The sequence below is a fragment of the Callithrix jacchus genome, chromosome 6 (genome assembly GCF_049354715.1).
Source record: "Callithrix jacchus isolate 240 chromosome 6, calJac240_pri, whole genome shotgun sequence".
Taxonomy (NCBI): domain Eukaryota; kingdom Metazoa; phylum Chordata; class Mammalia; order Primates; family Cebidae; genus Callithrix; species Callithrix jacchus.
This window is the reverse complement of record NC_133507.1, coordinates 51046087-51190265: the sequence shown is the minus strand read 5'-3', so window position 1 is coordinate 51190265 and position 144179 is coordinate 51046087. Positions and strand designations below refer to the sequence as shown.

General features: G+C 36.5%; 1 protein-coding gene and 1 long non-coding RNA gene across 2 annotated transcripts; one reads left to right on the top strand and one right to left on the bottom strand.

Annotated features, from left to right (window-relative positions):
• Nucleotides 1-77100: 77100 nt before the first annotated feature.
• LOC118154548 (uncharacterized) lies at nucleotides 77101-102142 on the bottom strand. The gene is made up of 4 exons (XR_004744555.3): nucleotides 101860-102142; nucleotides 83456-83664; nucleotides 83111-83337; nucleotides 77101-77620 (listed from the first exon to the last, which is right to left on the bottom strand). It is a non-coding gene; the product is annotated as an uncharacterized LOC118154548 (long non-coding RNA).
• On the top strand, nucleotides 86227-143939 carry LOC144576627 (pre-mRNA-splicing factor CWC22 homolog). The gene is given in 18 exon segments (XM_078327330.1): nucleotides 86227-87074; nucleotides 100356-100493; nucleotides 105125-105189; nucleotides 107218-107328; nucleotides 112288-112533; nucleotides 115575-115703; nucleotides 120383-120551; nucleotides 120936-120989; nucleotides 122821-122956; nucleotides 123050-123256; nucleotides 123343-123405; nucleotides 127637-127750; nucleotides 129029-129110; nucleotides 134379-134439; nucleotides 136148-136275; nucleotides 137850-137951; nucleotides 138045-138265; nucleotides 143104-143939. Coding segments are annotated over 17 exon segments (2499 nt in total). The 5' UTR covers nucleotides 86227-87074; nucleotides 100356-100466; the 3' UTR covers nucleotides 143688-143939.
• The last annotated feature ends 240 nt before the right edge of the window (nucleotides 143940-144179 follow it).

Genomic DNA, 144179 nt, shown 5'->3' with positions numbered 1-144179 from the left:
TTCTATAATTTTTAAATTATTGCACTATAGACGAAAACCTCATCGCTACATCAAGGGTTTGAGAATTATCTATATACACACATATCCCAGGCCAATGTTCTCTCAGCAGCTGGACTCTCGAGCAATTATCAATGTGTGGACCGTAAATAACCCTAAAACCTTCATGAGAAGAAAGAAACAAAACTAGAATAAGAGATGGAGTAAAAACAACAACCATTTAATGAGCATCTACTCTGTGCTATACTCTGTGCTTAACATTATTTGTATATAACAACTATCAGAGGTAGGGTGTTTTATTTCCTCTATTACATATAAGAAATGAACATGGATAAATTTTAAGAAATGTTCTTAACATTGAGGATACAGAAGTAAGCGAAATGAGCTTCTAGCACCTTGTTACTAATATAACTTTTATTTTCCATCTATGGTATAATTTCTGCCTTAAATCAAAGGTTTATAAATGCTTCTCTCTCTAAAATATGAAATCTTTGAAATAAACCATACCTAGCAGAGAATATAGCAATATAGGGGTTACTGGTTTTTACAAAGGCAATTCTAAGATTGTATACACTACTGAAGAGGCAAAGAGATATTTGACAGGAAAACAAAAGGCTGCAGCAATGAGACATTGACACTGGCAACTGTGAAAAGTCTAAGTTCCTGCTTTATTCTTGGGCTTTCTACCATGTCAGACACCCATTTACTAGGGCATCCAGGCTCAGAAATGACTTCTGAGAACTCTATTTTGGTTTTTAGGCTGTTTGTCTATTTTATCAATCCTTCTAAAATTGCTTGGAATATATGTACTTAATCTAGACAAAACAAATATTAAAGTATAACAAGGCAAATGGAATTGTGAATAATCTGGTCTATAATTGTAGATAATATTTTTTTGAAAGGGAGTTTCACTCTTGTTGCCCAGGCTAGAGTGCAATGGCATAATCTCAGCTCACCGCCATCTCCACCTCCCAGGTTCAAGCAGTTCTCCTGCCTCAGCCTTAAGAGTAGCTGGGATTACAGGCATGAGCCACAATAACTGGCTAATTTTTTTTTTTTTTTAAGAGACAAGAGTTCACCATATTTGTCAGGATGGTCTCAAATTCCTGATTCATGATCCGCTTGCCTTGGCCTCCCAAAGTGCTGGAATTACAGGCGTGAGCCACCATGCCCAGCTTCTAATTGTAGATGATCTTAACAGCAATAGAAGTAGGAGAGGAAAGAGGACAGAAAACGTGCTTATGTTCCTCTTCAGATTACCTTTAGACAACGTTAGAGAACCATGAGCTTATGCACTCATCTTATGTGTGTTAAAAAAAATTTAGGGTAACCTCTAAAAGAAGATAAATGGAGCATGTAACTTTCAAACAGCCAGAGGAAGTTTTTCTAACAGATGTAATTAAAACACAGTCAATCCACAAAAGGCAAGCAAATAAGAAGGAAAGTAAGAAAGCAAGAAATGGAAAAAAATAAAATAAGATGATAGAAATAAATTCAAGGTGAATATATTCATTCATTAGATAAACAGAGAATGACATGGGAAGTTCCACATGGACAGAAACTGAATTGTTACCAGCTTTCAGCCAACATCAACTGGCAGACATGTGAGTAAGCAAACCTGCAGGGGACTGGGGAAGTTTTGAGTCGAAATTTTGAGTCTTGCAGACATTATGGGGCAGACAGAAGTATGCCCACTTGCTCTACTCATATTTCTGTCCCATTGACCCTGTGTAACCAATGATTATTAATGTTACTAAACTTTGGAAAAATGTAGTATGTAGTACAGTAACTGAAATACACACAGACACATATGTACACACATATAGAGAAAAAGTACTCATGATAATGCAAATGAGTAAAAAATTATAAGCAATTGCTGAAGCTGGTGAAGAGTATAGAAGAGTGAATTTTACTATTATATGCAATTTTTTAGAGCTATGAGCTATATCAAATGTAAGGTTTACCAACAGCCAAGCTAAAAGCCAAATTGAAAAAGCAATCCCATCTATAATGGCCACAAAAAGGATAAAATACATAGGAATTCAGCTCACCAGGGAGGTGAAAGATCTCTACAATGAGAATTTCAAAACACTGCTCAAAGAAACCAGAGAAGACACAAACAAATGGAAAAATATCCCATGCTCATGGATATGAAGAATCAATATCATGAAAATGGCCATACTGAATTATCAGTAGATGATCAATGCTATTCCTGTCAAACTGCCAATGACAGTCTTCACAGCAATTTACAGATTCAATGCTATTCCTATCAAACTACCAATGACAGTCTTCACAGAATTAGAAAAAACTATTTTAAAATTAATAGAGAAGCCAAAAAAGAGTCTAAAAAGTCAATGCAATTCTAAGCAAAAAGAATAAGCTAGGTGCTACAGTAAGCAAAACAGCAAGGTAGTGGTAAAAAAACAAACAAACAAAAAAAGCAGCAGAAAAAAGAAAAAAAACCCAAAAAACCAGGCACATAGACCAATGGAATAGAATAGAGAGCCCATAAATAAGGCTACCCACCTACAACCATCTGACCTTTGATAAAGCTGACAAAAATAAGCAATGGAGAAAAGATGCTCTATTCAATAAATGGTTCTGGGTTAACTGGTTAGCCATATACAGAAGATTGAAGCTGAATGCCTTCCTTATAACATATACCAAAATCAACTTAAGATAGATTAAAGACTTTAATGTAAAACCCAAAATTATACAAATCCTGTAAGACAACCTAGGCAATATCATCCTGCACATAGAAATGGGCAAAGATTTTATGACAAAAAGCAATCACAACAAAAGCCAAAATTGGCAAATGAAATCTAATTAAATGTAAGAGTTCTGCAGAGCAAAAGAAACTATCATCAGAGTAAACAGACAACCTATAGAATGGGAGAAAATATTTTTAAATTATGCATCCCGCAAAGGTCTAATACCCAGCATCTTTAAGAAACTTAAACAAATTTACAAGAGAAAAATAAACAAGCCCATTAAAAATGGGCAAAAGACATGAACAGACAAATTAATGCAATGCAAACAAAACCACAATGAGACACCACTTCACACCAGTCAAAATAGCTATTACTAAAAAGCAAAAAAAGTCACAGCTGCTGGCAAGTTTGCAGAAAAAAAGAGAAGACTTATATGCTGTTGGTAGGAGTGTAAATTAGTTCAGCTGTCTTGGAAAGCAGTATGGCAATTCCTCAAAAAGGTAACAGCAGAACTACCATTCAACGCAGCAATCCCATTACTGGGTTGACACCCAGAGGAATAGAAATCATTCTACCATAAAGACATATGCATGTGACTGTTGATTACAGCACTATTCACAATAACAAATCATTGAATCAACCTTAATGCTCATCAATGACAGAATTAATAAAGAAAATGTGGTATATATAAACCACGGAATACTATGCAGCCATAAAAAAGAATAAGATATGTCTTTTGGGGGAACATGGATGGAGCTGGAGGCCATTATCTTTAGCAAACTAACACTGGAACAGAAAAACCAAATACTGCATGCTCTCACTTATAAGTGGGAGCTAAATGATGAGAATTATGAACACAAAGAAGGAAACAACAGATATGGGGGTCTACTGGAGGGTGGAGGGTCGGGGGAGGGAGGGAAGCAGAAAGATAACTATTGGGTACATACTGGGCTTAATACCTGGGTGATGGAATAGTCTGTACAATGAACCCCAGTAACACAAGTCTACATGTGTAACAAACCTTCACATGTATTCCTGAACCTAAAATAGAAGTTTAAAACATAAACACATACATAATTACTAAGAAAGAAATATACAGAGAAAAAGAGAGAGCCATAGAGACAGAAAAGAAGTAGAAAGACATAAGTGATAGGATGAAACATATGTACATATGTTTCATATATACATATGTCTGGAAATTGTCATCATGGAGAAAATACAAATACAGGAGGGATAAATGTCATCAGGATAAATAAGAGGAAATGTTAGTTTTCTTGACACATTAGAGTGAAACAGTAAAATACCAAAGACAAAAACATCTTAAAAGCAACCAGGAAAAAACAGGTTAGCTAAGAAGAAATGGCAAAGTGACCAGAATTTCTTTATTTGTTTATTTGCTTATTCCCCTCTCTCTCTCTCTCTCTCTCTCTCTCTCTCTCTCTCTCTCTCTCTCTCTCTCTCTTTCATTTGATGGAGTCTCATCCTGTAGCCCAGGCTGGAGTGCAGTGGTGCAATCTTGGCTCACTGCAACATCTGCCTCCCTGGTTCAAATGATTCTCCTCCCTCAGCCTCCTGAGTAGCTGGTATTATAGGCACGCACCACCATGCCCAGCTAATTTTTTTGTCTTTTTAGTATAGATGGGGTTTCACCATGTTGGTCAGGCTGGTCTTGAACTCCTTACCTTGTGATCCACCCATCTTGGCCTCCCAAAGTGCTGGGATTACAGGTGTGAGCCACCCCCCCCGGCCCAGAATTTCTAAACAGTAGCAATGAAAGTAAGAAGATAATGAAATCATATCTTCAATATGTGAGAAGAGAAAACACAAAAAACTTATTCAGACTTTTGTACCCAGCCAAACTATCTTTTAAGTATGAAGGTGACATAAAACATATATTTGATTAAATGTACCTTTACTAAAGGAAATTCTAGAGGATGCATTTCAAGAAGAAAAATTACTCCAGAAGAAGGAGTCTCATAGGAGTAAATGGTAAGCAAAACAAGTGCTAAGCATGTTTTAAACTGTGATAGACATGGCGAGGCACCCTGAGTGCCTTTCAAGGAAGGGCTGGTTACTAAACAACTGTCAGCCAACAGCTTTAATTTATCAGCCCCTTCAGAGAGTGCCTCAAGTTAAGCAGGAACTCTGCTCAAGAACAAAGAACAGCCCACATGTGATGATTGATCAAGGCACGAATATAATGGCCCAGTCATTTTGGCCAAACTTGGAACAACTCTAGTAGACCATTTTTGCTCCAATGGGGACAGCCAAGACCATACATTGTAGCTTCACTTCTCCCTCTACCCTTTCTGCTTTCTTTCTTCCCTTCTGCTGGTGTTGATTCCAAATATACCCCCTAATAAGCTAAAAACAATGGAAGGAAGAAAAAGGGAGGAAAGGAGGGAGGGAGGAAAGGCAAGAGAATGAAGGGAGGGAGGATGGACAGATTAATGAAATAAAGGAAGAAGAGAGGGAAAAGGAGAGGGAGCGGAGAGGGAGAGAGAAGAAGGAAAGAAATAGAAATCATAAATCAATTAAAAATAAATGCAAAATGAGAAAGCTGCATATCAAAACTTGGGGGATATAAATCAAACCAATAATCTGAGGAAGATATTTAGCCTCAGTTGTTCTTGTTGCAAATCAAGAAAATGAAAAATAAATAAAATTAAATTAAAATCTTAAAAGCTAATAATAACAAATAACAAAACAAGTTCTAAAAAAGTAAAGAAATGAATTAATAAAAATAAAAGCAGAAATAGACATGATAATGACATCTGTGCCAAAAGTCACATTTTAAAAAGCTGAATAAAATAAAATAATCCTTACCCGTGGGATCAAAATAAAAGGATAAAAACATTAACACATAATATTAATACAAAAGAAAATAGAACTGTAGACATGAAAAATATATTTGTAATAGTAATAAAATACAGTGTACCAACAGTTAAATCTGGTCATTTTAGCTTGAAAAAATTTCTGTATAAACCCATGTATTGTCAAAATTATTCCAATCTAATGAAAAAAATTCTGAATATGTCAATAATCTTAGAAAAACTGCAAAGATGTTCAATTGTCTTCCTCGTAAGAAGGAAGAAGGCTCAGATAGTTTTATCAAATCTTCAAGAAACAATTTCTATGTAAGTAAACTTACTTTTCCTGGGTATAAAATAAATAAAAAGTTTTTAAAGCATTCTTTAAGATACTTCACAATTCTATGATGATGCTCAAAGATAGCTCAAAAGAAGGAAGCTAACTTAAGTATATAGGTGCAAAATTGATAATCAAATTACTGGCAAATCAAATCAAAGTGCAGGGTTTAAAAAATCTGTCTTGACCATTTGAGTTTCATCCCAGAAATGTTAGGGTGGTTCAAGGTAGCCAAGCCAAACTATTAATGTAAATAATTATATTATCAAATTAAAGCATCAAAAAATGGAACCATATATGTCTAGAAAAAGCTTAATAAAAATTGTTAAAGATTTTCTAAGTAAATATACTCACATCTGTAATTCCAGCACTTTGGTGGGCTGAGGCAGAAGGTTTGCTCGAGGTCCAGTGTTTGAAACCAGCCTGAGGAACAAAGTCAGACCCCAATAAAAATAAAAATAAGAAGGCAGCAAATCACACTGCCATGTGTGTACCTATGCAACAATCTTGCATGGTCTTCACATGTACCCCAAAACCTAAAATGCAATTAAAAAAAGCTAGACACATACAAAAAAAGAAGAAGAAAGAAAGAAAGAAAGAAAGAAAGAAAGAAAGAAAGAAAGAAAGAAAGAAAGAAAGAAAGAAAGAGAAAGAAAGAAAAAGAAAGAAAGAAAGAGAGAGAGGAAGGAAGGAAGGAAGGAAGGAAGGAAGGAAGGAAGGAAGGAAGGAAGGAAGGAAGGAAGGAAGGAAGGAAGGAAGGAAGGTGGTGTGTGTCTGTTGTCCCAGCTACTCAGGAGCCTAAGGCAGGAAGATCACTTGAGCACAGGAGATCAAGGCTTCAGTGAACTGTGATTGTGCTACTGTGCATCACCAGCCTGGAGCAACAAAACAAGACACTGATTCAAAAAAAAAAACAAAATAAAATTAGGTAAAATATAAATGAAAAGCCCTAAACAAAATGAAGTCTTTTTTTAGAAACCTTTTTTTTGTTTTGTTTTTGGAGACAGAGTCTTGGCTATCACCCAGGCTGGAATGCAGTGGTGCCGTCTCAGCTCACTGCAACCTCCGACCCCCAGGTTCAAGCAATTCTTCTGCCTCAACCTCCTGAGTAGCTGAGATTACAGGTGCCCACCACCTCATCCAGCTAATTTTTCATATTTTTAGTAGAGACAGGGTTTCACTATGACGGCCAGGCTAGTCTCGAACTCCTGACCTCAGGTGATCCACCTGCCTCTTGAAATTTTTTGTTTTGTTTTGTTTTGTTTTTGAGACGGAGTTTCGCTCTTGTTACCCAAGCTGGAGTGCAATGGCGCGATCTCAGCTCACCGCAACCTCCACCTCCTAGGTTCAGGCAATTCTCCTGCCTCAGCCTCCCGAGTAGCTGGGACTACAGGCGTGTGCCACCATGCCCGCTAATTTTTTGTATTTTTAGTGGAGACGGGGTTTCCCCATGTTGACCAGGATGGTCTCGATCTCTTGACATCATGATCCACCCGCCTCGGCCTCCCAAAGTGCTGGGATTGATTACAGGTGTGAGACACCGCGCCCTGCCGCCTCTTGAAATTTAATGATAACTATCAGAAACATTTCTAGCAACACTGCTTTGCAAGATGTATTAGAAGTCCCCAATGTAATGAGACAAGAGAAAAAAACATATTGCAAAGAAGAGGCAAATACCATTATTTATGGAAGAATTGATTAATTTTAGATAATCAAGCAAGAAATAATAAAAACTAAGAAGAAAATTCTGTAGGGAACCCATAAAGATTAAACTGTAAACATCAATAGATGTCTAACATGTTAGCAATGATCAATTATAAAATAATATAGAAAATAGGTCCCACTGGCAGTAGAATAAAAGTAAGAAGTCTAAAAAAGATTCTAATAAAAAGTGTGAAGATAGATCATACCACTCTTATATTTACCTTCCTATTATTTCTGAAACTTGTTTTTTAGCATAATATGAAGTAGACAACTAATGTTTTCTTTACAATAGATATTTAATTGTACAAAGAATGGAAATGAAAAGATATATACCAAATTTAAATAACACACCTAAAAACTATTATGTGGTAATATAGATCTTGAAATACTAGTACCATCTTCAAATCAGTGTGGAAAAGGTAAGCTACTTAATAAACATTAGACCATTAGCCATTCATTTGGGAAGACAAAAAGCAAATGAAACCATAAAGTATAAAAATATTAATTTTATAATTATGAAATGGGGAAGATCTTCCTAAGGAAGACAAAAACACAGCTTTTGTAAAAAGGAAGATTAACATATTTGAATATTTTTAAAAAATTTAACTTTTGTTCAAAAAAGGATCTCACAAACATAAAAAAAACAAGTAGCCTAAGAACGTATTTACAATATATAAAATACAGAAAGTTAAAATCCTAAATATCGAAAGAATTCTTATAGACTAACAAAAAAAAAAAGACAAGAGAAAATTCAATATATAGAAGAACAAAGAAATGAACAAGCAATTTTCGGAGAAGAAAATATAAATGGCAAATAGATGTTCAGATTCTGAACTTCACAACTAATCAGGAAAACATAAAATTATAATGACATAAAAATTTTCACCCAACTGGCAAAAATTATAATTAATATTAAATATTAAATTGTAGATATTAAATATTATAAACTATTATTAAGATTTAGCTTTTAGGAGGATGCTGGGGAAATAATACTCTTCTGAATGCTTTGTCAAAATATAAATTTCTAACTGCTTTTTGGAGTTAACAGTATCTATCAAACCTTAAAATGTACATACATTTTGACAAAGTGATTCCAATTTCAGATATCTATTCTAGAAAAACAGTAATGCATGTGCTCTAGGGACATGTAGAAAGGAGTCATTCCTGTATTATTTGCAACGGTGAAAAGTAAGAAGCATTCTAAAGGACCACAAAGAATGCAGTAATTAAATTACAGTCATGCTTACCATGAGTTGCATTGCAGTAGTTAAAAAATGTGTAAGAAAGATCTATATGGATTTATATGGAAATAGCTCCAATACATTTTTAAGTGAAAAAAATCAGTAAACAAAATTTTATAAACAAATCCTATATATAACCTCAAAAACTAATATCTTTATACATATCTATGCAAATATATGTAGGTAAATAGAAAATACACCGGAGACATTTTCATTACATTGTTAACAGTGTTTACTTCTGGGTAGGAAAATGGAATTTGAGCACAGAGAAATATTCTTAACCTTTTATTTTCTTTTTCATTATTGCTTAAAATTTTTAACTGGAAGTTTATTCATTTTTCAAGCAAAACAAAAACTTTTAGCTAAATAACATTTACATATTATTTCATCATATTTTATAAATACATTTTCCTCTGGGTAACTTCTTCAGCTCAAACGATTACTGTGAATTGTAAAATATACTTCCAATTACAAAATATAATCAAGCTCATTTATTTTTTTAGCATTGCTTCATGATACTAAGTAACCACAAATTAAAGTTACCAAATGACATAAAGAAAAATCTGATTCTGTTTCTAAAACAAAGAGATACATTTAGTATACAGAGCTATGAAAATGAAATAGAACCTCACTTAGTTTGAATAATCAATAATTTGAAAATTCTAGTTCATGCCCCAAAATTCTAGTTAGCCCCAGTATGAGCAGTATGACTGCTATCTGACTTTTGTGTGTCTTAAGTCAGTGCTACACAGTAGAAAGCATTTAGGGTCAGAAGATCATAATTGTATGAGTTTTGCTACATTATTTAACCATTTTGTGCTTTTACTAATAATACTTTCTAATTATATTAATTTGGATTGTTATTCAAATTTCCTTATGTTGTTTTTTTTCTTTATAAAGTGAGAAAAATAATCGTACCTCTCCTCCCACCGTTGATTTGAGGACCAAATGAGGTCACATGTGCAAAATTCCTTGTCATATGTAAAGCACTCTAGCAAATCAGTTAATATGAGTAGTAGCAGTTCTTCCAGGTAAACTGGTGTGGAAAGACCAAAATAAAACACAAAGAAGTTTCACCAGAGATAGAGCATAACCTTTTTAAAGGCAGTATTTAATGCTGCTTCCTGTAATGCTAGATAAAAGAAGTAGGCATCCTGTCATTTTTCTGTTATTACTTGTTAACATGTGAAAAAAGTACTGCACACAATATACATTATTTAAAGTTCTTTCTAAGTGGTATTTTCTATGCTTGCCAAGAATTGAGAATTTACAAACATTTCTTTAATTAACCCTTATCCAATGGTGTACCACATTATACCACAAGAGGACAGTATTTCTCTAAAAAATTTCTCCCTCACAGAATAATGCAATTTACTGGGGTAGTGAGGAATACCTTTTAATGATGTCAAGATTAAAATAATTTAGCCTTCATGTTCAACTGTAACTCACAGCTATGGAAAAAAGTCACAGTCTTACATTTCTGGAAACACAAACAATTCCTAAAACCAGAGGTTCATGGGTTAACACAGCTCTAGAGATGAAATTTTGTTACCCAGAACAGAAAAGACAAATACATAGTTCTGGCCCCACCCTGCCGTGCTAGAAGCAGGCTAGAAGCAGGTTAGAAGCTGGTCTTCATGCTAGAAGCAGGTTAAGGAGCATGTTGTTGCTTCAACAGCAGTAGCAATCAATAGCTGTAAAAGAATAAAGTGTTACTTCAACATGCTAATAAAGTCCATTTGGGAAATATCAGTAGACGAAAAGATTGTTTCCCCAGAAACAGGCAGAAGGAATCTTTGCAAAGAACTCCTCACCCCATGCTTAAAGCACTGACTTATAGGAACTTCAGTTTACTATACACAAGTACCAAAGATATATAGCTCAATACTTCTTTTTATGGCAACCCTAATGGAATTTTATTCATGGGTCAAGTCATAGGCCAATGAGAATAACCTCACTAATGGCCTAAAAAAGTCGAATACATGACACTACAGCATGAGCTGAAACTACTATAGCTGAAAGGATTCTAAATATAGGTCAAATAGCAAAGCAGACCAGCCTCCTTAAGGCAATTTGGTGTCATTAACATCTATAAAGTTCTCACTATGCTAGGCTTTTTTTTTTTTTTGAGACACAGTTTCGCTCTGTCACCAGGCTGCAGTGCAATGGGGCAATCTCGGCTCACTGCAACCTCCACCTCCTGGGTTCAAGCTATTCTCCTGCCTCAGCCTCCCGAGTACCTGGTACTACAGGCACATGCGACCACACCAGGCTAATTTTTGTATTTTTTTTAGTAGAGATGGGTTTCACCGTGCTAGCCAGGATGGTCTTGAACTCCTGACCTCGTGATTGGCATGCCTCGGCCTCCCAAAGTGCTGGGATTACAGGTGTGAGCCAACGTGTTGAGCCTATGCTAGGCTATCTTAACTTCATTTAGCTCATGTATTCTCACCAAGACTGTGAGATAGATGCTGGTACTGAGGCACAAATTAAATAAATAGCAAGGGATGGATGGAGTCAAAATTAAACCTAGAAGGTCTACTTCCAGAGCCTGTGCATTTAAATACATGTTAAACTACTTATCACGAGACTGAATTCTGAACTAGTGTTTAGGTAGCCTGAATTCCAATCCTCCACCGCTACTACACCTCTGAGGCTGGAAGAAGTGCATCATTTTGGGGTCTTAGGGTCCTCTACACCCACACTGACCAACTGCCCACCACCTTCACCTCCATAAACAAAGGAACTAAACTAGCTAATGTACAAGGTCTTTCTTTGGTTCAACAATTCATGGTAATATTATGAAAGCAACCATCAGATTGATGCAAAGTTTAAGGTCTTATAAGTTTAGATATCTCCCTTCTGTGATCACCACATGCAGCAAAGAAAACTTGCTTTTTAATATCTCTGTCAAAGGCACACAATAAATCACCAGTTTGTTTAAATCAATGTATGGCTCTCTCTTATCTGCAAATAGGTTTTGATATAGAGGGCTACATATGAGCATTATATGCATATAATTAGATAAAGAGTGTGGGTGTACTGCCATCAGGAAAGTAAACGGAGAAACAAATATAGAAGTTCTAAGCAGTAGAACTTCACAACTCTGACTTTGGCTGGCTCCAATCCCTCCGCTGTGACTTAAGTAATGTGATGGCTTTGAGAAGCTTCATAACATAACAGAAATTGCATGTGCTATAAAGATATTCTGACTGCAATTGCTGACATTTTCATTAAAATTTACAGAAATCTAAGAGGCCTTTGAATATTCTTTTTTATGATTTTAACTTTTATTTTAGATTCGGGGTACATGTGCAGGCTTGTTATTTGGGCATATTGTGTGATGCTGATGTTTGGGGTATGATTGATCCCATTATCCAGGTACTGAGAATTGATAGTATCAAATAGTTAGCTTTTTGATGCTTCTCCTCCTCCTTTCCCCATCTAGTAGTTCCAAGTGTCTATTGTTTATCTTTATGTTCGTGAGTATACAATGTTTAGCTCCCACTTACGAGAGCATGCATTATTTGGTTTTCTGCTCTTGCATTAATTCACTTAGAATAACGTCCTCCAGCTGTATCCACGTTTTTGCTAAGCACACGATTTCTTTATTTTTTGTGGCAGCATAGTATTCAATGGTGTGTGTATACCACATTTTCTTTAACCAATCCACCATCGATGGACATCTAGGTAGATTCCATGTCTTTGCTCTTGTAAATAATGCTACAATGAACATATAAGTATGTGTGAGAGAGAGAGAGAGAGAGAGCATGTGTGTGTGTGTGTGTGTGTGTGTGTGTGGTGTGTGTGTGTGTGTGTCTTTTTGGTAGAATGATTTATTTTCTTTTAGATCCCAATAATGGGATTGCTGGATCAAATGGTATTTTGGTTTTAAGCTCTTTGAGAAAATCTCTACACTGCTTTCCACAGTGGCTAAACTAATTTACATTCCCACCAACAGTGTATAATCATTGCCTTTTCTTCAGTCTCACCAGCACGTGTTATTTTTTGACTTTTTAATAATAGCCATTCTGACTAGTGTGATATGGTATCTCATTGTGGCTTTGATTTGCCTTTCTCTGATGTAGTGATATGGAACAGTCTTTTCACATCTGCATTGGCCACTTGTATGTCTTGTTTTAAGAAGTTCAGTCTTTTGCCCATTTTTAATGGGTTTATTTGATTTTTGTTTGTTGAGTTGTTTACATTTCTTATAGATTCTGCATATAGACCTCTGTCAGATGCATAGTTTGCAAATATTCTTTCCTGTTCTGTAGGTTGTCTATTAACGCTGTTGATAGTTTCTTTTGCTGTACAGTAGTTCTTTCATCTAATTAGATCTCACTTGTCAATTTTTGTTTTGGTTGCAATTGCTTTTGAGGATTTAGTCATAGATTATTTCCCAAGGCCAATGTCCTGAATGGTGTATCCTAGGTTTTCTTTTATGATTCTTGTAGATTGAACTCTTACATTTAAATATTTAATCCATGTTATTTAATTCAATAATTCAAAATTATTGAATATAGTGACAGGTAGGGGTTCAGTGTAATTCTTCTGCATATGGCTAGCCAGATATCCCAGCACCATTTATTGAATAGGGAGTCCTTTCCCCATTGCTTATTTTTGTCAGCTTTGTCAAAGATCAGATGGTTGTAGGTATGCAGCTTTATTTCTGAGATTTCCATTCCGTTCCATTGGTCTATGTGTCTGTTTTTGTACCAATATCATGCTGTTTTGGTTACTGTAACCTGATAGTATAGTTTTAAGTCAGGTAATGTGATACCTTTGCTTTGTTTTTGCTTAGAATTGCTTTCAATATTCTAGCTCCTTTTTGGTTCCATATGAACGTTGGGAATAGTTTTTTCTAGTTCTGTAAAAAAATTATGTTGGTAGTTTGATAGGAATAGCATTGAATCTACAGATTGCTTTGGGCAGGATGGCCATTTTAATAATTTTGATTCTTCTAATTTATGAGCATGGAATGTTTCTCCACTCTTTGTATCATCTATGATTTCTTTCAACAGGTTTTGCAGTTCTCCTTGTAGAGATATTTCATCCCCTTGGTTAAATATATTCCTAGAGTTGCTTTTTTGTGTGTGTGTAGGTGTGGCTATTGTAAATAAGATTGCTTTCTTGATTTGGCTCTCAGATTAAAAATTATTGGTGTGTAGAAATGCTACTGATTTTTGTACATTGATTTTGTATCCCAAAACTTTATTAAAGTTGTTTATTTGTTCCAGGAGTTCCTTGGTGGAGTCTTTAGGGTTTTCCAGGCATAGAATCATATCGTCAGAGAGAAAAGATAGCTTGACTTCTTATTTTCCTATTTGGATATCTTTTATTCCTTTCTCTTGCCTGATTGCCCTGGCTAAGGCTTCCAGTACTATGTTGAATAAGAGTGATAAAAGTGGGCATCCTTGTCTCATTCCAGTTCTCAGAAAGAATGTTTCCAGTTTTTGCCTGTGGTTTTCAGCTATTCTAACAGAATATCAATTCCACATTAAATTATATGTTTTACATTTATCATGAGTATTAAAATTATTTTTAAAGTCTATGATTTCAAACTAGACATTTCTAGAAACTGAAGGAAATACTTCCTTCTTTTAATACATTTTTCAGCTTTCAGCATCTTCAGTCTTTTCAGATTTTTACACATGAAGTCAGTTATTTCTGCCATATTTCTGTTCTGGTTTCAGATGTTGCCAGAGGCTTATCCAAAAGCAAGCAAACCAAAAAACTATTATTTTCATACTAAGTTTCAAAACTGCTGAAATTTCAGAGTTGAAATAAATTCTAGGGATTAGAGAAAAATCCAGGAAATAATTATTTAATGAAATATCAAGATATTTAATATTTACTACTCTGTATATGAAGTAGCAAATCATCGCAGTAGACTTCACAGTTTCTGATTTATGAATTTACTTTGGCCTTTTTTCCCATAATAGAACTACCATTGAGAAACCTGTAAGTATAGGACAACCAGCTTCATTAAAGCTGAGTAACCTTTCTTATCTATATTCTCAATAATTCACTTACTGTTGTTTGGTACATATACAAATCAGGAGCTACCTCCATAAAAATTAGTCCTATGTGATAGCTGTAAGAGCTAAGGATGTTTTTTCAGAGGCTGACTAATATCCGTGGAAATTTTGCCACTCAGCTTATGTTATATTTTCCTAGCTGTAAATTAAAGAAGAAGTAAGCATGTTGTCTATGACATAAAGGCAAAAAGAACTTTATTTTATTACCAGTATAATTTTCTGTTAATCCTACAAATGTTAGGAAATGGTCAACATTTTAATTATCTTAAAGATTTGCATATGTATTGGTGTCTTTTTAAGAGTAATGCAGAACTAACAGTCAAACTGTCCACAGAATTCTTCTCTGAAATCCATGTTTTCTATTAGTTCTTAAAAGATACATTAGATTCGACCATAAAGCTTTTTTCCAGAGCCATAAACTAAACTAGAAAACAGGATCCCAGAGAGTAAGGATATTATGAGCAAACTAGCTCTATTTGTGCCAAAATTAATTGAAAAAGCTTAGATTGATTCTTAGCTTCATTTGAACTACATTTAAACAAACAAAAAAAATGAAAGAATATTCTAGGAAAGAGTAATTGACTTTAATAAACTTCAAGCCATTTTGAATTTTATTACCTTATTCTCATCTTGTAGATTATGCTGTATTTTTCTTAAGTTGTCATGTTTGAAAGGATAAAAGGAAACTAACATTTATTATGTTTTAGCAAAGTGCCAGAACTGTGAATTATCTCATTTAACACATATAACTTTCCAGCAAGGAATACATTACTTTCCAGAAATTTCTGATGAGGGACTTCACATTTAAAATAATGGTGCTATGCTATTTATTGATGTGACTAAAAAGACTGACCTGGGAGCAACAATCTTTCCATAACATATTTCTGAACTCTCTATGTGGAAAAAAATGCCTGAATCAAGTGATTAATTCAAACTTTAAAAGCCATGGGATTCGCTGATAAGAGCTTTACCATTCAACAAATATCTATTGAGTGCACGCAGAGGCCCTGGCTGAAACCAAAGGTAACACAGGGTCCCAGCCCTTAAGGGGCTTGTAGGTTAGGACATGTGCAGATAATTACATAAGACATACACACTTATTTAGGTTACCATAAACATCTGTCCCCAGGAATGTTCTCTTTCTAACCCAAATTTTTCCCAAGTGCTTTCTAACTACAGATAACTGGAACAAATCTCGGCCTTACTACTAATTTTTAACATTTCCTTCTAGATCTCTTGTATATCACTGTAAACTGCCTCTCTGAGCCCTGTGCTGTTTCTTAGTGGTTGCAGGGACTCTTGGATCTCTTTCCCAATTACTGGGTGATGGAGTCCTGTTATATGAAATCAAGGCTTTTTGAACTACAGAAACCCCCTTGGTGCTGCTGCTGGTGCTATACACAACTTGGGTATTATATGTAACGGTTGTGTGGTATCATTTGAGGACCACCACAATAGGTTCTTTTCTGGTTCTCAGAGAATTCCTATGTTTGCTCTTAACAGTGACTACAACTGCAATTGTAGTCGTGCTTTTTAATAGGTCTAGAACAGAGAGGACAAATTCATGCTCTTTCCCCCTGTACCACAGTAGGCATGTAGTTATACTACACCCTCCAGGTGAGAGAGGATTCCACCTTAGAGGACTTCCCAATATATTGAATTACACCCATCTATTGAAGGAGGTTCCTAGATATATCCCTATTCTGGAGATTGTCACCTATGGTCTAGCCCTAGACTGAAAAAGCCATCTTAAAATGCAAATCTTCAAATTCAAAAGGGAATTGCCATAAAAGACTCCAAATGAGGGCAGTGTTGCCAATGAGAGAAAGAGGGCACTGCCCTAGTTCACTCCAGACTGGCACACATAATAAGCAGAAATCTGACACTCGTTCTCTGACAAGATCTGTTTTACTCAGGCAACTGGATCTCCAATCTCTTAGCTCAGGAGCTTGACTTGAGGACTGGTCCTAGGGCAGTTTTGAGGGGCAAAGATCAGCCCTTCTTCAATTCCAGAGAGAGCAATGGGAGTCAGCACAAGGAGTTCTGGGAGTCTTACTTGGGGAATGCAATGAAAGAGATCTCATTTGCCATAATAATTAAGAAATGCATTATGTTACTGCCTCTGGCTCTAAACAGCCCCCAATCTTATACAACCCCCCGCCGTCTAGGCAAGAAAATCTTTAATTCATCAAAATAAAAAGTTTAAAAATGTAGAATTTCATTAGAAACTCACACAATCTCAGTAGAACCAATTGTAATTCCCACTAATAGACATCTCCATGTAAGGATAAGCAAAACAAACACTAGCATATAAAAAGCTTCATTAAATGAAAATCAGGCCGCACACGGTGGCTCACGCCTGTAATCTAGCACTTTGGGAGGCCGAGGCAGGTGGATCACAAGGTCAAGAGATCGAGACCATCCTTGTCAACATGGCGAAACCCCGTCTCTACTAAAAATACAAAAACTTAGCTGGGCATGGTGGCGCATGCCTGTAATCCCAGCTACTCAGGAGGCTGAGGCAGGAGAATTGCCTGAGCCCAGGAGGTGAGGTTGCGGTGAGCCAAGATCGCGCCATTGCACTCCAGCCTGGGTAACAAGAGTGAAACTCCGTCTCAAAAAAAAAAAAATGAAAATCAAAGCATTGCCTTTTTGACCACATCTCCTAATATCTCCTTCACACTCTCTCAGTGTTCCAGGACATTGTTTTCCTTGCTTCCCTTTGAACACAGTATATATATTTCCTACCACAGTTCCTTGGTAGACAGCTCTTTCTACAGCTATCCACATGGTCCACTGCCTCATCTCCTCCATGCCTTTGTTCAAATAACGACTTCTCAAAGAAGCATTCCTTGAAAAGCTATTTAAAATTATAATCTCCACTGCCTCCCCACCTGGTACCTCCAACCCCCCCTTACCCTGCTTTGTCGCTTCATGGTGTTTATCATATTATATTAAACTGTAATATTTAAATATTTGTTATTGTTCAGGAAACAGTTGACATGGAAGATCTGATATTGTCCTTCAGAAGGTCCTGCTTGGTGGGGGCTAACCCTTGGCTGAGACAAGGAACTTGAATTTTTGAATGCCCTCTGTTTTACTAACTGACAAGGCTGCTTTGTGAGCCTGAGGTACTGAACACTGTTTGCCTAGGCGGTTTATAAAAACAATGTGATTTATGGTGAACACCTACTCTCCTTCAGGGAGTCTGGAATCTCAATAACTGTGGCTGGTTACAGAGGCAAAGAATGCCTACATTACAAGCCCCTAATAAAAACTCTGAACTCTGAGTCTCAAGTGGGATTATCGGGGAAGAAACAATGCCAATGAATATGTGTTGCTGCATTTCATTGCTACAGCAGGAAGTGGGTTCTTTGTGACACCATGTACCTCCCACCTATTCTACTCCTCCCACTAGGCATCCCCTGGGGGAGTGAATGTTGGGAGGCTGTGGCTGGACTCCTACAGATTCTGACTGTTGTCTTTTCTTCTTGCAGATCCTGATGTGAGTCCATAGCTGTAGAATTGCCTCTGTCTCCTGTGAGTCTTCCAGCAAGTCCTCAAATTTATTGAGTGATCATGGAACCCTCAAAAAATTATGTTTATGGCTCATCATGTTTTTTTCCCTATTGGAATATAAGCTCCTCAGGGCAGGGATTTAAAAATATCTTTAGCTCACTGACATATCCCCAGTCCCTAGAGCAATACTTGACATAAAATACGTATTCGTAAACATTCATTGAATGAATGGATGAGGAATAAAGCAACTATTCTCCAATGATAATTAAAACATCAATTAATATTCCCAAAGACATTTAAGAGTATATTTCATCTATTATAGGAGAACAGTCTACTATTAGGAAATGCTGCTTTTACATGAAAGGAAAGAGCTGAATTACAAATATTATGGTGACAGTAAAAAGCAGATTGCACACTGTAGAAATACCATGAACATGAATGAGATCATCTGGAGGAATTATTTTTAAACTCATAAGAATAATGCGATAAACAGAGTAAGTTAAAAAATAGATTTTGACAATCAAAATCACAAGACTCTAAGAAGGAGAGATTAGTTAACTACACTATACAATACATAATAGGCTAAAAATAAGTAATTGTTGAATGAATTGAATGAAATAGAAAAAAATCAAATTGCTATTAATATCTCCTCATCAAATATAAAAGCAATTAAAATGTTTTAGGGAAAAAGATAATGAAACAAGAATTCAATAGATTCTCAAGAGATCATATGTGAGGACAACAAAAAGATTCCCAGATATTTTGTAGTAATGGAAAGTATAATAATTACAAACTATTTTTAAAAGATTTACTCAAAGAAATAATTCTGATGACTAAAAAATTAATCAAATAACAAATTCAAGTCGTAGGAAGACCAGTACCAAGATAAAATTGTAAAATCATAACAGTATTTCTGTCAAATTAAGGAACAAAACAGGAATTAAACTATTATGACTTCTTTATTTAATTTGGTTTTGGCCAGGCTTTCCTTTAACCTTTGTGGGTATTAAAATGAGAGAACAAAATGAGGCCTATAGACCATATGACTAAATAATTAGAAGTTACAAATAAATCCAAAACGATGCTATTTAAAATATATTCTATGCCATAGCTTGACAAATATACCACTCCAAGTAAGTGAGGTCACCGTCTTAGGGTGCTTTTTAACACAATGTTATAGTTTATCTATTAAAAGTGACTCACAGGGGCATCCATAGTCTAGAACCTATGTTGGGGTCCCATCTACTTACCAGCCCGGGTGACAAAAAATAAAAACTATGTGTAAACCAATGACTTTATATAACTTAAAAGTCATCAAAATACCAAAGACAGTTGAGCTTAATTATTAATACAGCTATCTAGGTATTCTATTGATAAAATATAACATTTAAATGAGTAATAAAAATATATACAATTCATAAGTTACAGATTTATTCTAAAAATTTATTTTCTTTATTTTAGTGAATTACTAATTGCATTAGGTTTAGTACTTTCATATAATTTGTATTCTATTGGCAGCAATACCAAATTAGACAGCCTTCCTTGAGTCACCATAGATCTTAGCTTTTTTTTTTCAGCAATTTCTATTTGGAGAAATTTCAGTGCAATTTGGATCTCAATAAAAATCTTAAAACAAGGTTTGGATTCAGAAATGTTCACAAATTCTCTACATTATGTTGAAACATTCTAATGTATCACATATCACAAATTATCTTTAATACTAGAAAATATTTATTTTCATCACTGCCATTCATAGCATTTAAATTGCAATATTCACTATTTTAAAGCAATAGCAGATGTAAAGAATCATATTAGTTTTCACATTATATCTAGATCTATGCACATACATAACTTAGAGTATTATGAATTATATAATATTATAAAATGTCCCTCAGCTGCCATCAGCAAATGTAGCAAACATTGTGATAATTCTTAAGTATATCCAGAACTGTGAATGAGAAAACACGGAGAAGCAAGAAGATAGATGCTCAGTGATTTATTAGTGGTACTGATAAATAAAAATTCAGTATGCAAAATGCAATTACATTTGTGTTATAATGACGGAAAGATTTTTTTTGTTAATGAATGTGTACGTCCTATGAGCAAGAACTTACATTGTTCAAAGCCTACTTTCATTCCAAAGCAGTGTCCATTCAATGTCAGCAGTGGCATCATTCTCAAACTTGTTTTTGACTTTTGTTTCAAGGCCATCAGGCAGGAGTTGGGATAAGCATTTCTCTGCTAATGGTGTTAATTAGAAAGTGGGCTACTGTGATTTGGATGTGGTTTGTTCTCACCAAAATTCATGATGAAATTCAAATCCCAGTGTGGCAGTGTTGAGATGTGGGGCCTAGTGGGAGTTGTTTGAATCCCTCATGAATAGGTTATGCCCTTCTGATGTGGAGTAGATACGACCTCCCAAATTTCATTTTGAATTGTAACTCCCACAATTCCCACATGTTATGGGAGGAACCTGGTGGAAGGTGATTGAATTATGGGAGCAGATCTTTCCTGGCTGTTCTCATGACAGTGAATGAGTCTCATGAGATCTGACAGTATTAAAAATGAGAGTTCCCCTGCACAAACTCTCTCTTTGCCCACTGCCATCCATGTAAGATATGACTTGCTTCTCTTTGCCTTCTGCATTGGCAACGAAAGCCAAAATAGACAAATGGGACCTAATCAAACTCCACAGCTTCTGCACAGCAAAAGAAACAGTCATTAGAGTGAATCAGCAACCAACAGAATGGGAAAAAATGTTTGCAATCTACCCATCTGACAAAGGGCTAATATCCAGCATCTACAAAGAACTAAAACAGATTTACAAGAAAAAAAAGAAGCCCATTCAAAAGTGGGTAAGTATATGAACACTTTTCCAAAAGAAGACATATATGAAGCCAACAAACATATGAAAAAAATGCTCATCATCACTGATTATTAGAGAAATGCAAATCAAAACCACATTGAGATACTATCTCATGGCAATTAGAATTTCAATCATTAAAAAAATCTGGAAACAGATGCTGGAGAGGATGTGGAGAAATAGGAACACTTTTCTATTTGGTGGGAGTGTAAACTAGTTCAACCATTGTGGAAGACAGTGTGGTGATTCCTCAAGGACCTAGAAATAGAAATTTCATTTTACCCAGTAATCCCATTACTGGATATATATCCAAAGGATTATAAATCGTTCTACTATAAAGACACATGCACACGTATGTTTATAGTGGCACTGTTTATGATAGCAAAGACGTGGAACCAACCCAAATGCCAATTGATGATAGACTGGACAAGGAAAATGTGGCTCATATATACCATGGAATACTATGCAGCCATAAAAAATGATGAGCTCATGTTCTTCATAGGGACATGGATGAATCTGAAAACCATCATTCTCAGCAAAGTGACACATGAACAGAAAATCAAACACCACATGTTCTCACTCATAGGTGGATGTTGAACAATGAGAACACATGGACACAAGGAGGGGAGCATCACACACTGGGGTCTGTTGCGGGGGAAGGGAGGGACAGCAGGGTGGTGGGGAGGTCGGGGAGGGATAACATGAGGAGAAATGCCAGATGTAGGTGACAGGGGGATGGAGGCAGCAAACCACATTGCCATGTGTGTACCTATGCAACAATCCTGCATGTTCTGCACATGTACCCTGGAACCTAAAGCACAGTAAAAAAGAAAAAAATAGTTTGGCTTCCTCAGTTTATTCTTTTTTAAAAATATGAGTCAATTTTTTATTTGTTCACTTCTTGCATTTGAAGTACTCTTTGAAGACATCCTTAGCCCAAGATTCTTTGCCAAAATTCTTTATCGCTACACAACTGCAACCAACCACTTTACAAGATTTTCCCTCCCTGTCAATTTTTCAGAGGTATAAGCATCTAGACATAGATGAATTCAGTGCCAAGCCCATTTTGTGTACTCTCATCTAAGTGTAATGAGCCTTGGTTTCCCTCTCTTGCTTTCTGTCTCCAGGTGATCTCTCTGTACATGACTACTCCCTGCCATGAGTGGAAACAGCATGAGACCCTCACCAGAAGCTGAGCAGATGCCAGTGCCTTACTTCTTGCATTTCACAACTTGTAGAACTGTAAGACGAATAAAACTCTTTTCTTCATAAATTACCCAGGCTTCTGTTTTTTTACAAAGTACCCAGTTTCAGGTATTCTGTGGCACAAAATGAGCTAAGACATAGGCATTTAAGTTCACAGATAATACTAAATCAGCGTTGAGTGTAAATCTCAAGTGGCAGTAGCGCTCATAAGCTTTTCAATAAATTTATTCTTTTGTGTTCTTGAGATAGGTAGAGCCATATAAAGTATGAATCTTAAGGAGAGGACTTATTTGGCAATGCTAACCAGTGTATCTAGACTTAGAGAAACCTAAGTGATACACTTTTCAAAGAAGAAATTGAAATTCTCAATGTCTACACATGATTGTCTGCCTCGAAAATACAATTTTATTGATGAAAAGGTCATGATAATTAAATATTTCAATAACCTGCTTAGTTATAAATATACGTTTTGAATGGCATTACCTAACAATCAACAAAAATGCCATTCACAAAAGCAATAAAGACAACAAAACCTTTCTAAACATATGTGAATAAAATAAAAAAAGTTATATGAACAAAACTATAAAACACTGCTAAATGGTATAAAAGGACATTTGAATGAATGGAGAGAGATGTCATTTTCTTCAATAGTGTGCTGGACCTTTCTATTTTTAACTTAGTTAAGCTAAAACCATGTTCCCAGATTAGAATTGGCCAAGTGAGGTATTTGCATGGGATTTTGGAAGTGGAAGTGAAGCAGCTATTCATCTTTGAAGCTGACAATGGTTATTTGCAATGATGGGCAGATACAGAGGTTACAGTGAGTTTCATCTTGTCCTGCCCTCTCTTCTGTTCCATGTGCTGCTGTTTTTCTTGCTGATTCTGCTAGCCATTACGGGTCCCAGCTCATCATCAGACACCTGGATGTAGACCCACATGACTCTGTTAAGTAGCCCCAAAGACAGCCACCATCAATTCTTCCCTCCCAGGATGTGTTACTTTGCTCCCTTAATCAACAGGTAGAATTTGTTTATTCTCCCTTTGGCATTGGGATAAACTTGTGACTTTATTTGACCAATAGAATGCAACGGAAATGATGCTTTGCCCAGGCTTTAAGAAACCTACGACTTCCACTTTACACTCTTAGAAGCATGTTGCCATGCTTTAAGGAAGCCCAAGCAACCTAGCTGGAGAGAAAGGCTTGAGGAGAAGACTTGAGGCATATGTCTTAGTCAGTTTAGGATTTTGTAACAAAGTACCATAGACTCGATGACTTATAAACAACAGAAATCTATTTCTTACAGTTATGGAGGCTACAAGTCTGAGAGCAGGGTGCCAGTATGGTCAGATTCTGGAGAGGGCCCTCACATGGTAAAAAAAAGAATGAGGAAGTTTGCTCAGTTACCTTTGTAAAAGCACTAATCTCATTCATGACGGCTCCATCTAATTAGCTCCTGAAGGCCCTACCTTCAGGAGCTGGTTTTTTTGAAAAGATCAACAAAATAAATAGACTGTTAGCCAGACTAAAAAAGAAACAAAAAAGAAAAGTCTCAAATAGATGCAATAAAAAATGATAAAGAGGAGATCACCACTGATCCCAGAAATACAAACTACAGAGATCACTAAAAATGCCTCTATACAAATAAACCAGCAAGTCTAGAAGAAATGGACACATTCCTGGACACTTACACACTCCCAAGACTAAACCAGGAAGAAGTTGAATTCCTGAATATACCAATAACAAGGTCTGAAATTGAGGCAGAAATTAATAGCCTACCAACCAAAAGAAGTCTAGGACCAGATAGGTTCACAGCTGAATTCTACCAGAGGTACAAAGAGGAGCTGGTACCATTCCTTCTGAAACTATTCCAAACAACACAAAGAGAGGGAATCCTCCCTAACTCATTTTATGAGACCAACAACATCCTGATACCAAAACCTGGCAGAGACACAACTAAAAAAGAAAATTTCAGGCCCTATACTCTTTCTACATGAAACCCACTTGAGTATCAGCCTCTCCAGTTCCTGCAACTTTACTTTCATGAACTGAAAGCAACTCAAAGGGCATAAAGCTCAGAGGCAGGGTAGTTCACATTGTCCTCCAGAGCACAGTGCTCTCTGCAGAACACACTCAAGAAGCATTGATCAAGGGAAGAAGGTGACGTGCTTACTTGCCAAGAGTTATCTTCAACTCAACTCAGTAAGGCCAATCTATTTACAAAAGTGATTTTGTTGAATACATCAAAATATTGACATGTTGAATCTGTTAATATACAAGTATCAATTTCAATCTATGCTACTAAGTTGTAAGACAAGTTTATCTTATTATTTGAAATTAAAGCTTTATTTTTCCAGTACAACTGAGGGGTTTGTTTGCTTCCATAATTAATATGGTCATAAAATAGGAAGAATTTCTTTTCTCTATCTGTCACCAAGAGAGCAAAGTGTTTATAATTTTAATCATTATAATTAATGATTAAAATGTTTCATTATTAATGATTAAAATGTTTCAAGGGGGGCAGCTGCACTTTGCCTGGAGTGCCATTTCATCTGCAGGAATGTGACTCCTGGTTCATGAAGCCACGTTAAAACCGTATGTTTCTTTATTTAAAGATGCCTGTTCAGAAAAGGCAATGCCAGCATAAAATTAAAATTTAAAAGAAACCAGAATGTATTAATAACAAAAGGGTGCTCTGAGGTCATGGGTTTTTACAATATCGTCAACAAAGAAAAATCCCCCTGAAGCCTTTAGACTGGTCAAATTATGTACGATATAGGAATATTTTCTTCTCTAAATATGTATGCTGCTCATGTTTCTGGGACTTGTTCTGTCCTCAGTATCACGGTGTCATCAAAGTATGGAATCTCAGACATTTGCTAGCCCTCCTTGGCATTCTCAGCAGCGAGCATCTATCAGTGTTTCTTACCAGTGGCACCTGCACAATTCAGCTAGAAAAATTCTTTATTTATTCAAGTCTATCCCATAAAACTGCTGTCCACTAGATGTCTACAGCATCCTCAGTCACAGAGGTAACCAAAAGCATTCTCATTCCTCAATTCAGCATTCTGCCAGCCTATTCCTGGGTTCCACTTCCCAGCATGTCATGACCTAGACACTCTCTCAAGGCAGTATATTAGGGCAACTGTAGGGCTCACCTCGTTTGTTTCCTGTTTCTCAGAAATTAATGTCTTTTATCATCTGATGTCTTGAAAAACATTATTCCATATTTTTCCAAATTTTTGTTTATTTCAGATGTAATGATAAATCAAGTCTCTGTTACTTTACCTTAACTAGAAGCAAAAATTCAACAATTAGTTATTTTTTTAACTTGATACAAAAATGATTCTGACTTTTAAAAAAGCAAGATATAGGCTGTGATGGAGATAAGGAAGAAAAAAGACATGTAGTTCAGGATATGTGAGGGGGAGTGGAAACTGGGAGTAGAAACAAAGAACAGGAAGACATTGGACACTAACCTGCTCTATCCCACATATTTTTTCTAGGCAGAGCCTGGAAAAGACTTGAAGAACTTCAGGGTTATGTCACAGCTTATATTTATGACTCAGCATTTACAGTAATAAGAAAGTGATTTCTCACTCTCTAAGACTACCCAGCTTATGCTACATAAATAAGAAACTTATACAAAGCCACTTTGTGACTGGTGCTCTGTCAACTGTCTCTAGGTCTGCACTTGCAGATAGGCAGCTCCCTGCAGGGCATCCACTGTAATGTGGAGACAAGGCCATCAGCTCTCAGAAAAGATGAGATTTACAAGCACCTCATGTTCTGTATCATGACTCCCACCACCTCCTCCCAACAGTGTTCTCAGTCTCCCTCAGGTTACAGAGCATGGAATAGTTACTGACTGGCCAAAATCGATCCTTGAAAGATGACTGTCCTTCTAGCCTCCACAGACTCTTATGCCCCATTCTCCTGAAGAATAAAGTAGGTATGGCATGAGTTAAGACAAACCTAGATATTCCAAAAGTAGATTTTCCCAGTGCAGTGAGTGGAGGGAACAGTTGAGGACCTTTTTAACTAGTTCAGTGCAATCTCTAAATAATAAGAAACATAGTGTTAGTTACACACCCTGTGATATTTTCTTTATAAAGATACCAGGACCCTGGCTTAAATGTATTGTAAGGCTAGATGAAAAACCTTTGGTAAAATAATGGACACTGATTAGTTCCAATGAGATGTGAATCTTCCACTGACCTATGGTTAAAATGAACTAGCCCTTATTTCTTTATTTGAATAAAAACTAGATTTCTGTCATCTGAATGTTAATCCATGCAAATCTCACAGATGTTATTCGAATGAACAGGAAACTGTTTGCATGGCTGCATTTAGACCACATGTTTCTTGGACTTACATGCATGAGAGAACAGGGCTGTAGTGCGGCAGGTGTGGATATGCCAGATGACATACTGAGTCAGACCATGCTAAGGTGATAGGTCTGATGATGTCAGTCATTGAGAGGAAGAAATGAATACCAAATGATATATACGTTCTCTTTAAAGCACAATCTCAGCCACTTACTTAGAAGAGAAATAAACAGATCATGCCTAAGAATTGGGTTAACAGAGAATCTGCTGGGAAACAGCATCATTTAATGAGGTCTAACCTGTCCTTCAACTAAGGAGGACAGCAGGGCTCACCATATCATTTCTACATCAAGTGGCTTAATGTGCAGCCTTTTATGTAAGGGATAGAGCTACTTCCATACCTTCTATGCAACTGAATCCAAGTACATATCCAGAAATAAAATGTACAAGCACCATCAACTCTTCTCATCTTCAGCCATACTGAATTGCAGTCTCTGAATTTCTTTATCTACAGGTTTCAGCTCAGGATTTTCCAAGACAAGTATAACCAGGACATAAAGTGCTAAAAGAATCTCCTTGATTATCGTAAACTTGGTTTGCTGCCAAAAGTATTGTAGGTGATCAGCATAAACCTTTAGCTACAGTTTGCCCTCCAGGTAGCACATACTCTTCAAATCCCTGCCGGGTTAGCCCAGGCTAGAAGATTTGGCTCAATTTCCTCCTTTGAATTCTAATCTAGCGTTAGGGCTGTCCTGTTTAATAATTGTGAGCTGTTTAATAATCGTTAACTACATTGGGTATTTCTCCTAATGCTATCCCTTCCCTACATAAATGTCTTCTTTTGAGAAGTGTCTGTTCATATTCTTTGCCCACTTTTTGATGTGGTCGTTTATTTCCCGTAAATTTGTTTAAGCTATTTATAGATTCTAGACATTAGCCCTTTGTCAGATGGATAGATTGCAAAAATTTTCTCCCATTCTGTAGGTTGCCTATTTACTCTGATGATAGTTTTTTTTTTTGCTGTGCAGAAGCTCTTTAGTTTAATTAGGTCTCATTTGTCAATTTGGCTTTTGTTGCAATTGCTTTCCGTATTTTAGTCATGAAGTCTTTGCCCATGCCTATGTCTGAATGGTATTGCCTGGGTTTTTTTTTTGAGGGTTTTTATGGTTTTAAGTCTTATGTTTAAATCTTTAATCCATCTTGAGTTAATTTTTTTATAAGATATAAGGAAGGGGTCCAGTTTCAGTTTTCTGCTTATGGCTAGCCAGTTTTCCCAACACCATTTATTAAATATGGAATTCTTTCCCCATTGCTTATTTTTGTCAGGTTTGTCAAAAAACAGATGGTTGTGGATATGAGGCATTGTTTCTGAGGACTCTGTTCTGTTACATTGGTCTATGTATCTGTGTTGGTAACAGTACTGTGCTGTTGTTGCAGACTTGTAGTATAGTTTGAAGTCAAGTAGCGTGATGCCTCCAGCTTGTTCTTTTTGCTAAGGATTGTCTTGGCTCTATGGGCTTTTTTGGGTTCCATATGATATTTAATGTAGTTTTTTCTAATTCTGTGAAGAAAGTCAAAGGTAGCTTGATGGGGAGAGCATTGAATCTATAAATTACTTTCAGTAGTATGGCCATTTCCATGATATTGATTCTTCCTATCCATGAGCATGGAATGTTTTTCCATTTGTGACCTCTTTGATTTCCTTGAGCAGTAGTTTATAGTTCTCCTTGAAGAGATTCTTCACTTCCCTTGTAAGTTGTATTCCTAGGTATTTTATTCTCTTTGCAGCAATTGTAAATGGGAGTTCACTGATTATTTGGCTCTCTGTCTATTATTGGAGTGTAGGAATGCTTGTGATTGTTGAACATTGATTTTGTATCCTGAGACTTTGCTGAAGTTGCTTATCAGCTTAAGAAAATTTGGGGTTAAGAAGATGGGGTTTTCTAAATATTCAATCATGTCATCTACAAACAGAAACAGTTTGACTTGCTCTCTTCCTATTTTAATATCCTTTATTTCTTTCTCTTGCCTGATTGCTCTGACCAGAACTTCCAATACTATGTTGAATAAGTGTGATGAGAGAGGACATCCTTGTCTTGTGCTGGTTTTCAAAGGGAATGCTTCCAGCTTTTGCCCATTCAGTATTATATTGGTTATGGGTAGCTCATAGCTCTTATTATTTTGAGATACATTCTATCAAAACTAGTTTATTGAGAGTTTTTAGCATGAAGGGGTGTTGAATTTTGTCAAAGGCCTTTTCTGCATCTGTTGAGATAATCATGTGTTTTTTGTCTTTGGTTCCATTTATGCAATGGATTATGTTTATTAATTCATATATGTTGAACCAGCCTTGCATCCCAGGGATGAAGCCAACTTGATAGTGGCAGGTAAGCTTTTCGACATGCTGCTGGATTTAGTTTGCCAGTATTTTATTGAAGATTTTCACATCAATGTATATCAGAAATATTGGCCTGCAGTTTTCTTTTTTGTTGTGTCTCTGCCAGATTTTGGTATAAGGATGATGCTAGCCTCATAAAATAGTTAAGGAGGAGTCCCTCTTTTTCTATTGTTTGGAATGGTTCTAGAAGGAATGGGACCAGCTTTTTTTTTTTTTTTCACCTCTGGTAGAATTCGGTTGTAAATCTGTCTGGTCCTGGGCTTTCTTTGGTTGGTAGTCTATTACTGCCTCAATTTCAAAACTTGTTATTGGTCTATTCAGGGATTCAACTTATTGCAGATTTAGTCTTGAAAGGGTGTATGTGTCCAGGAATTTATCCATTTCTTCTAGATTTTCTAGTTTATTTGTGTAGAGGTGTTTATAGTATCCTCTGATGGTAGTTTGTATTTCTATGGGATCAGTGGTGATATCCTCTTTATCATTTTTTACAGTGTCTATTTGATTCTTCTCTTTTCTTCTTTATTAGTCTGGCTACTGGTCTATCTATTTTGTCAATCTTTTCAAAACACCACCTCCTGGATTTGATTTTTTGAAGGGTTTTTGGTATCTCTATCTCCTTCATTTCTGCTCTGATCTTAGTTATTTATCGTCTTCTGGTAGATTTTGAATTTGTTTGCTCTTGCTTCTCTAGTTATTTTAATTGTGATGTTTGGGCATCAGTTTGGATCTTTCCTGCTTTCTCTTGTGAGCATTTAATGCTATAAATTTCCCTCTACACAGTGCTTTAGCTGTGTCCCAGAGATTCTGGTATGTCATGTCATTGTTTTCACTGGTTTCAAATAACTTATTTATTTCTGTCTTAATTTTATTATTTAACCTGTAGTCATTCAGAAGCAGGTTGTTCAATGTCTATGTAGTTGGGCAGTTTTGAGTGAGTTTCTTAATCCTGAGTTGTAATTTGATTGCACTGTGGTCTGAGGGACTGTTTTTTATGATTTCCATTCTTTTGCATTTGCTGAGGAGTGTTTTACTTCCAATTATGTGGTCAATTTTAGAATAGGTGCAACGTGGTGCTGAGAAGAATTTATATTCTGCTGATTTGGGGTGGAGAGTTCTATAGATTTCTATTAGGTTCACTTGGTCCAGAGCTGAGTTCCAGTCCTGAATATGCTTGTTAATTTTCTGTCTCATTGATCTGTCTAATATTGACAGTGGGGTGTTAAAGTCTCCCACTATTATTGTATGGGAGTCTAAGTGTCTTTGTAGGTCTCTAAGAACTTTCTTTATGAATCTGAGTTAATACAACAAGAAGAGCTAACTATTCTTAATATATATTTAATTAATATATATTAATTCCTTTACCTTTATGTCATGCCCTTCTTTATCTTTTTTGATCTTTGGTTTAAAATTTGTTTTATCAGAGACTAGGATTGCAACTTCTGCTTTTCTTTTTTATTTGCTTTTCATTTGCTTAGGAAATATTCCTCCATTCATTTATTAGTGGCCTCAGTTTCTTCATAGTGTTGAAGGCATTTACAATTTGTTATGTTTTTGCAGTGGCTGGTACTGGTTTTTCTTTTTCATATTTAGTGTTTCCTTCAAGAGGCCTTGTAAGGCAGGCCTAGTGGTGACAAAATCTCTCAGCATTGGCTTGTCTGTAAAGGATTTTATTTCTCATTTGCTTATGAAGCTTAGTTTGGCAGGATATGAAATTCTGGTTTGAAAATTCTTTTCTTTCAGAATATTGAATATTATCCCCACTCTTCTGGTTTGTAAGGTTTCTGCAGAGTGATCTGCTGTTAGTCCAATGAGCTTCCCTTTGTGGGTAACCAGACCTTTCTCTCTGGCTGCCCTTAACAATTCTTCCTTTATTTCAACTTTGGTGAATCTGATGATTATGTGTCTTGGGTTTGCTCTTCTCAAAGAGTATCTTGGTGGTGTTCTCTGTATTTCTGAAATTTGAATGTTGTCCTGTCTTGTCAGATTGGGAAAGTTCTGGATAATATGCTGAAGAGTGCTTTCCAACTTGTTTCCATTCTCCCCATCACTTTCAGGCAAACCAGTCAAACACAAGTTTTGTCTTTTCAGAGACAAAACTTTTTGAAGGCTTTGTTCATTCCTTTTTATTCATTTTTCTCTATTCTTGTCTTCACACTTTATTTCATTAAGTTGTTCTTCAATCTCTATAACCTTTCTTCCACTTGATTGATTCAGCTACTAATACTTCTGTATGTTTCACAAAGTCCTTGTGCTGTGTTTTTCAGCTCCATCAGGTCATTTATGTACTTCTCTAAATGGTTATTGTAGTTAGCAATTCCTCTAATCTTTTCTTCTAGGTTCTTAGCTTCCTTGCTTTGGGTTAGAACATGTTCCTTTAACTCAGAGGAGTTTGTTATTATTCACCTTCAAAAGCCAGCTTCTGTCAATTCATCAAACTAATTCTCTGTCCAGTTTTGTTCCCTTGTGGGTGAGGAGTTGTTATCCTTTGGAGGAGAAGAGGCACTCTGGTTTTTTGGAATTCTCAGTCTTTTTGCCCTGATTTTTCTTCATCTTTGTGGATTTATCTACCTCTGGTTTTTGATGTTGTTGACCTTTGGATGGGGTTTCTGTGTGGATATTCTTTTTGTTGATATTGATGCTAGTCCTTTCGATTTGTTAAGTTTTTTTCTAACAGTCATGCCTCTCTGTAGCAGATCTGCTGTTTGCTCGAGGTCTACACCAGACTCTGTTTGCCTGGGTATCACCAGCAGAAGCTGCAGAACAGCAAATATTTCTGCCTGTTCCTTCTTCTAGAAGCACCCACCAGATGGCAGCCAGAGCTCTCATGTATGAGGTATGTGTTTACCCCTGCTGGGAGGTATCTCCCAGTCAGGAGGCAAGGGGGTCAGAGACCCACTTGAGGAGACAGTCTATCTCTTAGCAGAGCTTGAGGACTGTGCTGGGAAATCTGCTGGTTTCTTCAGAGCTGGCCAGCAGGAATGTTTAAGTTTGCTGAAGCTGAACCCACAGCCACCCCTTCCCCCAGTGCTCTGTCCCAGGGAGGTGGGAGTTTTATCTATAGACCCCTGACTGGGCTGGCTGCATTTCTTTCAGAGATGCCCTGCCCAGAGAAGAGGAATCTAGAGAGGCAGTCTGGCTACAGAGGCTTGGCAGAGCTGTGGTGGGCTCCACCCAGTTCAAACTTCCCAGTGGCTTTGTTTACACTGTGAAGGGAAAATCACCTACTCAAGCCTCAGTAATGGAAGATGCCCCTCCCCCCACCAACCTCAAGTGTCCCAGGTCGACTTCATACTGCAGTGCTGGCAGCGAGAATTTCAAGCCAGTGGATCTTAGCTTGCTGGACTTCATGGGGATAGGATCTGCTGAACTAGAGCAATTTAATCCCCAGGTTCAGCCCCCCTTTCCAGGGAACTGAATAGTTCTGTGTCACTGGCAATCCAGGTGCCACCAGGGTATTAAAAAAAAAACTTCTGCAGCTAGCTCAGTTTTTCAGTGTCTGCCCAAACAACCACCCAGTTTTGTGCTTAAAACACAGGGCCCTGGTGGTGTAGGCACCCAATGGAGTCTCTTGGTCTGTGGGTTGTGAAGACCATGGAAAAATTGTAGTATCTGGGCCACAAGGCACCATCCCCCAAGCACAGTTTCTCAGGGCTTCCCTTGGCTAGGGGAGAAAGTTCCCCAACCCCTTGCACTTCCTGGGCAAGGAGACACCCCATCCTCCTTCGACTCACCCTCCATGGTCTGCACCCACTGTTTAATCAGTCCCAATGAGATGAGCCCAGTACCTCAGTTGGAAATGCAGAAATTATTCACCTTCTGCATTGATCTTGCTGGGAGCTAGAGACTGAAGCTGCTCCTATTTGGCCATCTTGCCAGGCCATCTGTATTACCTATAATGCATTGTTATTAACTTTAGACCCATGCTGTACATTAGATCTCTGAACTTATTCATCTTATAAATGAAAGTTTATACCCTTCAACTAAAATCTCCCCATTTGCCCCAACTCCAAGGTTCCAGAAACCACCACTCTACTCTCTGTTTCTATTAAGTTCAAGTTTTTAATATTCCACATATAAGTGCGGTCAGGCAGTATTTATCTTTCTGTGTCTGGCTTATTTCAGTTAGTATGTCTTCTAGGTTTATCTATATTGTTGCAAATAGCAGGATTTTCTTCTTTTTCAGGCTGAATAATATTTGTTTGTGTGTGTGTGTTTGTGTGTGTGTGTCTGTGTGTGTATACATGGCACATTTTCCTTATTGATTTATCTGTCAACACTTAGGTTACTTCCATTTCTTGGCTATTATGAATAATACTGCAATGAACATGAGAGTGAAGGCATCTCTTTGAGATATTGATTTCAATTCTTTTGAACATATATGCAGAAGTGGGATTGCCGGATCATATGGTTCTACAAACTGTGTCTAATGCTCTCTCACTTCTCCCTGGAAATGAAGTTATGACAGCACACTGCTTTGTTGATTTTCAGGGAAACTATCAGGAAAGAAGAAAGACTTCCTCTTACACTTTTTAGAATTTTATAAGTTCTTTTCTTATTTTTCAATTTTTGTTAGCCAAACAGTCACACTATCCACAAAATCTACCAGTTAATAGCCAGCAGTAAAAAGAAAATAGATTTTATTGTCAGTTACAATACAAATGAGGTTAAGATTTAAATTCCTTATAGTAATATTTTCTGTTTATTACTTTAAAAGTATAGGTAATATATTAAGGAAAAAGTATGTATTTGAACCCCAATTAACAAATATTATCTTTTACTGAAAGGTAAACAATCTAAAACTACAAATTTCAACAAATGAGTTCTTCTCAGTTGAACTGTTTTTGCTAAAGAAGAAGAATGATGTCAGAAATATATGGGTGTGTGAGAATTTATATTGCTCTATTTTGTTGTTGATTATTCAAAAGAAAGTTCATAAAATACATACATTTGTATTGGGAAATGTATTCATCATTTCAACATGAACACTTTGTTAGTATAGCAAAATGTAGGCTTGAGTGTGAAAGAAGACAGACATCATGGTTGAGAATATAGTCTATGTACCTACCTATAGCTGGTAAGTTTAAGAAAAACTAAATTAGAAATAAAACTAAATTGGGCACAGTAGCATGCACCTATAGTCCCAGCAAGCTTGGAGGCTGAGGAGGGAGAATTGCTTGTACCCAGGAGTTTGAGAACAGCTTGGTCAACACAGCAAAATCCCATCTCTATTTAAACTAAAAAATAAAGAAGAAGAAAAAGAAGAAAGGCAAATGAAACAATAAAACAACACTTATGGGGTATCAGAGAACAGCCCTTTCCCCTCTTCCTCAATATAGGGTTACAAAAGACCCCATTCTACATAAACCCAGGGAGGAAGTAAGAATGTGCCTCTCTATACTGCTTTTTCAGCTATGGAATTGTAATCAGAATCATAAATGTCTTCAATATTGGGCAGCCAACATAAATAACTGACACTGTAATGAATTCAGTACTAGAGAGTGGTAGGGAGAATGGTAAACTGAAGGGTGCATATTCCACAACTAAAATCCTTCAAAATAATGAAACAAAGAAAAAGACATTATATTGGCCAAATGAAACATATCAACAGAATAAAATAAGCTGTTGCTCATCAATTTTCTCTCTAGGACCTTCTCCTACACTTAGATCCAGGCACCTGATGCAGGTCTCATGGGCTAGGGAGGGCTTCCAGCAGAATGTGGTGGCTTGATGGAGATCTTGGGAACTGAAATCAGGGGCTCCTGGGAGTGATGATAAATGAGGTTACCATATTGGACCGTACCCTATCACCTCCTAAAAGCCTCAAGAATTGGTCAGTCTACTTCTACATTTAGTTCCACATCTTTTGCTTCTATCTAAAGCTTTTCCCAGGTCAAATGAGAAATTTAGTCTCACAGTATTTGCCGTATTCTCCTGGTCTTCAGGCAAGCATGAAACTATTTTTATGGTTTTTCTCACAGTTTGAGTAATTAAAGGTACAATGTGACTTAAAAATGCTTAGTATTTATCCAGTGTTTTGTTTTTTCTTTCCTCTGCTTCCACTCTAGCAGCAAAGATAATAATGATGCAAATGATAATGGAAGGTTTATGTAGTAAAACTTGCCTCACGTTCTGAAGAATCCCTAAGCATTTCATAAGAGCAGATGAGGCATAGTCTGTAATTAGGAAGCCGAACAAGAAAAAGGGAGACTTGTAGAGAGGTGATAATAAATACTCTGAAACTACCCCGAGGTAGAGAGAAGATAAGTGTAGGAAAAGAAGCAGGTGCCTCAGTCGCTTACAGACTTACTCTCCCCCACCTCTCCTCAACCGTTCCCCTCCTGTCTCCATGGAACATACCTGAAAAGACACGGAGAGAATGAACAATGGAAGAGACAATTGTGAGAAAACTAGAGATAGGAAAGTCACAGGTCAAAGAATAGCCTGGGCTGATGTAGAGAAAAGGAAGGTATAGACCTGAACTGAGGGACAATATTTGTATCTATTCTTATGAACGAGAGATACATCAACTGTTTGGGCTGAAGTCTAGTGTTGCCTGTGTCAGCCAAGCAAATGTTTCATGGTCTCACCTGTATTTATGACACACAGTCTGCAAGCATCATAGCAGAGATGTTAACTAAGCATTTCCAAAGTAATGTTCCACTACTTAATTACATAATTAGCCACTACTTTAGCAAAGGTTTCCTCTCTTATTTCCTGTCTTAATAGCAGTTTCTGTTGTCATATAATTCTAGACTCAAACAACTGAGAATAACATTTGAAATATTCATCTGGCTTCAGACAGAAGGCTATGCGTGTGTGTGTGTCTGTGTGTGCATGTGTGTGTGTCTGTGTGTGTGTGCATGTGTGTGTGTCTGTGTGTGCATGTGTGTGTGTGTGTGTGTGTGTGTTTATTCTGGCTAGTTTATGTTACTGCAGTAGCAGACAATTTTTCCGTATTCCTTTGAAAACCCAATTTAACAGTGAAAACAGCCAAAGGGAAAAACTATGCTAACCAGTAAACAAATCAGCCCAAGAAAGTGGAGAGAAAGACAGGGCAGGGGTTAACCTTTAACATTCATTTCTGTAAAACTAACCAGGTCATATTAACTGGAACCAATGACCTTTACTATATCAACAGGATAAAGGAAGTCAACATCTGAGCTTGACAATTTTTCTTGGAAGCTACTCTTCATAATTTTTAACTTGGTTGGTACATTTATATTTTCTGCCAGTTAAAATTATGCAATATCCTCAAAGATTAAAATATTCACAGCAACTAAATATCCTTGGAAAAAATAATTGTGGGTTTTTAAGTGTTTTATTTAAGAATATCTTAAGTAGACCTAACCACTAAATATTCATTTTTAAAATCTTATAAGTATTTTCTAAATTACTATTTAGGAACATAGAGATTGAAGACATAGAATTTTTTCCATTATGAAAACACAAAATATATGAGTAATTTCTAATAGTTTACAACACAATAATTGCATAAGCTAGAAAATGTCTAAATATTATGAAAGCCATTTCATGTTGATCCACTATAAGTTGGTCTTTCGACATGCTACAAGTCCAAGGCATTGAAAACAGAATCAAGAAGTATCACTCTGACTTAAGCAATAAAATTTCATCAAGCTGTAACGTAAATAAAACAAAGAGCAAAGTATATGAATAGATCCTTTAAGAAAAAGAACTCCAAATAGACAATAAACATGAATAAAGTTATCATAACTCATAGTTCCTCAGAATATGGAGCTTTAGACTCAGATGATCTAGATTCAGATCCAGCTTTATCACTCATAGCTGTATGACCTTAAACAAATCATGGATCTTTCTATGTCTCAGATTCATCTGTGAAATGAAGATGATTAGATAGCCTACTTCATCTAATGGTGTATGCAATCAATACGTGTTGGCTATTACAGGTTGAATATCCTCTATCTGAAATGCTTTGGACCAGAAGTGTTTCAGATTTTGGTTTTTCTTAGATTTTGAAACATTTGCACTACCCTGTGGGTGGTAATATAGGCCTTTTGACATTTTCAACAGTATCTTTAAACCACAGAGCAGAGAAAAAAAACACAGTGAGTAATACATGTAGGTCTTGGCCCCATGTAGGACATCAGTGTGTCTTGCCTGCACACATAACATTTTATTACCCTTTGTCTTTTCATCCCCCTTGTATAGAGAAATCTGGGCATGTGCAGAAAAGATATATTGTAGCTGCAGGAGGATAGGCAGTTGGCACTCAGAAAGTATTGGATTTTGAAGCATTTCAGATTTTGAATTTTCAGATTAGGAATGCTCAACCTATATTAATATTCTTGAGTTAAGTTTTCTATAAACTGAGAGATGAAGATCCAGTTTCATTCTCCTACATGTGGTTTGCCAATTATTCCAGCATCATTTGTTTAATGGGATGTTCTTTCCCCACTTTATGTGTTTTTTTTTTTATTTTTGGCTTTGTGGAAGATCAGTTGGCTGTAAGCATTTGGATTTATTTCTGGGTTTTCTATTCTGTTCCATTGGTCTATGTGCCTATTTTTGTATCAGTACCATGCTATTTTGGTTACTATGGCCTTATAGTATAGTTTGAAATCAAGTATTGTGATGCTTCCAGATATGTTCTTTTTGCTTAGTCTTGCTTTGGTTATGTGAGCTCTTTTTTGCTTCCATATGAATTTTAGAATCATTGTTTTCTAATTCTGTGAGAAATCTTGGTGGTATTTTGATGGGAATTGCAGTGAAATTGTAGATTGCTTTTGGCAGTATAGTCATTTTCACAATATTATTCCACTCATCTATAAGCATGGGATGTGTTTTTGTTTGTGTCATCTATGATTTCTTTCAGCTGTGTTTTTAAATTTTCCTTGTAGAGGTCTTTCACCTCCTAGGTTAGGTATATTCCTAAGTATTAATTTAATTTTATTGCAGCTATTGTAAAAGGGGTTGAGTGCTTGATTTGATTCTCATCTTGGTCACTGCTGGTGTATAGAAGAGCTACTCATTTCTGTACATTAATTTTGTATGCAGAAATTTTGCTGAATTCTTTTATCAGTTCTAGAAGCTTTCTGGAGGAGTCTTTAGGGTTTTCTAGGTAAACAATCATATAATCAGCAACCAGCTACAATTTGACTTCCTCTTTATGATTTAGATGGCCTTTATTAAAAAGAGAGGGCTCTTTTTAAGCCAATGATAGGCAACAACTTTTTTCCAGTAAGTCCCAGTAGATCTTTAAATTAAATCTATTTAGATTGGTGCAAAAGCAATTGTAGATTTTGCCATTACTTTTAATGGCAACCTAATATGTTTAACGAAACAACCTAATATATTTATTTAATAAAACAACTGTGTGATATCTATTGGTTCTCTATTGTAAATAAGTCTTTGATATATAATACTGAATCTACTTTTTTTTTCCTTTTCTTTTCTTTTCTTCTCTCTCTCCCTTTTCTATTGGGAAATTTTCCTAAGACTTCATTCATTTGACTTGAATCAGACTAACTTCACATGTTATGGTAGGGAAATGCCCTTGGCCATAGCTATTTTTAAAAAATAAATAAAACATAAAATAATAAAGTGTTAATAGTCATAACATAGTGGAAAGAAAACTGTAGTCCAGTCAAAACCCTGAGTTGTGCCATTTTGAGACCTCAGGCTAGTCTCTTAACCTGGCTAATACTCAGTTTTTTTATCTATAAATCACAAGATCTTTAACTTCATCATGCTTAATGTGGTCTCAGACTCTGGGGACAAAACCCGGAAGACTGGTCTTTAATTTGTTTGTTCTCAAGGAGTGGAACAACATATTCTAGGAGTATTTGGGCCTTGAGAAACAGATCTTTGGGTATTAATTTTACTTTTTACAATCAATACCATCTCTATTATGATTTTAAGGGAAATTAGAGTTCCCCAAAGGATACTCCCTCCTAGAATTCTTGCAATAGTCAGATAATTAAAAGTGTCTCTAAAGATTGCTAGGTTTCTAAAGACTAATTTCTCAAACCAGAAAGCTGTACAAGCAACTTAAAGTGAATGTTCCATAGAATCCCTGTATTCCCAAAGATTTACTCTGCGTAACCCTGGGGAACAGCACGGGGAGCACATGAACACTCATTTGGATCATTATAAGTAATAAATGTCTACCATTACTTACTGTCATGGATGATGCAATCTGAGAAAGTGTCCCAAAGTAACAAATGATGTTATTTAAAAATTAACTAGCTAATATAATATTTTGACTTTTATATGTCCTAAGATCCAGAAAATGTGATGGTCAGTTTGAAATCAACAGGGCAGAGTTGTCTATAAGCAAGTTTATGAAAAAGCAACAGGTTTTTTGGCCCCCTGCAAATAACATCTACTCTCTGCTTTGTCTCTTGGTGAAGACACCTCAGCACTCAAATCTCTCTTAATGTCTCCTGGTAGGCTGAGTTCTCCTGTATAATGTCCTCATCCAGTTAGCCACCCTCAAACAGGCCTTCATTACTGAGGTTCTTACTTCACATTCACTTCTAATTAAAAACTTACCATATATTCTACTGTTTTTAGACGTTTTTTGTTTAACATTTTTTATTACTAGCAAGTTAAAGTCTTAACTTTAACTTAAACTCCATGATTCTATTATTAAACACAAATATATTAAAAACAAGTTCATAAGATCCGCAGTATTTTTCCACAAGAACTTTTTTTTTTAATTTTGTATTGCATTTTAGGTTTTGGGGTACATGTGCAGAACATGCAAGATAGTTGCATAGGTACACACATGGCAGTGTGTTTTGCTTCCTTTCTCCCCTTCACCCACATTTGGCATTTCTCCCCAGGCTATCCCCCCCAGCTCCCCCCCACCGCTGGCCCTCCCCTTTTCCCCCCAATAGACCCCAGTGTTTAGTACTCCCTTCCCAGTGTCCATGTGTTCTCATTTTTCATCACCCGCCTATGAGTGAGAACATGCGGTATTTCATTTTCTGTTCTTGTGTCAGTTTGCTAAGAATGATGTTCTCCAGATTCATCCATGTCCCTACAAACGACACGAACTCATCATTTCTGATTGCTGCATAATATTCCATGGTGTATATGTGCCACATTTTCCCAATCCAGTCTATCATCAATGGGCATTTGGGTTGGTTCCAGGTCTTTGCTATTGTAAACAGTGCTGCAATGAACATTCATATGCATGTGTCCTTATAGTAGAACGATTTATAGTCCTTTGGATATATACCCAGTAATGAGATTGCTGGGTCAAATGGAATTTCTATTTCTAAGGCCTTGAGGAATCGCCACACTGTCTTCCACAATGGTTGAACTAATTTACACTCCCACCAACAGTGTAAAAGTGTTTCTTTTTCTCCACATCCTCTCCAGCATCTGTTGTCTCCAGATTTTTTAATGATCGCCATTCTAACTGGGGTGAGATGTTATCTCAATGTGGTTTTGATTTGCATCTCTCTAATGACCAGCGATGATGTTGGCCTCATATATGTCTTCTTTTGTAAAGTGTCTGTTCATATCCTTTGCCCATTTTTGAATGGACTTGTTTTTTTCTTGTAAATCTATTTGAGTTCTTTGTAAATTCTGGATATCAGCCCTTTGTCAGATGGGTAAACTGCAAAAATTTTTTCCCATTCGGTTGGTTGCCAATTCACTCTAGTGACTGTTTCTTTTGCCATGCAGAAGCTGCAGAGTTTGATTAGGTCCCATTTGTCTATTTTGGCTTTTGTTGCCAATGCTTTTGGTGTTTGGTTCATGAAGTCCTTGCCTACTCCTATGTCCTGGATGGTTTCGCCAAGATTTTCTTCTAGGGTTTTTATGGTGCCAGGTCTTATGTTTAAGTCTTTAATCCATCTGGAGTTAATTTTAGTGTAAGGTGTCAGGAAGGGGTCCAGTTTCCGCTTTCTGCACATGGCCAACCAGTTTTCCCAACACCATTTATTAAACAGGAAATCCTTTTCCCATTGCTTGTTTTTGTCAGGTTTATCAAAGATTGTACGGTTGTAGATATGTTGTGTTGCCTCCGATGCCTCTGTTCTGTTCCATTGGTTGATATCTCTGTTTTGGTACCAGTACCATGCTGTTTTGATTACTGTAGCCTTGTAGTATAGTTTGAAATCCAGTAGTGTGATGCCCCCCGTTGTGTTCTTTTTGCTTAGAATTGACTTGGCTATGCGGGCTCTCTTGGTTCCCATATGAAGTTCATGGTGGTTTTTTTTCAGTTCTGTGAAGAAAGTCAATGGTAGGTTGATGGGTATAGCATTGATTCTGTAAATTACTTTGGGCAGTATAGCCATTTTCACGATATTAATTCTTCCTAACCATGAACATGGAATGTTTCTCCATCTGTTTGTGTCCTCTCTTATTTCGTTGAGCAGTGGTTTGTAGTTTTCCTTGAAGAGGTCCCTTACGTTCCTTGTGAGTTGTATTCCAAGGTATTTTATTCTTTTTGCAGCAATTGTGAATGGCAGTTCGTTCTTGATTTGGCTTTCTTTAAGTCTGTTATTGGTGTAGACGAATGCTTGTGATTTTTGCACATTGATTTTATATCCTGAGACTTTGCTGAAGTTGCTTATCAGTTTTAGGAGTTTTTGGGCTGAGGCGATGGGGTCTTCTAGGTATACTACCACGTCATCTGCAAATAGAGACAATTTGGCTTCCACCTTTCCTATCTGAATACCCTTTATTTCTTTTTCTTGCCTGATTGCTCTGGCTAGAACTTCCAGTACTATATCGAATAGGAGTGGTGAAAGAGGGCATCCTTGTCGAGTGCCGGATTTCAAAGGGAATGCTTCCAGTTTTTGCCCATTCAGTATGATATTGGCTGTTGGTCTGTCATAAATAGCTTTTATTACTTTGAGATACGTTCCATCGATACCGAGTTTATTGAGGGTTTTTAGCATAAAGGGCTGTTGAATTTTGTCGAATGCCTTCTCTGCGTCAATTGAGATAATCATGTGGTTTTTGTTTTTGGTTCTGTTTATGTGGTGAATTACGTTTATAGACTTGCATATGTTGAACCAGCCTTGCATCCCCGGGATGAATCCTACTTGATCATGATGGATAAGTTTTTTAATTTGCTGTTGCAATCGGCTTGCCAATATTTTATTGAGGATTTTTGCATCTATGTTCATCATGGATATTGGCCTGAAGTTTTCTTTTCTCATTGGGTCTCTGCCAGGTTTTGGTATCAGGATGATGTTGGTCTCATAAAATGATTTGGGAAGGATTCCCTCTTTTTGGATTGTTTGGAATAGTTTCAGAAGGAATGGTACCAGCTCCTCTTTGTGTGTCTGGTAGAATTCGGCTGTGAACCCATCTGGACCTGGGCTTTTTTTGTGTGATAGGCTCTTAATTGCTGCCTCAACTTCAGACCTTGTTATTGGTCTATTCATAGTTTCAGCTTCCTCCTGGTTTAGGCTTGGGAGGACACAGGAGTCCAGGAATTTATCCATTTCTTCCAGGTTTACTAGTTTATGTGCATAGAGTTGTTTGTAATATTCTCTGATGATGGTTTGAATTTCTGTGGAATCTGTGGTGATTTCCCCTTTATCATTTTTTTTGGCGGGGGGAGGAAGGCAGGAAGGGAGGGAAGAAGGACAGTAGGGAGGAAGGAAGGGATGAAGGAAGGAAGGAAGGGAGGAAGTAGGGAGGGAGGGAGGGAGGGAAGGGAAGGAAGGAAATCAGGCAATGAGAGAGACATTGAGGACCTGGATCTAGTGGTTTACAAGTTGATTTCTTTTTTTTCTTTTTTTTTTTTTTTTTGAGACAAGGAAAGAAAAAAAAATAAGTAAAGGAGAGGAAGAAAGAGGAAGAAAAAGAGAGAGAGTAAATGGAAATATTGCTTTATTTTGAAAAAATTGGGTATTAATAATGGCCAATCAATGTTTCATTTAAACTTATGGGTAGGTGTGATGTGGTATTGACAAGAATGTATATTTTGTGTATTTGAAGTGGAGAGCTCTATAAATATTTATTAAGTTTACTTGTTCCGTATCTGAGTTTGAGTCCTTGATATCCTTATTAATTTTCTGTCTCATTGAATCTAAGTCTCGTATCTGGGTGTTAGGATCGTTAGCTCTTGTTGTTGCATTGATCCTTCTACCACCGTATCTTTGTTGCTTTAAAATCTATTTTATCCGATACGAGAATTGCAACTCCTGCTTTTTATTTATTTATTATTTATTTTTGCTCTCCATTTGGTTGATAAATCTTTCTCCATCCCTTTGTTTTGAGTCTTTGTGTATCCTTGCATGTGAAACAGGTCTGGATGTAACATGCCATTGGGTTTTGGCTGTGTCTTTTGATTGGGGGATTTAGTCAATTTATATTTAGGGTTACTGCCATTTGATGTTGACTGGCTGTTTTATCCATTCGTTGGTATAAATTCTTCTGTATGTTGGTGCTCTTTACTTTATGGTGTATTTTTAGAAAGGCTAATACTGGTTGTTTCTTTCTGTGTGTAATGCTTCTTTCAGAAGCTCTTGTAAAGCAGGCCTGGTGGTAATAAAATCTCTGAGTTCTTGCTTGTTCATAAAAGATTTTATTTTTCCTTCAGTTGTGAAGCTTAGTTTGGCTGGATATGAAATTCTGGGCTGAAGGTTCTGTTCTTTGAGGATGTTGAATATTGGACCCCACTCTCTTCTGGCTTGTAGAGTTTCTGATGAGAGATCTGCTGTAAGTCTGATAGGCTTGCCTTTGTGGGTAACATGACCTTTCTCTCTGGCTGCCCTTAGTATTTTCTCCTCCGTTTCAACCCTGGTGAATCTAACGATTATGTGCCTTGGGGTTGCTCTTCTTGAGGAATATCTTTGTGGTGTTCTCTGTATTACCTGGGTTTGAATGTTGACCTGCTTTGCTAGTTTAGGAAAATTTTCCTGAATAATATCCTGAAGGGTATTTTCCAGCTTGGATTCATTCTCTCCGTCGCATTCAGGTACACCTATCAAACATAGATTTGGTCTTTTCACATAGTCCCACATTTCTTGGAGACTTTGCTCATTCCTTTTTATCCTTTTTTCTCTAATCTTTTCTTCATGTTTTATTTCATTAAGTTGGACTTTGACCTCTGATATCTCTTCTTCTGCTTGAACAATTCGAGTGTTTAAACCTGTGCATACTTCTCGGAGTTCCTGTATTGTATTCTTCAGTTCCATTAATTCACTCATACTCCTCTCTAAGTTGTCTATTCTCAATAGGATTTCATCAAACCTTTTTTCAAAGTTCCCAGTTTCTTTACGTTGGGCTACAACATGTTCTTTTAACTCACAGAAGTTTCTTATTATCCATTCCTTGAAGAGTGATTATGTCATCAGGATGCTCTCGTTCTCCATCAAGCCTTGTTCCATTGTCGATGTGGAACTGTGATCATCTTTAGAGGGAGAGGCGTTCTGACTTTGAGTATTCTCAGCTTTTTTATGCTGGTTTCTTCCCATCATTGTAAATTTATCCTCCTGTCGTCTTTGAAATTACCAACTTTCAGATTAGGTCTCTTGAGTGGACGTCCAGGTTGTTAGTTTCCAGGGCCAGAGCAGTGGCGTTAAAACTGATGGTGCTTTTCTGCCCAGGATTCTCCTGTCTGGCTTCCTTCTTGTGTCCATAGTAGGCGACTCTGCCTTCCCAGGACTCCAAACCTGGGTCAGAAGGGGAACCCGTCCCGTTTACTCTGCGCCGAGCGCTGCCGCGCCGAGGTGCCGTCACTGCCACTGCGCCGGGCTCTGGTATTGTTCTGGGGGCCCGTGCAGGTCCTCCAAATGTGTTTACTCTGCTCCGAGAGCTGCCACGCTGAGGTGCGGGCGGAACCACTGCGCCGGCCACGAGAGTCACGCTGGCGACCCGTGTGTTTCCTCCACTGGGGGATCTTCTGCTCCGTGAGCAACCAGACTTTGTCTGAAAGTGTGGCGTCCTCTAGTTCTCCGCGCCTTCCCTGAGAGCTGCAATCTCGGGATGTTAGCAATCGGCCATCTTGGATCGTTCCCCCCCTTTATCATTTTTTATTGCATCTATTTGGTTGTTCTCTCTTTTCTTTTTAATCAGTCTGGCTAGTGGTCTGTCTATTTTGTTGATCTTTTCAAAAAACCAGCTCTTGGATTTATTGATTTTTTGAAGGGTTTTTCGTGTCTCAATCTCCTTCAGTTCTGCTGTGATATTAGTTATTTCTTGTCTTCTGCTAGGTTTTGAGTTTTTTTGATCTTGCTCCTTTAGCTCTTTCAATTTTGACGACAGGGTGTCAATTTTGGATCTCTCCATTCTCCTCATATGGGCAGTTATTGCTATAAATTTTCCTCTAGAGTGCTTTAAATGTGTCCCAGAGATTCTGGCATGTTGTGTCTTCATTCTTATTGGTTTCAAAGAACTTCTTTATTTCTGCCTTCATTTCATTGTTTATCCAGTCAACATTCAAGAGCCAGTTGTTCAGTTTCCATGAAGCTGTGCGGTTCTGGGTTGTTTTCTGAATTCTGAGTTCAACTTGATTGCACTATGGTCTGAGAGACTGTTTGTTATGATTTCAGTTGTTTTGCATTTACTGAGCAGTGCTTTACTTCCAATTATGTGGTCAATTTTAGAGTAGGTGTGATGTGGTGCTGAGAAGAATGTATATTCTGTGGATTTGGGGTGGAGAGTTCTGTAAATGTCTATCAGGTTTGCTTCCTCCAGGTCTGAGTTCAAGCCCTGGATATCCTTGTTGATTTTCTGTCTGGTTGATCTGTCTATTATTGACAGTGGAGTGTTAAAGTCTCCCACTCTTATTGTGTGGGAGTCTAAGACTCTTTGTAAGTCATTAAGAACTTGCCTTATGTATCTGGGTGCTCCTGCATTGGGTCCATATATGTTTAGGATTGTTAGCTCTTCTTGTTGTATCGATCCTTTTACCATTATGTAATGGCCTTCTTTGTCTCTTTTGATCTTTGTTGCTTTAAAGTCTATTTTATCAGAGATGAGAATTGCAACTCCTACTTTTTTTTTTCTCCATTTGCTTGGTAAATCTTCCTCCATCCCTTTATTTTGAGCCTTTGTGTATCCTTGCATGTGAGATGGGTTTCCTGGATACAGCACACTGATGAGTTTTGGTTTTTTATCCAATTTGCCAGTCTGTGTCTTTTGATTGGTGCATTTAGTCCATTTACATTTAGGGTTAATATTGTTATGTGTGAATTTGATACTGCCATTTTGATGCTAGCTGGCTGTTTTGCCCATTAGTTGTTGTAGATTCTTCATTATGTTGATGCTCTTCGGCATTTAGTGTGATTTTGTAATGGCTGGTACTAGTTGTTCCTTTCTATGTGTAGTGCCTCTTTCAGGAGCTCTTGTAAAGCAGGCCTTGTGGTGACAAAATCTCTGAGTACTTGCTTGTTTGCAAAGGATTTTATTTTTCCTTGACTTCTGAAGCTCAGTTTGGCTGGATATGAAATTCTGGGTTGAAAGTTCTTTTCTTTAAGAATGTTGAATATTGGCCCCCACTCTCTTCTGGCTTGTAGGGTTTCTGCTGAGAGATCTGCTGTGAGTCTGATGGGCTTCCCTTTGTGGGTGACCCGAGCTTTCTCTCTGGCTGCCCTAGTATTTTCTCCTTTATTTCAACCCTGGTGAATCTGACGATTATGTACCTTGGGGTTGCTCTTCTTGCGGAGTATCTTTGTGGTGTTCTCTGTATTTCCTGCATTTGAGTGTTGGCCTGCCTTGCTAGGTGGGGGAAATTTTCCTGGATAATATCCTGAAGAGTATTTTCCAGCTTGGATTCATTCTCTTCATCACATTCTGGTACACCTATCAAATGTAGGTTAGGTCTTTTCACATAGTCCCACATTTCTTGGAGACTTTGTTCATTCCGTTTTGTGCTTTTTTCTCTAATCTTGGTTTCTCGTTTTATTTCATTGAGTTGATCTTCGACTTCTGATATTCTTTCTTCTGCTTGGTCAATTTGGCTGTTGAAACTTGTGCATGCTTTGTGACATTCTCGTATTGTGTTTTTCAGCTCCATCAATTCATGCATATTCCTCTCTAAGTTTTCCATTCTTGTTATCATTTCCTCGAATCTTTTTTCAAGGTTCTTAGTTTCTTTGCATTGATTTAAAACATGTTCTTTTAGCTCACAAAAGTTTCTCATTACCCACCTTCTGAAGTCTAATTCTGTCATTTTGTCACAGTCATTCTCCATACAGCTTTGTTCCCTTGCTGGTGAGGAGTTTTGGTCCTTTGTCAAAGTCACGGTGTTCTGGTTTCGGGTGTTTTCCTCCTTTTTGCGCTGGTTTCTTCCCATCTTTGTGGATTTATCCACCTGTCGTCTGAGTAGTTGCTGACTTTTCGATTGGGTCTGTGAGTGGACGCCCAGATTGTTGATGATGAAGTATTTCTGTTACTTGGTTTTCCTTCTACCAGTCTAGCCCCTCCACTCTATGACTGCTGAGGTCCACTCCAGGCCCTGCTTGTCTGGGGTGCACCTATAGCGGCTGCAGAACAGTGAGGGATGCTACCAGTTTCTTTTTCTGCTATCTTTGTCCCAGAATGATGCCTGCCAAATGTCATTCTTCTGGATATAGAGGGGTCAGAGAGCTGCTTGAGGAGACAGTCTGTACTTTATTGGAGCTCAAGTGCTGATCTGTGAGCTCTGTTGTTCATTCAGGGCTGTTAGGCTGCTACATTTAATTCTGCTGAAGCAGAACTCATTAAAAAAACCCCTTTTTTCTCAGATGCTCTGTCTTGGGGGGTTGGGGTTTTCTTTATGAGTGCCTGTTGTGCTGTTCTGCCCAGCTAAAAGGCAGTCTAGTCACTATTTGCCTGCCGAGGCTCCGCCCTGCTGGTGTGAGGTCTGCCCTGTTTCTGCAGTCTCCGCCCTGCTGCCACACACTACGCCCTGCAGCAGAGTCTCTCTGTTGTGGCGGGTTGCCTTGGCAACAGCAGGCTGTGTCAGCAATGGGAGTGTACCTCAGTAGGGGTGGGTTGCCTCGGTAATGGCAAACGCCCCTCCCCCACCGAGCTGCACCGTCCTGGGTTCAGGTGTGCCTGCAGTGAAACTCTCCACCCGGAGCATTTGGAATCACCGTTTTGTTTGTCCCACTGCTCTGGCCCAAATGCCGTTTTTCTGGAATCTCATGGCCTGGCTCACTGTCCAAGTCCCATTCAATCAGATGGATATGCCAATCTGCCCTCTCAAGTCTCAGATTGCTGGTTCAACAGGGCACCCGGACTAGTGCGCTTTGTGTGGAGCGCTGTGGAGCGCCGCTGAGCTGCAGCACCGGCCTAAACCTCTGCGCTGGCATCCTGCTTCTCTTTTATATCTGGGAATTTCCCCGTTCTGTGGGCAACAAAGATCCATCTGGAAATGCGGCCCTGACTCACCCTCCGCACATTCACTGAGAGCTTCAATCCTGGGTTGTTCTCACCGCGCCATCTTGAGTCGGTCTCTAAGAACTTTGCCAAGTTGGTGACCAAGCAGTCTTCAGCAGAACCCCATTTTCAAATGACAGAAGCAAAGATCCAGTCATGGGTCAAGACACAAAGCTTATGCTCACAAAGACTATACAGCGAGACCACCAGGAAATCATCACTTGAACTCACTTCTTTTCCCAATACAAGTAGATGGAATGTTTTATCAATTGAATTAAAGGATTATAGAACTGTGACATTACATCCCATACTTTTGTTTCTCTCCTGGTAAACATTTGATAATCCAGCCTTTTGTTTCAGGACAACCCTGACTATAGTTAGCTGAGGAGAGCCAGGTATGGGGATGCCCAGACCTGACTGTTAAGGTAATTTAAAGAATTATTGTAAAAAGGGTATTTATATCTAACTCACCTGGCAAAAAAAGTAGAAAAGAAAATATTCAGCATAGAAACCCTGTTTAGAAACAAAGAGTGCATTTGACCAGGAGTGTTTTCATTATTGTGTCTCCTGAGAGTCTAAGTACAGAAATAGTGACTAGAGGGTATATGGGTTTGACAAAAGCAAATAAGACCTTTGAGTGGTTACCCAGTTCTTTCCCCTAGCAATAAATTACATTGTTCTATAATTATTTCTTGTTTTTTTTTATTTTGTTGCTTCTACACATCATACCTAAGCAATAAATCTTTCTTCTTTTTCCCTGGCTCATAAAAAAATGTCTTCTGGTTTTCAGCATCTAGTAAGCTAAAAAAAACCTTTTACTTTCTCTTCTTCTTGCAGCCAAAATTCTGGGCTCCCCTTTGATCACTGGATTATAAATTAGATCACTGGAAATCCAGAAGTTTCAGCAGCAATAATTTTCTCAAAATAGCTTTATATCTGTTGAAACATTCAGACCTTGCCAGTGGGGACCTTCTAGCTTGCACCATTTTTCCATTAGACAGCACAGTCATAGTGCCCATGACCTGTGATAAGTAAGGACCTAAGATAAGAGAGAATATAAAAGAGTTATTAACTGATGGATATAAAAGAAAAAAATAGACAATTTGATAAAGACTTTAATACTCAGAATTGAACAACCATACAGATTAATAAGAAAACAGAAGACTAGAATGACACTACATACCAGCTAGACTCGATAGATAACTATACAACACTTCACCCAGCAGCAGCAGAATATACATTTTTCTCAAGTGTACATGGAAGGTTATCCAGAACAGGCCATAAGATAAATCTCAAAAAAAATAAAAAAGTTCAAAGCTAGAAATAATTAAAAGTATATTTTCCAATCAAAACAGAATGACAGTAGATATAAATAACAGTATAAAAATTGGGAAAAATCACAAATATGTGGAAATTAAACAACATGCTCCCGAATAGCAAATGGGTCAATGAAAAAAAGCAAAAGATAAATAAGAAAATATTTTGAGATAAATAAAAATGAAGACATAACATAGCTTAACTTATAAGAGGTAGCTATAAGTTATATAAGCTTTCTATTTATATGTTATCCAGCTCTAAGTTATATATTTAATAGTAAGTTATCTATTTTACTTAGATAAAACTAGTAGCTATTTTTATCTGGAAAAACAAGAGCAAAATAAAGTTAAAGCAAGCGGAGAAAGGAAATAATGAAGACTAGAGTAAAAATTAGGAAAATGAGGATACAAAAACTAAGGAAAATCAGTGACATTAAAAATCTTTAGATGGATAAATCCAGAAAAAAAGACAAAGATTACTAGAATCAGAAGTGAAAGAGGAGCTATTACTACTGGCCTTACAGAAATTAAAAAGTGTTCTGAAGGAATACTATGAACAATTATATGCCAATAATTTAGATTACTTAAATGAAATGGACAAATTCCTAGGAAGACATAAACTACTGAAACTGACTCAAAAAGATACAGACAGTCTGAATAGACCTATTACAAGTTAAGACAGTGTATTACTAGTCAAAAAACTACCCACAAAGGAAGGCCAAGATCCATATGGCTTCACTGGTGAGCCAAACACATAATGAATTAATACTAATTCCTTACAAACACTTCCAAAAAGTAGAAAAAGAGGAATACCTCCCAACTCACTTTATGAGGCCAGTATTACTCTGATACCAAAATCAGACAAAGACATCATAGAGGAAAAACAATCCCACAGACTTAAATATCTTATGAATATGGATACAGATATCCTCAACAAAATGCCAGTATACTAAATCCAGTAACATATTAAAAATTATACACATGGGATTGATAAGTTAGCTTAACATCTGAAAATCAATAAAGTTAATGCATCATATCAGTAAACTTTTCAAAATCACATAGTCATCTCAATAAATGTAGAAAAGCATTTTATAAAACCCAATACATTTTCATGAAAAGACATTCAGCAAACAAGAAATAGAAGAAAACTTCCTCAACCCTATAAAGGGCATCTACAAAAATTATATAGCTAACATTGTACATAATGTCAAAATACTAGATGTCTTCCCCCTAAAATCAGTATAAGAGATAAAAACTAAAAAGTTTCATCCGACTCACACAACTCACCACAGAGTACAATACTCTGGTCATCAAAGTGTGTAAGGCTTTTCTCCCCAATAACAAATCCTCCAATGAACTCCAACTGAGTGTTCTATAATTTATCTTAATTTTGACACTGTCTAGCTGCCCCCATCACCAGGTGTCAATTGCAAGTAGTAAGCTGTCACCTATTTTGACTGACTGGCTAAAAATTAAGCTTCCTAAAAACTCCGAATTTAGAACTGATGAATTTGCTAGAAAGGCTCACAGAACTCAGGGAAACACTTATTTAGGTTTACAAGGTGTACACTTAGGTTTACATTTGTTATAAACGATATTACAAAGAATGCAGATGAATGACCAGATGAAGAGATGCATATGTCAAGGGATGGGGGTCAGGAGAGCATGCAGAGCTTTCATGGCCCCTTTAGGCACACCTCATTCCTGGAACCTCTGTGTGTTCAGCAATACAGAAGCTCTCTATACACAGTTCTTTGGGTTTTTTTTTTTTTATAGAGACTCAATTATTGAAGCACAAATAAACTCAGGGCATCTGACACAGTATGCTTGATTAAATTATTGGCCATAGGTGGTCAACTCAAACTTCAGCTCCACTTCCCTCCCAAGAGGCTGAGGAATGAGACTGAAAGTTCCAACTCTATAACCATAAGGTTGATTTCTCTGGCAACCAGCCCTCATAATGAGGCCGTCAAGGAGACCAGTAAGAGTTTCCTTATTAGAACAAAAGATGTTATTACCCTCAAGGACATTCCAAGAAATGTAGGAACTCTGTGTTAGACACCTTTAGTTTATTTGTGCTGCAATAACAGAATATCACAGATAATTTGTAAAAAACAGAAATTTCCCACAGTTATGAAAGCTGATAAGTCCAAGATCAAGGCACCATCATTTGGTGTCTGATGAGGGTCTTCTTACTGCATCCTCAAATAGAAGAAAGTAGAAACAGCAAAAAAGAGAAGAAAAGAAAGAAGGCAAAAAATGGGGACAAACACTGGGTCCTCCTCTCATGGCAGAAGGATAGGAGAACCTTTAATAAGAATGCTAATCCCATTTATAAAGGTGGATCCCTTATGATTTAATCATCTTCCTAAGGTTACACCTGTTAATACTGTCACATTGGGGATTCAGTGTCAACATGAATTTTGGAGGGGAGACCATCATTCCAACCATATCATGCTCCTATCACTCAGGAAATTATGAAGGTCTTAGGAACTCTGTATCAGGAACTGTAGTCAAAGACCAAATATTAGAACAAAAGGTATTCCTAACACCCTTACTTACAAGGGTTTTGGAGCTCTATGTTGGAAACCAGGGGCAGAGACCAATATATATTTCTTATTATATCATAATATCAAAATCAAGAATAAGACATACATATTTATTTTACCATTTTTATTGAACACTGTAGCAGAGGTTCTAGTAAAGACATTTAGTCAAGAAAAAGAAATAAAATGCATCCAGATTGGAAAGCAAAAGTAAAACTATCTCTATTCACAGATGACATGATGCTGTATCCAGAAAGCCTTAAGAAATCTGCTAGAAAACCATTAGAACTGAAGAGTTAGTTCAGCAATGTTGTAGGATATGAGGTCAATATACAAAAATCAATATTATTTCTACACACTGACAATGAACCATCCAGAAACGAAAATAAGAATACAATTCCATTGATAATAGCATCAAAATAATTAAATACTTAGGGATAAATTTAGCGAAATAAGTGCAAAACTTATACTTTGAAACCCATAAACTAAAGAAGATATAACTAAATGGAAAAAGGCCTACAATCACGGATTCAGCCATAGATGCATGATTTTATTTTATTTCTGAGTTCTCAATTCTGTTCCATTCATGTGTATGTCTGTCCTTTGGCCAGTGTCACACTGTGTTGATTAACATTGCTTTGTAGTAAGTACTCCCCAAATTGATCTACCAACTTTTAACACAATCTGCATAATAGTCCCAGCTGACATTTTTGTAGAAATTGACAGATCAGTTTTAAAATTCAGGTGGAATTGCATAGAATCCAGAATAGACAAAAGAATCTTGAAAAAGAACAAAGTAGGAGTTCTCACACATCCCAGTTTCAAAACTTACTACCAAGCAATGTTAATCAACACGGGGTGACACTGGCAAAAGGACAGACATACACATGAATGGAATAGAATTGAGAGTTCAGAAATAAAAATCACGCATCTATGGTCAACTGATTTTCAACAAGGATGCCAGGACCATTTAACGTGTTTTCAAAAGAGAGTGCTGGATTTACTAGACAGCTACACACAAAACAATGAGGCTGGACCCTTTCCTCACACCATTTGCAAAAACTAACTCAAAATGAAGACCTAAATATACGAGCTAAAACCACAAAGCCATTAGAAGAAACCAAAGAGTAAATCTCATGACCTTGGAAAAGATTCCTGGAATATGACATCAAAAGCATAAGCAACAAAAGGAAAAATAAAGTAGACTTCATTAAAATTAGAAATATTTGTTTCTAATTGAGAAAATGAAAAGACAAACCACAGGATGTGAAAAACTATTTGCAAATTATATACCTGATAAGGGACTTGTAGACCAAATATGCAATGGACTTTTACAACTCAATAATAAAATGACAAATAGCTCAATTTAAAAATTGGCAAAAGATTGGAACAGATATTTCTCCAAGGAAGATGTACAAATGGACAAAAGGCACTTGAAAAGCTGCTCAACAACATTACTCATCAGGGAAATGCAAGTAGAAACCACAATGAGACGCCATCTTGTATTCACTAGGAAGTTAGAATCAAGTGCCAAATATAAGAAGCATTGATTGACAAGGATGTGGAAAAATCAGACCCTTCATATAGTCCTGGTAAGAATGTAAAATTGTGCAGATACTTTAGAAAAGAGCTAGCATTTTCTCAAACATTTAAACATAGTTATTATATCACATAGCAAGTCCACTCCTTGTATATGCTCCACAGAATTGAAAACAGGTATTCAAATGGCTGAACAAAGATGTTCATGCAGCACTGTACACAGTAGCCAAAAGACAGAAACAACTCAAATGTCCATCAACTTATGAATAGACAAGTAAAATATGATATATCCATACAATGGAACATCATTCAACCATAAGTTGAATGACATAATACATGCTAATAACATATATGAATCTTGAACACATTATGCTAAGTAAAAGAAATCAGTCACAAAATATCACATATTAAATTATTTCATTCATATGAAATGTCTGGAATTGGAAAATCCATAGAGATAGAAAGTAGATTAGTGGTTGCCTAGGGCTGGAGAGAGGGTAGAGAAAGCAATAATAGCCAAAGCATAGGAGGTTTCTTTCTGAGATGATGAAACTGTCCTAAAATTGACTGTCATGATGATCTTATATATCTGTGAATCTAATAAAAACCACTGAATTGTACACTTTAAATGAGTAAGTTGTGTGGTATGTGAATGACACCATCTCAATAAAGCTGCTTTTTAAAAACAGTGCTCTATTTTTTAAAGTTACTGGTTTCAAACAGAAAGCAATATATATACCTACTAAAGGAATGTTATGTTTCTTTCATTCATCATTAAATTTAATATTAGTGACAATTTCATTACCCTGGAGAGAAATCTGCAGGTTAAATTGTCTCATTTCAAATAATTCCCCAGTAAGCATAATGATTCTTTAGAAATTGGAACTAACCATAAATTAAACAATTTGAAAAACAAAACTATAAAAAGCATTTACATTCTGTTCACTGCACAGATATTGCATTTAATGTGGCATGTGGGCATATTTAAGTGAGTTTGATATAATGTGAGGCAGGATTTCCAAAAGTAAGTGTTAGGAACTAACAAAGTCTTAAAATGTCTCTACTTTTACCATTCTGTTCCCCCAAAGGCACATGCTCAGATCCTGTTTGCCAGTAAAAAAACCTTACTGATTTCAATGCCGTTCCTCTTAACTCACGGTTTGGTTTCCAAGGACTTTTAGCTCTTGCTTTCTCTACCAGATTCTAATCAGTAATTCTTTATTTGGTATCTTTTATACATTGACGTTTGTACTTGCATATTAGGAACAAGGAAAATGTAAGAAGATAAGCTGCTAAGAACCTCCTTTTCATGCAAATATCTTTGTGTCAAGAAAAAATGAATTAAAGGACCATCCTATGATTACTGAAGTGAAATTAGGCATGGTATAGAAAATTATTCTTCCGCAAGGTAAAATGGTAGCTGATTTGGTATTTTTAATTTGGCCAATCATAAAGATAGAAAGCTAAGAGAGGTAAGGGATCTAAACCCCTTATCTTTCATTTACTTGGTTGTGTGATCTTGAACAAGTTGCCTAACTCTTTAAACCTCAGTTCCCTCATCTATAAAAACATGGAAAATAAAATTACCTGTCTCTTAATAAGAAAGACCAAGAATACGCCTAACAATCAAAAACTTTCCTATTTTGAAATTCTGAAATCTCAATGTAAAATGACAATAGCAGTGACGGCTTCATTGAACCGGTCAGGAAATGTTGTTTGCTTCCTAGTAACTAAGCAGATTTATTCTCTGTTTGTTCTAAACACCAGAGGCAGACTACTGGTAGTCTACCTATATGCCCTCTCTACTCCCTCCCACTCGCCAACCGTGTATGATACCTAATGAAATCATTCCAGTATAGCTCCCTGTGCAAATTGAGAAGAAACTTTTGAGAGCAGGACAATCACTGGTGTACATCTGACAATAAATAAGCAATAGTTCCTCAAGTTTGCTCATAATAAAAAGTATATTTCTGTTCATTCCTTGCTTCTTGGTGTAGTATTTAACTTTCAGACTACCTTATGTGACACAAATATTTTGAAAAATTAAGGATCTGATAGAAACTCATTACTTGATTGTAGGCATCCCATCCCTACTGAGTTAATGAATGAATAAACGAAGCAGAATAAACTAAAAGAAACCGCAAATGAAAGACCAAGTTATCCTCAGCTGACAACTAAAGAAAAAGCAACTTAATTAAGGTCAGAAAAACATGTTAATGGAATTATTGAGAGATGCATTCTAAATGTTTAATTTGCCAGATATGGTTTTGATTCCCTCTCAATTTAAATTTATTTCTATTTCTTTCTTTCACACATCAACTCTATGAAACTGCACTGTACCTCTAATGGAATGGTACATACCTAGTGACAAAATGTTCGAATGGGACATGGTCAAGAAAATAGGTTTTGATTATTTATACATCTCCCATGTGCGCTTGAACAGTTAAGTTTTAAAGAGCTAAGTCAGAGAGAGCTGTGGCTTAAAAAATTTAGTCAGGTCACTTTCTAACGCAATCTGAAAATGGACCATGCGCTTATTTATGTTTTTGTTTGTTTTTATTTTCCCTTCTGCAACTAAGGACTGTACATACTTCCTATTAGAGGAGAAAGACATCAGAAAAAGATTTCAGGATGTCTTTATGGTCAAAAAGAGTTGTAAAATCTGTAGCATATCCTCAATCAATATAGCAAAATCTTTAAATAGATCTTAAACCTAAAATGTATTATATTAACCATGTTTGAGTGTACAGTTCAGTAGTAATGAGTATGTTCTTATTGCTGCAAAACAAATTGCCAGAACTTTTTGATCTTGCAAATCTGAAAATTCTATATTTATTAAATAATGTGGCTTTTCCTCTTCCTTTAGCCCATGGTAACCAATATTGCACTATTTATACGAATTTTACTGCTTTAAATATCTCGCGTAAGTGGAATCTTATTGTGACTTGGTTACTTCACTTAACATGATGCTTCCAAAGTTCATCCAGGATGTAGCATATGACAAGTTTCTTTCTTTGTAAGGCAAAATATTCCACTGTATGCATATGCTACATTTTGGTTATGCCTTCATCTGTTAATGGACATTTGGGTTACTTCACCTCTATGCTATTATGAATAATGCTACTATAAACGTGGGTTTTCAAGTATTTCATCAAGACCCTATGTTCAATTCTTTCAAATACATACTGAGAAGCAGGATTCCTAGATTATATGGTAGTTCAATTTTTGAGGAATCTCTATACTGTTTTCTATAGGTTTTGCACCATTTTATAATCTTACCAATAGTGCACAAGGGTTCAAATTTATCCACATGTTCTCCAACATATGCTATTTTCTGGGGTCTTTTTAAATAGTAGCCATCCTAATAGGAATAAAGTATTATTTCATTGTGGTTTTGATTTATATTTGTCAAATGATTAGTGATATTGAGCATCTTTTCATATTAGTGTTGGTCATTTTATTTCTTCCTTGGAGAAATGTCTGCTCAAGGTCTTTGTCCAATTTTTAATCAGGTTATTTGATCTTTCTTGTTGTTGAGTTGTAGGAGTTCTTTATATATTCTGGATATTAACCTCTTAATAGGTATAGAAACTTGCAAATATTTTCTTCCATTTTGCCAGTTGCCTTTTTACTCAGTTGTTCTGTGGTTTGATGCACAAAAGCTTTTAAGTTTGATATGGTACTATCTGCCTAGTTTTGCTTTTGTTGTCTGTGTTTTGGGGTGGGTGGGGCATATCCAAGAAATCATTGCCAAATCCAATGTTACATTATGAAGGTTTTTCCCTACATTTTCTTATAAAAGTTTTATAGCTTGGAATTTTACATTTAGGTCCGTAAACCATTTTTAGTTAATTTTTGTATGTAGTATAAAAGAGGGGTCCACCTTCATTCTTTTGCATGTGGATATCCAGTTTTTCCAACACTAGTTGTTGAAAAAACTCCTTTTCCCACCAAGTAGTGTAGGCACCCTAGTTGAAGATCATTAACTACATAATCAGGGTTTATTTCTGGGTTCTCTATTCTTTTCCATTGATCTATTGGTCAATACCACATTTGGCTGTTTTTTGCTTGTTAGTTCATTTGTTTCTTACAGACAAGGTCTCTGTCACCCAGGCTGGAATGTAGTGGCATGATCATGACTCACTACAGCCTTGAATTCCTGGGCTCCAGTAACCTCCTGCCTCAGCCTCCCAAAGTGCTAGGATTACAAATGTGAACCACTGAGTCCAGCCCAAATCAATTCAAAATTTCAACCTAAATCTAAAAAGTTTAAAGTGTTTCTCAATGAGGAAGAATGTTATTGACTTTTTTTTCTGAAGTAATTCTTTATTATTCATAATAATGCTTTACATCACAAAATGTTTACCACCCCTGGCCTTAGGAACTAAATGCTGGTGACAGCAGCCCAGCCGTCCACACAACCAGTGTTTCTTCCCATAGTGAATAGTACAAAGCTTGGTTTGGAACTGCTGCTAGACAGTTTAGCAGCATGCTACAGGTCAAAGTTCATCTCCACACTCCTAAGGCTAACAGTGTTTCTGCTCCCTTCAGTGTGTTCAACTGTTCCTTCCTTCATGGGCCTTTGTTCTCAGGTTGATCCCAGAGTAACAGTGGCTGCAGCAATTCTAGACTTCACATTTCTACCATATTGTTCACAAGAAAATACCATCTCTGTCAGCGTTTCCATCCAAATCCCAAGGTTTGTTGTGATTGGACTTGTTTGGTCACATCCCATGACTAAAACAGTATCCAGAGGAATGCAATGCTTTTACTGGTCTAGTCTTGATCATAGGCTTCTCTGGTAGAGTAATAGACGGAGTCAGTGTCCCCAGATAAAGGTGCAATTCCCAAATAAAAATTAAAGACTGTTGTGAAGAGGACAAGTTGGTAAATGGACATTGAAAATATAACTAAAAAAATGTTTATTGTAAAAGTGCTACTCAAAATGACAGTTCATGAATTATTTGTTACCCACCAACAATAAAATTAAAAAAAAACTTGCACCAGAGCAAATCAACTATGTTAATGAGTAGATTGCTCAGTTTAGTCAATATTTATTTTATAATAAAACTACCTCCAATGAAATTGGCCTCATTGCCCCCTGATATAATGCAGTGTGGAAACAGCTCATCACTTTTGTGGTATTCCTATCAAAAATGCATACATAACCTGAATCTAATCATGACAAAACACCAGAAAAATTTAAGTTAAAAGGCATTCTACAGAATAACTGGTGTGTATTCTTCAGAAATGTCAATATGATGCAAGACAAAAAAGGAAAAGAGATGGAGGAACTGCTTGAAATTAAAGGAGGCTAGAGCAAGGCAAGATAGCAAAATAGAAACTTACACTGTTTACCACCCCATCACCCACAGGCTAGAACACCTGAGCAGGCAAGTAACGAAATTAAAGGTATAATAAAAATTCTCCCAATAAAGAAGAACCCAGGACCCTATGACTTCACTGCTGAAGTCTTCCAAACATTTAAAGAAAAATTAACATAAATCCTACTCAAACTGTTTTAAAAAAATAGATGAGGAAGGAATACTTCCAAATTCATTCTGTGAGGCCAATATTACCCTGATAGCAAAATCAGACAAAGAGAAAGAAAGAAGAAAGAGAGAAAGAAAGGAAGGAAGGAAGGAAAGAAAGAAAGAAAGAAAGAAAGAAAGAAAGAAAGAAAGAAAGAAAGAAAGAAAGAGAGAGAGAGAAAGGAGGGAGGGGAGGGGAAGGGAGGAGGGGGAGGGGAGGAGATGGGGAGAGAGGGGAGGGGAGGGAAAGGAATGGAAGCGGAGGGGAGGGGAGGGGAGGGAAGGGAGGAGAAGGGAAGAAAAAAGCTACAGGCCAGTATCTCTGAATAATATTGATGCAAAATTTTTCAACAAAATACTAGCAAACCAAATTTAGCAATACATTAGAAAGATCATTTATCATGACCAAGTGGAATTTATTTCAGGGATGCAAGGATGGTTAATTATACCCTCATAAATCAATGTGATACATCATAACAACAATTAAGGGCAAAAACCATATGATCATTTCAACTGATGCTAAAAAATAAATTTGATAACATTCAACATCCCTCCATAATAAAAACCCTTAAAAAACTGGGTATAGGAAAAGCATACTTCAACTTAATAAAAGCCATATATGACAGACCCAAAGCTAGTATTATACTGAATGGGGGAAAACTGAAAGCTCTTCCTCCTAGATCTGGAACATGACGAGGATGCCCACTTCAACCACTGTCATTCTATGTAGTACTGGAAATCTTAGCTAGAACAGGGGCATTCAAATTGGAAAATAAGAAGCCAAATTATCCTTGTTTGTAGTTGCTAAGATCTTATATTTGGAAAAAGTTTAAAACTCCACAAAAAAACTATTAGAACTGATAAACAAGTTCAGTAAAGTTGCAGGCTACAGAAGCAACAACAACAACAGAATAGTAGCATTTCTATATGCCAACAGTGAACAATCTGAAAAACAATCAAAAAAGCAATCCTGTTTATAATAGCCACAAATAAAATTAAGTACCTAGAAATTAACGTAATTGAAGACGTGAAAGATCTCTACAATGAAACCTATAAAACACTGATCAAAGAATTTGAAGAAGATACTGAATAATGGAAAGATATTTCATGTTCCTGGATGGGAAAAATTTATATTGCTAAAATGTCCATACTACCCAAAGCAACCTACAGATACAATGCAATCCCTATCAAAATATCAGTGACATTCTTCAGATAAAAGGAAAAACCAATCCTAAAATTTATACAGAGTCACAAAAGGCCCAGAATAGCCAAAGCTATCCTAAGTATACAGAACAAAACTGGAAGAATAACATTACCTGACTTCAAATTACACTACAAAGGTATAGTAACCAAAACAGTGTGATATAGGCATACAAATGGACACATAGAGCAATGAAATAGCACAGAAGACCAAGAAACAAATCCACACATCTACAGTGAACTTATTTTTAATGAAGGTGCCAAGAACACACATTAGAAAAAAGACAAATGATGCTGGGAAAACTAGATATCCATATGCAGAAGAATAAAACATGATTCCTATCTCTCACCTTATATAAAAATCAAATCAAAATGGATAAAAGACTTCAATCTAAGATCTCAAACTATGAAACTACCACACAAAAACATTGAGGAAACTCTCCAGGACATTTTTGGCAACCAAAGCCGAAATGGACAAATGGGATCAGATTCAGTTAAAACGCTTCTGCACCACAAAGGAAACAATTGCCATATTAAGAGACAACCCACAAAATGAGAGCAAATATTTGCAGACTACACATTTGACAGGGATTAATAACCAGAATATATAAGGAGCTCAAACCATTCTAAAGGAAAAACTCTAAAAGTTGTATTAAAAAATGGACAAAAGATCTGAATAAACATTTCTAAAAAGACATATAACTGGCAAACAGGCATATGAAAAAGCCCTCATCACTGATCATCAGAGAAATGCAAATCAAAGCTACAAAGATATGTAACTTCATCCCAGTTAAAATGGCTTTTATCCAAAAGTCAGGCAATAACAAATGCTTGCAAGGATATGGAGAAAAGGGAACCCTCATACACTGTTGGTGGGAATGTAAATTAGTACAACCACTGTGGAGAACAGTTTGGAGATTCCTCAAAAAACTAAAAACAGAGCTATCATTTGATTCAACAATCCCACTACTAGGTATATAACCAAAAGAAAGGAAATCAGTATAGAGAAGAACAATCTGTACTCCCACGTTTGTTGCAGCACTGTTCAAAACAGTCAACATTTGGAAGCAACTTCAGTGTCCATCAACAGATGAATGACTAAAGAAAATGTACTTATACATAATGAAGTACTATTCATACATAAAAAAGGAGAATGGGATTCTGTCATTTGCAACAACATGGACGGAACTAGAGGTCGTTATGTTAAGTGAAATAAGCTAGGCACAGAAAGACAAATACCACATGTACTCACTTATTTGTTAGATATGCAAATCAAAACAATTGAATTAATGGAGATACAGAATAGAAGGCTGGTTACCAGAGGATGAGAAGGATAATGAACAGGGTGGTGATTGGATGGTTAATGGGGACAAAAAAATAGGAGGAATAAGATGTAGCATTTGGCAGCACAGGAGAGTAACTATAGTCAATAATAATTTAATTGTTCATTTTCAAATAACTAAGAATAATAGGATAGTTTGTAACACAAAGGATAAATGCTCAAGGGGATAGGTACACAATTTTTCATTATGTGATTATTACACACATCATGCCTATACCAAAACATCTCATATACCCCAGAAACATATACACCTACTATGCACCCATAAAATTTTTTTTAAAGGAGGCAAAAGAGATATGACAACTGAATGCAACCTGTGATCTAGGATTTCCTTCACTACAAAGGATGTTACTAAGAAATAAAAAAGGATGTTACTGAGAAATGTAAAAATGTGCAAGTCTGTAGATTAGATGGTAATATTTGGTCAGTGTTAGTTTCCTGACTTTGCTAACTGTCCTGTGGTTTTGTAAGAGAAGGTATTTGTTTTAAAGCATTTGATTTGGTTTGGATTTGTGGCCCCACTCAAAACTCAGGTCTAATTTGTAATCCCCAATGTTGGAGAAGGGGCCTGGGGGGAGGTGATTGGATTATGGAGGCAGATTTACCCCTTGCTGTTCTTATGATAGCGAGTCAGTTCCTACAAGATGTGGTTGTTTAAAAGTGTGTAGCACCTCCCCATTCACTCTTCCTCCTTCTCTGACCACTTATGATGTGCCTGCTTCCCCTTTGCCTTCCACCATGACTGTAAGTTTCCTGAGGTTTCCTCAGCCATGCTTCCTGTACAACCTGCAGAAGCACGAGTCAATTAAATCTCTCTTCTTTGTAAATTACCCAGGCTCAGGTAGTTCTTGATAGCAATGCAAGAATAGACTAACACAGTATTTAAGCATAAGTAGAAATCATTTTTAGAGCTTCCTCTCAGATGATTCAGATGTGTGTCCACACATGTTTATACAAGTGCACGTGGAGACACAAAGAGAGAAGAGAAAGCAAATGTGGTAAAATGTTAATTTTGAAAAATCTTCTTTAAAAGCATGTAATAATTTGTCATATTAGTCTTATAACTTTCTGTAAACCTGAAAATGTTTATTTAAAAATTAGAATAAGATAATTTCAGAATCCATAAAAAAGAGCAATAATGGATAAGTTCCAATTAAAATAGTCAATCAATTTGTTTATAATGCATGTTATTACTTTGGCTATTTTCTCAAAAGTCTTATTCTTATTTTTGGAATATATAATTTCATACATGCTATAAATGTGCACAAGTATGAAGAAAATCAACTATTTGGAATGTGCATGCTCTTTTTAATAGAAAGCAAGAAAAACAGACATATAAGTGTAATCCTAGAGTATGGATACTGAAAATTTTGCACTTATTTCATAAAATCTGGGTCTGTAAATCCCTTTTTCTAATCTTCATTCAATAATACAACTTGAATAGATATATATTTTGGGCATCATAACATTTCTTCATAAAAGTCTTATGACCTGACTTCATTACCTTTTGCCTTCCGTTATTTAGTCCTGCAGAAAAGTGGCAGCTTTGATTCTTGTTCCTTGAGGGTAAGCTGATTTTTCTATTCTGTGCTTGTAAGACTTTTCTCTTTATCCTATTGTGGTATCCTAGGAAGACATTTCGTCTTTGTCCCCAGTTCTTGGACTATCTGGAGTGAAGAGTGTGTCTTTTGTATGCTAAGGACATGACTTAAAGAGAAGGCCCTGGATAGCTTCAGGATTCTGCTGGTGTCCAGGAAGACCAATCCTGGATTAGAAATGGAATTTTCTTTTTTTTTTTTTTAATATTTTGAGTGTTTAAAGTGGTTAATGCATATTTTATGTGTTTAAAATGGAGACCTCTATTGTGTTTATTTGTTCTGGCTCTGAGTTCAAGTCCTGGATATCGTTATCAATTTGTTGTCTCATTGAATCTAAATCTCATTATGTGTCTTATGTATCTGGGTGTTAAGATCTCTTATTGTTACATTAATCCTTTTACCCTTGCATCCTTGTAGCTTTGAAATCTATTTTATTAAGTGTGAGAATTGCAACTCCTGCTTTTTATTTATTTATTTTTGCTCTCCATTTGGTTGGTGAGTTTTTTTCCATCCCCTTGTTTTGAGTGGAGAGCAAAAATAAATAAATAAAAAGCAGGAGTTGCAATTTTCACATTTGACAAAATAGATTTCAAAGCTACAAGGATGCAAGGGTAAAAGGATTAATGTAATAATAAGAGATCTTAACACCCAGATACATAAGACCCATAATGAGATTTAGATTCAACAAGACAGAAAATTGATAACGATATCCGGGACTGGAACTAAGATCCAGAACAAATAAACTCAATAGAGCTCTCCATTTTAAACACACAAAATATACATTATCCACAAAGTCTAACGATATATCTAAAGATATACAAAGACTCAAAACAAGAAATGGAATTTTCAGTTCCATCTAAAACCCGTAAGGAGAGGACATGAACTGGAGATTGAGTTAATCACCAATGGCGAATGATTTATTAATCATGCCTATGTAATAAAGCCTCTATAAAAACCCCTAAATAATAGGGTTCAGAGAGCTTCCAAGATGGTGAGACACAGCAAGATGCTAGGAAGGTGGGGTGCCAAGAGAGGGGATGGAAGCTTTACACACAGCCACCCCCACCCCTATACCTCATTTTAATGCAACTTTTTCATTTGGCTAATTCAGAATTATATGTACACTTTGTAAGAAACCAGTAATGGAAAAACCTTTTGCTAAGTTCTATGAGTCCTTTTAAAGAATTATCAGACTTGGCGTGGTCATGAGCCCTGGTGGAAGAGAACAACAGGCAGAAGAACTTGAAATCCTGAATAACTTCCTGGAGCACCGACACCCCACCAGCCTGGACCAGTAAGTTTTAACGTGAAAGGGAAGTAAACCACTGTGCTCTTTCCATCTCTTTGTTACAATTTCTTAGCCTGTTCCCTATCTAATACAAAGAGGGAACTTACCATAAGGAAACATGGAGAGACAAATAAAATTAAATCTAGAAAGTCATAAAGAACTAAGCCTCTGTCTGACTCTCTCTGGTCCCCACATCCCCTATAACCCCTGGCAGTATGTAATATTTTGTCTCTATTCCTTTTTGCACGTCTATTTTTTCTGCTTCCTCTAAATATTGGCTTTTTATGTTGTCTATATAACCTGTAGAGAATGACCATCTCACTGTCCCCAAGTTTGCATGTTCCTCCAAGACTATTTAGTTTTTTCTCCAGCCCAATGCCAAGTTAACAGGAGAATGCAGTTGTATCAGCTTGGAACTAGCATCTACCTCTGTCTCAAGCTATGGTCCCAACCACTGTGTCACACAGATCAAACATGGTTGTTGGAGGACATAAAGAATATAGTAATTATACAAATCAGATCATTGTAACCTTAATCACTTAAAAAAGTGTAAAATGTGTCTTTCCACACTCTCCCACTTTAATCACTTGCATACACAGGCACTGTATTCAAACTGCTTCCTCAACCTCACCATCCCCATGCTATAGGCAAACAAGAACTGAGGTATCAAAATTGATGTAATTGTTCTCGTTGAACCCTTCAGCTTCTAGCCATATGGAAGGCATCCCCGCTAAGAACCCCTAAATTATTATGAGTAAATCTAGTTTGCGGGTAGATCACCCAGTTTTCATTATAGTAGGATTGCCAGATTAAATACAGAATGCCCAATTAAATTGAGATTTCAGATAAATATTTTTTTAGTATAAACATGTTTCAAATACTGTATGAGGCATACTAAACATTTTTGTTGTTTACCCAAAATTAAAATGTAACTGAGTGCCCTATACTTTTATTTGTTAAATTTGACGTTAATCTGTAAAAATTGTTCTTTTTCCCCAGCTTTAGAAGCTTCCTCCTTTGACTTTCTTGCTCTTCAGTGATACTATTCTTCTCATCTTTTTTTAGGATGCTTGGATTCCACAGGCTCAAATCCTGCTTGCTCAGGACAAAAGTTATAGAAGGAAGGCTGTTTCCTTCTTATGCTGAGAGAGGATGGGATCCAGGGATTCCATCCCATCAGACTGAAGACGTTAGTTCAAATGCCATTCCATCTCTGTGGGGCCACTTTCACTTCTCCAGTGCCATTCCACCGGCAGTCTTTGCTGCAATGCTAGCAGACCTTTGATTTACTACATTGATATTATATAACTCTAACAGAGCTGATTCTGCACTACAAATCAATCATACTGAATGGAAGCTCCCAAATGTAACCCCAGCATCATGCTCCTTATTCTGGAATGGGAGTACCATTCCTAACAAAACAAATTGAGAATCTAAGAAAATGTTCAAGAAATGCTTTGCTTCTGGCAAAACAATAAATTCCCACTTACCTAGAGCTCATAGGCTGGTAGAATTAAATAGTGGTTTTCCTAGTCTATTCAATGTGTTAGGGAAAGTGGAGGTGTTTACTTAGGAGTACAGGCTATTATGAAAAGACGTGGTAACTGATACTTGTCTTCAGATAACAGTTATCAGTTGTCTCCTTATAACAGGAGACTTGGACTCAATACAGAATAAAACTTATTGGGATATGGATTTGGCACATTATCTTCCTCACCTTTTTCTGCCCTGAAATATAAATCCAGGAATTGTGATACAGACTACAATGAGGGTTTGTTGGATAGAGTTCAGTATAAGTGAAATCAGATTGAAATTTGTGTTTCTTGTTCTATGTGTGGCAGAATATTTATATCTGAGGAAAGTCAGCTATTTAGTAAAAATGCATTTTGCTGGGCTTTCAGGTTGTACAAAGCAAAAGGAGAAACTGGGAATGGAAATACTTGAGACAAGGAGTAAGAAATCTGTCCTATTTTCTTTATGAACAAGTGTTATATCTGTAGAAACTATGATATTGCCTGGTGTGGGGTTGGGGTGGGGGCCCGGACCCTGAGAGAAAATAGACCAAACCCTGGATCATGGCAGCAAAGCAAAAGAAAGGACAGGGATGGCCTGCTAGGTCATCTCTTTGGAAGGGCACGACTACTGAACTCTAGGAGAAATGGCACTTAATGCTTTGTTTTAGGTTTTCCTTTTTTGAATTGTAGTCTCATATTTGCTTATCTATGCATATATCATCTCATAATAAGCTTGAGCAAAGTTTTCATAAAATGCTACAGCTGTGCTAGAGCAATTAAGGACTGGGAGCCATGACAATCCTTGAGGCATAACTCAAGCCGAAAGCAAACCGCAACCAGATGAAGTGTTTGTAAGATGATAATAGGTGACTAGAAAAGTCAGAAACAGATATTTTGTGGAGAAAAGTGAGCAAGAACCAGCTAAAAATAGTATGCTCATGTTTACTGAGCAAGACATTTTTCAACTAACATGTTCTAAATATTTTCACAGATTAGCTCATGTAATCTAGGGAATATTATTATTCCTGCTTGTAGGTAGAAAAACAGGTAAAAGATGCTAATAACCTGATCAAGGCAGTAAGTCACAGAACCAAGGTACATATTCTGGCAGCCTTGCCTCAGGATCAGTAACCTGAACCACCATAATATCCTGCCTCTTAGAACAAGTTTGTGGAATAAATACCTATTCCATATGGATTTTTCAGAAGTCAGGAGGGAAATCAGACAAAAGGCACTCTATGTCAACTCAGACCCTTCAAATCACAAAAACTCTCAACTAGGCAGAAAAATTTGAAGAAAGAGAACGATTTCCTAAATTTCATATTCCTCATGGTGCCTCTTACTATGACCCGTGCTGGGTAATAATTCTTACTTAAAGATCAAAACATAAATATAAGTAATGTGCCTCACTTCTTTTTATCCTCAAATGCCCAACTATATTGAACACTGGCTTTTAGTTCAGCATTTTTACTAATGCAGCTTTGTTTGTCTGATTGAAAACTTGTAGTGTTCCAACACAATATTAACTAATATACTGATTACAGATATAGGACTTTAAAAATACTACCAAGTGATATTAAATCTCAACTCAATCCAAACCTAAACCAGGTAGCAAAATTTCTATTAATGCTTTTTCAGGACTTTTTCATTCTGACTTAATCCAAGGTTTCTAGAATCCATTCTGCAAGACTGCATGAGGATATAGATACTTTCCATCTTCATGTTACGGTATGGCCATTTTCCCTTGCTGCATGGTTTACTCAATTGTCTGTTAGTGTCACCTAATTGCTTCAAGAGAAGCAGAAAACAAAACCCTTTTCATATGTATGCCTGATTGACGCAGGAGAAATTTCAGCATTCATCCACTCTTTTTTCCTGAGACCTCTTCCTTCCCAACTACTTTCTCCAAATATTTGGTCTCTACCCAAGACTTCCTGTTTCCATAAGGTTCTAAGCTTTTGGAAACCAAACCAAAAAGAAAGATCAGTAGGCTGTCAGCTTCCTGTTCTGCCATCACTTGCTCCTGAGGAATGAACTAAGGAAACTAATCGTTTGCATAAAGGAAAGGAAAAGGAAATCCCTAGAAAGAAAAACTGGTAAATATTTCAAAAATATTCTGTGCAAGGCACCATGCTCAGCTTTTTATATCCATTACCTTAATTCATCCTTAACTCTAATGTTGTCTATTATATTGTTTAGTGTTATAAATGTTATTATTTATCCTCTTTTCAGAGTTAAGGAAACTAAAGCTTGGTAGATTGTATCACCTAGCTGCTGTGATAAAGGAGTCTCTGGGATGACCTCCCAGTACAGTCACTCCTCGTTATCCATGGAGGACTGGTTCCAGGATAACCACGGATACCAAAATCCATGCATGCTTAATACAAAATGGCATCTATTTGCATACAACCTACCCACGTCTTCCCATATTCTTTAAATAGCCTCTAGATTACTTTTCATACCTAATATAATGTTAATGCTTTGTAAATAGTTATTTACTATATTGGTTTTAAAATTTTCTCTCCCTCTCTCTCTCTCTCTCTCTCTCTCTCTCTCTCTCTCTCTCTCTCTCTTCTTTCTTTTTTCTTTTTTCTTTTGAGGTAGGTTCTCACTCTGTAGCCTAGGCTGGAGTTCAGTGGCATAATCATGGCTCACTGCAGCCTGGATCTCCTGGGCCCAAGTAATCCTACCACCTTGGTCTCCCCAGTAGCTGGGATTACAGGCAGGTGTACATCTGCCACCCCGTGAGGTGGTTCACAATATCCAGGAAGGAGGAGAGTATTACTCCCCACATCGTGGGGGAGGAAGGTGTGCACAGTCCCATTCGAGGTGGTTGGTAATATCCAGTGGGGGAGAGGGTGATATGACTCCTCATATCGCAGAGGGTGTACATCCCACTGTGATATGGTTCGTAATATCCAGGTGGGAGGAAGGTGACATTACTTCTCATATCAGGGGGCAGGTGTACAATCCTTTGTAATATCTACCTTGGAATTAGGAGTAACATTTTCCTAGAATATTTCGAATAATTTCACAGGGTATACACCTACTGTGACATTATGAATGTTATTATGAATAATATAACTGAGAGTACACCCTGTGTGATATTAGGAGCAGCATCTCCCTTGGATATTATGAATAACATCGATTAATAATTGCCCCTAATATCCAAAGAGAGAAAGGATGACATTACTCCCACTATTGCAGGGTGTGTACTCCCACCCTGTGATATCATTCCTAATTTTGAGAGGGGAGGAGAGAAAATGATATTACTTCCAATATCACAGGGTGTGTACACCCCCCTGGAATATTGTTCCTAATATCCAGGGGGTGAGAGAATGACATTACTCTCTATATCTCAGTGAAGGTACACCTATTCCATGATATTGGTCCTAATATCCAGGGGGACAGAGGATATCACTTCCAATAGTGCAGAGGTTGTACACCTCCCCTGTGATATTATTCCTAATATCCAAGGAGAAGAGACTAATATTACTTTCCATATCGCAGGGGGTGTATACTCCCCAGTGATGTAGTTCCTAATATCCAGGGAATCAAAGGATGATATTACTCCCAATATTGCAGCGGTTGTAAAACCACCTGTGGTTATTTTTTTAATATCCAAGGAGTGAGAGGATGTTACTTTCAATATTGCTAAAGGTGTAAACCCCCTCTGTTACATTATTCCCAGGATCCAGAACACAAAGGATGATATTACTCCCAGTATTGCAGTGGGTATACACCTCCACTGTGATATTGTTCCTAATTTTCAGGGGTGGATAGGATGATATTACTACCTATAGCACAGTGGGTGTACACTTGCTTAAGATATTGCTCCTAATATGAAGCGGGGGAGAGGATTTTGTTACACCCAATATTGCAAGGAGTGAACACACCCCTCTGTGATATTGGTCCTAATATCCAGTAGGGGGCAAGATGACACTACTCCCAATATCGCAGGGACTGTACACCCCACCTATGATATTGTTCCTAATATCCAGGAACAGAGAGAATGATATTACTTCCAGTATCTCAGGGGGTGTACACCCTCCTGTGATATTGTTCCGAATATCCATGAGAGAGAGGATGAAATTACTCCCAATATCGCAGGGGGTGGACACCCCTCCTGTGACATTGTTCCTAATGTCTGGAGGGGAGAAGATTATATTACTTCCAAAATCACAGGGGGTGTACACCTCCCCTGTAATATTGGTCCTATTATCCAAAGGGGTCAGGCTGATATTACTCCCAATATCACAGAAGGTGTACACCCAACCTGATATATTGTTCCTGATATCCAGGAGGGGAGAGGATGATATTACTGCCAATATCGCATGGGGTGTACAGCTCCCCTGTGCTGTTGTTCCTAATCTCCAGGGGGGAAGAGAATGATATTACTTTCAATATTGTAGGGTGTGTACACCCACCCTGTGATACTGTTCCTAATATCCGGGGTAAAGAGGATAATATCACACAGAATATTGCCAGAGGTGTACCCCCCTACCATCCTATTGTTCCTAATATCCAGGTGGATGCAGGATGATATTACTCCCAATATCGCAGGAGGTGTAAACCCTGCTGTGATGTTTTTTTTTAATTTCTGAGAGTGGAGAGAATATTACTCCCAATATCACAGGGGGTGTACACCCTCTTAGTGATATATTTCTTAATATACAAGGGGCCAAAGGATAATATTACTGCAAATATCATAGCAGGTGTACAACCCTCTGTGATTTTTTCCTAATATCTAAGGAGGGAGAGGATGATATTACCCTCAATATTGCATGGGGTGTAATATTGTTCCTAATATCCCAAGGGAGAGAGGATGATATTACTCCCAATATCATAGGCGATGTATACTCCCCCTGAGATATTGTTTCTAATATGCAGGGAGGGAAAGGATTTTGTTACAGCCAATATCACAGGGGGCAGACACCCTCCATGTATCTAGTATCCAGAGATGTCAGGATGACATTACTCCCAATATCGCATGGGCTGTACACTCCACCTATGATATTGTTCCTAATATCCAATGGGGGAGAGGATGGTATTACTCCCAATATTGCAAGGGATGTACACCCCCCATGATATTGCTTCTAATATTCAGGATGAAGATGATATTACTCCAAATATCTTAGCAGTATACACGCCCTGCGTGATATTGTTTCTAATATCCAGAAGGAGAGAGGATGATATTACTCTAAATATCTTAGCAGTATACACGCCCTGCGTGATATTGTTTCTAATATCCAGAAGGGGAGAGGATGATATTACCCCCAATATCGAAGGGGTGTACAACCACCCTGTAATATTGTTTTTAACATCCAGGGGTGGGGGGGATGATGTTACTCCCAGTATTCCAGGGGGGTCTACACCCCCACCCCAGTGATACTGTTCCTAATATCCAACTGGGGAGAGGATAGTACTGATCCCAATATCACAAGGGGTGTACACCTTCCCTGTGATATCATTTCTAACATCCAGCAGGGAAGAGAGTAATATTACTCCCAATATAGCAGGAATGTACACCTCCCTTGTGATATTATTCCTAATATCCAGGTGGGCTAAAGGATGATATTACTCCCAAATTCTGGGGGGGTGTACACTCCCCCGTTTATTGTTTCTAATATCCTAGTAGGTAGAAGATGATATTACTCCAAATATCTCAGGGGGTGTACATGCCCCCTGTGATATTCTTCCTAATACACAGGAGGAAAGATAATGATATTACACCCAATAACGCAGGGTGTATAAACCTCACCTGTAATATTGTTTTTTATATCCAGGCAGGGAGAGGATGTTATTACAGCCAATATCACAGGGGTGTACACCCACCCTGTGACATTGTTCCTAATTTCCAGGGAGGGGGAGAATGACATTACTCCCAATATTCCAGGGAGTGTATGCATCCCCTGTGATATTGTTCCTAATATCCAGAAGGGGTAGGATGATACTACTTCCAGTATTGCAGAGGGTGTGGACCACCTCCCTGTGACATTGTTTCTAGTATCCGAGTGGGGAGAGAATGATATTACTCCCAATATCCCAGGGGGTGTACGTCCTCCCCGTAATACTGTTTTTAACATACAGCAGAAGAGAGGATCTTACTCCAAACATCTCAGGGGATGTACAATGCCCGTATATTTTTCCTAATATCCAGCGGGGGACAGGATGATATTACTTCCAATATCACAGGGGGTGTACACTGTGATGCTGTTATATTGTTCCTAATATTCAGTGAAGAAGAGGGTGACATTACTCCCAATATCACAGGGAATGTACACCCCACTGTGATATTGTTCCTAATATCCAGGAGGGGAGAGGGTGATATTACTCCCCATATCGTGGAAAGTGTACACCCCCTGTAATCTGGTTCATAATATGCAGGAGGGGTGGGAGTGACATTACTCCCCATATTGCCATATTGCATTGTGTGCACTCCCCTGTGATCTGGCTCTTAATATCTGGGGGTGAGGGGAAGAGGATGACATTACACCCAATACCGCACGGGGTGCACAACCCTTTTGTGATATTGTTCATAATATACAGGAAAGGAGACAGTGATATAATTCCCAATATTGCAGGAAGTGCACACCCCCCATGATATTGTTTATAATATAATTCCCATTATCATAGGGGGTGTTTACTTCCCATGTGATATTATTCCCAATACTGAAGCCACTGTACACCCCTTCTGTGATATTGTTTCTAATATCCAAGCGGGGGGAAGGTCATATTACTTCCAATATCACAGGTGGTATACAACAGACCTCTGATATGATTTCTAATATCTGGGGGGGAGAGGATGACATTACTCCTAATATCAAGGTGGGTATTCACCTCCCCTGTGATTAGTTCCTAATATCCAGGGATGAGGGGATGATATTACTCCCAATATTGCAGTGGGTGTACACCCTGCCCCCCGCGTGATATTGTTCCTAATATCCAGGGGTAAAAAGATGATATTACTCCCAATATTGTAGGGGCTGTATACCCCTCCTGTGATGTTGTTCCTAATATTCAGTGGGGGAGAGGATGATATTACTCCCAATATTGCAGGGAATGTACACACCCACTGTGATATTTTTTCTAATATCCAGAGCAAAAGAGGACAATATGGCTTCCAATATCGCTGAGGGTGTACACCTCCCAGTGATATTGTTCCTAATACCCAGAGGGGTAAAGGATGATATAATTCCCAATATTGTACCAGGCGTACAACCCCTGTGATATTGTTTCTAAATCCAGGGATTGAGAAGACGATATTACTCCCAATATTGCAGGGGGTGTACACACTCACCATGACATTGTTCCTCATATTTATTGTCCATAAGCTATTACTCCCAATATTGCAGGGGATATACACTCCCACTGTGATATTGTTCCTAATATCCAGGGTGGGGGAAAGAGGGTATTACCCCCAATATTAAAGAGTGTTTATATGCCCACTGGGATATTATTCCTAACATCAAGGGAGGGAGAAGATGACATTACTCCCAACGTTGCAGCAGCTATACATCCCCCATGTAATATTGATTCTAAATCCAGGGGTTGAGAATATGATATTACTCCCAATATCACACAGGGTGTATACCCCCCCCCCGTGATATTATTCCTAATATTTAGTGAGGGAAAGGATGATATTACTCCCAATATTGCACAAGGTGTATTATTCACTAATTCACTGTGGTATTATTCCTAATATCCAGGAGGGAGAGGATGATATCAACTAATGCAGTTGATAAATTTAAACTCAGATAATCTGGCTTTGCACACCAGGTTATAACCACCATGTTCTACTGAGGATCGGTCCCCTTGGCTTCCCTCACAGAGACCAACATTTACAGCCAGGCCTAGTGTGCTGCCTCTGCTTCTCAGAGGCCCAGGTAGGACCGGGAGTCTAGCACGCAGCATGTACCACAATCACCTCTGAGGTACTAAACAAAGATTCCTGTCTTCTTGCTTGCACCACAAGATCATTATTGATCATTCCTGTTGGATTGTGACTCAGAAATATCAATTCTTACCATTTCATTTGTTTCCATTCACTTCCTAATTATCCTTTCACTTCTTAATTCCCAGGAAGCGAAAGGACAATAGTACTCTCAATATCCCAGGGCATGTGCACCACTGCTGTGATATTGTTCCTAATGTCCAGGAAGGGAGAGGATGATTTTGCTTCCAATTTCACAGGTGGTGTAAATCCCACCTGTAATATTGTTTCTTATATACAGGCAGGGATAGGATAATATTATTCGCAATATTGCAGGAGGTGTACACCCCCCCTTGTGATATCAGTCCTAATATCTAGGGGGAAAGAGCATATTACTCCCAAAATCACAGAGGGTGTACACCCCCCCATGTGATATAGTTCCTAATATCCATGCGGGAAAGGATGTTATTACTCCCAATATCGCAAGGGATGTACATGCCCCCCTATGATAGTGTTTCTATTATACAGGGAGGGAGAGGAGATGATATTACCCCCACTATCGCATGGGTGTATACCCCCTTGATATTGCTTGTAATATCCAGGAAGGAAAATAATATTACTCTTAATAAACACCCTGTGTGTACACCCCGCTGCGGTATAATTTGTAAAACCCGGGTGGGAGAGGGTGATATTACTCCCCATATTGTGTGGGGTGTAAATCCCCCTGTGATATGGTTTGTAATATCCAGGGGGAAAGAGGGTGGCCTCATGAGATCCACTCACCTTGGCCTCCAAAAGTGCTGGGATTACAGGCATGAGCCATTATGCCCACCTACATTGTTTTTTATTGTTGCATTCTTATTTTGTTTTTAAGAATATTTTTTATTTACAGTTGGTTGAATCCACAGATAGAGAACCAGTGAATATAGTGGACTGACTATATTCATGCCCATGGGTCATTCCCCACCCTTGAACATTGGCTGACCCTAGTGACTTGATTCTAACAAATGTAATATGGCAAAATAATGGGATGTCCCTTTGAAATTAGGCTATGCCCTTTCTCACTGGTTCACCCTGATGGAAGCCAGCTGCTATGTTGTGAGCTGTCCTAGGGTGAGGTCCACATCAGTGGCATGGAGCCAATGTCCCAGGGCAATAGCCAGCAAGAACCTGAGCCCTGCCAACGAGCACATGAGTGAACTTGAAAGCTGTCTTGGTCTGTTTGGGCTGATAAAACAAAAATTTCATCAACAGGGCAGTTTATAAGCAATAACATGTGTTTTGCACAGTTCTGGAAACTGGTAAGTATAAGATCAAGGCAACAGCTGATTTGTTGGCTGGTGAATGTCTGTTCCTCATAGATGGCACCTTCTTGCTGCATCTTTACGTGGTAGAAGAGGCAAACAAGCTGCTTCGGGCCTCTTTTACAGGGCCATTAATTCTATTCTTGAGGGCTTGGCCCTCATGACCTAATCACCTCTCAAAAGACCCTACCTCCTAATATCATCACCTTGGGGGTTAGTTAGGATGTCATTATATGAATTTTGTGAGGACACATACAGACCACAGCAGAGGCAATCTCCTACCCGTTGAACATTGAGGTGACTGAAGACCTGGCCCACACCTTAACTGCAGCCTGTGAGAGGCCAAGGGCGGGCCAGTGGACCCAGCTAAGCTCTACCTGGATTCCTGCCCTACAGGAACTGTGAGATAATAGATGTTGTTTTGATGTGTTGTGTAGCAACCAATAACTAATACAGTTGATAAATTTAAACTTAGATAATCTGGCTTTGTACACCATGTTATAACCACCATGTTCTACTGGGGATCGGTCCCCTGGGCTTCCCTCACAGATACCAACATTTACCGCCAGACCTAGTGGGCTGCTTCTGCTGCCCGGGGCCCAGGTCGTACCAAGAGTCTAGTATGCAGCATATACCACAATCAACTCTGAGGTACTAAACAAAGATCATTATTGATCATTCCTGTTGGATTGCATCACAAAATCGTTATTGATCATTCCTGTTGGATTGTGACACAGAAATATCAATTCTTACATTTCGTTTGTTTCCATACTCCACTTTCTTTTTTTGTCACTGCTTTCATACTCCATTTTGCTCTTATCTACCCTTAAATCTATCTTCCTCTTCATGTCTACCTTCCCTCTCCTGTAAACTGTTTTCTCCTGCTTCTGCTTTCACTTACAGAAGAAGGCACTATTGACTTTCTGGAAATATTAACATTGGTCTGAGAAGGACATTTTTTTGGAAACAGCATTAGAAAGAAAAACACAGGTTGGGGGTGAGCTAGGGGTGGAGCAAGAGAACCTTTTTAGTGAGTTTCTTTGTTGTTTTTATTCCCACCCACCTCTCATATCAAAACATCGTCCTATGGCAGTTAAAAGCTGTTGCCTACCTCAATTAAAGTGTTTTTGTAGAAATTGTCAGAAATCGTTCCAAGAGCACTTTTAAGTTATTACATGTGGGTTGCATAAGTACTGGAGACTCGTTAAAACATTCAACATATGATATGAATTAAGTGACAAATCAGTGAGTCAACACTTTAGCTTTTCAGTGTGACTAACATAATCCTCTGAAATTTAGGCACCCTGTAAAAAAACGTATCTTAATAAAATCAGTTAATGAGTATGTTTTGTTCCCTCTAGAAATCTATATTTCCAGCATTGAAAATATGTCTATAACTATTTTGCATTTGGATTAATTGTGCTTTTAAATATATCTGTAATTAACAGGACCAGTCACATTACAAATTGGATCTGGGATGCAAAGGTAATTCTTTATTTTGTTTAAAGAAATCTTATCTTCCTCAAGAGCGCCACCCCCTGGGTTGTACAAAGGGGAGGAAAAGAAATCTATTAAGTCATTTCAATAGAACCAGTGGACTGTAAGATTTAACAGCACATTTCCATATTCCTTATGATAACCCAAGGGGCATGCTGGGTGGGACATTTCTTCCTAGAACTGCACAGACACTTAGCACCCCTACTGTCTCCCTTACCCAACTTCCTTCCCCGACAAAATGCCAGCAGCTGCCTCTTCTGGCAATGGGGGCAACCTTAACTGACCGTATACATTTCCAAACACCACCTTGAAGGTAAGTACTGCCCTCCCCCCTAAATAACAACAACAACAACAAAAACCCTAATTGATTCTGAGGTATTTTGGTAAACCTTCTAGCATGTCCAATCCATCCTTTCCCACCTCCTCTCCAAGGTAGCATCTGAATGTTATAGGAAAAGGAATTAGTAGGGTTCTTTGATCGGTTCAATGACCCTGGGTGCTCTGGTCTCCAAGGAAATGATCATTACTCCGCGTACTGGCTTTCCCTGTAAAGACAACAGCTGGTGTCACTTATGAGCTGGTCTCCACATATAAAGTCAATTCTTGTTGATACAGACTTAAATAAGAATTATTTTCAAATGTAACACTTCAAATATACTCTCATTGCACAATCGATTTGTCCAGTTATAACATGGTAAAAATGAAGACATATTCTTATTTATCTTATGCAACAATTATATTGCTATGAAAAAGTAAAGAGACTTGGTAAAAATAGTTCTTTTTCAATTCTTACATGTCAGTGAAAATCAAACCCCAAAGGAAGAGTCTACTAAACTGAGGATTTAAGATAGCTTCAGAAAAAAAAGAATCTGTTATGTATCTCTGAAAAAATAGAATATAAAATTAATACCAAAAATATATTCTGAATAAACCACATTACAATTTCTCTCATTCGCTTAAATGTGCTGTAATTAACTCATTCCACTGGACCTTGGATCAAGCAGTTGGATTTGATGAAGTATAATGGTTTCTGAACAGAAAGGGATTCTGGAAATCCTGACTTGGTCCATTGGTATAGCCTGAAATTTTTCTAAGCAATCTTATCTTGGAACATTATGCTCAAGACTCTATTCTTTGAAATACGCATAGTTCAGAGTACCTAATACAGTCTTTTCTGTAGGGCTCTTGGATTATATTCTTTGGAGAAACAAAGACTAGCCTGTTGCCTAAACTAGGGTTTTGAGGCAAACTTCAGAGGGAAACAGAAATCTGCTTAAGAATGAGGCTGAATAGCTGTGATCAATTGATTATAATATCAATAATATCAGAATGAATGGAAATAAAATTTCCCATTAGCCATTTCATACATTTTTAATCATCTTCCTATAAAGTGAGAACTTAATATAAACAGTGAGGGCAGTGATAACTCTCTGGAGGCTTCCTTTAAAAATCTACAATCTCTGAAACTTTTAGATTAACTGATCCTAGGGGAGGCTGTGAATTTCTTTAGATTTGACAGTTCTTCCCATGCAACTCTTATAATAGTGTTGAGCAAATTTAAAAATATGGAGCATACCAAACAAATCTAATTCTTTCCAGTATCTCCTTATGCTGATACCTATTATGGCAGACATAGAAATGCACCCTTCCTATATTCAGACTTGTAGCCTCCAGCTGTTAACTCCTTCAGATCTGCCTCTGAGCCCAGGTCATACTCTTCTTGGGTCATCCCAGCCAAAGACCAAGCAAGAATGTGGTATAATGGTGCGGTAGTCTGTTTTGTATTACTATGACAAGAAACCTGAAACTGGATAATTTCTGAAAAAAAAAAGGAAGAAGAAGAAGAAGTTTATTTGGCTCACAGTTCTGCAGGCAGTGTAAGCATGAGACCAGCATCTACTTGACTTCTTGTGAGGCTTCAGGAAGCTTTCACTCATAGAAAGCAAGTTGGGAGCAGGTGGGTTACATGGCAAGAGATAGAGCAAGAGAGAGGGGGAGGGGGCACATTCCATTTTTAACAATCAGCTGTCACATGAACTAATAGAGCAAGAACTCACTCATTTCTGTGGGGAGGGCAAAAGGTATTCATTGGAGATCTGCTGCTGTAACCCAAACACTTCCCATCAGGCCCCACCTTCAACATGGGTTGGAGGGTGGGGGTCACATTTCAACCTGACATTTGGAAAGGACAAATATCCAAACTATATTAAATGACCTAAAATTTCCCCCAATGCAAGACTCTTGTAATAGGCAATCCTTGCTCTGAACCTCTCTGTTGAACTTTCAAAGACCTGTCAGATTTGCATCATGATCTGCTGAGTTTTTCTGCTCAATCTTGCTTCCTGTCTTTTCTTTTCACAGGTATTACTTTCGAATACATCTTTTATACTCCTGTTTCTATCTCAGTGTCTGCTTCTTAGAGGATCCAACTGATACAGTTCCAGAAATGATTCAAAAAACAAGTGATAAGTTGAGACTTTGACACTGGATCCCTCGTTGCCAGAATGACAAAAATACCCATAGTTCAGAGTACCTAATACAGTTGTTTCTGTAGGGCTCTCAGATTACATTCTGAGAATGTAAGTAATACCTGTGAAAAGAGATAGCCCACCATAGGTAGCATATGGGCACAATTAATCCCTGGCACAATATAGTAGCCCAACTGCTAAAATACTTCACTGGTATATAGCACTAGAACATAATACTAGATAAAGAAATACTCTTTAACATACTCTCTTGAGATATAATTAAACTCCCTGGAAAGGATCCAAGGAGGTAGAGCGAATTTCCTGCTAGGGTACCTCTAGACACCTGGAGAAAGTGATGGCCTATGCTGAGAAAAACTGAAATGCCTAGATTGCCATAGCAGACAATGGAGGAAGGCAGTAAGAAGCCCAGGAAAGCAGACATGCTGGAGCGGATATGAGATCAGAAAGTCTACCAGAAAATTATTTTCCACAGGACACCATGAGGACACATCATTCCGCAAAGTCATTAGGAATTTACTAGTAAGTGGGGCACCAACATCACCAAGACATCCAGTGCTGGCTTTTCTCTACAGGTCAGGGCTGACTGTAGGAGAGGCTGTCATAGAACTTGGCTCCTTAGTACCAATGGAGATCATGGGGCCCAAGAGCAAGAGAGGTTGAGGTAAAACTTAATCCCCAATGTTGGGGGTGGAGTAGGTCACAATTATCGTTGTGACCAACGATGTCAGAGCAACAGCGAAGAGGGAATTGTGAAGATGATTAATAAAACATAGTGTCACTAGGTGCAAAATATATGGGCCTCCAATGAGGACGCTGCTTGATATATGCAATGAAAGAAAAGAACGTATAAACAGGAGGTTGACGGTGGTCACACTGATAAAAAAATCACAATATCTTGCCCACTTACTGAATCTGTGCCAGGTTTCAAGGTATTGAGACTTGGCTGGGTCTCAGGAAGAAATATCCTGTGATATCATTTCAAGTATGACATGCAATGATTCCCCTGGTTCTTCCCCAAAGAGATCCATTTCCACTTACTTGAATGACTGTTCATTGGGAAAGGGAATACCCACACTTCTGGGAACTATAGCATACAGGATCAGAAGTAACACCGATACCTAAAGATCTGAAGCAACATCATGGCTCTTCTGTTGGAACAGAAGCATATGGAGGTCATGAGTCATGTCCATGAGTCTGTCCAGAATCTGCTCACAATGAATCCACTGGTTTCACAAACCAACCCAGTGGACATTTATTTACCCAGTCTTCAAGTGAATAATTGGGATTGACATATTTCATAGTAGGAGCAACTTCCATGTATTGTTCTTGGCCTATGGAGTAAGAGCAACCATAGTGGGGAAGGCTAAGAAGAAGTCTTTAAAACTGCCTCTCTTATCCAAGAGACAACATCTAAAACAATGTAATGTGCCTAGGAAATAGTGCAAATTAATGATACCCGTAAAAATGAAAAAGATTCAGGGCTGATAGTTCCCATCACATCTCCATTTAATTCAACAGTCTGGCCTCTGCAGAAACTAGATGAATTGTAATAGAAGAATGATTGTAAACTACCAAAAGTTTAACAAAGTGACACCCCCCAGTTGCAGTTGTCCTGCCAAGCATAGTATCATTGATAAAGCAGGATAATATGGCTCCGGGTGTATGGTCCGTGCTATTGGTTTGGAGAATTCATTCTTTTCTCTCCTGATCAAGCAAGACAATTTGAAATAGTTCATGTTGGTATGAAATAAATAGTTCATGTCCATATGAAATAAAAGGTCAATATACATGGAAACTTTTCCCCCGGGCTATATTAACTTTCCTATTCACACTCATAGTCCAAAAAGATAGGAATCATTTGGAAATCCTGTAGAATATTATATTGATTTATTATATCAATGATATCATTCTGATCAAACAGGTTTAGCAAGAGGTTACTAGCATGCTTGGGGTTTGGGTCCCAGGGAGTGAGAAATGAACCCTTGGAAGAATCAGAAAGGGACCTGGTTCTTTATTAAAGATGTTAAGGGCCCAGTATTCAGATGTGTGCTAGAATATCCCCTTCAAAATAAAAGAACAAATTGCAATATCTTACATCCCATTCAAAAAAGGAAAAAGGGCAATGCCTAGGAAGCTGCTTTGAGTTCTGTAAGCAACATACTCTACACCTAGAAATATTTTTCTCATTCATATAGCAGGTGACATAAAAAGCTGCCAACTTTGCAACCTGGCACAGGAAAGAGTTTTATAGCAGGACTGAGCTGTAGTGAAAATAGCCTTGACACTGCACTATATGATTTGGCAGATCCTATGATGCTAGAGGTGTCAGTGGTGGAAAAAGATGCAGTACGGAGTTTATAGAAATCTCAGTGGGAAAATTACAGTTAAGGTGCCTGGTTTCTAGATGAAGGTCTACAAGTCTTTTGAAAAATGGCCCTTGTAATGCTATTGGGAAAGAGAAAATGCTTGACTGTGGGACACTAAGTGACACAAAACAAAATGTGCCTTGACTCCAGCCTAGGAAACAGAGTGAGACTCCATCTCAAAAAAAAAAAAAAAAAAAAAAAAAAGAATGTGCCTTGTTGAATACACCATGTTATAAGTTCTGGGCAGCTCAGCTGTAATCAATCATAAGATGAAAGAATTACATTTGGGATGAAGCACAAAGAAGACCACAATCAATCTACAGGAACAGATAGCATACATTCTGATATCATCATTATAGTTGCATCAATAGTTGTCCCTCAGTTCATATTGGTAACCATATGGGGCAGAAGTGTGGTCTTGAACAAGAAGCTGAAGAAAGAAAAAAAAATGGCTGAGCTTAGCTTATGAATGGGTTGCCCAAGTATGTGGATGAAAGCTGAAATTGGGCAGCAGCTTATATTACAATGGCCTTAAAGAATAGCCTTGAAGACAGTGGAGAGAAACGGTCTTCCTAATGAACAAAGCTTGGATGGTGCACCTTGTCATCCACTTTCGGTAGAAGAACAGGTGGCCTGAGGTTAGAATATAAATATACTTACAGAAAATGACAAGCATCCCGGCTGGCTGGTCAGAGGTCTGAAAAGAATGAGGTTAGAAGATCGCAGACAAAGAGTTCTGAGGGTCTTAGAGGAATGTGAATGTACATATTAGTGTGGGCAAACAGTGTGAAGATATTTTTACACACATCAATGTCCACAAGAAGGTATGATCTATTGAGTAAGCACTTAAAAATGTAGAAAAATTAATCAGTTAGTTGATGTCAACTTGTCTTTATTAGTGGCCACCTCAGTGCTGGCACAATCGGTACAAGAACAAAATGGCCAGGGTGGCAAAAATGGAATATATGCACAGGTGCATCAGCAAAAAGTCCACTTACCACAGCTGATCTACCTACTTACTACCTCATCTGAAAGCTTGACCTGTGAAACTGATCCTTGATTTGACACCAAGTAGACACTTGGTGGTAAGTAGGCTATACTATATTGAGATCTTTCCATTCTAGCAGTTCAATTTTATGGGAATAATTATTTGGAGTATGCATTTGCATTTTATGCTCACCAAGACTCATCCAGCACCAGTATCTGGAGACTTCCACAATGCTTGATCCACAGATATGGGATATAATACAATGAAGCATCCAAGCAGGACTTGCTTCATAGCAAAGGTGGTGCAAGACGTGCCTGTGACCATGGGTTCCATTGGCTGTATCACATGCTGCATGCCCAGAAGCCGGTGGCCAAATAGAGCACTGGAATGGCCTGCTGAAGGTTCAGTTGAAGTACCAGCTAGAAGACAATATTCTGTAAGAATGAGGTACTGTCTCTCAGAATGCAGGGCCCCTAATAGGAACAATACTTGGGTCCAAGAAACAAGGGATGAAAACAGGAATATAACCCAACTTACCATTTTTCCCAATGACCTGCTGGGGGGCATAGAGTTCCTGCAACTCTGAGCTCTGTGAAATTAGAGGTCTTAATCCCCAAAGGTGGTATATTCTTGCTAGGCAACACAGTGTCCCACGGAACTAAGCTTAGCAGGTGGCTGGGAACATGGAACTTCTAGAGTTTAGGAACCAGTAGGCAAGAAAGGAATCAATGCTTCATCAGATGTAGCTAAATCCAAACAGCAGGAGGAGACAGGTTTGCTGTTATACAATGGGAACAAGTAAGAATATGGGTGATACTTAGGTGATGCACTTGGGCATCTCTTGGTAATCCTTTACCCTATAATGACCATTAATGAAAAAATGCAGCAACACCTACCTGAGAAGATGATCACTACCAGGTGCTCAGACTTCCCAGGAATTGGAGTTTTATATCACCAGTATGACCACAGAGAGAAGTAGAGATGGTAGTGGACAGCAAGGGAAATTTAGAATGAATAGTAGAGAAGAGAGGAAATGGACTCAGGACCCAAAGATGGGGACTGTAGTTTGTCTCACCAACTTTCCACTTCTAAGTTTCTTTTTTAGGAAGAAATATGCACTAGAACCCTGTAAAAGCTGCTCCCAAAATGTGTATGGAGACTGAATCCACATGGTGTAATGGGTGCACCGTGACAGGCACAGAGACATGCTGCTCAGACGCCTCTTCAGGAAAGGACTTACTTGTAGCCTAGCTGCAAGCAGTGTGGTTAGATGACAGCCTTTAACTGTTCACATCTTCACATCTACCTGGGGTTTTCAGTTGAGGCCACACTCCTCTTAAGGTGGCTCTAGCCAATGACTGAAAATAACTGGTACAAGGGCCTAGAAATTTTATCCCAATGTAGGCCTCTTCATCTTTATTATGGAGCTACCCTGCCCAATACTATTTCCTCCCTTTTCCTTTCACCTTTTTCATTCATAATTCTTTCTCAGTGTCTGCTTCCTGAAGGACCCAACTGACAAATCTATTCTTTTCCAGCTCCATCTAGTTCTCTGCTCAATCTTTTCTATTTCTGTTCATCGTTGTAGAGGTAGTGTATTCATCAGGGTTCCCTAGAGGGACAGAACTAATTATATATATAAAAGGGAGTTTATTAAGTATTAACTTACATGGTCACAAGGTCCCACAATAGGCTGTTTGCAAGCTTGTGGAGCTAGGAGAGCCAGTCTGAATCTCACAACTGAAGTCCAATGTTTGAGGGTAGGAAGCATCCAGCATGGGAGAAAGATGTATACTGGGAGGCTAGGCCAGTCTCGCCTTTTCACGTTTTACTGCCTGCTTTATATTTGTTGGCAGCTGATTAGATTGTGCCCACTAGATTAAGGCTGGGTCTGTCTTTCCCAGTCCACTGACTCAAATGTTAATCTTCTCTGGCAACACACTCACAGACACACCCAGGATCAATATTTTACATCCTTCAATCCAATCAAGTTGAAATTCAGAATTAACCATCACAGGTAGTATTGTGGATTTTTAAATATATGAATACAAATGTTCATCTCCAGATCCGTCTCCTGTGCTCTGTATTGGTACACCAAAATGCGCCATGAACAATGGCCAAATATCTTAAATATGAAATAAAACAGTTAACACTATTGTATACCAGCAATTATCTTAAATGCATTATGTGAATCAACTAATTCAATTCTAAAAACCACTTAATGGGTGGGTAATATTAGTATTTCCATTTAACAAATCAGGAAATGGGCACAGAATGTGAAGTTATTTGCCCCAGTGATCCATAAATAATCAAAGAACTCATGACTCAAACATATGTGGTCCAACTGCAGTGTTTTTATTCTTAATCATCACACTCTGCCTCCAGAAAGGAGCGGAAGCACAGCACTCTAAAATTGTAATAGAGAAGTGTGTGGAAAAACCAGGCCTGGTTTATGAAAGGTTTGAAAATATAAAGATATTCTTGTTTGAGGAAGAGAGTTTCCAAAAGAGCAAGTAGTTGAAGTTTTAGGTTTTGTTACTAGCGAAAAGTGAAGTTTAAAGAAACAGTTTGTTCAATGCCCAAGTTCTGCACTCTGTACAAACTGCTTCCCACTCAGCCAGGCAGTCTCCTTACTCTCAGCTCATACCAGTTGGTACCTTAACCTAAAAGAGAGGCAACGTCGTCTCTATAGAATTAGTTTTTCCTCATTATTTTACTCTATATATGATGTAATATTCTCCCATTCTCTTGGTCTGGACGTCTTGGAATTTATTAGGCACTTAATATTTGGTAACATTTTTGCTTATTAGGCTCTTGGTCAAACTCTATTATAAAGTCTCAGGAAAATCTCTTAATATTTTCACGGAAAAGTGACAACTGACGCTTTAAAAAAAATTTCCCCTAAATGCGGAGAAATAGTTTTAGATTAAAGTAAATTCGGCTAGACTCTAAACACTATTAGGCTGCCAGTGAGCACCTTGGATGTTACTCGTTAGCGCCCAACTGTATGAACTACAATTCCCATCTTACACCGCGCCATTCCATGCTAAACTACAATTCCGCTTTCGTCATTTCCGTCAACTTAGGCGCTGGATTTCGGACTTTGTAGTTCATGTCAACTTCTCTTTTTTGTCGCCATTTTGATAAGAAGGCAGTGTGACTGGGTCGACCACTTTGACTCTGGTATTATGATATGGTATTTGAAATAAATTAAAAGGATAACGTGTCAAGCCGATTGAGCCTCAAGTTTTTATGTATTTCACTATCCGCATTCTTCCTACTGTCGGTGGTCGGGAAAAGGAAGTGACGTACGTCCGGTGTAATGGCGGCGCGGTGGAGCGCTAGGTAATTATCTGAAGTCGGTGGAGTCCCCGCAGGCAGCGAACCGGAGAGGGGGTGGCGGGTCGCTGGATCGGGTGGGAAGTGAAAGAGGCCCAGGAGTGGGTGCGGGCTCACTGGTACAGCTGTGAGCATCATTGGAGTGCGCGTGGCTCTCTTCCCGCCGGGCACTGGCCCGCGAGGCGGGTGTGAGAGCGGCTGGGGCCGAGGAGTCCGAGCCGGTGGTGAGGGAATGGGCTGTGTTAACTCACTCACTGCCTGCGCAGACCGGCCGACCTTCCTTGTGAGGTTCTTGGAGCTATCTGAAGTCCTGCACCAATCCTGGTGCTGTTGTTTCGTGTACAGTGTGTTTTGTACTTAGAGCCTCTGGAGTCACTTGGGCTTGGGAAAGCCCCTTTACTAGTGCCCAGATCCCCGCGCCAAGGGAGTGGGATTAATGAGCTGTAGTTGATTAAAAGTTAGTTGAAGTGCTTGCACTCTTATGCCTTTTCCGGCCTTAAATCCTTTTGACTGTTTGTGTGAAATTTCATTAGTGGTTTCTTCTTCATTTATTTGCCCTGTAAATACTGATAAGTTCTAGTGTTTAGTCTCGAAGACGCTTCATTTCTCCTATGTTCTCTTCATCTATCTGTCATACTTTATCCAGCTCTAGTGAGGTAGTAACTGCCAAACTTGGCTTTCCAGGCTCCACCTCTGTAACGAGCTCTGGGTCCTACAGTGCAGCATTATGTAATGGAAATATAATAGTTAATTTCACTGAGTTTAACTGCAGAAACCGCGGTACCTGTTTCTACTTAATCTTCACAATTCTTTTGAGGTAAGTGGAGAAGGCAGGATTTGGAGAAAGGCCATTTTAGATGCAAGAATTCGCTAAGCGTTTCCTTTGCATTTTTAAGTGTGCAGAGACTCGAAATAGATAAACAAGCAAACTTTGTCCTCAGCAGATCAGTTAACCTAACTCTTACCTGTATTTAGGATTGCTTGGAAATTCAAGTTAACATAAATTATCCTACTATGGAAGGGCAGATTGAAAATTTGCATTAAAAGTGTGGTTTTGACCAGGATAAGCATTTAACAGGCAGTATCAGTAGGAGGAGGAAACTCACTTGTGTTGGTCCTGGGTGATGGCCTGATAGACCAAATATTTCAATTTTATTCAGCAATTATTAGGTCTGTCACATGAAGCAAGTTATCTAAGGTCTTTAGTGTCAGCTTCATCATCTGAAAACAATCCAATGAGGCAGGTATTGTGTTATTACCTCATCTGCCTCATTGGATTGTCTTTTTTGGAGTTTAAAGAAAACTAATGCTGATGAGGCACTCAGCACAGTGCCGGATACACTGTGTTCGCTTTATATTATTGTAAATTACTACGATGATATAGTTGATGAGTTCTCTCTGTGCCTCTATTCTTGTTCTCTGGTTCTGAATGTTGCCTTTCCACCTTAAATGTCCTTCCAGTTTTAAGTGTCCATGTCACTTTTATGGAGTCTTTCCCAACTCAGTTGACTGCGGCTCTGAGACAGTCTTGGTTATAAGTTAAAGGCCAAGAACTTTGATCTAATATCCTGGTCTCGTGCTTCCAAAAATGTGTTCTGAATCAGCAGCATCATCTCCTTGAAGCTTGTTAGCAATGCAAATTACTGGGCTTCACCCCAGTTCTGTTGAATCAGAAATGTGGAAATGGAGGCCCAACGATTTTATTTTTGTTTGTTTGTTTGTTTTTCCAAAGCATTCCAGTGATTCTCATGCCAGTTAGTTTGAGAACTTGTGATTTAGCCCATCCTTTAGACATACTATGGTTAGTCCTTCCCCTGCCCTCAGAATCAGGTTTGATGCCCTCCTTGCTCCAAAGTATTTGATCCGTGGCCAGCTAGTATTTATTATTATGACACCACATCCTTCCCTGCTTTGGATAGGTTATCTTCACTCACTTTTTGAAGTTCTGACACTTCCTAGACTAATTGTTTTTTGTAAGCCAGCTTTCTTAGCTCTGTTAGCTTTCCCAGCTGCTGAATTTTTAGAAGTTAACGCTCCTGGTGGGGCGCGATGACTCACACCTGTATTCCCACCACTTTGGGAGGCTGTGGAGGGTGGATCACTTGAGGTCAGAAGTTAGAGACCAGCCTGGTCAACATGGTGAAACCCCATCTCCACTAAAAATACAAAAAATATTAGCTTGTAGTTCCAGTTACTCGGCAGGCTGAGGCACAAGAATCACTTGAACCCTGGAGGCAGAGGTTGCAGTGAGCTGACATCACTCCACTGCCCTGTAGCTTAGAGGACAAAATGAGACTTTGTCTCAAGAAAAAAAAAAAGAAGTTAGCTTTCCTTCCCAGTGCTCATACATTGTTGAGCGACCTACAGTGGCTTGTACCTGAGACCACCCAAAAGACAACACAGTGACACATTTTATATTTCATATGCCCATGCCTTAAGTTGAATAATATTTTCAATTTATTGTCCACCTGTATTTAGATGGAATTTTGTACTACCTGTCATATCCCTGACTTGGTCATCGTTTGTTCATGGTACCTGGAGCTAGTCCAAGAAAGTAGTGGCTATTGATAATACATCTGATCTCACTGATAACTTTGAAGGCTTCCTTGTTGAATTTCCCTGCTTTTCTGTTTATCCGAACATGGGAAGGTGGTAGAACAATTAAGCCACAGAGCATACTAGTTTTAGTAAACTCCCAGACTTATACTTTTTCTCAGTATATACATTCCCCAGTGGACATTGGAAGAGACATTTGAATGCCTATAACAAAGTGCAAACTTTAAGCATGGATTAAAGCAAGGCTTTACTATATATAGTCAAGTTAGTAAGTCTTTCCCAGAGAACAGATACCAAAATCAGGGTATTGGCTGCCTTGGCCTTGGGACATATTAACTTCTGGAGAATGGGTTAGCTGGTGGGAAGGAGGAACTCACTGGTGACTCATGTTTAATCTGTCTCTCAGTCTAACTTATAAATGGGTGGAGCTAGACAGAGTTCAGCACTTCCACCTGAAAAGCTACCTTGTGAGTCCTTCCTGAAATAGTTGTCAGGTTAGCTTTATTTTAGACCTGGCTACAGGAGCCTCTGTAGTAGAATGCAGTGCTTACATGTCTGGGGGCTAAATTTCTCTATGGAGGCCAACACCTCCAGGTTTTCTTTAAACCAGAATGTGGTTTACTAAGTGGCTTTCTAATGAAATAATCAGAAAGGTGACTTTCAAAGCTGTGCCATGAAAGTTGGCAGAATGTATTCACCCATATACTTAATTAGGCAAGCTGAGGAGCAGATTTGGGGTGGGAGAGAATGGTTTGAATGTATGATGAAGGCATATGGCATATTCAGTAATTAGGCTTGATTTTGTAAGTTGAAAGAACTGCACCTTCAGGGTTGGATTTCCTCTTGCAGTGCCTGCAAAGGAACTAGTATTTTTTTCATCTCACTCAATGAGGAAGTGTTTTCAAGCTGCTCCACAGGTTAACATGGAATGAAGACTAATAGGAGGAGGCATCTGATAGTGCTGTCTTGATGCACTAAAACTTGGAAATCTTAGTATTTCCAAGAAGTAGGAGTTAAAAGGTGAGACAAGGCTGCTGTTGTATTCCTTGATGAGTAAGTTGACAAAATGGCATGGGGAGTTCTTTGTAGGAAAAAAAAATAGGAGTAATCAGCAGAAATATACACTCCCCATTTTTTATTTAATTTTAGAGTTGGAACTTACTAAGTAGCAGACACTGTCCTACGTTCTGGATATGTAACAGTGACCAAGAACCTTGAAGATTCAGTGTATTCATACAGAGCCTTTCGTAGTGGAGCTTAATGAGTCTTGCATCTTCCTTCTTATTCACATACACCCTGGAATCCGCAAATTCTCTGTCTCTTTACACATGCTTATCTGTCATTTACTGAATGACCTCTTTCCCCTTTCTATATGGATAATTTCTACTTGTCTTTCAAGACTCAGGTTTAAGACCTACTTCTTTCTGTGTGTCCCCAACCCTCTTTTTCAGTTATATTTTGTTTGTAACATTGTTGTAGCTCTTAGACATTTTTAGAGGTTTCTTCTTTACCCTAGGACAGAGTCCTCAGTGCTTTGTGTGCTGTGTAATTATGTATCTCCTGACTATACATAGGCACTGCCTTAAGTAAAGACCACAACCATACTTTGTTTCTCTTAGTTTCATACTTCCTTATTTTCTCTGTAAGCACTTTTAGTTTTTCTTCTTTTACTATTTTTTGGCGGATGGGATCTCATTGTGTTGCTGAGGTTGGGACTATAGGCCCATGCCACTGCACCCAGCTTTCCTCAGTCACTGAATGTAAATATCAGCTATGACTCTAGCCTCATCACTTTTTTGGTCCTGTTTTCCTGTACAAAATTCTTCAATTGTTGTAACCTCACAAAGATAGACTCTTGTGCACAAATACAAACTTAAAAAGTGAAGAAGGAAGCATTCAGTGAGTGATTAAAAGCACAAGAACTATTTTTACCACAGGCATATATTAAGTAGAGTGTTGAGGGTTACGGTACAGGTTTGAAATTTAAGACTTTGTTTTATAATTTTTTTTATTCCATTTTAGGTTTTGGGGTACATGTGCAGAACATGCAAGATAGTTGCATAGGTACACATGTGGCAGTGTGATTTGCCGCCTTCCTCCCCTTCACCCACATCTGGCATTTCTCCCCATGCTATCCCTCCCCAACTCCCCCCTCATTGTCCCTCCCCTATTCCCCTCAACAGACCCCAGTGTGTAGTGTTCCCCTCCCTGTGTCCATGTGTTCTCATTGTTCATCACCCGCCTATGAGTGAGAATATGCGGTATTTTATTTTCTGTTCTTCTGTCAGTTTGCTGAGAATGATGTTCTCCAGATTCATCCATGTCCCTACAAAGGACATGAACTCATCGTTTTTGATGGCTGCATAATATTCCATGGTGTATGTGTGCCACATTTTCCCAGTCCAGTCTATCATTGATGGGCATTTGGGTTGGTTCCAGGTCTTTGCTATTGTAAACAGTGCTGCAATGAACATTCCTGTGCATGTGTCCTTATAGTAGAACGATTTATAGTCCTTTGGATATATACCCAGTAATGGGATTGCTGGGTCAAATGGAATTTCTATTTCTAAGGCCTTGAGGAATTGCCACACTGTCTTCCACAATGGTTGAACTAGTTTACACTCCCACCAGCAGTGTTAAAGTGTTCCTATTTCTCCACATCCTCTCCAGCATCTGCTGACTCCAGATTTTTTAATGATCGCCATTCTAACTGGTGTGAGATGGGATCTCAATGTAGTTTTGATTTGCATTTCTCTAATGGCCAGTGATGATGACCATTTTTTCGTATGTTTGTTGGCCTCATGTATGTCTTCTTTCGTAAAGTGTCTGTTCATATCCTTTGCCCATTTTTGAATGGGCTTGTTTTTTTCTTGTAAATCTGTTTGAGTTCTTTGTAAATTCCGGATATCAGCCCTTTGTCAGATGGGTAAACTGCAAAAATTATTTCCCATTCTGTTGGTTGCCGATTCACTCTAATGACTGTTTCTTTTGCTGTGCAGAAGCTGTGGAGTTTGATTAGGTCCCATTTGTCTATTTTGGCTTTTGTTGCCAATGCTTTTGGTGTTTTAGTCATGAAGTCCTTGCCTACTCCTATGTCCTGAATGGTTTTGCCTAGATTTTGTTCTAGGGTTTTTATGGTGCCAGGTCTTATGTTTAAGTCCTTAATCCATCTGGAGTTAATTTTAGTGTAAGGTGTCAGGAAGGGGTCCAGTTTCCGCTTTCTGCACATGGCCAGCCAGTTTTCCCAACACCATTTATTAAACAGGGAATCCTTGCCCCATTGCTTGTTTTTGTCAGGTTCATCAAAGATTGTATGGTTGTAGATATGTTATATTGTCTCTGATGCCTCTGTTCTGTTCCATTGGTCTATATCTCTGTTTTGGTACCAGTACCATGCTGTTTTGATTACTGTAGCCTTGTAGTATAGTTTGAAGTCCAGTAGTGTGATGTCTCCTGCTGTGTTCTTTTTGCTTAGAATTGACTTGGCTATGCGGGCTCTCTTTTGGTTCCATATGAAGTTTAAGGTGTTTTTTTCCAGTTCTGCGAAGAAGGTCCTTGGCAGCTTGATGGGGATAGCATTGAACCTGTAAATTACTTTGGGCAGTATGACCATTTTCACAATATTGATTCTTCCTAACCATGAACATGGAATGTTTCTCATCTGTTTGTGTTCTCTCTTATTTCGTTGAGCAGTGGTTTGTAGTTCTCCTTGAAGAGGTCTTTTACGTTCCTTGTTAGTTGTATTCCTAGGTATTTTATTCTCTTTGTAGCAATTGTAAATGGCAGTTCATTCTTGATTTGGCTCTCTTTAAGTCTGCTATTGGTGTATAGGAATGCTTGTGATTTTTGCACATTGATTTTGTATGCTGAGACTTTGCTGAAGTTGTTTATCAGTTTCAGGAGTTTTTGGGCTGAGACGATGGGGTCTTCTAGATATACTATCATGTCGTCTGCAAATAGAGACAGTTTGGCTTCCTCCTTTCCTATTCGAATACCCTTTATTTCTTGCCTGATTGAAATGGATATCATTGGGTCCTTTAAAACATCTTTTTTTTTCACCCCTCCATCTTACGGTCTTGAAGTGTCTCAAAATTTGGGCTGTCTACTCGCCACACAGAGTTGCAGACCAGTCAAATGCTTTTATGTTACTTATCTTTTCCAAAAAAACAATGTCCAGAATCACCTGCAGAACTTCTAGCCCTGTACTTGAACCTGGGAATCTAGTCATTCAAATGATTATGAGTCAGAGAGCACATCTGGCATATGCAGTGACTAGGAAGCAAACCAGGGAGTAGAGCTCTGAAACTCTTTACTTGTAATTCTTGGAGCCAGAGTATTTTGACTTCAGAATCTTGTAGATTTTAGAAAAATACAGCTCCTGTACTGCATATTAAGTAATCCCCCATTTGGGGCCTGGAGCAACATCCTCTAATCAAACACTAATATTTCTGCATTGTGTCAAGTCACATTCAGTGTCAAGTCAGTACATTTTGCTTTCAAGTGAGTTGCCACATGCTTAAGAAAAATCTTTGTATTTTCAGAGCTTTTCAGATTTTAGAATTGCAGATAAAGGATTGTCAACCTGTACTGGTGACTTTTCTAGGAAGAGACAGGAGTATGTTGACCCTTTTATTTTCTTGAAATTGTGATTCTATGTTGACATCAAATTATGTATTTTTTGCCTTACCTTATGTGGTATATCATGGAGCACGTTTTTCACTAATACCTAAATATTTTTGAAAAAAGAAAAAAATAGCAAGAAATGATTTTCCTAAACAAATTTTCCCTCAGTACAGATACGGAAAGTACATAGCAATCTTGTTTTATATTGTTCAAGAGTGAAGCCAATCTGTTACTTGTATTTGTTTCCTGAGAAGGAAAATCCATTCCTTAGGGGCTTGGCTCTTGTTGGGGGATTTTCTGAGAATCCGGTTATCTCCCTCCTATTATATTTTGGCATTCAGAATAATTTTAAGACAGTTTTTATTTTTTTTTGTGTAATATTGCCACTTAGGTTTTGGTTTATATATATATAAAAATATGTATATATATATATATTTTAAATTTGAACTCTGTTATAATGTTTGAGATTTACCAAACCTGTTACTATTTAGAAGCCAGAGGAGCCAACTAAAGGAAATGCACTGTTGATTCCCTCCATTAGCAATGTTCTGATAGTATGCTGCAGCAAGTTCCTCTAACTTGGTCTGAGAACACCGAAGTGACAGTGTAGAAGTGTTTTGCTACTGAAGTCGTGTGGAAAGCAGTGCATTTCAGCCATTAGTTGAATATTTTCTCGTTTTCTTAAATTTTGAGATAATTGCAGAATTCACAATTTTATAGCTTCTAGTTAACAGTCTGAAGTACTTCTTATAAATGCTACTAAATAGTTTGCTTTCTAATGCCTGATGAAACAGAAAGAAAGAAACTCTCATTTTTTTTAATAGTGCTCTCATGAGTACTATATCAACTATTGGAAAATATCCTCCTTCTTCAGGAGAGCAGGTGTGGTTTTGTTGAGTTGCTTTCTTGTGAGAAGGGGAAGGAAATTTAATAATTCACCATAAAATTCACATAGTGATGCTTAGAAGAGCAGAGAGAGCTATAAACTCTAGATAAATCGCTCTCATTTCAGGAATTTCCAATTACTCTGAGCGTTAGCATGCATATGTTGAACTCAGAATTTCAGAAGAGGCATATTCTGTATAAATCTGGACAATGACAGTACTCTTCCTTTTTTTGTTAGAGCTGTGATAGTCTATTTTACGGTGTTGTCATTTTCACACTTCCATTTTGAGACATGGGAATGTGACAGATTGTACTTTATTGCCAGAAATTATTTGCTGATGAAGGGTGAAGGGGAAAGATGATACCAATCAGAAAGAAAACTCATTAAATTTAAATATGTAAGGTAATTTGAAATAAAATGCACAGAAATTGCTAGTTTTAAAATGGGTAAGGAGGTTGGGAAGAGGAACTGGGTTTAAGACCCCAGGGGACAAGCAAAGGAAAATGCCAAATCTGTGCAATAGAGTCAAGTGATTTTTTTTTTTCTCGTAGTATGCCTGGCCACAATAAATTCTAGGTATGCTAATTAAATATGGAATCCTTAAAATTACTGTGACTGTTTGAAAAGAAGTAGCCCTTTGTTCTATTAAATCACAGTCTTTGCTGTCTGGAACTTTGAGCAAATAGATCAATTTAGGCTAGGATAATTTTCTGGATAGGAGAGTGTGTACTTGTTTACATTTTATAATGTACCATTTTGACTTCAATTCATTAGTGTTGGTGTTTTCATTGGGACACGATACTGTGTGGCTTTGATCAGATAAACCTGACTTTGAATCTTAGCTTCTGCCATTTACTGGGTGTGATTCATGTGGACAGATTTTGCTTGAATCTGCTGTACTTCAGTTGTCCATTGGAAAACATGGCTTTAAAAAAAAGCACCAGAGGAGGGTAATTATGAAGATTGAATAAGATTGTGTAAGTGATTATGAATCGTGCCCAGAATTTCTCAGGTTTAAAGAGCACTTCTTACCTGTGAATTATTAAGCATTAATACATTTGGAATTTCTGTGTCCCTTTCCAATTGATTTACGACTAAGTTCTTCACTGTAAAGTAGGTAGGCTGTGGGGTCTCCATATTCTGGCTAAGTGGTTCATGATTTGAGAACAAATTAAGAACCAAAGTCTCTTATGTAGAATTGAAAAGCTGAGGAGACTCAGGGAAAAGCTGGATTTTAGAATTACCTTGGGAATACTTTCAGAAAGCAAGTATGCACAGGTCTTTTCCTTACACTTTCTGCCCATTTTCTGATTCAGTAAGTCCGAGGTGGGCCCCAATATATGTAGAAGTAATTCTCCTCTCATGCATGTGTCCATGATTCAGGTTGTTTTTAATATAGTGATATCAAACTATAGTTATACACTGTTAAGTAGTGATTTAAAACTGATATGTAGGCCGGGCGCGGTGGCTCAAGCCTGTAATCCCAGCACTTTGGGAGGCCAAGGCGGGTGGATCATGAGGTCGAGAGCTCCAGACCATCTTGGTCAACATGGTGAGACCCCGTCTCTACTAAAAATACAAAAAATTAGCTGGGCACAGTGGCGCGTGCCTGTAATCCTAGCTACTCGGGAGGCTGAGGCAGGAGAATTGCCTGAACCCAGGAGGCGGAGGTTGCGGTGAGCCGAGATTGCGCCATTGCACTCCAGCCTGGGTCACAAGAGCGAAACTCTGTCTCAAAAAAAAAAAAAAAAAAAAATAACTGACATGTAGGAAAAAAGCCCAACCTGTCACCTTGTTTGAGTGGCTTAGTGTTTTCCTTATTATAGATTTGCTTTATACCTGGAATGTAAACTTCATGTGAATAGGAGATTTTGTTAGGGTAGTTCATTGTTGCCTATCCAATGCCTAGAAAGATGCTGGGCAAATAATGGAAGTGCTGTATTATTTGTTGGGGAACAGATGTATGTATGCATAATACTGGGTTTAAAGGTAATAAAGGATATATTAGAAATGATAAATGGTTGTGCTAGCAGAGGTAGGGAAAAAATACCAATATCTTTGAGCAAAAGTAAGTTGAGTAAAGTTTTGAATTTTATGGCTCTCTATACCTTTATAGCCATAAAAGCAGGACCTTTGGAAAGAGTCATGCAATTTGGTTTCAACAGAGTCAGCTTGTTGAATCCAGCTAACGGTTTTATCCCTATAGAGTTCTCATCCTGAGGTGAGAGAGGGGTAGCTTCTGTTTTAAATATTTTTTAAAATTCTATTTTAACTTGTAGGCTTTTACACTATACTTTGTACATTTTTTTTTAGTCATTACTGTAGGGAACAGTATATATATCCTTAACTTGTCATGTACTTAGAGTCAATATTGTATCACCTCACAAAAGATGTAGAAACCTTGCATAGTGTAGCTCCATTTTGACTGCTAATTCTATATACCATATATATATATACACACTCCAGCTACATATATTATAATCCCTCAAGACATATTTTTTTGCTGTAAGAGTCCTATGTATTTTAGATAAATTAAAATAAAACAAAGTCTTTCGTATTTCCGGAGAAAGTCTTTCGTCATTTCCAGTATTCTTCATTTCTTTCTGAAAAAGTTTCCATCTAGTTTCATTTCCCTTTAGCTTGAAGAACTTATTTTAGCGTTTTTGTTTTGTTTTGTTTTGTTTTGTTTGTTTTGTTTCCTAGTGCAGGTCTGCTGGTGATAAATTATCTTAATTTCTCTTAGTTATTTTGTTTGTTTAATCAGTAAATGTCTTCCTTCTTTCTTTAAAGATTGTTTTTGCTGGTTTTTATCTTTTAACACTTTTAAAAATTGTTTCACCATTTTCCAGTCTCTATAGTTTCTTTTTCAAGTTTATATATATATATACATATATGAATTTAAAAAATTTATATATATACATATATGAATTAAAAAATATATACATATATGAATTTTAAAAATTTATATATATAATTTATATATATAATTTACTATTCTTACCATGTTTAAGTGTACAATTCAGTGGTAATACATACATTTGTGTTCCTTTTTTCCCTTCATCCTCTACATCCCACTCCTGTTTCTGGCCTCTGATAACCACCAGTCTACTTTATCTTCATGAGATCCACTTTTTTAGCTTCTGCATATGTGTGAGAACATGGTCTATTTAGTTTCTGATGAGAAGTCAGCAGTAGTTTGAATTGTTATTTTCTGTATATAATATGCTGTTTTTTTCTTTTGCTGCTCTCAGGATTTTTCTCTTTATCTTTGGCTTTCATTAGTTTTATTATTAACCATTAATCATTCTACTGTTGAGCATACTCAGTGAATTTTTTATTTTATGTATTTTTCAGTTTTAGAATTTCTGTTTGGTTCTATTTTATCATTTCTCTTGGCTGAAATTTCCCAGGCATATTTTCCTTTGCATTTTTCCATATGTTTTAAAAACCATGCTTTAAAAATCTTACATGCTCATTCCAGGATCTGGGTCATCTCAGCATTGATCTGTTTTGATTATGTTTTCCCTTAAGATTGGACCACAATTTTTAAATGTTATTTTTAATTGTCTCCTGGTTGTTGTTATTTTTATGTTACAGAGACTTTGGTTTCCTTACATTCCTCTAAGGAGTGGTGACTTTTTAGGCAGTTAACTTGGTTGGACTTAAATTGCAAACTCTAGTCTCTTGAGCAGCAGTTCAAATCTTAGTTCAGTTGGCAGGAATCTGTCTTGTATGTGTGTTGGTTCAGAGGTAGTTAGAGATGTGGGAACAATTTATACCCAGCATATGGGGTTTCCCTTCACTCACTCTCTCCCCTCCTGGATTCCCCCTCAGTTTCCAGCAGCTGTGGTTGCCTAAGACTCTGTCCTCCTGTTCTTCAAATGAGAATGGCAGCAGCTTTTCATCAGTTTTAGCCACCCTTGCATGGTACAGACTGCAGCTTGCCTTCAGACTAAGGCTGCATTAAATGGGATAACTCACTCAGGTTGCTCCTTTCTCCAGGGCATCTACTCTCCTTAGACTCAGCCTGTTTTTGTTGATTCTCCAGTGCCTTCAGGTGGTTGTTGTGTGTTTTGTCAAGAGTTTATGGTTGTTGTCTGTGAAAGGATTGGGTTCAGTAGGAACTTTCTAGCCATTTCAGAAGTGGAAGTTCAGTTACCCTTTTAAAAAATTTGTTCAGGGGTGCCTCACAGGCTACCCAGTTGCACTGGGAACCAAAACACCCTTGTTATTTAAGTTCTTACAGGAAAATAGTGTAATTATTATATGTATGAAACTTTCTAGTCTCTAACCTCTGTTTCCCCTTTGAGACACATTTATTATTTTGCTTTGGATAATATAGAGTTATTAAGATAGTAACTCTTGCGTGATATCAGAATAGACTGTTTAAGGTAGAGGGGCATGCCTCTCCTCTCTGCTACTGTCAGAGTCTGATTTTATGAAATGTTTTACACAACTTATTCTGGATTTTCTCAATTATTTATCTAAGGTATAGCATCCAGTAGGAAAAGTTCCTCTGAAACTGAGTTCAAACAATAATATCATAGTTGTGGGCCTGGTAAGGTCCTAGATAGACTGGTCTGTTGTATGGCATTAGGTTTAGGACCAGAGTAATCTTTAAAACTTTGTATAAAGGAAAGATTTGGGGAGAACTTGCCAGCTAAAAACAAGGCTGAGCTTTCCAAACTACTGCAATAATAACTAATTGAAGAAAGAGCCTGTTGATCAGCATATTATGTAAAGTTACACACATTTGTTTACTTAACTGTAGGCTTCATACATAAGCAGTGATGTGCTTTAGATTGTAGTTATATTTTATAGATTGGTAAGTTTGCCTTTAACCTTGACACCATGCCAACCATTGTACTAGAAACATTACTTGACTTAGTAATTTGTAAACATCCCTGGCTGCGTCAAATGATAGCAGCTCTGTATCACTTTGTAGTGTAAAGACTATTTCTGTATGTGTTCTAGTGAGAGGAATACTTAACAGGGTGTCCTTATGATAGGTTTCTAGTTGTAAGTCTAACTGGTATTATAATTTATAATTGGAATAGCTTATCTGGCTTTCAGTGTTCTCTTTAAAAGGAAGGAATTGGACCAGATAATCTGTTATACCCTTTCTAACACTGAAATTAATTTTTTTTCTACTTGTATTCAGTTATTTTGGTACTAAGTACATTGCTTTCTCTGCAGTCTCTATGTGTTTTAATCCTTTTATGTTTTTTTTTCTATTTTATTTTTGGAATTTTATTGCCTTAAACTATAAACCATAGAGATATGTACTTCCAATAAAATACTCAAATGGAAGTTCTTTGTGAACATAAGTATCAATTTAACACCTTGCAGAAATTACTAAAATTTACTTAGGAGAATATTAAAAGATAACTAAAGATTTTAGGTTTAATGCTGATGACTAGGTTATTCTGAGCCAGATATTTAGTTCTCATATCTCATGTGTATATATCTGAAGCCTTGTGCCATTAATGGTTCACATTGAAACATAATTATTGTAGTTTAGCACCTTCAGTTTCTATGTGGATTATGTTTATTTCTTAATGATTATTATTGCAAGGATATAGGGCATTTCATTCTTAGTCTATATAAAAACATTGGATTTTTATACTGAGTTTATATAGTTTCTCTTCTATCATTGATTTCTCAATTTTTTAAAAATAATATCCCAATACTATCTTATGATGTAGGTGTATATCTCCCTCACTGTGAGAGCATTTTTAATAAAAAAGTTATAGGACATCTCTTTTTAAATTAACTTTTGTTTCTCTTCGTTCTTAGAATAATATAACCTTCTGCTTGTTCTCTCATTCACGGATTTTTTTTTTCTGCCAGTATATGTTAGGTATACATTATTATGTGTAACTACTTAAGGATTTTTAAAATTTTTATTTAGTTGTTGTATTTGTTTATAGATTAAGACAAATAAGAGGGTTAAATGCCCATTGTGTAGAAGAAATGTCATCATTTTACACACTTCATTGGTGTTAACAGAGCTTTCTTTGGTATATTTTATAGGTGATATTTGCAGACAGAAAAAGTAAACTGTCAAGGAATTCAGAGCGTTGGGGACTTGCTATTTGAACCAGTTGGAGGAGTCTTTGATTTATTGGACCAACGGCAACAGAAATGAAAAGTAGTGTGGCACAGATAAAAGTAAGTGTTCAAAACTTAAAATAGAGGATGTAAGCTTATAGTCGATTACCTATTCTTTAAATATAAATGCATTTACGTAATTAGGACAGTAGAGCCAGACAGTAGGGTGGTACTTAGCTTGGTGCAAAAGTAATTGCAGTTTTCGCAGTTTTAAAAACCGCAATTACTTTTGCACCAACCTAATACATCCAACTTAAACTTTAAATGTAGATTCTTAGCTATATGGAAGCAATAGTGTGCAAGAGGGCAGTTGAGAGAACATGCAGGGGTGTGTGTGTGTGTGTGTGTGTGTGTGTGTACACGTGCATGCATCAGTGCCTGCATAAATCATGTGAGTGATCAAACAGAGCAGGGAAATTTCTGCCTATCTGTTTATAATGTGAGCCTTTTGTTGCATATTTCTTATGAATAGATGGGCTCTTTATTCTGTGCTGTACTTTAGATAGTGTATGTTCATTTATTCAACAAATGCATATTGAGTTCTAATGATTGTTATGAGAACTTTGAACAAAGTAGTGAATAAAACAAATCCTTGTTTGGAGTTTACATTATAGTTGTTGTGGGGAGGAGACTAAATTATAAACTTGATAAGTAAGTTATATATTATGTTAGAATGTTAAGTAATAGACTTGTGCTATGGAGAAAAGAAATAGAATTCGGGTAGGGGGCTTCAACATAAGTAAGTTATATATTATGTTAGAATGTTAAGTAATAGACTTGTGCTATGGAGAAAAGAAATAGAATTAAAGAAATAGAATTTGGGTAGGGGGCTTCAACATTGAGGGGTTGCAGTTTTTAATAGAGGGGTTAGTAGAGCCCATTGAAAAGATACCCATTTGAGTAGAGACTTGAAGATGTGAGAGTTAACTATGCCGATATCTGGGGAAAGAGTGTGCTTGGCAGGAACAGCAAATGCCAAGGCAAAGAATCTCGAGTGAGTGGGGCAGGTATCAGAAGGGGAGGATTATAGGAGGTGAGGTCAGGGCAGTAACAGGGACCAGTAATTCCCTCTGCTTTCAAAATTGTTTTGCCTGTGAGTGAACTTGTCAGGTGAGCAAACTACTCAACTTCCTTTTCTGTTCAACTGCATGGATTTACAACCAAGCCATCACTTTTTGGGCCATGGAGTCAATAAAGGGGGAACTGTATTTTTATTTGATTATAACTGTAGGCACTCCTCCCTCTCCTTTACCAGCTGTGTAACCCTAAAGTTTTTTCTTTAAAGAGAAGCAGTAGATTGTAAGCTCCTTGACAGTAAGCTCTGTGGTAGGGGCTTATTAAGCTGAACTGATAAACTTGTAGAGTAAGACAGCCGCTGCTGCCATCTTTTCCAGCCTCTGTCAAGTGTGAGAAGACACTCACCCACCTCTCTGGTAGTTAGACATCCAGCCTCTGCTTGGTGTGTATCTCTTTTGGCATGGGGCTCACAGTTTCTTAAGGTAATTCCATCTGTCAGTAACCCTTGTATATTGTTCTTAAATCAGCCCTTTTGTGACTTGTACTCATTGGTCCATTGTTACTTAAACAGTTAATTTGTTAAGTCCCAGTAGGGGGCAGATTCTGTGTTAGGAGCCAGGGTCATAATAAAAGAAAGGAGACCTTGTGCAAAACTGGCTCTTGACAGAGCCGTGTTAGACAAGAGCACTCAGATCTTTTAAGGCCTTTCACTCAAAGGGAGAAATGTATAGCCTTTCTCAGAATCCTCTTTCAGTTCCTCTTAGCCTCTGCTTCTCCATGCTTCCCTCATTTGGTCCTGATGGGTCTCCTGTGGCGTTTTCCCCCGCAGCCTGGGAGTGAGTGACTTCATTTAGCATGCCCTTCACACTTAGTGGCTTGGCTTTCCCAGCCAACTCTCTTTGGTCTGCTTCCATTTCTCTCCTTTCTGTTAGCCACAACAGGTGCACTAGCTGGGTTGATGCTCATTCTTACTTTAGGTGACACTCAGCTCTTTCACTGATGTTCTGAGGACTCACATGTTAGGTTCATAATGCTTCAACTGAGAATCCCCTGTTTGTCCCTTGAACTTTATGGTAGCTTCCTTAGCAAGCTCCCCACCTCTTCCAGCCTTTCCTCCCTCCTTCTCTTCAAGTCTAGTGGATCCTGAAAGCCTCTGGATTCACGCTTCTTGTTTCCCTTGTCTCCTCATAATGCTGTCTCTGTGTTGTTGTAGACTATGATTGATTGCATGATATCATCATATTTGTTCTACTTCATGAACAGTTTAGAAAAATTTTAAAGGTAATTCTGACTGTATAGTATTTTCAGCTACTGTACTGGCTTACAATCTAAAGTCTGTGATAAAAGAAATAGGGAAATTCGGGTTCTTATTATTTGAATCATACCCAAAAGTAATTTTTAACTCGGTGAAATTCTATTCATCTACCAAAGCCAAATTCAAGCCCCATTTTCCCACTTTCATCCTTTAGCACCCTGTGCCACAGTGATTATTTCCTACTCAAGATCTCCTGTTAGCACTTACTATGTGTGCCAGTCACTTGTTATTTGATCATGTTTATGAAATCTTTCTTATTCACGACTTGAATATTTTTGGTCTCTTCCTCTTGCTCACAACAGATGTTAAAAATCATTAGCACAGAAATGAGGCCTTCTCCTTAATGTAATCAAAATAATTTCTTTGCCTTGTAAAGAGAAAGGAGGTCATGCAGTTTTATTGTTCTCTGTCTCCTCCCCTGTATTCTCCCCTCCTCCCCTTCTTCCTCCTCCTGTTCTCTCTCTCTTTCTCTCCCTCTCTCTCTACTTTCTCTCATTCTTGGGAACTTACAGTCTAATGTGTTTAATTGTGGAAATCTTTATAAGCCTCTCCTACAAGATCATAAGCTCCTTGACCTTTCTTATCTATTGTATCCTTCAGAATGTCTACACTGGAAGGACTATGTCTTACAATACATGATCATATAAATATTGTATTTTATGTTACCATTGAATTGAGTGAATCTTGTGCTCTGTGTCTGATCTGAGATCTTTATGTGAAGTTTTATAGAAACCTGTATCTTATACATTGAACAATTCTATTTCACTGTTACTAAGTGAAATAATTTTTAAAACTTTCTTATATTAGAAACAGAATTTTAAGATGCTTGAATTTAGTGCAAAGTAACAGCTAAACTACAGTTACTTTAAATTATCAATTTTGATTACATGCTTATTCATCTATGTGGATTAGTTAGTGAATACTGTTCAAAAGGTTCAATATTTAATGAAACTGTTTTGCAGTATACTTGTGATCATGTTAGACTCAAACTGCTGTTAATTAGACAGTCATAAAATCAGAGGAAGTTGGATCTTACATTTCTACTCAGAACAATTTTCTATTTTAAAATACGTATTTTTTTCATTAAGGAGGCAAGCATGCAAGTTTGTAGAACATTTACTCGTTGTTTGATTTAGTTTATCTTAGATTTCAAGATTAAGGTATGCTAAATGCTATTTTCTTTTCAATATCGTTAATTAATATTATTTTAATTCTTAAAAAAAAGGCTTGTTAATATTTGAATGTAAACCAGTTATATAACAAATTTTACCTATACGCAGAGGTAAACATTTTGGTTCCTTAATGTATTTAGATTTTTAAATTAGGTTATAGTCCCAAACTGGATGGTTCATATCTCTGTCTCATGTCAGTCTCGTGTTACATGAAGTTACTTATATGTATCCTGATTGTTTTTCAAAGAATTTGAGTAGGACTTATACCTTAAAAGTAACGTTGTTTGATTCTGTAGTGCCTACCGTAGTATAATATATCAGACACTCAAATGATGTTTGTTGAAAACAAAAATGAATTTTTATAAACATGTTAGAGTCAGTTTTTTCCAGCTGTTTATTTTACCCTGTACTAAAGTTGTGGTTTTCATAAGCCAATGGAGAGATGAGGTAAGTACAGTATCAAGGCGAGAGGATCACTTGAGCCTGGGTGATTGAGTCTGCAGTGAGCCATAATTGTGCCACTGCACTCCAGCCTGGGCAACATAGCGGGACCCTGCCTCAAAAATAAGAGTAAAAAATAAAAATTGTAACTATTACATAGAAATAAAATATAAACTAGATGTCATTGATAATTTGAGAATTATCTTTTTCTACTTTAATTTTTTTTGGCTAGAAAGACATATTTGGTCCAGCAAAGGCATAACAATGATATAATTGTCTTTAAGGAGTCAGGGGAAAGGGTCAGGGAGGGTGGGGGGTGGTCGTGAGGGATAAAAGACTATACGTTGGGGTACAGTGTACACTATTCATGTTATGGGTACACCATAATCTCAGAAATCAGTACCAAAGAACTTATCCATGTAACCAAATACCACCTGTTCCCCCAAAAACTGTTGCAATAAAAAATAAAAGAAAAAGAAATTAAAAAAAAAAATAACAGAAAAAATAAGTATTTGGTCCATAATGAAAACAGGTGCCTGCCACAGACAGGCCCATCTGGGATGGTCTGAAATTTTTGTTTTATCTTATAGACTGTTTAGGTAACATGAATTCTTCTTAATGATTTTAAAAATGTTCTGATGTAATATCTGATGTACTTCCAATTTTCTGAGACATGTATTTCAGCCTGTTTTTTTTTTTAACATAAATAATTTTTGAAATGTTTTTTCCTTTTTCCTCTTTTAAAGCCTTCTGGTCATGACAGAAGGGAAAACCTTAATTCATATCAGAGGAACTCCTCCCCAGAAGACAGGTAAATAGTTTTATATGCTCTAAATGCAATGTAAGTTTTTATAGTAAGTTTATGTAATAATTTCGCTCTTAGATTTCCAATTTTAGGGTGGATAACGTCTTTCTAATGGTTTTATAACCAGTATTACTTGGATGGACTTGATGGAGGAATCATTCTTAAATGACTCTTTTAGGAGTGTCTAGTAAATAATTCCAGATATTATGTAATTTTTATGTGGAGAGGAATAATTTTTAATGTCTCAAATACTAATGGAATGAAAGTATATAGTGGAAAACTGAGTTGGAATGACACTATTTAGAAGTGCTACTTTACTACTGGTAATACTGTCCCTTACATTTACATAGCTCTGTATTGTTTTTAAAATATTTTTATATAGATTATATCAGGGATCCCCAACCCCAGATCCAGGGACCAGACCGCACAGCAAGAGGTGAGCAACAGGCCTGCCAGTATTTTGGTCTGAGCTCCACCTCCTGTCAGATGAGCTGCATCGTTGGATTCTCATAGGAGCACAAACCCTATTGTGAGCTGTGCATGTGAGGGATCTAGGTTCTGCTCTCTTTATAAGAATCTAACTAATGCCTGAGGTGGAGCAGTTTCATCCTGAAACCATCCCCCCACCCCCTCACCATCTGTGGTAAAATTGTCTTCCACAAAAAGGTTGAGGACTGCTGGATTATATCATATTATAATTATGTTAAGATCAGCGTTCCAAAAAATGTTACCATTAATGTGTATTATGAATTCACGTTAGGACTACAGTTATTTCATTTTGATCATTGAAAGACCATTAAGCATGTGGTCTATTAAATATAATGACTGTAAAAAATAATTTTTTATGCCAATTAAAAATAATTTATGAAGGAAGAAGCATCCTTCAAACTTGCTTTCAGTTGTGTAATCTTCCTTACTCCATATGTACTTTCTTATTCTACTCTGCTAAATATCTCTAAAAGCTTTGCTTTGCGTACATCAAGTTAATTGCCCTGGTTCATGATTACTTACTACTTTTCACCGGTCGCCACTCCCTATATATTAAGATATGTATATATCTTTCTACACACAGACACATACACACATGGGTATATGTGTGTATAACTTAATTGTAGATGTGTATATAAAATACAGATTATGGTACTATATATCTATTATGTATATATTTAACTTAAGATTCTTTGATTTTATTCACTTTTTTTTTCCCTTGAGACGGACTTTCACTCACTCTGTCCCCTGGCTGGAGTGCAGTGGTGCCATCTCGGCTTACTGCAACCTCTGCCTCCTGGGTTCAAGTGATTCTCCTGCCTCAGCCTTCCAAGTAGCTGGGACTACAGGCGAGTGCCACCACGCCCAGCTAATTTTTGTATTTTTAGTAGAGATGAGGTTTCACCATTTTGGCCAGGATAGTCTCGATCTCTTGACCTCATGATCAACCCGCCTTGGCCTCCCAAAGTGCTGGTATTACAGGCATGAGTCACCACGCCTGGCCGTCACTTTTAAGATTCATATAACTGACCCAATGCTATCCGTCCTTGTTTGCTAATAATTTCAGCCAATTCTCATTGATGTCCAGTAATGCATTTTCAAGATTAACAGCTGATGAATATGGTCTTTTGGTGTCAAGCTAAACAGATCCTATGGAGGCCAACCAATGACAGTGGTCTCATAAATTCAGTGTTTCGATAAATGAGCCAACTAAGCAAAAGGAGTCATTTGCAGGATAGCCTTTTTCATGCGAACTGTATGTGATATCCAGATATTTGTCTCCTACTGAGGACAAAATGAATCAGCATAATTCACTAACCAAGTAAGTTCTGTTAGGTGAATTCTAGGAGTCGTTTTGCTGTGTACAAGCTGAAAGCTTTTGTAATTCTGATTGAAACAAGGGGTGTTAGCAAAATGAGCTGTTAAGAACAGTTTGATAAGATGTTGTTCAGTCGTAGAGCTGCTTTATCATTACCAATATATGACTTTCCTATTTATAACACAGTTATTTTTAACTTACAACTTGGTTTTCTTATTTTATGTTAGATATGCAGAACAAGAGCGATCCCCCCAGGATAGAGATCACTTTGATTACAGCAGATCAGACTATGAGCATTCAAGAAGAGGACATTCTTATGATAGTAGCATGGAGCCACGGTTAGTGCTGGGAATTTCTAACTGTAGAAAATCATATTTGTTTAAACTTTCTTTATGCTGTATTATAATAAAAACAAAAATAATAGTAATAACATTTATTGGATGTTCTTAGGTGCCAGGCTTTCTAATAAGGACTTCATGTGAATTAACTTCTTATGGCAGTAAATATGTGAAGTAGATACTGTTATGTCTGCTTTACAGCTGAAGAAACTGAGGCCTAGAGAAGTTTAGTAATTTGTTCATGTTTTGAAATGCAATAGTGCCAAGCCCAAGTCTGTCTGACTCTAAAGCCCTAGCTCATTCATTATATTGTACTGCAAAAGTAGTCAGCTTATGTGATTTTTTTGAGATTCTTTACTAAATGAAAGAAATTTATATTGTATGATATAGAGTGGTCTAAATTTATTTTCCTACATAATAACAGAGGGACATTGAGACTAAAGTTTCCAATTTGTAGTTTTTTTCTACTTTACTTGAGCCTTAGAGAACTTGGTTACCCACCTGTTACTCTGGCTAACAAGACTTACAAGATTTACTTGGTTGAGAAATGGGCAAGGAAACCAAATGGAAGGCAGATAAACTCTTCTCCAAAGCAAGAAATATTGGAATGAGAGTGTTTGGAAACTCTCAGGGGTAATATTAAGAAGAGTCAGACATTAAGTGCCATTCAGATTTCACTGAACACTAGACTATTAGAACTATTATAACTAGACTATTATAACCCTCTTGTTATTGATCTGTACTTAATTTCAATTCTTTTTCTCCTTTGTAGAAATTAAAATAGTTTTTACAATGAGAATACATTAGTCCCCACTCATCTGTGGGGAATGTGTTCCAGGACCCCCAGTTGATGCCTGAAACTGGATAATACCTAAACCGTATATATCTATAATGTTTTTTCCTATAAATACATACTTATGATAAAGTTTAATTTATAAATTAGGCATAGTAAAAGATTAACAACAGTAATACTAAAATAGAACAGTTACAAGAATATACTCTAATAAAAGTTACATGAACGTTGTCTCCTCTCAGAATATCTTATTGAACTGCAGTCACTTATTTTTGGACTATGGTTAACCACTGGTAGCTGAAGCCTCAGAGAGTGAAACCACAGATGAGGGATGACTGCTGTGTTAGAAAGATGTTGGTGTTTTAAAAATTCCCTTTAAAACTTCACTACAGGGCCTCTGTATTTGCTCAGGAGAAAGTGTAATGGAATAAAAAGTTACTTAGTACATGTGGGGAGAGAATTTCCAGGTGGAAGTAATGGTAGTTCCAAAGAAAATAGGTGGGTAGATACTTGAGATGCTCAATATAGGGAAGAGATGTTAACTAGAATTCTGCAGATGAGAATACTCACAAGTACATAAAACAGAAGTCACTATCGGGTAATATTTCCTTAACTTGCATGTATCTTTGCTTAGGAGAGAAGTAGTGATGTAGACAATTTCCAGGTCATTTGAAATTGACTTTGGAATGTCTGTTTTTTAGCCTTTTTAATGAGGCAGTGTTGCATAATAGAAAGAGAAGAGATTCCATATTCATGCAGATTAGAGTTCAAGTGTTAGTTACTAGTTACTGAAATTTGGTAGTTTCCTAACAAATTTCTTCTGAGCCTCAGTTTCCACATCTATAAGATGAGAATGATAACTTGAATTTTGTCTGGTTGTTTAGGTTTAAAAATAATGTCTGTTCTACTACCATATCTGAACATAGTAGATACTAAGAAAATGATAACTTTTAAAGTATTAGTTTCTTTATCAGTTTGAGTAGTGAAAAGCAGTGAACCAGAGGCAGTCATTTTATATAGAAAACAATGTAAGAGTTCAGATAAACTGTTGCTGAACAATGCGGTTGATTCTGAATGTATTTCAAGTTAATCTTAAAAAGCTAACATTATTTTAGTATTTGATAAAGGAACTATGATTTGTCTCTGAAACAACCATTTCATTGTCCCTTAAAAGACATATTTTTCTGCCTTTATCATTGTTTTCATAAAACCAGCTTTCTCCTGATTTTCTTGTGTTCTTTAGTCATCTAGTTTCCAAAACCTGACTCGAATGTTTTATTGTTCACTAATTTTTTTGATGTTTCTCGGGTATTATCCACCCCTTTACTACCAGTTTTATAACCCCCAGGAATTTTGACCAAATTCCTCTGCAGTTTGGAGCTAAGCACATTCTTTGATATTTACAGCCAAAAATTTCCTTCTCATCATTTTCTAATATATACTTAATCCTAAAATGTCAGATTACATTAACCTTCAAAATCCAGGCTTGTCTGCTGTCACTTTAATGATACCTTAATGAGAACAACTGCTATAGCCATAATTGGTAAGCTAAGCTTTTTTGCATATTTTCCCAAATACTGTAAAAGCTCTTAGAAAGGAGATACTATTTTTTTCCAGTTTACAAATAAGGAAATGGCTTTGAGTTTATTAAGTAACCTACCTGAGGTTGCATTTAAACATCTGGTAGATATTAAAACTGGAATTTGAACCCAGTTCTGACTCCAAAGCCCATGTCTTTTTCACAATCCCTGACTGTACTAATTCAGTATAACTCTGTTAGGTCTAGTGTATGAAAATAAAGTCTCATGTGATCCACACAGTCACACTGTGAAGTAAACAGGCTAGTTACTACGTAGAACATAAAGGCTAACAGTCCAAAAATGTTGACTCTTAGAATATTTTGTTATTTCTGCATTATAAGGGAACAAACACACTAATGAAAAGAATCTGATTTTATCAGCCAGCTAGCTCTCTTACTTGGTGTTTCTCAGAAGAATCATAACCAATGTCAGGAAATTCCTTCTGTAGCTACTCTTTTGGAACATGTGTATTCATAAGAAGTAACTCAGTTGCAAATTAATTCAGAGAATTTAGAGTATCTGCCTTTGTGACTAACAGAGGCTTATATTTGAAATCACTCTTTCTCCCTTCTGTTGCTGACTCTTGGTGTATACTGATTGTCCTCTCTAGGAGTCATTTAAGTCTCTTATATCTCAATTTCAAAACTGTAATTCAACCCAACAATCTCATTACTGGGTATATACCCAAAAGAATATAAATAATTCTATTATAAAGACACATGCATGTGTATATTCATTGCAGCACTATTCACAATAGCAAAGACGTGGAATCTACATAAATGCCCATCAGTGATAGACTAGATAAAGAAAATATGGTACTTGTACACCACTGAATAATATGTAGTCATAAAAAAGAATGAGATTATATCCTTTGCAGGGACGTGGTTGGAGCTGGAGGCCATTATCCTTAACAAACTAACACAGGAAGTGAAAACCAAATACTACACGTTCTCGTTTCTAAGTGGGAGCTAAATTATGAGAACCCATGAACACATGGAGGAGAACAACACACTGGGGCCTTATGGAGAGTGGAGAGTGGGAGGAGGAAGAGGATCAATAAAAACAACTAATGAGTACTAAGCTTAATACTTGGGTGATAAAATAATCTATACAACAAACCCACATGACACAAGTTCACCTGTGTAATAAACCTGCACTTGTACTCCTGAACTTAAAAGTAAACAAACAAAACTGTTCCTTCACAGCTGCCTGGGAGGGTGACTGCTTTTCAATCTCCATGTAGGTTTTATTACTATATATTTAAAAAGACCGTCTCAAACATACCCCTTAGATTTAGCTAAAATCTGTCTCATAGTTTTTCCTGGTAATGCAGTGATAATGTGAAACTTACTTTTATTTACTGTATTATATATAACTCATGGTTACCCAAAACATGAACAGAATAATCTGAGTTTCCACGGCAATATATTTAAAAAGCAGCTCAGTGGATAAAGCTTTCTTTTGGGAAAGATTGCAAAAAGCAGGGATTTGCTTTTTCCTGTTAGTTCTTGATGGTTTCAGAGAACTGTACCTTGACTGTTTTAAAAGTCTTAAGAAAGGATAATCAGGTATGTTAGTTGGGAAGGAAGACTTAATTGTGGCTAGAAAAAAAATTTCCCCCTACATTGTCTCAAATAAGCAGAAGCTTCCAATATTCTGAGATTTCTAATAAAAAATATTAGTTCTATCAAGAAACAATTTCAAATATATTTTCTGTAGCAGTCTTATAACTAAAGTAACCACTATTGGAGATTAACTCTTGGTTTCTTCTTTTTTTATACAATTTGTCATGTATACCACAGGCTAATTTTTCCTCTTAAAACATTCTTTTCATGCCACTCTCCTACTCAAACTTTTAATGATTCCCCATCAGCTCCAGTAGAAAAACCTTGAAGTCTTTTGCATATGTTTTAAGATTTTTTTTTTTTGAGACAGAGTTTCGCTCTTGTTACCCAGGCTGGAGTGCAATGGCATGATCTTGGCTCACCGCAACCTCCTCCTCCTCCTGGCTTCAGCCAATTCTCCTGCCTCAGCCTCCTGAGTAGCTGGGATTACAGGCACGCGCCACCATGCCCAGCTAATTTTTTGTATTTTTAGTAGAGACAGGGTTTCAGCATGTTGACCAGGATGGTCTCGATCTCTTGACCTCGTGATCCACCCGCCTCGGCCTCCCAAAGTGCTGGGAATACAGGCGTGAGCCACTGTGCCCGGCCTGTTTTAAGATTTTTAACTCATCTTTCCAACTACCATCACACATAATTCTTTGTTTCCTGACTGTGCTACTCATTCTTACCTTAACACCCCTGCTCAGACTGTCAGTGGTTATTCCTTCATCTACTAGTTGCAGAATGCCATACTTCTTCTCCCCTTCCTCCTCCCGACTTGCCTCCAGTCTAAATCCTTTCAAGCCTTCAGGACCCTAGTTTGTTGCATTTTCTCTGGGAAGTGCTTTCTCACTGTGATTCTAAACCACTTTTCCTAGTCTGGATTTGTGGGGCCCACTTAAGTTTCACTCATTTTTGTGCACTTAATTGTTGAGTGTATTTTATATTGTCTTTTGTGCTCTTAAAAAAATTAATATTACAGAAACAGGGAGCGAGAAAAACGCAGAGAAAGAGAAAGAGATATGGATCGGAAAAGGTCCCGGAAATCGCCATCTCCTGGGAGGAGAAACCCGGAAGCATCAATAACTCAGAGTTCCTCTGCTCAGGATGAACCTGCTACAAAGAAAAAGAAAGATGAGCTGGATCCTCTTCTTACTCGCACTGGTGGAGCATATATTCCTCCTGCAAAGCTCAGGATGATGCAAGAACAAATTACAGACAAAAACAGGCATGTTAATATCAATAAGTATATAAGGCCATGATATTGTCATTGAAAAATAAGTCAACTATGGTTTAATTAACTCTGGTTCTTGAGAATTTACATTAGTGTACAGTGATAGAGACCTCAAATTAGAGACCTACTTCATAGCTCCATTGGAAAGCCACACACTACTTACTTGCCCTTATAGTAGCTCATAACTTATTTTTTTGCATGAATGAATTAAAAAGTTTGAGCAAAAGATTGCTTACCCTTTTTATAGTATTTTCAAACTATTGTTCCTTTCATAATTTCATGGATGCATTCCTACTAATAACATCTCTTTTTTGTAGGAAAGAGTAGTATTGGCATTTTAGTTCTAAAATGGACCTTTCCTATTGTAAACCAGGAGTCAATAAACTTTTTCTGTAAAAGCCCAGATAGTAAATATTTTACATCTATGAGTCATTTTGTCTCTGTTGTTGCTACTCATTTCTGCCATTGAAATGTGAAAACAGTTGTAGGTATTGTGTAAAAAATTTTAAGTGTGGCTGTGTTCCAATACGGCATTATTTACAAAAGCAGGTGGTCAGCTGCATTTGACTCATGGATGTAGTTTGCCAACCTCTATACTCATCTATAAAACTGAAGTTGGCAATTTTCTCTTTTTGTACATTTTCTTTAGACCCCGATATCTTAGACTATACTTTTTTGCTACTCTAAGGCAAACAAAATTTATATATAAACAGTCACACTCAAAACACTCTTCCTTCCCTTTTCAGAATAATTGGGATGGTGAGGAGCTATTTACTAAAGTGCAGCTAAGTTTTTGAGACATTTTCTCTAATAAGATGAGTTGATAACTAGGGAAGGTATGGTCCCAGATTGAAATGTTTATTCGGTTGTCAGGTAACTAGTTAAAAGATTGGATAGAAGATATTAATAGTTATAACTTAAGAGAAACAGATGCAAGGTAAGCCAGACAGGAATATTTCCACATCTTTTCATGGGTGTTTTAATGGCAATTTGAAAAGTGCTTGAGAACCTTATATAAGTTAAATCTAAATTTGTTTCAAGGATTAGCTTGAAGTAGAAATGTCATTTATCTAAAAGAAGCTATGAAGATTTAAAATAAATTAAAACAGAATTTAAGAACCAGAAAGGGGTATTTGATGCCATTAAATTCAAAACCAATAAGTTTTTCTCTATGTGTCATATTTTAGCACTTGGTAGTGATATTTGAAGTGTTAGGTTGAAAAGGAATTTAGAGATGGCCTCTGTGGTTAGTAGGACCTTCATTATCATGTAAGCATTTTGCTTATGCACAAGGCAGTAATGGCAGCATTACTGAAAACTATTCAGTTTCTCCCGTCCATTCCAAAGCAATCCTAATTGTAAAAGACTAGCAACTTTGTCAGTCCAAGTCTTGCTTCCTTTTAAATAAAGCAGACAGGAGAGAGTCAGCAATACATGCAATTTAAAGCACATTCCTTTAAGATGATGTCATAAACAGTTGAAGTCTGTAGCTGATGTAGCTTTTTGATTAGTTTAATAAGATAGGTTGTGATTATATATGAGCAACGTCATATTAATCAGGCTAGTTGTTAAGCTATATATCTTCTTTCTCTAGAGATAGTGGGATACCAAAGGGTTGGAATTATGAAACAGTGGAATAGTCAACCTTGAGTACAGGCAGTAAGGGGTACATAATTTATAGAGAATTTAGAAACAAAATAAAAATTAACTGCAAAGTCAGTCTGCTTTTTATCCTCACTGTGCTGGCAATTCTAAACAGTGTTAGTAGTACAGTCCTCGTTCCCATCAGGAACTGCTCTCACCAACCTGCCTTGTTGTACCACTGCAGAACAGGGATTCTTAACCTAAAAGCCTTCAAGAGGTCCATGGATAGAATTCAAACCATCAGTCCATGAATGTGTTTAGGGAAATAAATGGATTGTTATTTTTGCTATTCTCTAAAATTTAGCAATTTTTTTCTCTTGAGAATGTAGGCAATAGATCAGAGTATTGACAGTCTGTTACAGGTATTTCATAATATGGATTATGGCCATGCTACTTAGAAATTTAAGTAGTAATTAAGCATTCTCCCAGTTCTTTTTATTTAATGTGTTATGAAGCATATAGAATATTATGGCAAACTTTTGTTTTATGTTTCAAAAACTGAATTTCCATATGATTAGTATCCTTTTTAATCCTCTTCATTTTATATATCATTCCCAAAAGTCTACTGGCTTCACCAGACTTGCGGAGAGAGACGTGTATGGAAGAAAAAAGGTTAAGACTTCCTGAAGCTGAAATCACATTCCACAGAAAAGCAGTTACAAAACCCATAGAACTGTAGAGCATTGAAACATCTTAGACGTTATCCAATTCAACCTAAAGAAACTCAGTGAGGCCAAACAATTTCCCCCAAATCAAGTAAAAAACAGTATAGCTGTCTAGCATTCAACTGGTATAGCTGTAGGACTACTACATCAACAAAGAGATTGTTTTAAAAGACTTAGAACATGATTTCATGTGACTCCCTTGATTTCATGGGACTCCCTTTTCCTGTAGTTAACATTTCTTTGTGGTTTAAAACATTTAATTTTGTCTCTGTCATGCTTTTATAAGAAGGGACATACAAATTTTTTGTGTGGCTTATATTTGGGTATTTTATGTTATAATTTAATTTTTTAAATTGCATTTATTTTAAAGGTTTCCCTTAAAGACAAGTTTAAATCAAGCATTATATGTAAAATAAGCATGTAATGAATTTGACTAATAAATGTACATAGGCGTAAGAACAAAATGTTATTCTTATATAAACTTACATAATATTGTGTTACTAAAGGAAAGTGGTGTGTACTTGAGCATATGTACAGAAAATCAAATATGGTTTAGGATATAATCTGTTTATTCTGATAGGCATCATATATTTTACTGTACTTGGGGGTCATTTCTTGAAAATAATGTTAGAAAGTAAGGAATACTAAGTAACTTATGTTCTTATAGCTTCTTATTATTGTACTGTTGAAAAAGTGTTAATCTTTATTAAAATCACTTCTATTTAGCTTAGCATATCAGATGATGAGTTGGGAGGCCCTAAAGAAGTCAATTAATGGCCTTATCAACAAAGTCAACATTTCCAATATAAGTATTATAATTCAAGAGCTTCTTCAAGAAAATATAGTTAGAGGAAGGTAAGTATCAGCTATTTTATTTGTAGTACTAAGTAACTTTTTCAAAGGAATTTATCTACATGAATAATAATAGATTTATTGTGCTACTTTATTTCAAACGTTGTTGAGAAAATTTAAAAAGCAGTGCTTTTAAAAATATAGGCTAAGAAATAACTGGTACCTTGCTGTTAGAGGTTGTATGGTATTTTTGGTTTTTGAGAAGCTTTGATTTAACATAATGGTTTTTGTGGACATTTACTTAATGCCTCCAGTAATTTAAACTCAAGAGGAATAATGAATATTAAAATATACTACCTCAAACTAATTTAATTTTTTAAAATTGTATATGTTTGTGGTATACATCATGATGTTTTGATATATGTTACTCTGTAGAATGGCTAAATCAAGCTGTTGAACATATGCATTCTCATACCTGTCATTTTTTGTGGTGAGAACACTTAAAATCTACTCTATTTTCAGCTTTCAAGTATATAATATATGGTTGTTAACTATGGTCAAAATACTGTAGAATGGATCTCTGGAACTTACTCCTCCTGTCTAACTGAAATTTTGTGTCCACTGACCAGCATCTCAGTTCCCCCAACGCTCAGCCTCTGGTAACCATCATTTTATACTCTGATTATATGAGTTGAGTTTTTTTTTTAGATTTCGCGTATTAGTGAGATCATGCATTATTTGGCTTTTCCGTGCCTGGCTTATGTCACTTAGTATAATGTTCTCCAAGTTCATCTGTGTTTTCGCAAATGATGGGATTTCCTTTATGGTTGAATAGTATTCCATTATGTATGTATACATTTTCTTTATCCATTTATTCACACTTTTGTTGTTAACATATTTTGACTGTTGTGAATAATGCTGCAATAAATGTGGAAGTGCACATACCTCTTCAACATAATGATATCATTTCCTTTCAATATTTACCCAATAGTGGGATTGCTGGGTCAGATGGTAGTTATAATTGAAAAAAAAATTTGGTACTGATTAATTTTAGAGATGAGGGTATTGGTTTATTGCAATGCCAGAATACAGTGCATGGACATAAGCCCACTGCCCCCTTGAATTTCTGGGCTCAAGGAATTCTCCCACCTCAGCATCCTGAGTAGCTGGGACTGCAAGCAGTCACCACCACGCCAGGCTAATTTTTAAAAATTGTGTAGATAATGAGGTCTTGGCATCTTGCCCAGGCTAGTCTTGTACTCCTGGGCTCAAGTAGTCCTCCCCCTTTGGCTTTCCAAAGTGCTGGTATGACAGGTGTGAGCCACCACACCTGGCTGGTAGTTTTGTTTTAGTATTTTAAGGAGCCTTTATACTATTTGCATAATGGCTGTATAATTTACATTTCTACCAACAGCGTACAAGGGTTCTCTTTTCTCCATGTCCTTCCTTGGCAAGTTGTTATATTTCATCTTTTTTATTACAGCCATTGTAACAGGTGTGAGATGTTTCATTGTGGTTTTAGTTTACATTTCTTTAAGATAATTGGTAATATTGAGCATTTTTTTAATATATATATATAGGCTATTTGTACATCGTTTGAAAAATGTCTGTTTTTGTCATTTGCTCATTTTTTAGATTGGGTTATTTGTTTTCTTACTATTGGGTTGAATTCCTAATTTATTTTGGATATTAACCTCTTAGCAGATACATGGTTTGCAAATGTTTTTTCCCATTCTGTAGGTTGTCTCTTCACTCTGTTGATATTTTCCTGTACTGTGCAGAAGCTTTCTAGTTTTATGTAATTCCATGTGTCTCTTTTTGTTTTGTCGCCTGTGCTTTAGGGGTCATATCCAAAAAAATCATTAACAATACCAGTGTCTGGGAGCTTTTCCTCCTTGTCTTCCTGTTAGAAACTTAGAGTAGTTTCACAGTTTCAGGTTTTATGGTTTAAGTCTTTAATCTATTTTGCGTGGATGTTTGTATATGGTGTGGGACTAAGATCTATTTTCATTTTTCTGCATCTGGATATTCACACAGTTTATTTATTTATATTTATTTTACTTTAAGTTCTGGGGTGTATGTGCAGATCTTGCAGGATTGTTACATAGGTATACACATGCCATGTGGTTTGCTGCCTTCATACCCCCGTCACCTACATTAGGTATTTCTCCTAATGTTATCCCTCCCCAATCTCCCCACCCCCTACTATCCCTCCCCTAGGCCCCCACCCCCCAACAGACCCCAGTGTGTGATGTTCCTCTCCCTGTGTTCATGTGTTCTCATTGTTCAACACCTACTTATGAGTGAGAACATGTGGCCTGACACCATTTATTGAAGATACTGTCTTTTCCCTATTGTGTCTTCTTAGCCGCTTTGTTGAAAATCAATTGACTGCAAATGGCTGGATTTGTCTCTGGTTTATTTGTTCTCTGCAGCTCTATGTGCTTGTTTTTATACTACTATCATGCTGTTTGGATTACTATAACCTTCGTAGCAGATTCTAGGTCAGGTAGTGTGATGCCTCCAGCTTTGTTCTTTTTGTTCAAGATTGCCGTGTATTTGGAGTCTTTTGTGGTTCCATGTGAGTTTTAGGATTGTTTTTTCTATTTCTGTGAAAACTGTAATTGGAATTTTGAGAGATTGAGTCGAATCTGTATGTTGCTTTGAGTTTTATGAACATTTTAATGTTATTATTTCAATCCATGGACATGGGATGTCATGCGTGTTCTTCCAGTTTTGCATCAGTAATTTGTGGTTTTTGGTGTATAGACCTTTCATAGGTTTTCTTTTTTCCATAACTATTATAAATGGAATATTTTCTTGATTTCTTTTTCAGATAGTTCATTGTAAGCATATGGAAGCACTACTGATTTTTGTATGTTGATTTTGTGTCTGCACCTTTACTGAATTAGTTTATTAGTTCTAACAATTTTTTTGGCTAAGTCTTCAGGATTTTCTATATTAAGATCCCATTTACAGCAAAGAGACTACTCTATTTTTTATTTGGATTCCTTTTATTTCTTTCTCTTGCCTAATGGCTCTGGCTAGGTCTTACTGTACTATGTTGAATGGAATTGGAAAGAGTAGGCACCCTTTTGTTATTCCTTATCTTAGAGGAAAAGCTTTCAACTTGTCACTGTTGAGTGTTATTAGCTATGAGCTCGTCATATATGGCGTTTATTCCAATTTAATTTCTAATGAGAGTGGAGGGAGAATGTGAGAGAAATGGGAAGGATGAGCAATAAATTTCAGAAAAGCAGAAGGGAATCACCATATTCTATAATATGTGGCTTTAAGCAATTGGTGATACTTAAAAGGGTCAAAAAATATAAGTACCCCATTTTCTATTTATTATTTTAAAATCTGTGGGCTGTTTTCTCATGTCATTTTACATGACTATGATTCTTTTAAAAAATAGGAAGTATAGTAGCCAGGCATGGTCGTTCAACATCTGTAATCTTAGCACTTTGGGAGCCTGAGGCAAGTGGATCAGTTGAGTCCAGGAGTTTGAGACCAGCCTAGGCAACATTGTGAAACCCCATCTCTACCAAAAATACAAACAGTAGCTGGGTGTGGTGGCATGCAGTAGTCTTAGCTACTCCAGAGGATGAGATGGGAGGATCGCTTGAGCCTGGGAGGTGGAGCTTACTGTGAGCCAAGATCATGCCACTGCACACCAGCCTGGGTGACAGAGTGAAACCCTGTCTCTCCTTAACCTTACCAAAAAAGGTTGGGGTATAAAGTAGATGTAGCAAGTTGTAGAGGTACAGAAAGTTGATCAAGAGACAGCCACTTAACCTCACCAAAAAAGGTTGGGGTATAAAGTAGATGTAGCAAGTTGTAGAGATACAGAAAGTTGATCAAGAGATAGCCATTATCCTTAAAAGTAGGCAGAGGGCTCTCCATTTTACTTAAGAAAAAAAGTAGACTTAGAAGAGTTATGGATTGCTAAAGATACTATAATTTATAAGCTGCATCCTTTTTCTCATTTTCTACTCTAGTGATTCAGTTGTCATATCTAAACCTACCATTGAGACTTTTTTTCTGACTTTTGGCAGTCCAATAATTACTTGTCATTACATTGCTAAAAATAACTTCAGTTTGCCTGATTTGCCTTTTTCCCCTTTCTCATCAAATGCCTATAAAAACATGACCATTTTCAAAATCAGTTACAAGTAGATACCTTTTCATTTCCTGTCATTGTTTTAGCATTAATCTAGCATTGCTTTTAATTGTGTCTTTATTTCTCATAGGAGTATTCCAGATCTTCATTTTATTCTACTAAAATTAGACTTAAAGATTTAAAGTCAAATTTGTCTTTAATAACAAAATTAATTTTAAAGAAATGATGGACCTGTAGTAGAAGCTTTATGTTGTCTAACTTTTGAAGCAGGTCTGTTTTTGTTTACTTTTTTGAAAGTGTTAAACAAATTATTTATATGAACCTTAACCTCAAATTTATAATTACATATTACAAACAGACGGGGATAAGAGGAATTATATATAGAGAGAAAAATTTTGAAGATAAATTGCAGTAAAATCTTTATTCTATTTTACAAAATCACAAATTCACATTTTGTTTTCTGAAAAATAATTTTTATTAGTAAGATGAACTCTTTCCATTTAGTTCCAATTTCGATTTTATGATTATTTATAGAGAACTATTACTGAATTTTAATAGTTTTTGTTTCATGTAATTAATTTGGTGATTACTTTTGACTCCTTTCTTATTTTTTAAACAGAGGACTGCTGTCCAGATCTGTTCTGCAAGCACAGAGTGCGTCTCCAATCTTCACCCATGTTTATGCAGCATTAGTGGCAATTATCAACTCAAAATTTCCACAGATTGGAGAATTGATCCTCAAGAGGTTAATTCTTAATTTTCGAAAAGGCTACCGAAGAAATGATAAGGTATATATGAATGGCTTGTAAGTAGAATTATACGTAAGAACAGACTAATAAACCAGTATCAACAGAAGTAAGCAAGGTTAGTTTTGACACAGCTACATATATCATACTTTTTAAAAACTGTCTTTCTTGAGAACTTCTTCTGTTAAATATACCTGACCACTAATCATGAGCCACAAAAATGATGGCTAAACTGTAGAATTATAACTAACCAAAAGTGATAGTCTTTCATGTGTTATTTTATCTTATAATTTTCTTATAATATAAAAATTATACTTTTGTATTACATGTTTTAAATAGATTATGTTAGTAGGCCATAGATTCTATAAACAAATGAATATCAGGTTTAATTTATGGATTAACTTGGTCTCTACCTTCATTTTTCAGCAACTTTGTCTGACTGCTTCAAAATTTGTGGCACATCTTATTAACCAAAATGTGGTAGGTAATTATCCTCAAAACTTGGTCCCATTCAGTGGCATTAGACCACAGGGTTGATGCCACTCCACTGATAACTCTATTTTTGTTTTACTTTATAGTTTTTGGGTTAAATATGTTGGATGATATTTTCATTTTAAAAGTATAATGTATTTCATGTTCTTTAACATAACACTTTTTTGTTAATCAAAGCACTTTTAGCTATTTTATCAAATTAATCTGACTTAATACTGTACATGGTTACTTGACTACAAACCATTCCTTTGAAAAACCATTCCATTTTTATAAAATAATAAAGTTGGTATCTCCTCCACTTCATTCCCTATACCTGGTATTCATGAGAACCTAATAAATATCTAACGTTCTACAAAAGCCTCTATTCTTTGCAACCACATAGGAATAGTCATATATTTGTAGAATCACTTTATAGAATATAGTTGATCAATTTTAATCTGTTTCAAATGCAGACAATTTTATCATGCTATTATTCCATTTGTGTTTATTTTATATTCACACATTATTTGATGGTTTTGATTTAGTTTCTGTTTAACCTTGAAAGTGGTAAAATTGTTCTTGCTTATACTCAGAAGTTTCCTTCAGTTATATATTATCATTTCCAATTTAATATCATGTATAACAGGAAGAATTTTATAGTCACACTTATAACAGGAAGAATTTTTAAGTCACACTTAATCTTATTTCACTAACACTAAATGTTGTGGTTCTTATTTATGTGAAAATTCTTTCACTCTTAAAAATCTTCTCGATTCTAACCTAATTAGTCATTGTATTATTACAATGATAACTTGCTACTTAAGACCATGGAAACTTAATTTCACATCTATAACCACAGAGATATATTTTCATTTTTAATTGTGTATTACACTTGGACTAGAGATTTTTGGTTTTGTCATAAAACACTCAATATGACAAATTTTTTGCATCTTCCCAACTCTGGTACAGGGCAGTTTTTTCCTTGTCACTGATGTAAGACTGTTTGACACCCCTCCTCCCCTTATAAAAAGAAGCAATGGATGTCTTTGATGTGCACAATTGGAAGAAGATAGACTCCTGAGTTGAGATTTAGACTTCTTTCCTCCCCATTTCAAATCACCATCTGACTTTAGAAAGGCATATGTATAGTGTTGTAAACATCCTTTGTAGTTCTTTTTCTTCTCATACCAGAGTTTCTCAGTAGAATTTGATTCCCACTCTTCCTGCCATTGTTTATAAATGTCAGTTTTTGAATGTGGCTGGTGGAAATAGTTTGATTTATTATTTTTTTTAAAAGATAGAATATTCCAAACTGTTGTGTTCTGGAAGTTATTAAGATATTTTGTGACAAAATTAGTATTCATGTAACTTAAGGACTCTTTGTGTCTAATAGAGTTGCTGATAGAATGAATTGGGAAATGTATACAAAGAAGTGTACTCATGTAGAAGGGTATTATAAATCATATTACTATTATATAGTAATTATGAAAATAATTCTTATTAGAAAGTAGTATATGATTTTAACGTATTTCATCTATGACACTTTCCATACAGAATGGGTCAGAATATTTCTTCTGAAGATAATTCAGATAGTTGTGTTCAGCATAAAAAAATTAAGATTATTGGAACAGTCTGAAAATTTTTAATAGATTGATAATAAAAGTAATAGAAAAATTCTATCCATATTTGGAGTATTTCTATTTGCTTTATAAAACTTTGCCCATTATATTTGCAGTATAATTATTTTAAACAAGATTTACTAATTTTTAGAAATTATAAACAATATTTTAATGTATGTAAAAGCATTTTTTTTCTTTCATATATATGTATTCTATTTAAGGCACATGAAGTTTTGTGCTTAGAGGTGCTCACTTTGCTCCTGGAAATACCAACAGATGATAGTGTTGAAGTAGCTATTGGTTTTCTCAAGGAATGTGACCTCAAATTAACACAAGTGTCACCAAGAGGAATCAATGGTAAGAGTACATTCTTAGTTTGATGTTAAGTTTTTGTTTGAGTATTATAATATTTATTGCTTATTTTATTGTCTTTTCTTTGTTTACCTTTAGCTATATTTGAATGCCTTTGAAATATTCTGCATGAGTCTGAAATTGACAAAAGAGTTCAATATATGATTGAAGTGATGTTTGCTGTACGGAAAGATGGATTCAAGGACCACCCCATTATCCTAGAAGGTCTTGATTTGGTGGAAGAAGATGATCAATTCACCCATATGCTCCCTTTGGAGGATGACTATAATCCGGAAGATGTTCTTAGTAAGTCTGGGGCATGGTAGGTAGAAAGTGGAGCACCAAGAAATGTAAACAGAAAATAAACATTAACTTTTAATTTTTTTTTAAAGATGTTTTCAAGATGGATCCTAATTTTATGGAGAATGAAGAGAAGTACAAAGCTCTTAAGAAAGGTATGTAGAATTTTATAAAATAATTTATTTTGGATAAGTAAAAGCAATTTAAGTAGTTACATAATAATGATAGGAAATATTTAGGGATCAGTGATCCCCACCTAATGAAATCTCTGCTCTTGTAAAGTTATTCTCTTAGCTGTTTCCTTGGGCATTTTATTTTTCCTGGTACTTGCCCATGGTTTTTTACTTCATTCTGAATTATTTACCCCATTGTTCCTCTCTTCTTCCCCTCTAAACCCTTAAGTCTCACCCATCTTAAGAAATATTCATAGGTTAGTAGTGACCTTTATTTAACTTCTGTACCACTTACTGTCTTTGCCACCCAGTTTAATATTCAATTAAGTGGTATACTTTCCTGTAAAGTGCTATACTTACATTGTTTCTTAAGGTCAGGTTGATATCCTTGTGGTAAGGTGAATCATAGTATTGGTGCCTGATAAATTAATCACTTGCATTTGTACATCATTGCTATATATGGTAAGCGCTAATTTTGGACAGGTTTTGATTTGTAATTTGTCTTTGACATTACTAGCTGAGTGACCTGTAGCAAGTTACTTGTTTAATGGAAGACTAAATGTTACTTTTCTATAGAAGGATATATACAATACATTGTTGTATATTATCACAGACAATGATAGCTGTTATTAATTAATGTTATAATTTTCACATTTGCATTAGTTTCCTCCTAAAGCTGACACTCTGGCCTACTTTCATAATAATTTTATGGGCTTATTTCTCTTGAATTGTAATTTTACTGGAGAAGGATTTGTGAAAGCAATAAATATTTATCTTTGTATTAAACCCCAAAAGTTTGTATTAAAAGCTCTCTAAACGTAAATGTTGGTCAGCTTTGCAGAATCTTTTATCAGGCTAACAGAGCACAATTGGACAAAATATAACTTTAGTTTTTGTCATTTGTTTGCTTGTAACATAGAGACCAGCCTTATGTAGTCTCATACACAGAGGAAGTAGAGACCTACTCTGTCACTGTCTGCATTCCATTGTTCAGTAGTGCTTAGAAGTGGAAGGTTGAAAGGAAAAGGAAAAGTGGGAGAAATCTTCCATTCCTATACATTATCCTTAAAATCTGATATAGCAAATGGGTTTCTCTTCTTAGATGCTGATTTCCTAGGAGCTTTTCACTGTAATCTGCTAGATTCCTTTTTTCTGTTATATTTTCGTTTCCAAATAGAGAACTCCATAGATCCATTTTGCCTTCTTATGAACCTCTTTTCCTGCAGTCTCCCTGAAAGATGCCACATGTTTTTTGTGAAATTCTTAAATACACCTGATTTGATTTCTTTCTTTCTTAAACTTGAGAATTCTCTATTCATTTCTTTAGTGTCTAGGCAATTGACCAATGCCTGGAAAGTAGTACTTTCTTTTATTACAGCACTTCTCAAATTCTTTGGTCTCAGGATCCCTTTATACTCTTGAAAATTATTGACAACTCCAAAGAACTTCTTATGTGGGTTATATCTATTGATACTCACTTTATTAAAAGTTAAAGCAATATAAAAGAATTTATTATTTCAAAATAATGGCAAACCTAGTATATGTTAACATAAATTACATATTTTTATGAAAATCATTATTTACAAAACAAATTTGGTGAGAATGATGTTTTATATATTTTGTATTATATCTATATTTTATAAACTTTTATTTGTGTAGTTTACTGTTTGGCCTGATGGGAAGCAGCTGGACCCTCATATCTGTTTCTACATTAAATCTACTGCAGTAGGTTGTTTTAATTGACATACATGATGAAAATCTAGCCTCAGATAGGGAGGTAGGTAGGTAGGTAGAAAAAGGGAACAGTATTTTAATAGCCTTTGCAGATAAATGCCAGCATTTAACAACTGGTAGTTTTAAGATTAATTGCAGTGTGAATTCTGAAACAATATTAATGAACTTTGATAGTGTTACATTAGAATGCATTTGCCTGTCACTTTAAATACATCTTTTACTCGTGTAGGATTTTGTAATGTTGAATTAGTTATTTAGAAAATACTAATTCACTGAGTTATGCATTTTTAAAATGTTAACCTTAATATTATGAAAATCAGATTAACATGTTGGTACAATATCTAGATTGTGCATTTAATAATATTGCTAATTTCCTAGGAGCTTTTCACTGCAACCTGCCAGATGCCTTTTTTCTGTTATAATTTCGTCCGAAAAATCTAAGTATTAGGGAGCTCTTAAGCTCACAGGGATGGATATAAGTTTTTCAAAATTCTTGAAAACTCTGTTATCATCGTCGCAGATATCATGAATTGTTTTCCCTGAAGTGACAGTCTCAGTTTGTTTGCATTTGAGAAATTGTTGGCCAAGTATCTAACAACTATAGTTAGTTGGCCAGTTCTTTCAAGTGAAAATGAAAAAAATAGCTAACTCACCTTGCAAAGCAAACAGTCACACAAGTGGTTTTCCTTGACATAACTGTCACCATTGTATATCTGTCTTTAACAGAAGTGCTATATATATGAATTTTATATTTCATCACTCAGATTATATTCAGGGCTGAGATTTAATAAAAGTAGTTATGTTTTACTTCTTCATCAAGGACATTCTCAGATGAAACTGGCTTTCTACTTCAAGAGGGTGGTAGTAAAGAATACAGTGACTACTAGTGAAGTTTGGTGCCTCAGTTAGTGCTTGGATTACAGCAGTTTTAAACCCGGTTGCTTTTGGATCATCATCACAGATGTCAGCACAGTTAAAAGGCAGATACTGTCTTGTTATTATTATGAAAATCGTTTTGACCTCACAGAGCACCTGAGACACCTCAGATCCTCCTTGGACTCCTAGATCATGCTTTGAAACCACTACTTTATTCAGTTAATGAAATCCAATTGTCCTTGTCTGAGTGATTTTAATAAGTAGATTCTAAAGTGAAGAGCTGAAAAGAGGATGATGTAAATGATTAGACAATTTATTTGACCTTCATTGTTTTCTAAAACATTTTTCTAGAGTTGGAAAAAAATGGTCCTAGCAGGAAGAGGGCACAGCTTTAATAATTAGCACTTTAGACTGACCCAGGTGTACTTGTGTTTTAGATCTTAACAGCATTTGGGAAAACAGCAGGAGTGCCTGTCTTCCTACTGTTGAATACTAAATAGTTTCTTCTTTTAAAAGTCTGTCTAAGCCATGTGCATAGTAATAAACTAGATACTTTAGATTATCTCTTGAATTCACTTTTGTTAGAAATATTCTTGAGATTTGTATCTCAGATAAGGGCTGAATGGCTCCTCTTCATTTTTACAAAATGATTTGTTTCTCATAATATGAAGTTCTCTGCTTACTTTCATTATGTGTCTCCGGATTTGTACTGCTTAGTTAAATATAAAGAAATTGGAATTTTTTAAAAAATTAATTTATTCCAGAACTTTGTATTAAAAGCTCTCTGATTATAATAGAAATGCAAAAGTAAAGAGTTGGTCAGGTTTGCAGAATCTTTTACCAGGCTAACAGAGCACAGCTGGACAAAATATAATTTTAGTTTTTGTCATTTGTTTGCTTTTAGTGTAATGACTGGCCTTATGTAGTCTCATATATATCACTGTTTTCATCCAGTTCTGAATATATCATTTGTATTTTTAAAAGTGATAATCCAATACAGTGCTTGTCTTACCAGTTGTCTTAAAGGCTTTTAAACTTCTGTCTCTGTTTTATGTATGAAAAGTCTTTGGATTTATTTTAATGTTCAATTAGTAGGTATACATGTTAATAAAAATCTCATTACTGTTTATTTCATGTGAACACTAAATTATGCAATTATTTTCTCTCCCTTCTTTGTCTTTCCTAGTACATTCTTGTTTTCTGTATCTAGCCCTAATTTTTTTTTATAATGGACGAACTTCTTTCTGATGATAAAACAATATTTTGACTCCCATATGCTAGCTTCTATTCTTAATATTTTCCCAATGCTCTTTCTCTTTTCAAAAACCGTCATCTACTTTTTTTGTTGTTGTTTTTCTCATCTCCTTGTTTCATGGCCACTTTTTATGTGGCAAAAGAATGTTACATATGGCTCTCTCTAGTCATATCAGTTGTAATCCTTTTTCACCACCTAGGTAATAACACAAGGCTTGGTGGTTATCTTTGTTGGCTGGTAAACTGTTATACCACCGTGGATTTCAATGAACTGGGAATTATCTTCTTAGAATGAAATACATACATATGACTTGCACATTATTTTTTCCCTAAACTTTGTACTTTACAGAAATTCTTGATGAGGGAGACAGTGACTCAAATACAGACCAAGATGCTGGGAGTAGTGAAGAGGAAGAGGAAGAAGAAGAGGAAGAGGGAGAAGAAGAAGAAGAAGAAGAAGAAGGTAAACATGTAGCATATTCAAATAATATTATAAGATACTCTAAAATTAAATTAATTGTAGTATAACTTCTAAAACAGTAGTTCTTGTTGGGGAGAGCGAGGAGGGATGCTGATGGCATCTAGTGGGTGAAGACTAGGGCTGCTGTTAAACAGCCTGCAAACCACAGGACAAGATATGATCCAGCCCAAAATTTCAGCAACAAGATATGATCTAGCCCAAAATTCCAGTGTTGCCAAGGTTGAGAAACTGCTCAAAAAGTATTTAACAGATTCTTTTTTTAGCATCAGCACAATTTTAATTTAGTATATTATGCCTTTGCTTATATTATAGACTATGAAAACATGTATTCATACTGAGTGCGTGTGATTTATGTAGCCCTGGCAGGAATGTGACAAATGAGAGTGACTGGATATTTGCCATTCATTTTGGCAAAATAGAGTGGGGAGGCCAAAAGCTGTATTTGCACAGAAGTAATATGTTTTTCCTCTTCTGCTTTGATTACATTATTTCACAGAAATAAGCTCAGAACTTTACTTTGGTTAAGGCACAGTTAATATATCAGAACATACATAAAGTGTTCATTATTCACATGTATTACATGTATGAAGATATTAAAAGTTTATCTTTGCCTTTTAGGGTATCATATATACTTCTGTCTTATAGTACAATTGTTCTTCTATAACGTATTTTGTAAAAAGAGATTTAATTTTTTCTAATTTTTTAATTTAAATCTATGTACTACATTTTACTTTAGAATTACCTTGTTTTATGTGAAAATACTATTCAAATAAAAGCTATTACATATTTATAAGGAAAGTTTTTATGCATTGAATAAGAGAAAATTTTGACAAATACACATATTTATGTTGGACTCATTCAACCTGTTTTGATGATCCAGTGTTCTCTGAAGCTCAATTTTTACTTCTGAGTTATATGGTGCTTCTAAAGTATCAATATTGTTTATAACTTTAGAAATAATATTTTACCAAACAACAGGATGAGTGCAGCCTTTCATAGTGTCTAAATGAGCAGATGACAGAGAGAAAAAAAATAGTTTTCTTGGCTTGGTTCTGAACTTCTTTGAGCTAACATTTATGATACAGCAAAAGACTTGAAATAGCTACCTTTAATTCTGTAAATACTAATTTGCACAGGTAAAGAAAGGTATTATTAAATTTGTATTGATTCTAAATAGATTTATGAAGAAAATACAGAGATACATTTTAGCTTCTTCACATTTATTTTTGCAGTGTTGTAATTTTGTTATGTTTCTTTCAGGACAAAAAGTGACTATTCATGACAAAACAGAAATTAATCTGGTCTCATTTCGTCGTACAATTTATCTTGCTATTCAGTCAAGGTAAGAGATCATCTCTTAGTTGTTCCTTTATTTTTTTTTTGATAAGGGATGGGTAAGGATATCAGAGATACATTTTGGGATTTCATAACAGAAAACTGCACACCATTTCTAATTCTTAGACTGCATACCTCTCTCTCCCATCCCATGCCCAAGCTCATAGTTCCCTTCTGTTGGTTCTTTCCTTTACAGACAAATTGTCTTTACTTAATTGGAAGGTCGAATTGTGTTACATAATTAAATGGTATTTTAGCTATATCATTTCTTATAGTTAAGTGCCACTAATAAAAACCTGAAAATAATTCTGTTTTATAAGATAGCAGAGTATTGAATTGTATAATGAAAATTTAATATTTAACATTTGTAAAATTTGGTTTCTAGTTCTGGTTCTAGGCAGAGAAGCACTGTTGTGATGACTGTTAGACAGTGATTTGCTCTGCAGATGTAAATGAATATAAACAGAAACAGGAATTAAACGTAGGAAGGTTTTGAGGACTCTTTGAAGTAATGCTAAGTAAGAAGTAGTGTGATATGATGTCCTGAAAACAAAACCTATTCCCTTTGAAGGCTGTGAATTTGGTTTTGAAGAGAAATAAATGAGGATGTTAAATCTCAGTCCATCTGTTACTTTATATGCGAATCAACCTATTGGTTTAATGGGCACAGTGTTTACATTTTACACTGGAGGAGAAATGTTTCCTCAGTTTTGTTTCATTACTAGTATATTTCCATTTAGTATGATGTAATAGCAATAATGATTCATAAGTAGGAGTCATCTGTTTTCAGTCTGAACAATTTTTGGCTTTAGGTTTATCTTCAAATACAGGAATGTTAAACAGCAAAACATGGGTTGGGAATTTTTTTGGCTTTATCGTTACTGGTTGTCTCTTCACATAAAAAAGTATTAAATATTTTTTCATATAAACTTAAAGTGAAAGATGATAAATATTTTGTCAGAGGTAAAGTTTGACCTTTCATTTGTTTTTCCTTTTTCAGAAATCCAACAGTAATCAGTTGTGAGCAGCAGATTTACTGTGTTAGTGTTGCAGTTAACATTAACTTTGAAGAGTTACAGTGGAGCTCTTTGAATAATTATTTAAAAGAAATGTAACCTTGATAATCTCTGAATCACACAAAAGACTTGAAAAATTAAATCATTAAAACACAAGTAGTAGCCACTATTACATAGTGGTATCAGTCCCTAGTAGCAGTAACTCCTGTCTTATGTGTTGATTTTCTGTGGGGATTTTTTGTTATTTTTCTAAATATTATTAATTTTAATTAGTTAATTTTTATTTATAATTTACACATAATAGTTGTACATATTTATAGCCTAAGGGTGATGTTTCAAGACATATATACATTGTATAATCATATCAGGGTACTTACCTTATTTCTCTCTTTAAAGCTTCATCATTTTATGATGACAACATTCAAATCTAGCTACGTTGTTATTTGCTATAGTCACCCTGCTATGTAATGTGAATCAAGGGCTTATTGTTCATGCTATTTGACCCTTGTTTTTCATTACTGTATTTCCTAAAGATATAAATGTGGACACATAATTATATACAGAATTGTTTGTTGCAAAAGCAAAAATGGAGACAATCTTATTTTCCACCACAATCAAAATGTTCAGTCTATGCCACCACTGAAAATTAGGTTAATAGAGAATTGTTTTAAATGAGCAAACAGTCTGATGTAATCTTAGGTGGGATAAAAGCTATATAACTATATAGAATTGTGCTTGTAGTATTTTCCTAACTGTAAAAATAGATGGATTCTAGAAATAATATGTTAACATATCAGTAGTGATTATTTTGACATGAGGTTGGACTAACAGATACTTTAGTGTTTATCTTCAGTTTTTGTATTTTTCAAAAGCTTTTTTGTTTATTATATACCAGGCTAAAAATCAAGAATAGGATGTAATCATCAAGCCAGGTGGCGATAAGGGCATCTTAAACAGTCTACCTGAAAATCTTATGAACAAAAACTTAGTTCTGGCAACTGAACTGTGTGAAAATTTTATTTTTTTAATTTGTTTTTGTTGACTGATACCACCAGTAGTCTTATCTTCCTTCTGGTATGGCCCCCTAAATTACCCATTTTTTATATGCATGAAACATTAAACTACACAATTGCCTTGGCTGTTAAAGATAAAGCATTCCTGTTTGTTCTTGCATTTAAATGACATTCCAGTCTGATTTTACCTTTTTGAAGTTGTAACTAAATGAGAGGGAGATGGACTTCCATGTCCTCACCTGTTCAAAGTTTCTGAAATTGGACACATCAACAAAACCACTTTGTAAACCATCATGTGAACAAAACAGTAATTCAGTAAATGTCTTCTTTTTTCTTTACCCTCCCCTCAATCGCTATTTATTTGTGTTAAACCTGAGACTCATTTGGTTTAGCAATCTAAGATGAGAAGTAAAATATCAACAAAATTTAATTCATTTAATATTCGTAATTAGTACAGCCTAAAAACTATCTTGGTGTAGGGAGTCATTAAGTACTTTCAAAATAAAACAAGAACAAGAACAACAAACTGTCTTATAGCTAGCTTTCTCCCTGATACTTCACTTACTAGATAAAAGGAAAGTAGTAACATTTCTTCATCAACTACTTGACTGTTTTTCAGAAATTTCAGGATTTTGTCTCGGTACTAATTTTGTTTTTTTAAAAAGGTAGAAAAGAAGAAGTCACATCTGTTTTAAATGTTTTTTGTTTTGCTGTATTATTAAAGTTTATCGGTTACCGTTTAGTATTTTAATCTTAACGTTAGATACTGTTTAATATTCTCTGTTATATAATCTCTTTCCTGGTAGGTTTTTTTCTTTATTTCAATGCCTTGTATCATCCTGGATTATTACCCTGTTGTGCTTAGGAAACCTTTTAAGTAATAGAAGCTGAGAAATACAGATGAACTGCAAAACTAAGTCCATAATCATCATATTTCAATTAGTGATTTTATGCCGTGTTATCAAAAATAAAGGTGTGGGCATTCCACAGAAATGCAAATGTAGTAGCATATTTCTCAATCAATAAAGCACTAACAAATTGAGTTTGCCAATTCTCTTAGGTAAACTATGCTGATGATATTTTAAAATCTGTTCATATCAATACTGGGTATTTTTTTCTTGCAAGTTTTCTTTATTTACTGTTTTTGTATGTGGTAGGATGTGTTTAGGATGAACCAAGCTAACTTGTAAAAGTAGTCAGTAAGCACTAACGTCATGCTGAGCTCTTGGAACATCTTTTACCTCTTGGAAGCAGTATAGAAAAATCTAAGAAATTTGCAATCTTTAGTAAAAGTAGGTAGAGTTATGATAGAGTAATGTATCATTTACTCTTCCACGCTGAGATTTTAATGTAAGCAGAGAAACTTGACCTATGTTTACTCCTGTTTTAATTACGACTTTTCCTAGTTTCTCTAAACATATAATATACATTTCAAGATATGACTTATCAAATTAAATATTAATTATAGCCTTTTCTTCTGAAATATTGAGTGAGGAAGTATAAATATTCCTGTGTTCAAGTTCTACTTCCAGGACTATGTGGCCAGGAGCAAGTTTCAAACACAAAATACCTGAGTCTCATTTTTCTCATTTTTAAAAAGGATCTAATTAGATCGTCTGTAAATCCTTCTGAAATCCTATGTATAAACCTAAATCAATATAGTAGCCTATAGGTGTTTTTACCTCTGGTTCTTTCTAATTTAGGTGTACATTTGTGAATAGGAATGCATTTCTTAAAAATTTTAGTTATAATTATTTATTTTAAAGAAGTATTAACATTTTAAAGACTTTATTTCTTTGTCCTCATTGTTAACCATCCTAACTGTTGTTTTATCTAAGCTTTAGAACAGAGTTGATTTTTTCTGTCTTAGATTTACTTAACAACAACTAAATGTAGAACAGAACAGCTAGGTCTCTTGAAAACCTTGAGCATTGGGAAATACTTCATGAGATCTGGGACCTAGTTACCCAGATTTAGAGTACTTAGACTTGTTCTGTAATATGGAATTATCAAGTCAGAACAGTTAATAAATTCTTTATGTATGGTTATTATCCTTCAGTGCTTGAAGGAAAAGATATTGCTAACACTTAAGAATTTACTGCCATCCAGGAGAATTGCCTGAACCCAGGAGGCGGAGGTTGCAGTGAGATCGCGCCATTGCACTCCAGCCTGGGTAACGAGCAAAACTTCGTCTCAAAAAAAAAAAAAGAATTTACTGCCATCATACTTGAGTGGCCAGTTTGTAGTGGGAAACGTTTCGATAAGCAAATATGATTGCAGAAATGAGAGAAACTTACACATCGTGTGTTTTGTTTCTTCACTTTAAAATGAAGAAAATCATATAGATTAGAAACCCTTTTATCTGATGAGTTATAGCTTGAGGATGGTTGGTTTGAGGGAATAATATAATTCAGTGCATACAACTCTTTTATTTTTATTTTTGCCTTTAAGATTGATATTTTATTCACATGCTATGATATTCACCCTTTTAAAGTGTACATTCACAGCCATATAACAACTGTTCAGTCAACAATGGACCACATAGGCAATGGTAGTCTCATAAAATTATAATACTGTACTTTCACTATACCTTTTCTATGTTTAGGTGTATTTATATACGCAAATACTTACCATTGTGTTGCAGTTTCCTACAGTATTCAGAAATACGGTAACATGCTGGATAGGTTTCTAGCCTAGGGGCAACAGCCATAGCATATAGCCTAGGTAAATTAGGTTGTACCATCTAGGATCGGGTAAATGCACTCTATGATGTTCGCATATTAAATTTCTTAAGAATGCATTTCTCATAAGATAACCCTGTTACTAAGTGATGCATGACTGGAAGTAGTTTTAGTATATTCACAAAGTTGTACAACGATCATCATTATACAATGCCGGAACATTTTTATTACTCTAAACTAAACCCTGAGCCTATTAGCAGTCACTTCCTACTAATTTTATCTACTTTCTGTGTCCATAGGTTTGTCTCTTCTGAACATTTTATGTAAATGGGATCATACTATATGTAGTCTGTGTCTGGATTCTTTCACTTAGCATAATTCAAGGATTCATCCATGTTGCATATATTGGCACTTCGTTCTCTGTCAAGAGCTATATTTTCTTCATATACCACAGTACAACAATATGAAATTACAGTTAAAAAAGGTTACTTATGTTATTAAACTAAGTTTCTTGTTCGTACAGTCTATATTGCAAGCTTTTAACCTATTGTGATCATTTCCACAGTTTAGATTTTGAAGAATGTGCTCACAAATTGCTGAAAATGGAGTTTCCTGAAAGCCAAACAGTATGTTAATATTTCTTTTCCATTAGGAAATGTATATATTGATTTTTAAAATGGTTAAGGCTGTTAATGAGTAAATATTGTGAATTGAAGCAATACCTCAGTGCTAAATACTAATTTTTAAATGTAGGTTTTATATCATTTTAGAATAACTGCAGTGTTTCAGTTGTGCTACTCACTCCAGTGAATTAAATTTTCTGCTCGAACGGGATATGGTAAAAAGATAGTCTCTGAAACACTGCACTTTACATAGAATTTCTGAGTTATTGCCTATAAATCAAATTGTGACTTAAATATAATAGGAAATTTGTTCTTTAATGGATTATGTGGTCCATCTTCTTGATGCACTATAGGGGTATCCAATCTTTTGGCTTCTCTGGGCCACATTGGAAGAAGAATTGTCTTGGGCCACACATAAAATGCACTAACACTAACAATAGCTGATGAGCTAAAACAAACAAACAAAATTCGTAAAAAGCATCATAATGTAATTTTTTCATTTTTCTTTTATTTTTTATTTTTGAGACAGAGTCTCACTCAATCTCTGCCTCCCAGGTTCAAGCAATTCTCCTGCCTCAGCCTCCCAAGTAGCAGATACTGAATTTGAGTAAGCCATAGAGAAGATATCCTAGGGTCATAGAACAAAGAGAGATATATTCTTGATGGGGAAATGTGCACTGGATTGAAATTTGAAAGGCATTAAGTAAGGTGGCATTTATTTTACAGCTGCTATTCAACCGCTGTTATTTAGCCACCATTTATATATCCAGTCATTTGAGAGAGGTACTGGGTATGAGTGAATTAAATACGATCCCTCCTTTCAAGGGGGTTAACATAAGAGCAGAGGTAAGATATGCCCATAGCAGTGATGCAAACAAAAAGTCATAGATCCTAAGAAAAGCAAAGTTGCTAAAGGAATTAAAAAGAAAGAAAGAGAAGAAATTACATCCAGGAGGAAAGAACAGGATCATCTTGTAGAATGCCATCCTACTAATGGTAAAATGAGGCAATATCTCAAACTTACAAACATTGGATAGATTTTTAGACTATTTTAAGTAGTAAATATGTCCAGCTACATTAATAGGCATTTGTAATCTAACCCAGGTGGCTAATTGTAATAATTTTTTACTTCTTTTTGTTCCCTCTTTAAGAAAATGAAATCAGAATTTTAAACAATTAACTAACTAATGGGCTCCTGGAACACATAACTCATAAAAACTGGAGGTTACTATTATTTTTATTTGCCCTAAAAATATTTCTTTAGACATTTCACTTTTTAAGCCACAGTCTTAATATTCAGAAAAAACCATCATACTTTTTTTTAATCATATATGTGCTATACAGAATTGTAGCCTAATGTGCTAAGTGGCATTTTGCCCCACACCCTCATATACACCACATTTTGATGAGTAAGTTTTAAGAGCTAGTAATCTTTACCATTATCCACTTAAGAGAGGATATCTTCTTTGCTATAACAAGCGCATTACCCAAAACAGAGAATGAAATCTATTTCTGTAGCATCTTAACATTTTTAAAGTTAATATAGAGAAGTAGTTTTAAATTTTTATGTCAGCCTAAGGAGAGATATTCAGAGAGAACTAAGGTTGCAGATGGGAATAAATAGTAATTTTGAGAAACACTTAAACCTACAGGTATTGGTCAGTCTTTTACAAATTAAAATATAATTGCCTTTTTAAATTTTAATTTTCAGGTTCTTGAATGTATAAAACTGAGTGAAGAAACCACTACATCATCCAGTAGAATTTTTGTGAAAATATTTTTTCAGGAACTATGTGAATACATGGGTCTTCCTAAACTTAATGCAAGATTAAAGGATGAGTAAGTTTCTCATTTAGCACTTTTCATTCTTGTTGACCTCAGGTCTTCTTTCATTATGGCAGACATAAGCCTATCCAAGATTGTAAAACAAGAGCTGAGCCCCCTGGGACTTTCTTCATTCGTTAATCACTACTCTGGATCTAATGTTATGTTGCACAGGACAACATGCAACTTTTAGTGGTGGTTTTTAGTTTAAGTGGAGTTCAAATTAGTGCATTTTTCAAATTTTCTTAGAAAAGAATTATTTTTACATGCTCACTTGAATTCTCCAGTGATATTTATAATTTTATTTTCTTTTTACCCTAATATTAAGCCTTCAAATGGTAACTAATATTATCAGTGGACAGTTTTGAGTATATATGGCATCTATTAATAATAGTTCAAATTATTACATGGAAATAGAGTCTTATTTCAGGACTAGTATATAATCCTCACCTTTCTTATTTCCTATTTATTCACATTACCATTTAGGTTGGCTTCCATTGACACTACTGAAATCATCCTTTCAGATTTCTCAGTGACCACCTGCCATATTCAGTCATCTTTCTCTCTTTTTTTTTTTTTCCAATCATCTTTCTCAATCTGCATGCCCCTTCACTTCTGTGACTCACTTACACATTTGACCACCTGCTCACTTGGCTCCTCACTTTCTGTCAATTCCTCTCTCAGTCTCTTCTTCAGCCTGCCTCTTCAGTGTTCCTGAGTTGCACACACTGCCTGAGGGCCATTCCATCCACTTCTCGTGGCTTCATGTATTTACTCATTTGGCCCCTATCTACTTGACCAGGCTCATCTTCTCTCTCTTCAGCAAGCTGCACTCCAGCCACATTGCCAAGCTTGTTAAACACATCTGGCTCTTTCATGCTTCCTTACTTCTGTTTCCACTGCTGGCATTTTCCTCTCTTCTTGATCTGTCTGGCAAACTCTTAATCATTCTTCTTATATTTTACCTTTTCCTGTCAGAAAGTTTTTCCTGACTCCACTTGAGTTGTGATTCAGTGTGGTGCTGAAAACCAAATGTCCAAAACCACCTTGTATTGTTAGTGTCTTTCTGGTTGTCTCACTTCATAGATATTGTAATTATATGGTCTTCATCCTTGATTTCTCCCTTTTGTTGACTACTTCCACCTCTCCCCCTGTACTTTGCACAGTTCTATGTATGTGTGTGTGTGCATGTACGTAAACAGAGGAGGTTTTTAAAATTTTTTTGTACATATACTCACTATATATGCATGCATGTGTGTTTATATATACACTATACATATATTCACACACGTATATATATGTGTGTGTGTATATATATTTATCTTTTCTGTATGTGTACAAAAAAGTTTTTTAAAAACCTCCTCCCTTGTATAATGACAGAAATCAAGTTTGGTAAATTATTATTTGACCCTACTCATTTCATTTAGATAGCACATAGCCTAACCTAATAAATGACATCAACTAGTTACTTGGTTGTAATTCATTTAGTAATTTAATATATGAAAAATGTGAAAAATGACTGTGTAAGGGATTTTGCCTTTTTATCTTAAGCAATCTGTTTTCTTTTGTTTATTTATTTTTGTTCTTAGAACCCTACAGCCATTCTTTGAAGGTTTATTACCCCGAGATAATCCAAGAAACACTCGATTTGCCATCAACTTCTTTACTTCTATAGGTCTTGCAGGTTTAACGTAAGGATTATTCTCAGAATTTTCTTTTCAGATTGTAAAATTAACTCAGAATTGTCTTTGAAATAGAATCTAACAGATTATATTTTAAATTAGGGATGAACTACGTGAGCATCTCAAAAATACACCAAAGGTCCTTGTGGCACAGAAACCAGATGTTGAGCAAAATAAATCCTCCCCATCCTCTTCCTCTTCAGCATCCTCCTCTTCAGAGTCTGACTCCTCTGACTCCGAGTCTGACAGCAGTGGTAGCAGTTCAGAATCTTCCAGTGAAGAGAGCGATTCTGCATCTATCGGTAGTCATAGCTCTGCCTCAGGTATTGATGCTCATTTGTAATTTGGCTTGCTCTTTTTTTAATGAATACATTGCTGATATTTATGAAGGAAGAAAATGATTAGATTGCTTATTTTAGAGATCAGTTGTTTAAAAGCCACAATTAATACAAATGGTTCCGTCTATCATTGTTGCAGTCTGTGGTGTAGTACAACATTTATAATGCTGGGATTACCTTTTGATATCCTCATTATAGAAATGAAAATATTTCATTGGCAAATACTTATTTGAGTTATGACTGAAATACCATTCATAATGTTTGTAATCTAGTTTATAGAAGCTATCCTGATGTTTTTATTTTAAAGAAGATTTGAATTTTTACTTTTAATATTAAAGCTTTATGTTTATAATTGACATATCAAACATTCAGTGTGGACCTCAGATGCCATATGAATGTTTATAGAGGGAACACATACGTATAGCTAGCACACAGATCAAGATATCCTGGTACCCCAGAAGTTCTCTGTATTCTGATTTGTAATTTCATAAATTAATTTTGCATGTTTTTAACCTTAGTATCATGTATTATGGACTCCTTTTTATTTCTAGCGTATTTTTTTACCGTTATGTTTGTGAGATTTAGCTGCATTCCTGCATTTAGGTATAGTTAGTTCATTCATATTGCTGTGTAGTTTTCTACTATATGAATACCACAATATTTATCATTTTTACTCAACAGACTAGATTTATAAGTGGTATTTCCATGTATATTCTTGTATGTATCTTTTGATGACTTTATTTATTCACATTTCTACTGGGTATGTACCTATAGGTGGAGTCACTCTGTCATAAGATTTGCATATATTTAGCTTTAGTAAATACTGTCAGTTTTCCAACTGGTTATTCCAACTTACACAACCACCAGCTGTGTATAAGAGTTTATGTAGTTCTCATCCTTATTAATACTTCAAATTGGCCATCTATTTTCATTTTAGCCATTCGGATGGATGTGCAATGGTACTGCATTGTGGTTTTAGTTTTAATTTGCATTGCAACTAATGAAGTTAAACACCATTTTATACATTATTGGCCATTTGGATTTTTTTGGTCAAGTTCTCAAATATTTTATTGCTTTTTTTTTTTTGAGAGGGAGTCTTGCTCTGTCACCCAGGCTAGAGTGCAGTGGTGCAATCTCAGCCTACTGCATCCTCTGCCTCCTGGATTCAAGTGATTCTTCTGCCTCAGCCTCCCAAGTAGCTAGGGTTATAGGTGCCCACCACCGTGCCTGGCTAATTTTTGTATTTTTAGTAGAGACGGGGTTTCACCATGTTGTCCAGGCTGGTCTTGAATTCCTGACCTCGTGATTCACCGGCCTCAGCTTCTCAAAGTGCTGGGATTACAGGCGTGAGCCACCTTGCTCAGCCTTCGACTTTTTTTAATTAAGTTGCATTCTCTGTATATTTGTAAGTGTTCTTTACGTATTCTAGATAATGATATCTTTTGCACATAGATGTATGGCAAATAACCAGTCCTGTTCTTGTCTCTCTAGCCCTACAAGGCTGCCAGAGCTTTGGTGTCCTTCTGTCCCTCACCAGTGTCCCTGAATCAGCAGATGCTCCCAGGGAGAAAGTGGCTGTAGAACATCAGCTTACTTCTCAATGCTTCTGCCTTCTCCTACATCTTGGCCCCTCTAGTTTTTATTTTTCCACTAGCTCTCTGATGCCTTTATATTTTTTACTTTGTAACTGTAACCTTTTATTTTGAACTAATTTTAGACTTAGGATAGTAGCAAAAACAGTACAGAGAATTTCCATATACTCCTCTTCCAACTTTCCCTAATGGTAGCATCTTACATAATCATGGTTCATTTATCAAACAAGGAAGTTAACATTGGAAAGGCATTATTGAGTAGACTACAGATAGGATTTGAAAACCAGATTTTCCACTTACGTCCTTTTTCTTATTTTAGGATTCTCCTTACATTTAATTGTATTCTCAATTTTCTGCATTGTATGAAAGTGCCTCTCAAGCTTTTTCTGTTCTTAATAGCCTTGACACTGTTGAAGTCCTCTGGTCACTTATTTTGTAACCTGTCCCTCAGTATGGAGTTTCATCTAATGTTTTCTCATTATTAGAATGAGGTTAGACATATTTGGCAAGAGTACAGTGGAAACAATATGTTGTTCTTAGTGCATCTTATCAAGGCGGTCATAATTTTATTTTGGGTGACAGCCTTGATCACTTGAGTAACGTGGTGTCCACTGGATGTCTTCAGGGAAACTATTTTTTTCTGTGAAAATATCTTATAGGGAGATAACTTGATAGTATGCAAATCTCTTTCTCCTCCAGCTTTTTACTCACTAATTTTAACATCCATTTTGGATCTTGTCTGCAACACTTATTTTTACTATGGTGTTTTCCTAATGGTGATTTTTTATTTGTTTTCTTCTACATCAAGTAATTGAATTTCTTCCGTAAGAAAACATTATCCCTCTTGTCTCATTTATTTATTTAGTCAACTGTATATATCAATATAGACACATGGTTATTTATCTTATCCTGTGGGTTAAAGTTTAGTACTGTCATTTATTTTGTTCAAATCATCTCAGCTTTGGCAATTAGGAGTTCCTTTAATTTGATTTCTGTGTACGTTTCAATGTTTTTCAATGAAACATTTAAAAATTTTATCTGGCATTTCTAGTTATTTTCAGCAGGAGCACAGGTTTTCCACAGTCTTCTCTATCCTGTATTAAAGTGGAAATACTGTAGTAAAAGATGTTTTCAAAGTTTGGTTCCGGTTCATAGTTTCTGAAAAGATCTGTGTGGTTTTACACAAGGTCAGCTCTGTTTTCTTTCATTACAGTATCTTGGTCCAAGTAAGGGATTGTCTGCTTACCCTACATGCATGTCATTTCTCATTTTGTTCTGTTTTGATGCAATATTTCATCCAATGTGGCATCAACACTTTCTTCCATAGCCTTAAATTGAAAGGCTAATCTTTGCACCTTTGTTCCATAGCTTGTTATATTTCAAAGTGTTTTACATATTGTGTGACATTCATAATTCTGGGGTTGTCTGTTTTTTATATTATCAGAGAAAGATTGTTTGCTTATAGGAACTTTAATTCTTGTATTTAAGTGTACAAATGTTCATTTAACATTCACAATTTTTATATTCTGCAGAATTTGTTTTTTTCATGGTATCCATTTTGAGAACAGATGATAACACAGCATGAATTTCTTCAATAAGGAAGCTTGCTGATTTAAAATTAATTTGCCTTCCTATACGATTTCAGTAGATAACTTTGTTTTATTAATGAAATATTAAATAGCATAAGACCAGTATGAACTGCCCCAAAATTAGGAAATTGTAAAACAGACATAGCAAAGGGAGAAGAGACTACCTATTGTTATGTGGGTGGGTTTTTATACCAGGAAAGCCTGAGAGTAGTGTACAATAGAGTCAGGGGGACGTTGGTTTAGCACAGAGCCAGATGGTTTCTGCTTGGGTAGCTGCAGCTCAGCTGAGCTGTTTGATAGGAACCAGAGAAATAGGTCCTTAGTGGCAGACCAACTGACTGTACCATGTGCCAAGGGTAGGCATGTAGCAGAAGAAATACAGATTGGTACAGAGAGATTTAGGTAGAATTAGGGTGACAAGAGGCACTTTTCTATCATATTTTTCTCTTTCCTGCATATGTAAGAATTCGACAGACATTTTTATTATCTTAGCATTTTTGATTTATGCACCCAAATTAAGTAACGGATAAACTGATTAAATTTGTTTTGTTGCTTAAAGTGGTAAGTTATTTCAGTATAATCATTTCGTATTTATAGTTGGGATTATATCAGCAAAATTAAATTATTTGAGGTCTTTTTAGAAAAGTTTCTTCAGAAACTAAGCATTTGTGGCTCTAATAAAGCCTATGACTGTAAATCTTAACATATCTGCTCTTGTTGGTGCATTTAGTGTCTCTCTGCAAGTATCAGAGAGGAGAACTATTGTTTTGGCAGGAAGAGGCCTTTCATTGAGAAGTATATATTCATACTGTTAAGCAAACCCAGTTGTTCTACTCCTCCTATGTTTAGGAAGTGATTGCTAATTTGTGTTATCATTGTATTTCGAGTAGGTACCACATCTGATATAATATTCCTATAAATAACACAGATCAGATGGAATTTCAATTTTTGTATTAAATTTGTTAAGTGGAAATGTACTATTCGAGTCATTTTCTAAAAATTTTTACATTTGCTATAAAATTTCTTTTTACTGTCTTGAATCTAAAGATCAAAACAGTACTTTGGTAACTAATGTTGAGATATTATATATTCCCTCTCCTTTCTTCTTCCTTGACTTTCCTCCTTCCCTCCTTCTTCCCCTTCCTTCCCTTTTTTTTTTTTTTTTTGGCAGAGTCCCACTTTGTTACCCAGGCTGGAGTGCAGTGCATACTTGGATCACTCAACTTTTGCCTCCTGGGCTCAGTTGATCCTCTCACCTCAGTCTCCTGAGTGGCTGGGACTATAAGCGCATGCCACCACACCTGGCTAATTTTTGAGATTTTGTAGAGAAGGGGTTTCACTACATTACCCAGGCTGGTCTGGAACTTCTGGGCTCAAGCAATCCACCTCCCCACTGTCCCTGCTTCCAAAAGTGCTGGGATTACAGTCGTGATCTGCTGTGCCTGACCTGAGATGTCATATATTCTTAAAAATTAAGCATTTGTTAAGACCCTGTGTTATCAGACCTTCTATTCAATCAATTTGGCTTTGCGTCCGGTTTATCTGAGTTAGTAAACCTACAGTGTATCTGTAAATGTGATTGTTGTAATTATGAAATTAAGATTGAAATAAAGGCTAACTGTATTTTATTTTACATATGCAGCCAATGATGTAAGAAAGAAGGGACATGGGAAGACCAGAAGTAAAGAAGTAGATAAATTGATCAGAAACCAGCAAACAAATGATAGGAAACACAAAGAAAGAAGACAAGAACAAAGGCACCAGGAAATAAGGACTGAGAGAGAAAGAAGATCAGAAAAACACAGAGATCAAAATTCAAGAGATTCAAATTGGAGAGATCCTATGACAAAGTACACATCAGACAAAGGTGTTCCTTCTGAAAGAAATAACTACAATAGAGTTGTGAATGACATAGACCAAGAAATGCATACAGATTTGGAAAGTAAGCATGGTGACCCCAAAAAGAAGAGAGGAGACAGAAGTTCTTTTTCTGAAAATGAGAAGCATAGACACCGAAATAAGGATGGTGAAAATTTTAGAAGAAAAGATAGATCAAAGTCAAGGGAAACGAATAGAAAACACTCTGGCTCAAGAAGTGATGAAGATAGATATCAGAATGGTGCCGAGAGGCGATGGGAAAAATCTAACAGATACTCTGAACAATCCAGAGAATCAAAGAAAAATCAGGACCAGCAGAGAGAAAAGTCTCCAACTAAACAAAAATAATTCTACAAAACGACACAAACTGGACATGCCTTATATTCAGTTGAAGCATATTATTTTTTACTTTGATTGACAAACTTTATAGAGAATTCTTGTATAAAGTAATGGTTTATATTTGTAAATTTTAAAAATGTTTTCATGTTTTATAATTGATACATCTCAAGGCCCTACACATAAAATTATTTGAGAAGATTCACCAGAAATGGATGTAAGTCTCACTTATATTTTATGAATAAAATTATCAAATTGCTCATTGATTCAGTCATTTTTTTTAATTGACAAAATTTTTTTTGAATTGTTTGAGAAGCTGTTATAGTGAATTATTAGTGCTTTTTTATTTCTAACTGAAGACCGAAACAGGTGAACCTTCTCAGTTTAACATTTTTGCTTTGCTAATGAGATGTCATGAATCTTTTTCAAGTGGTCACTTTTTTAAACCAGAGGATTTATTACAGTTTTCATATTAGGCTTTGAACAAAGTAAGTAATGTGTAAT